The sequence below is a fragment of the Felis catus genome, chromosome F2, assembly GCF_018350175.1.
Source record: "Felis catus isolate Fca126 chromosome F2, F.catus_Fca126_mat1.0, whole genome shotgun sequence".
Classification (NCBI taxonomy): Eukaryota; Metazoa; Chordata; class Mammalia; order Carnivora; family Felidae; genus Felis; species Felis catus.
In genome coordinates, this window is record NC_058385.1 from 58,527,163 (window position 1) to 58,671,341 (window position 144,179).

The following is a 144,179-nucleotide window of genomic DNA, read 5'->3' on the forward strand; positions in this document are numbered from 1 at the left end:
TTTTTTTAATTAAGCTTTTTATTTGGAGTTAATTGTAGATACACATGGAATTGTAAGAACTAATGAAGGGAACTCCCATGCATATCTTATTCAGCTTCTCCATTACTAATGTCTTATCAAACTGTAGTATGATGTCACAACCAGGATATTGACATGGCTACAGTTAAAATACAAAATGTTGTTTATCTTTTTTTTAAGTTTAGTTATTTATTTTGAAAGAGGGAGAGTGATGGGGCGCCTGGGTGGCGCAGTCGGTTAAAGCGTCCGACTTCGGCCAGGTCACGATCTCGCGGTCCGGGAGTTCGAGCCCCGCGTCGGGCTCTGGGCTGATGGCTCAGAGCCTGGAGCCTGTTTCTGATTCTGTGCCTCCCTCTCTCTCTGCCCCTCCCCCGTTCATGCTCTGTCTCTCTCTGTCCCAAAAATAAATAAAAACGTTGAAAAAAATTTAAAAAAAATAAAAAAAAGAAAGAAGGAGAGTGAGAGTGCGAGTGGGGGAGAACTGGAGAGAGACAGAGAAAGAGAGAGAGAGAGGGAATCCCAAGCGGGTTTCGTGCTGTCAGCATGGAGTCCAACATAGGGCTCGAACCCACAAACTGTGAGATCATGACCTGAGCTGAGATAGGTCACTTAACCAACTGAGCCACCCAGGTGCCCCATATCTACAAGCATTTTTGAAAGATCTTGTATTGAAATTCCTCTCATTATGTAATGGTGGTCCTAGGTAAAATTTACGAGATGCCATGGGAAGGTGCTAAACACCTGTCAGTCTACATAGAGAAGATGATAAGCAAGTAAAGTGAAGAGTGCAAAAGATGGTCCATCATTGGGTAAGTGTTATCTATAAGTGACAATTCCTGAACTAATATTACACTGCATGTTAACCAACTAGAATGCAAACAAATTGATACAAAAAAATAAATTCTAGGTAAGGATGAAATAAAGTTAGATGATTGCCTCTGAAAGATATATATCTTTCAACTGAGGCACTTATGTGTTTCTAGTAGTGATTTTAGTTAAGGGGAAAACGTCTATAAGTTATTTGTGTTTAAAGGAAAATGTCTAGAAGGTATTTGTGTTTAAAACCATTTGCCTTTATCTCTTATTATTCTTGTAATTTTTCTGAAATGTAGAAGGCACATATCAATACCTGTAATTGCTGATACGTTGCATATACATAACTAAAGCATATATACCCACTAAATTAAAACCAAATTTATGTGTGCATCTATATCTGTCATGAGATGATTTCAACTGGCGATAGAGTAACTGCATTGCTTAGGCCACAAGAAGCAGCCCGTCAATGGCCCGCAGACTCAGAAGGGAAGTGGTATTTCCTTGGAATTCATAGATCTGCCATTACGTGTCCTCATTTACTCACTCTCACTCAGCCCCTATTAAATATCTGCGTATACTTGGCATTGTTTTAGATGCTTCAGATGTAAAGAAACACATAGATTTTTGTCTTTCTTCAGATATCTGAGAAACCATTGGGGCTTTGACTGTATGCCATTTGTAAATACATATGGAAAGCTATCTGTGATTACAAGAAGACCTGGGAGTGATGTAGACAAAGTTCTGAAAGGCAAATGAGAGCCTTTTGGAGCCAGTTATACCTAAGACAAATGGCAAAGGATAGAGCAGAAATCAGATGCACAGAAAAGAAAAGGGAAGTGGTCCAGGTCACAGGGTTTTGCAACCTCAGCACTGTTGACATTGTGGGCCAATTATTTCTTTGTGTGTAGGCATTCTCACATATTCCCAGCCATTGACAAATGACACTTGGGGGTAGAGTTACCAGATTTAGCAAACAGAGATAAACACTATAGCAAATAAATATAAGACATCAATTCAATTTGCATTTTGGACAAAAAACATTTTTTTTTAGTTTAAGTATGTCCCATATTATGTATTGTTTGTCTGAAATTCAAATTTAATGGGCATCCTGTATTTTTTCTGGCAACCCTAACTGCCTTAAATTGCCTTAAATTGGTTGAAAACTCTGAGTTAGAGGATAACATGATCACATTTTATATTGGATAGCATGATCAAATGTTATATTTGATCCATCAATTTTTGGAGTTCATCAGTTGGGTTTGAGGGACAATGAGTTGACTAGGCTTTGGCATAACCTTTTCAATAGATGTGTATGTCCTCTGTGCCTTGGACTGTTCTAGGTAGAGGGTATAGAGTACAGACAGAAGAGCAAAATTCTCTGTCTGATGGAGCTTACGTTATCATGAGGAGAAGACAACTAGTAAATACATAGCTGAGTAAATTATAAGATCCATCAGGCAGGAGAGACTAGGTTTTGGTGCTGTGGAATCAAGCAAAACCCAAAATCTCTATAACTAAAAACGGTAGAGGATTTTCCCCTGTGTTACATGTCTATCACAGATGGCCACACCTGTCCTTCAAATGACCTTTCCTCTAGCAGCCAAACTGACAGAGCAGCCTCTATCTGCAATATTTGTGCTTGTCCTCAGTGTGGAAAATGAGACTGTAGCAGAATATATGCTGACTCTTAAGATTTCTTAGCCAAAGCAACCACATTTTTCTAAGTTGAGTGGGGTGGTATAAAACTCCTACTGATACATGGTAACAGAAGAGATAGAGCTTTAAAGAAGCTAATGGAGGGGCGCCTGGGCTGATGGCTCAGAGCCTGGAGCCTGTTTCCGATTCTGTGTCTCCCTCTCTCTCTGCCCCTCCCCCGTTCATGCTCTGTCTCTCTCTGTCCCAAAAATAAATAAACGTTGGAAAAAAAAATTTATAAAAAAAAAAAAAAAGAAGCTAATGGAAAATTGGGATCATGATCTCTCAGATTGGTTCCCCATAAAAATGGAACCTGAGATAATGACTTGGTTTCAGGTAGTTTATGGAGGATATTCCTCTAGAAAGCCAGAACAAAGCAGTGGAGAGACTGAGTCAGGGAAGGAAGAAAAGCCAATATGCTGGTGTCCCATAGGGGTTGCTTCTCTGGGCAATGGGGATTTGCAATACCTCTGCTAGCAGCCCCTGAGAAGCACCTGGAATGTCTATTGGAATTCTTTATTTGGAACAAGGGGATGCTGGAGCTTTTTTTACTGGCTCTGTTCTCAGGTGAGCGACACCAAATATAGGCAAACAGCACTACATTCTACTGTATATGTAATGTCAGGCATAGAGAAAAAAAAAAGAGAGGAAAAACAAAAGGGAAAAAAAAGGATTAGAAGACCCGGGTAATGAAGCAAGTAAAATGTTGATTTTTATAATACTGATAAGACAGCTAGGAAAGGGGATATTTGAGCAAAGTTCTATAGGCAATGTGAGAGATCTTTATGGATACCTGGTGGGGGGAAGAAAAAAGAACCCCAGCCAGAGGAATAACAACTACAAAATACCTGTCATAGCAAACCTGGCACCTTCAGAGACCTGGAGCTATAATTCTGCCAGTAAGGACGTTGTAAAATATAAGGGCAGCAGTGTAATAGGGATCAGGAGATCATGGAGATCTGCATAGGCCATTGTAAAGATTTAGGATTGGGGCGCCTGGGCAGTTCAGCTGGTTACGCATCCGACTTCAGCTCAGGTTGTGATCTCAGGGTTCGTGAGTTTGAGACCCACATTGGGCTCTCTGTTGTCAGTACAGAGCCTGCTTCAGATCTCCCTCTCTCTGCCCCTCCCCTGCACTCTCTCCCTTTCTCTCTCTCTCAAAAATAAATAAGCATTAACAAAAAACACATTTAAGATTTAGGATTTACTCTCACGTGAGACTGGGAGTCACCAGAGAATATAGTGCAGAGGAGTGCTGTTACCTGACTAAATATTTAAAAAGATTACTCTGGTTACTATTGAGTAGACTATAAGGGATCAAAATCAGAAAGACCACGTTAAGGGTATTACGATAAGAGAGCTGAGTAGATATAAACATCTACACTGGCTAAACTGGCTAAACATCTAAACTGGCTACACTCTATGGTAGCCATAGAGACAGTGAGAAATGTTCAAAATCTGGATATGTTATGAAAGTATAGCGTTTGGTTTTGCTGATGAATCAATGTGTGACGTAAGAGAAAGAAAATCAACCTAAACACGCACAAGATGGAGCTACCCTGAACTGAATTTGAGGACGAGGAAAGCTAACCTGTGTGAATTATGCCAAAGATGAGAAGTTTATTCACAGAAATCATGATTGGTGTTAAAAATTACTCATTTAGCTCAAATCTAGATTCCCAGTTTGTACTGAGAGGTGACAATTTTCCAGAGATCGCTTGAATTTTTCCACATCTTTTGACCAGACCACTTTTGTTCTAGAATATCTTTTTGAGATGGGTGTATAGCAAACAACATTGGAATGGAGGTGTAGTGTCTCCTTCCTGAGCAAGGGGCAGCCATGCGCTCTGCACATTATACAAGTTTCCCTTAGGTTCTCTAAGGTCTGAGTTCCTCTGCTTTAATGCAACCTACTCTGGGCCAGTTTCCCTCTGGTTCCTTTCAAATTGCCCTGTATAATTTAGGGCTCAGAAAACTGTTACAAGATTGGGCACCTGGCTGGTTCAGTTGGTGGAACATGAGACTCTTGATTTCAGGGTCGTGGGTTTGAGCCCCAATTTGGGCATGGAGCCTACTTAGAAAAGAAAGAAGAAAGAAAGAAAGAAAGAAAGAAAGAAAGAAAGAAAGAAAGAAAGAAAGAAAGAAAGAAAGAAAGAAAAGAAAGAAAGAAAGAAAGAAAGAAAGAAAGAAAGAAAGGAAGGAAGGAAGGAAGGAAGGAAGGAAGGAAGGAAGGAAGGAAGGAAGAAAGAAAGAGGAAGGAAGGAAGGAAGGAAGGAAGGAAGGAAGGAAGGAAGGAAGGAAAAGAAACAGAAAAAGAAAAAGAAAAAGAAAAAAGAAAACTGGTACAAGAAAATGCTTATAACATTGGTTATTGCTATTGCTGAGTGATGAAGTTCTTTGTCTGACCTAGGACACTTGTAACGTTTGCTAGATTTGTGAAACTGTAGCAGAAGATTCAAGTGTATCCACACAGGGGGATTAAATGACATGTGATTATGGAGCAGAGATTGCAATGATGAGTCTACAATTCAAGGAAAGCTAAGGATTGCTAGCTACTACTAGAAGCTAAGAGAGACAGGGAACAAATTTTCCCTCAATTCTCTAGAAAGAACCCTGCCGATAACTTTGATTTCAGACTTTAGCCTCCTAGACTATGAGAGAATAAGCTTCTGTATTGCCACCCAGTTTGCAATACTTTGTTTGAGCAGCCCTAGAAACTAATACACAAATTATAATTGGCATTCTGGAAAAAAAATAATCATTACAGTTGACAAATTGGCACAAGCTCTAATTAGTCAGCATTCTACACATAAGATTGGGGTTTTCAAATCTAGGCAGAACCATATAGTGTTATACTTTTTATTAGTTAAAAGCTGATCATTGAGGAAGTCAGTTCTCCGTATTCTGTTTGAGTTTGCCACGTATTTTTCTTTGTCATTGTCATCTTCCTCACTGTTAGCATTATCATTGTATCCATTATCACCATCTTCAACAACACTGTAAACAAATCTGAAACTATTTAAGCACTTCATTTAGCTTAGCATCATTTTAGATGTATCATCCCTGACATAAAGAACATGAAGAACAACCAAATATTGAACGAGCACATAAATAATGAAGAGTGCACTTCCCTTCCTTAAACCCATTTGTAGCAAACATCATTACAAAGAAATGTTCTTTATAACCAAGTTATTTTGACCATGGGCGCAGGTCCAATCCTGAGTGAACTCCAATAATGCGATTGAATTGAACCCTCTACAATGAATCAAATTACATTGTGGATGATTCTATGATCTCTACCCCAGCAACAGCCGTTTTCAGAACCAAAAATAAGTGTGATTTGCATTACCAGAGTCAAGTGGGTCCAACTTCAGAAATGTTGAGACAGAAGAGGTCGAAGCAAAGATTTCATTAACTCTTTAATTCTCCATTAATTTACATACCCCTGAATGCCACACATTTCCATTTTATTCCCCCCAAAGCCTCCTACAAACTTAAGTAACATTCACGCTGAATGTTACAGGATCTTGCCAAAAGAGAAAGGGAGAGAGAGCAGTAAGAGGAGTGCAGGGGAAATAAAACAAAACGGAAAAGGAGTGAGAGGGAAACTGGCAAGAAGAGAATTCTCTCCATAGTTTACTGCATAGAGATGACAGGATCTGCTTCCCTTTTTCCTCTTCTGAGTTCAAAGCTGGTTTTTTTTTTTTCCCATTCTAATGAATTAGAGAAACTGGGCATCAATTCAAATTTTACTCTAATTCGGCTGACTGGAAATTTGATATCAAATAAAAGATTCATTATAAGATAAGCCTATAACAACACAGCAGTGTGCAAGTACTGCATTTCATCATAATGGAATTCTACCCCTATAAGCTTCCCCAACATATTAATGAATTGTAGAATAAAAATACAAGTATTTGCAATTCAGAGTGAATTTTTGTTTAACAATTATGAGCATGAACACATTTGGATTGGACTGTGGGCTCTTATTTTAGTCATTAAATACATAAACTGCATTACCATTCTATATAATGTAATTTCCATAAATTATTTTTTAATGCAAAACATTCCTTCAGTAGTCTCACGTGAGATAATTAATGCCACTAGTGTATGAAGCAATGAAACTATAGTTTTTTTTTTTCAAGATAAGAATCAAGAAATATTCAGAACACCTACAGTTTGAGAGACTTTTTCAAGGGTAACTTCCCTTGAATTTTACACTAAACAGTATTGTACAAAATTTATATTTTATCAGAGTTTTCAAAATTCTTGTGAGATTTTTTTCCTTCCTTAGGTATCTGAGTAAGTCTAGATCACTCACAGTTTTTGGTGGCAGACCCAGATTCTTCCTCATACCTGATACCTCTTCGAGAAAAGAAGGGTGCTCTGGACTTCCTATAAGCTGTGCTGAGGCAGAAATGATTAGAAAAAAGGTTAAATCACAATCCTATCTTATACAGTGCAGGTTAACAGGTGTAGTCTTTTCTGTTTTTGTCATACAGAGGTCTTTCATAGGAACTTTGAAAATTTTTACATGTTCTGTTTCTAACAAAAATGTACGGTTCCATTTTTCTGAAAGAAATGGACATGAATCTTGATGTGACCTAATGAAAATAATGTACAAAGTCATGACTTATTATTTCTATGTTTACCTGAATAAAAAGGGGGGGGGGGCATTCAATACAAATGAGAGGGAGCTTCAGGCCTAAAAGGAAAAATTTCATCAAGGTCTTCTACACCATCTACAGAACTATATCTTAGCTGTGACCTAAGAATACACCTTAATGGTGGTGATGATGATGATGATGGTAATAATGATAATAATGTATAATTATGTGCTTTAAAGTTCGCAGTGACTTTTCAAATCTATTATTTCATTTCCTCAGTATAGCACCACTATTGAAGTAGGCATTGTAATCCATGTTTTACTAATGAGAAAATTAGCTCAAGGTCTAATATATGAGTAAATAATTCATTCCTTGGATTTAGGAATTCTCAGTCCAAGTTCAGTGCTGTGTTAAAGTATTAAAAATAAAAAAGTCCACAGTACTAACATGAACCATCTGTCCTACTGCAGAGCCTGAGAAGGCCACTAAATATTGAACATTAAAATGTTCAATGGCTTGACACAGCACAGGAAATACAGTCAATGACATTGTATGGTGACAGATGGTAGCTATATTTATGGTGAACACCATATAACGTATGGAGAAGTTGTGCAGCTGAAACTAATGTAACATTGTGTGTCAACTATATTCAGAAATTTAAAAAAAATGGCCTCATTGTAGTGGGATTTCAAATGAAAATTTTTTTGTAATCTTCTCTTCTTCCATCATATTGAAAAAAAAATACCTTTAGCCACTGATCTAGCAAAGCCATTAATGTGATGCATTATATATAATTGCATTTATATATAAAATTGCATTTATATATAAAGCTCTTTGGACAAACCTTCCTCAGAATCCTGTTTCTTCTCTTTTCATTCCCTAGTACATATTTCCTTTTTCCAATCCCAGATGAGCCCTGATTACAGAGTCTATTTTATTATTCTTATGTCCTTGCATTTTTAAGAAAACTTCTGAGAACAGTATGGGCACTTTATCTAAGGGGCTGTTCCCTCTTTGTCATAGGCTGCTCAGGCTGCTGTAAGAAAATACTATGGATTGTATCATTTAAACAGTAGCCATTTATTTTTTCACAGTTCTGGAAGCTCTGGTAGATCAAGGTACCAGCTGATTTCGTTCCTGATGAGGACACTCTTCCTATCTCCCGGATGACTACCATTTTTCTGTGTCGTCACATTGCATATATATATATATATATAGAGAGAGAGAGAGAGAGAGAGAGAGAGAGAGAGCACACTCTCGTCTCTTCCTCTTCTTATAGGGGCACTAATACCATCGCAGGGGCCTCATCCTTGTGACCTTATCTAAACCTAATTACCTCCCAAAGATCCCACCACTAAACATCATCACCTTGGGGATTAGGACTTAACATATAAATTTTGGGGAGGATGTGAACAGTCAGGCTGTAACACCGTTTTACCTGTCTCAATGTCTGGGGAAATAAAACATAATTTTTTTTTTCTGCACAAAGTTTAAGTAGTGGCTTCTTGGACAACAGTCAGGGATTTCTAAGACCAAATCTGTCTGGTATGCATGGAGGTAGAATGGTTATTGACAATGCAGGAAAATAACTTTTATGTACTGAGCACCTCTAGGAGGGAAACTATGATAGACATGGCATGTTCTTCATCTTATTTAATCCTCACAGAAATGCTGTAAAGGATATTTTCTTACTGTGATTTTGTAGATGAAGATATCACTGTTCATAAGGTTTGAGTAGCTCTTTCAAATTACTCACCTTTTAAGTAGCAGAAACCACAAAAGAAACACTTTTTTTAACTGAAAATATCTGCTTTTACCTGTTGTAAATATAGTGCATAAAGTGGGCCTCAATCCAGGGGCTCTGGGTCCCATGAGTATATAGTTTTAGGGTGACATCAATCTCTTTAAAGTGGCCATTTCTCTGTAGCAATAGGAATTTGTACAAGGTAGAATGGGGCAGAAATGGAGTTGATGAGACACCAGAGAAGGCTCTCTAGAGAAGGCTGACTCTAAAATGAGATTTAACGTAAAGGTGATTCTATGTAAATAATAGAGGGACCTTTAATCCAGATGGAGGAAATACTGTGTGTAAAAGCACAGAACTTTGTGCAGTTGTAACCAAACAAAAAATACAAACAAATTTCTCATTGTGGTGGTGGCGGTGCCGATGCTGACAAAGGAGACATTTCGGAAAATTACTAAAGTCCGGTGAGCATGCTTCTGTTGCAAAAGGAGGGATGTATATCCTGAGAAGAGGGGAGGAAAAAAAGCAGAAGACATAAAGCAAAGCCTGAAGTTGCCGCCATGCATGTGTTGAGCTAGTAGTACCTTAGTAGTGGTATCACAGGAAGAGGCAATAATCAGAGGAAGGGTGTTGCATACTTTTTATAAATAAAATGAGTATAATACTAACATTTAAGATGATTAACTATGAACAGCTACTAGCAGTTTTAGAAATTTTAGAATCTTATAAAGTCTCAGAATTTTATAAATTCAAGGCCAAGTTTAACAGCCACACAGAAGTAGATTTTGCTTTTGTAATTTTAATACATTTAGAAAACAAAGGTTTAAACACAAAGGTTTAGACAAAGGTATAGAAAGTCATTTACAGTTCACCGTCTGGAATGACCAAATACTCATTTGATCATTTTATTTTAGATCTCTTTTTTTTAATAAAAGAAAAGGAGTTCATTTAATAAACTCATTCTTCTTTTCTTTAATCTCCCTTATGGCTTCTCTTCAGTCCTTAGAGGTGATTCTTAAACTACTGTGTATGGGATTATTTAGTCTTTGTTTTTATTTTTTAAGTTCATAATCTTATCCCATGTATACATTAATAAAAGTATATATTATTGCTTAAAAAGTATTACTGCTGATAAACACAGAATATTCCTTTCTGTCCTTCCATGTATCTTTTTTTCACACCCAAAACCCTAAGACCAAAATTATTTTGACTCATTTTTGGAATAAGAAGGGAAATGAGAGACACGGAGATTCTCTAGCAGCAACAAAAGCTTCTTTAATGAAAGATTAGGAGCAAAGTGTTTCAGAATAACATCGTTGAAGGAAAAAAAAATCCTGTATTTACAATGACCTGGTCAAAAATATTCAGATGACCAAACACTCATATGTAAGTGGGGTAAAGACCAAATGGTGAGACACTTATGATGAGGTAGGGTGGATCAAAGGAATAATAAATAGATGAAGTCCAAAATGAGAAAAGTCTTTTTAATTTTTTTAATGTTTATTTATTTTTGAGAGACAGAGAGAGACAGAGCGCCAGTGGGGGAGGGGCAGAGAGAGATTGAGACAGAATCCGAAGCAGGCTGCAGGCCCTGAACTGTGGGTACAGAGCCTGACAGGGGACTCGAGCCTGTGAACCAGGAGATCATGACCTGAGCTGGTTGGATGCTTAAACCGAATGAGCCACCCAGGCAGCGTGAGAAAACTCTTTTTTAAAGTCTAATCAGGAAATAAATGTATTCAAATGTAATAACAGGTACTTCATTAACACTGTATTGAAGTTAGAAAAACCTCATTTTTTAGTAAAGTTGCGGGGTACTGTGGGCACATGCTGCAGTTAATAAGAGGCTATAGAATTGAGAAACATCTTTATAACCTAGCTAGGACCTTCTCAAAGAGCTATTCCCTTGTTGAAAACAAGACATTTGATTTATTTGTTGTTCCCTCAAAAAAGTTCTATATGGGGGCGCCTGGGTGGCTCAGTCGGTTAAGTGTCTGACTTCGGCTCAGGTCATGATCTCACAGCTCATGAGTTCAAGTCCCATCTTGGGCTCTGTGCTCACAGCTCAGACCTGGAGCCTGCTTTGATTCTGTGTCTCCCTCTCTCTCTGCCCCTCACCTGCTCACACTCTGTCTCTCTCTCTCTCAAAAATAAATAAATATAAAAAAAATAAAAATAAAAAAAGAGTTCTATATGGTTGTACAAACCCCACAATAATTAACAGTTTGAGGAGAGTTAAAATGGTACATAAAATTTCCAGTGTTTTAGATAGTCATACCAACTCAGTGATGCAATTCAGCAAACTTTGTGTGGATACACATTTGTCCTGACATAATTGAAACAGAAACATTAATTTTCAATTACTGAAGAAATTATTAATTAACACCCATCAATGTGGCTTATAGTATGTCTTTTAGGGCTAATTCCTGTGGAATTAATTTCCTTCACAAATATTTGAGTCCTCCCCAAAGTATGTGGCATCACTCAAGGTGTTGGTGATACCACAGAAAATAATAATAATGTTAGCACAAAATATATTTCTATCCTTGTGGAATTCTAGTATTGCATAATATGTTTGCAAACTCAAATGTTTTCATACCTTCCATAAAGATTAATGCACTTATTTGAATTTTGCCTAACCAAATTATAATGTTGAATGATTGGAAGGGAAATATATCTACCATATGTACAATACTAAGAGGTGATATGAATATAGGGATAAAGAAGCTACTGTCATTCAGATATCATTAAAATATAATAAACCTTATTTCAATTTTCCCATTGTTTTATTTCTAAAATACTATTTTTATTAAATTCTCCTCCAGAAATTTTCTGAAGAAAATATGCTCATATCACTCTAGTTTAGGAAGGTTATAAATACACAATAGCAGATAAGTCCTTACAAGAATCAGGCAGAAAGATATTCATTTTTTTCTTTCCAGTAATATTTCCCAAATGTCTCACCATGGAATTCTTTACCCATGTGTTGGCAATTAATTTCTCAAGAAACCACTACCCAACAGAACATTTTGAGGACTATTTCTCCAAAGTAAACCAGACCTTAGGATTACTATAGTTGTAATGAAAAATATTATTCTCATGGACACTACTAATGTCAATGATATCTATTCTACCATTAAAAAAAAAAGACTCCTACTTTTGACTGGAAGCTTGAATGCTCAGTCAGTGAGCACATTTCTCAGGTCCCGCACAGCATTATATGGCCACGTGACTGGATCTGGGCCACATAAATAAAGTTGGGCCAATGACATTTGTAGAAAAGTAATGAATAGTTTTATGTTATATGCTTAAAGACCTATACGTCTTACAGGTTTTCTCCTTTACTGTTTGTGATGTGGTGCCAAGATGTGGTACCTTAGGTCCAGAGAGGATGATGGAATTGTATAGCTAGACTGAGTCTATCAATAATTTTGTGGAAGAGCTTGCTTTTGATGAAGTGTTACAGTAGAGAGACGTAAATATCAATGTTTTATGAGCCATTATATATTGTGTTTAAAAAGAAGAGTAGGGACAGTTTGGTTGGCTCAGTCAGTTAAGCATCCAACTCTGTGCTGACAGCACAGATTCTTGGATTGGGATTCTCTCTCCCCCAATTTCTCGGCCTCTCCCCCACTCTCCCTTGTTCTCTCTTTTTCAAAATAAACAATCATTAAAAAAATTTAAAATGGAAGACGAGACCAATGCTTATTTTAAGATTATTGAATGCAAAAAGTCGCATGACATAAAAACCGCTATTTTTTAATGCCTAGGTTTACCAATTTTTTCAAGTTATATGATAGCTTGGAGGATAAGGATAATATTTCCTTTTATGTACAAATTTACATCAACTTCAAATATTTCAAATTCCAGTAAAACAATCTGTGACCAACAGACATGCAATCACTAGTATACTGCATCTTTCTAGTTCTCCTAATTGGTTCCTACTGCTGCGCACAGTCCCTTTGAGTAGTAGTCTACAAGACAGGAGCAGTAACATTATACACAACAGCCTTTTATCATCATGTTTCTAGGTATCACTTTTTGCAATCACTTTCAATCACCAACTCCTCTTTTTATATTTTTATTCTCCCTAGTGTAAATGTTGTATCATTTTAGGGAAAATGGTAACTAAATCTTCCTCATACAAAGTTTAGCTAGAGGTTTTCTATTACACTGAGGTTAAGTCCCACTCAGTAGGGAGAGGGAAGCTCTGAAAAATGGTATATACTTGTTTTGAGGACTAAATGAGATCATTGCATGCAGCATTTATGGAATGTTAAACTAAATGTTCCTGTGTATATGAGTTAACACTATCATCATTATCATCATCATCACCTATAAGTAACTTTTGAGACCACAGCCCTCACTTTTAGCCTAGCCCAAGATCGTTGTCATGTGTTTTTAAGCCCTTCAACTTTCCTCTGATGTCTTGCTATGTAATCCTACAACTTTTTCAGTCACAGGACAAATTTTATGTTTCCCATGAACACTGTGCCAATGAGTTTTTTCCTTCTTTTCTCTCTTTGCACAGCTTATTTAGCATATATTGCACTGCAACTACTTATTATTCTTTTGTTTATGTATCTTCTTGTTGCCATATCACTTTAATTAGATAAGCTGGTTTTTAAAGCTTGTTGAGATAACATATGTACAGAAAAGTGAATGAAATATATTAATCTAAGTGTAATCTTGATGAATTTTTACCTAGCATACTCCAATAAAACCACCATTCATATCAAGATGTAAATCATCTCCAGGTACCTGTAAGATTTACTTTTATACCTTCCTGGTCTATAGCACTCTTACGTCCCCTCCCACAGGAACATGCACTTTCCTGACTCATGTAACCATAGATTAGTTTTGCCTGCTGTTGAAGTAATGCATGGAAGCTTATTGTTCTAGTGTTTTTTTAAATGTCTATCTTGAAATAATTACAGATTGACAAGAAGTTGCAGAGAAATGTACAGGGAGATCCTGTGTACCACTGACCTAGCGTTCACTAATCTTGCATAGCTATAATACAGTATCATAACCAGGAAATAGATATTAGTATGATCTACAGATTTCACCAGTTATGCATATGTACACTCAATTGTATGTGTGTGTGTGTGTGTGTGTGTGTGTGTGTGTGTGTGTTTATCTGCAATAAAAACGCATTTATAGATTTAAGTCACTAAAGCGCAAGACACAGAACTATACTGTTATCCCACGCCCTCTGGTACTTTTCCTTTAGCCATACCCAGGCATCATCACAACACCCATCTACCTTCCATCTTTAAACCTTGGCAAACACCAATCTCTTCTTCATCTCTATGAGCTTGCCATTTTAAGAATATTGTATAGATGGGATTACATAGTGTGTATCATTTTGAGATTGCCTTTTGTTTCATGCAGTGTAATTCTTTTGCTGTTCCTCCAAATTGTGTGCATAGCATTAGTTTGTTATTTTTTATTGTTGAGTAGTATTTCACGGTAGGGGTGTACCACATTTTGTTTAATCATTCACCCATTGAGAAATATTCGGGCCGTTTCCAGTTTTGGCCATTACAAATAAAGGTTCTATGAGCATCACACACAAATATGTGTGAATGTAAGTTTTTATTTCTCTGGGATAAATGCCCAATATTTCAATTACTGTTTATTGTTAGATTAAAAAAAGCCCCACTAAACTCTTTTCCAATGTGTCTGTAATATTTTACATTCCCAACAGCAATGTGTAGTAATTTTCTTTTCATCTTTGCCATTGCTGGAGTAACCACTATTTTTTTTTTATTTTAGCCATTCTGTTATGTGTGGTTTTAATTTGCATTGGATTGAGGTTTTAATTAGCATTTTCCTAATGACTAATGGTGTTGAACATCTTTTCAACTGCTTATTTGTCATGTATGTATTCTTTTCAATGTAATGTATGTTCATATATTTTTCTAATTTTTAATTTGATTGTTGTTTTTATTAAATTTTGGATTTGGAATTTCTTCAAATATTCCAGATGCAAATCAAGACAGTGTGGTAGTTACAGAGTGATAGTTATACAGATGAATGGAACAGAATAGAGACCTCAGAAATTGACTCACAAAAATTTGCCTAAATGACAAAAGTCCAAAAGCAATTTAAAAGAGAAGGGATGGGTTTTTCAACAAATTGTGCTAAAGCAATTGGACATCTGTAGGTAAAAAATAAGCCTCACCTAAGTTTCATATTTTACACAAAAATTAACTCAAAATTGTTCATGAAGTTAAATGTAAGTAGAAATCTAATGTTTAGAAAAGAAGAAAACATAGGAGTAGACAAAAAATATACTTAAACTTGACGCTAAATTCATGACTCATGCAAACACAAGTTCACAACTGGACATCATGAAAATTATAAACTTTGTTAAGAGGATGAATAGAAAAGCGAGAAACTGGGAGAAAATATTTCCAAATGATTTTTAACACTTTTTAGGGCAGGAATTATATTTGTGTGTCTTGCTCGCACTTATCTACAAACATTTCCTAAATAAAAATAGTACATGGTAAGTTTGAGAAAACCTGTTGAGATAAAACCTGAAAGTTGGCTGACAGAGACATTCTAACTCTACTTGGGTATTGGAGAGGGCAAATTATTCTGGAATGCAAAGAGAAAAGTCCGATTTGGTATTACATAATTCACGAAAGAAAATGCAAAACATTTTTGAGATCTTCAATTTCCCGTGGACCCTGTTTCACACGATGTTTCTGTGAGAATGATGTGCATGCATTGTTTACCATGCATGGGTCATACTCTAATGTTCTTGTTGACAAATATAATTGATTGCAATGGAACTACTCTTGACAGGGCTCAGTCTGCTTGTTTTGCAGAATTTGAGTGTCCTACCACAGTGTTGCTTCAAGACAGCAGGAAAAAAGTACCAATCTCCCTGAAAAGTCCTTTTAGATATATCCTGGCTATCAAATGTCAATGCAGCTGACAAAGTGGCCAGCAAACTGCAAGTACTAGATATCACATGGTGATTATAAAAATTTACAGCTGTCAGCTAAAATGAGAATATCTCCCATGGGTGTGGAAGTAAAATGTGAGGATTAGCTGATGAAGCATTCTGCTCTGGCTTTTTCTTTCATGAACTAAGATCACAGAGATGTGAGAATGTCATCCACAAGGTTCAACAAAATGTTCACCAGAATTTAGAACATGATATAAGACTTTGTGAAAACATCTTTCTTACAGAAGACAGAATTTTTCAACTCCTTTGAAAGGCAGGGTGAAGTTCTTAATTGGCAGGATAAACTCAGAAAAGATTAAAACTCACCTTAATTAGCATCCCACATCTTAAGCAATGAATCCTATTCCACAGTAATCTTTGCTCGTGGCATAAGTATTGCTGCCATGTTAAGGATGCTGCTCATCTAAAGATAAAGATCAGTTTCTCAATCATGTCTAGCGAGGTCTAGGGCTTTTGAAGAAAGAAGGGATGTGACTGAATTTGATTCAATATTTTCACTTCCCTAACAGGAATTTTTTTTTTTTTTTATGAGACAATGTGTTCATACAATTGTTTGGAAACATACCCTTATCAAGAAATGTGGATGAGCTCAATACATTGTTATTTGTATTTTTTCTGACTATGGATGCAGTCATGTTTAATATAAGAAAATGGCTAATTCAGCATGGTATAGAGATCAGCAAAAAATACAGAAACTTCCTAGAGGTGAAGCAGACACAGATAAAGAATGAACAACAACAAAAAAGAATGAACATGAGGCGCATATAGTTTCCTATAGCTCATACATATTACTCTCTCAAGCCATCTTATCACCACATTTATAAGATCAATCTACCTTATTAGTACACAATTCTGTATCCAGTCACTCTCTAATGCAACACTTTATCTCTCCTGGATATGTGCTACCTTGATTTCTCTATCTGCAGTTTCTTTCCATTACATCTTCAATCTTAGGTCAACTTTTCTAAAGCAGAGTTCTGATCACAATATTTACATACTCACAAATTTTACTACCAAATAAAGCCATAATGAATTAGCATGACTTTCAAAGTCACCAGCTTTTTGACCTCAATTTATTATTGCAAAGGTACTTCCCACTCTTTTCCTTCAGTTATCTAAGTAAATTAGATATGCCATGCAGGATACCCACTCTTAATATGGCCTCCTTTCACTGGAGTTTCCCTACTGGTGTGTATTTTATTTTCAGTATTAAACTTAGAATCAATATAAAACATTGGAGAAGCCACTTGTAATGCACTCAGAAAAAATGCAATATACTGGGATGTATGTCATGACTTTACGAGGAAAGCAAATCTGGTAAAAATAAATTTCTTTCTAAAAGTTTGAATGGGATACAATCAATTGGATGAGTTACTGAGCAGTGGGTATTGATGCTAATACATGCAAATTTAGAATCTTGAAGCATCTGAGACCATGAGTACTGAAGCTGAACTAAAGCTACAAAGAGATAAAATATATAATAATCAAAAGCAGTAGGAGTGTGTCATTGTACAACCTGAGGAAAGGACTGTAAGAGGGATGCCAGCAGGCATGAGCAGAGGGTGCTAATTTCTGCACAGGAGGCAAACTATGTAAGAAGTCAGCAACGTGAAAAAGGCTCTACCAAACAGGAATTGTCACAGCATTGTCAGTCAGAGGAAGTCTTCCTTGAGGCTACTTCCTATAATATCCATCCAGCTGATAATGACACCATGTAACTGGGGTGTGAATTTGTTTTGTTTTGTTTACTGAGAAATTACCTTTTCTATTTCCATAGAATTTTTAAATCCTTCTTGAGCCTCAAGTTGGTTGTAGAGAGTACACCATTAGGTGCATGTAAAAAGGTAAAGACCATAGAGAATGCCTAAGTGCTTACTTGGAGACTGGTCCATTTTCAAGGTCACTATATCACCAGCAGTCAAGGAAGTTAGGCCATTCTAAGTTTATTCCTAAATTGAGTCTCAGTGTTAGTATAGTTTCCATTTGGCAGGTTTAAAGCTAGTTTCATTTAGTAGGTTTTAGCTGTTTTCTCTTTAAAAAATAAATTTTACAAATCAGGTATAACCTGCTGATTACAACTACTGCTATTACAATTACTTTTTGAATTACTCAATTAAAAACATGTAGTATGTTAAGTAAAGCAATATCTGTATATTATTTTCCCCTTTTTGACCCTTGGTTCAGAAATCTTGGGATGATTCCAAGATGTACAGAGATTAATGATACCCCTCATTAGCATCATATCAGCATCCATGATCTACCTAGAAAAATAAAATTCTCTGTAAAAATTAATAAAGACTAATAAGTATTTACAATTAGTAGAAAAATAATAGTGAAAAAGATAACATTTCCAAATACAAACACTTGATGTTTACCTAGATTCTCTCTTATTTATGTGTATTTTTTCTTTATTTTTATATACTGGCCACAAAGGTTTTTTTTTTTATAGATTTTAAAATTCATTGAACAAGTGTCATATTAATACCTCAGTATAACACCATTCTGAATTTGAGAAGTTAATTGAAAAAAACAGAAAAGTATAACAAAATTAATTACAGGAATCATCATAGATTTTTTAAGGCATAATCCATAAATTTCAAATTAGACATTTTCTGTGTACATTTTGAAAATATTTTCTGGTTTTCTATAAGCACCAAGGTTCAAAATCCGAGTTTCAAGTTGGATTATCACATGTTCTATTTGCATTTTATTCCTCTTATGTTTAGATAGTGTTTACCCCTACTTTTAGAATTAATATCTAGCTATGTCATATCCCACTTTCACAAATTTCTTCCAACATAAAACAAATAATTCAGCAAGTAACAGCTATAAAATATTTCAGAGTAGATAACTCTGAGCATTGACTGAAGGTAAGCAGTAGATTCTTTGAATTTTCTCCTTGATATTTGGAGTGCAGGGAGAAAAATCACCCTCTCCAGCATTTTCTTTCTATCTCAGAAACCATTGTTTCAAATCTACATGCATTTATTCCATAAGACTTATGTTGGAAGAGCTAAACTGGACAGTCCTGTTTCTCTCAATTATTTCAGTTTGCTTTAGCTCAGGAAGAAAAAAAAAGATAATCTCTATAAGAAAACTAATGGCTGTTGTAGAGAATCATCACAGTTGTAAGGATCATGGTGAGGTAATGATAGATCTGGCATGAAGAAATCAACAGTAGCAGTCAAAGGGAATATGTTACTTTAAGAAAAGGATACAAAGAATTTACATATATGAAAATGATTTTTCATATTACCACAAAATTACAACTTGGTGGTATCTTCTCTTCAGATTCAGACATACCCAACTATAGAGGTGTGATTGCCATCAGATACTTCAAGGACCTTCCTTTGTAGTTTACCCTCTTGGTTCCACTAGACACGGCACTAGAACACATACAAGATAGGCTTTAGACTACAAACCCTGTCTCCTGTATTACTTTGCTTATACTTGGAATGCCTTTGTCTGGATCTATATAAATATGTGAACACTCAAGGATAAATTCCAATCAAATTTTTGGACTGCCGTGTGAGCATAGCTTGAGGCCTCACACCTGCACCACCCCTCACCTTTCTTAAAGTGATCAATAACCCTAAAACAAGGAAAAACTTAACTGAGTGATGAACTTGAGACACAAAATGTTATCTGTCTGCCTGAAACAATAGAAAATGTATCGCATATAAAAAGTAGATGAAATTTGATAGAAGAGGATATTTAAAGCTGACCACATATTATCCCGTCAACTAAAAGATGAGAGTACCTCAGCAATAAATAGAGGGCACTTTTGCAACATACCACGAACACTTCTAATACGAGAAGCCAATATAGTAGAGGACCTGTTCCAGGAAAAACCTATCCCACAAGCAGAATCTTCCTAAAGAGGCAGTCACCAAGATGGGCCAAAATTGTCTCTGGTTAGAGTATCTTAAGCTTTAAAGGGAGAAGACCCTCCATATTGCTCATCTTAAACATAGTGCCTGGCATAACATAGATACCCAAAAAATATCTACTGACTGTTTTTATGTTTAAATGTGTATGTCAAAGTAGATTGAATCCCATATTGTGGAATATTTTTCAACATTGTAATAGGAGAATGTAAACTAAATACATGATAACAATTTTAAAAGAAAAATAGTGTGGTTAGGAAAAATTCCAAAGTATTAAGTAAAAAGCAGGATTTTGTTTTAAACAGTGAAATAAACAAGATCCCCAGAACAAAACATAAAAATTTCATAGGAAATATCTCTAAAAATCTCATGGTAAATTAGAAAGTACTGCAATCATCCACCATCTGGTGATTGTTTATAAAACGAATTGTACAGGGATTTAGACATTTCTACTGGGACTTAATGAGTTAGTTGGAAAGAACAAGAATACACAAAATATTCTCTACAAGTATTATAATTAGATGGTGTTCCAATTTCATGTAATAAAGGTGGCTGGTATGTAGATATCCAAAGTGTACCTTCAACTTTGTAACATATCTGACTGCTACCTCACTCATGTTTCTGATCCAATGCCTTTACAGAGGCTTGTGTGTGTATGTAAGAGGTTTGAGGGTGGAATATTCAGGGAAATATTTAAGGACTATAAGATTCCACTTTGACTAATTCAGGTTAAGTGATAATCATGCCCTAAATTTAAATAAATTCATTTTGACAAAATGATAAAGATGAGTTTTCAATGTTAGAAGGTTCTTCTTTGTTAATGCACAGGCCACTATTATTATTAATTTATCGAAATCTATATTTTGTTCTTTTTTCCTTTCCTAACTAAAAAACGACTCTCCATTTCTCTGATTACATTAAGACAGCAGTGGATTTGACTGCTTCTTTGAATAACTTGAGTATCTTTAATACTTTTTTCAAGTACTGTTAGAATCAGAAACTACATCTGCCCAGATGATATATGGGAAAATTAACACTGCTCTTTTTTGCTACCATTGTGAGTTTATCAGTGATTATAGAGTGAAAAAAAATATATGTATACGAACTTTCTTGGAAATATCTCAAAACATTAACTGGCATAAGATGTCTTGAGTTTTTTCTCCAATCGATATGTCAAATCATGCCACCTTCATTATTCTTTATTATTTTTTCTGAACAATCAAAAATAATCTAAAAATGTGGTTATATATAAGGCTGAAAATTGTTCCACTTAACAAAACTTGCTTCTATTTAGCTACTTTATAAGCAACTCAGTTTAATAGAACGATGCATACAGATCACAAGAGGAAAATGCTTATTAAAAATATAGTTATAGTGGAATCATGATTTATATACAGAAATAAGTGTATTATAAGCTAACTGCAATGTGAAAATATTAAATATCACTACACAAGTATATGTTATTTTATTGTCTACCTCATGATCATTTATTAATTAAATTTTAATATAAGGTATATGGAGTGTTCTCTTAGGAATTTCTTCTGTTAGAATGAATCTGAATTACAGTGGAACTTCATGAGTATCATTGAAGCAAAACTTGGCATTGTGGGGCATTGTGGGTCTGGAATGAAGGTCTGAATTGGGACCAACAGAGAGAAATGCTGGGACTATTTGTCTGATAATAGAAGGTATTAACTGAGTTTCATTACCTTACATGTTTTCTGGTTCAATTAAAAGTATTTAACAGAGGGGCGCCTGGGTGGCTCAGTCGGTTAAGCGCCGACTTCAGCTCAGGTCACGATCTCGCAGTCTGTGAGTTCGAGCCCCGCATCGGGCTCTGGGCTGATGGCTCAGTGCCTGGAGCCTGCTTCCAGTTCTGTGTCTCCCTCTCTCTCTGCCCCTCCCCCGTTCATGCTGTGTCTCTCTCTGTCTCAAAAATAAATAAACGTTAAAAATTTTTTTTTTTAAAAATTAAAAAAAAGTATTTAACAGAGAATTTTTGTCTGTACTATTTTATAAACCATTGCTGCTTCCTGAGTCCGTTTAAGGATATTGATGACGATATGATCATATTGTATATATTTTATTATGACTAACAACTTAAATTGTTTTATATTTAAATAGTGGATAAATCTGTTTCAATCTGTCCCATTTGGGGGGTTACATTGGAAGAGAATATTCACATTTTATTTTAGATATATCATATGCCTTGCTTAACTTCAATATTTCTGGTTAGTGACACATGTGCAAAACAAACAAATCCACGTGCATGGTTACACTTGTCTGATTGTAGAAGATAAAAAGAGTCAGCCTAAGGCAAATTTGTCATGGAGACAAAATTGTACATCAACTCATTTACTTTCTTCTGTTTTCTTCCAGAATGAAACATCTCTTTTTCTAAGCTTTGCTAACCCTCTTCCTCCTTCCTTTCCATGCTCCGCATCTTGAGACAGACTGACATATTTATTATATATCTGCTGGTTTAATATTTGATATGAAAGAACATAAACAACATAATTAATAGAGAACCCCTATTGCTTTATTTTGAAGCTCAAGTTAGATGCTAATTATGCAATTAATAAAACTAAGAAATACTATGTCAAAACCTGTCTTAGGAATGAAAAAGCATGAGAGTGAACTCGTGGAGCTCTAGATTGTTCTAAAGTTTTAATGCATGTGAGACAGAAATAGCTAGAAGGACATTATACACCTAATTTTTTCCTTCCCCCAACCTCTTAAATGTGCCCATCTCATGAAGTACAAGATACTAAATCTTTATGACTGCTAATGTATAGAATCCCTGTTATACATCTTTCTTTACTAAAGAGGTTCTTGAAGTGTGGTCTGCCAGTGACGAGTAGTCCAAAGGGCTCTTGTCAAGACATCTACAAACTCAAAACTATTTTTATAACACTAAGATGTTATTTAACTTTTCCACTATGTTGACATATATACTGATGCTGTAAAAACAATGGTGCATAAAATTGCTCGTGGCTTAGTACAAATCAAAGTATGGGTAAATGTGTTTCTCAATATTCTGTGTGACACAAGGGCAAGTAGGCCATTTATAAGGATGGTGGTTATATTGAAGAACAGTGCTTCTGTTATTGTGAGATTTGTGAACTGAGTTGGCCATTTTTTATTTTTTTTTAATTTTTTTTTTCCAACGTTTTTATTTATTTTTGGGACAGAGAGAGACAGAGCATGAACGGGGGAGGGGCAGAGAGAGAGGGAGACACAGAATCGGAAACAGGCTCCAGGCTCCGAGCCATCAGCCCAGAGCCTGACGCGGGGCTCGAACTCCCGGACCGCGAGATCGTGACCTGGCTGAAGTCGGACGCTTAACCGACTGCGCTACCCAGGCGCCCCCGAGTTGGCCATTTTTTAATGGAATACCATTTTTATTGAGAAAACAACTGGCAGACAAACATTGATCATTCAGACTTTGGTATTATAATGACATTTTCTGAAAAAAAGGTAAAAGAAAAGAAATGTCTCTCTACTGTAAAAAAAATTATAATATTTATTGTCAACAATAAAATTCCAGCTTTTAAGAGAAAATTAGATTTGGGGAAATTTGTGTCACTGGAGATTGACAGCTTATAGACTGAATTCTTAAGACTTTTTTCATGAAAGCAGTGATAATAATGATCATGAGTATTTTGGGTACCATATAATGAATTGTGTCAAAATATGAAAGATCTGCCTAACTCAATGAACCAATATTTTCCAAATGGCCAACTCTTGTTGCATTGCATGAAGTTAAAAAATATGGAATGACAATGCAAAATGTTACAAAATTATGCATGAGTAAATAAGCCAAAGTGTAAGATAGAATGTAGGAAAATGCAAAATTTTCCATGATGTTTATGATTTGCTATTCCACATTGCATATAAACCTTTAAGAAATTCTGACTCGTAAAATGTTGTTTAAAAACAAAGAGAATTTTGGTAGTTATTTTCATAGATGTTAAGATATACTTCCCTTTTCTACTAAATGTCTGTGAAGCCATATTATCTTCATATATTCCAATGAAAAATTACAAAACTACAAGTTGAAATGCACATGCAAATATTAGAAACCAGCTAACTTCCATTAAGCCAAACATTAAAAAAATTGCAAAAAATGTAAACAATGCTTTTTTACACACTGGTTTCTTTTGTTCTCGAAAATATAGTTATTTTTCACAAAAGTTGCTTGTTTATGTTAATATATAGTGAGCGTATTATTTTTATATTTATTAACTTATAAATCAATATTTTAAAATAATTATTTGTAATTATAAATAAAGTAAGTATTGATAGATCTAACCCACCTATCCACTCTTTGTGCTCCTCAAAAATTTTCAAGTGTATAAGGGGTTTCCCAAGAACAAAAATTGCAAGGATCTCTGATTTATTACGTTTTCACCTTCAGAGAACCTGGAAATGTCTGCACATTTGGCCTGCAGCTAAACTAGTTTGTATGATAGTTCTCCTGTAAGACATGATTTGGTTATCATCCCTAAATATGTGAAGATTATATACTACTAAGAATGGAATTTTATTTATTCTGTAATATTTACTTATTTATTTTTGAGAGACAGAGGAGAGAGAATATAAGCAGGGGAGGGGAAGAGAGACAGGGAGAAAAAATCCCAGGCAGACTCAGCACTGTCAGCACAGAGCCCAATGAGGGCTCGATCTCAGGAACTGTGGGATCATGACCTGAGCCAAAACTAAGAGTCAGATGCTTAAATGACTGAACCATCCAGGTGCCCCTAAAAGTGGAATTTTAAAAGGAGGAAAATTTATGCGATAAGTTTATGATTTCAGTAGATGCTAAAGTATGATGTTAGATATTGACACGATTTTGATCAAGTGTTGTTAAGGAATATTTTTTTAACTCTTGGTAAATCACTTAAGCTTGTTACAATTCAGTTTCCCATTATAAAAAGTACCCCCTCTATTCTTATTAAATTAGAATGTTTCAGAATAATTAACACATACTTGTCAATTAAGTTCTCATGTGTAGATTCCACAGAAATCCTAAAGATAATAACATAATTCTATACAAGTGATACATATGAGAATGGATAATGAATATATTAAGAGGATATGGAAATGCAAAGAAAATATTAATATTTAAAATATCGACTATTGTTTAGTTAATGTAAATATGGGAGAGAAAATACAATAATGTTCAAAAATGTGTTTAGTAATAAATAATGATAGAAAAAAAGATTGCGTTGGAGACATATGACTTTGGGTGTAAAATTAAATAATAAAATAATATTGCATATGAAATTTTCCAGTGTCAAGAGCCACAGCACTTAAACTACTTCTCAAGAAGAAGTAGCAGTAAGGCTTATTATATAAACCAAAAGAATTAAGTCATCCATAAAAGTATCAGAATATTTAGAAAGAAACTTCCCTAAAGTATATTGCAAATCTCTTAAAATTTCCATAACTAAAATCTACACTGCAATTAAATATTATAGTCTATCTTGAGAGTTCTAATTTAATATTATAGTCTATCTTATATTTGTTGAGCTTAATTATTTTAAAATTTATTTCACATATAATCGTTTTAAGAGTCAGGTGTAAACCGGAGACTATTTCAAGAACTTCTTATTTATGAGTGAATTTATATAGTATTATATGTTTGTCTACAACCAGTCAGTTAGATCTTGGGAGTGAAAATAATAGGGGTAATTCTACCTAACAGTTCTCGAGGGTCTAGTATACACAGACATGGTGGCAAGTATTGTCTATTAACTCTAAACTTACAGCTACTCTGTGCCATAGAGATTGAAACAACTAACCAGGACACATTCTCTTTTGCAATCATGGTCCTTAGGGTAAAGAATAGAAGGATACAATCAAAAGACAGTCGTCACCTGGCAGATTATTAACTGTATGGTGTTCAAATCAATAATAGAGAAGTGAAAGTATGTCTCATTCCCAACTTGATTCGGATAATTTTATAAAATTATACAATTTCTGAATTATAATAATTTAACCAGTTAACTCTCAAGAGTTGTATCCCTATGTGAAAACAGCCTCTTAACTACCCACCAGTAGATAAAAGGACTGGAAGGAAAACACCTTTTCAGGCCATTCAGCTGGTTGCTGCGTTTTCAAATTCTAATTGGGCTGATATTATCTACTAATACCTGAAATATTTCATACCTTCCTCCTATCCAAAGTAAAAAAAAATCTTAATTTCTAAATTTTGGATAACAAATAATAGAAAATACACATTCTCACCCTTTGCCTTTGTTTACCTAAATTTAGATGCAAAGGCAAGGTTATATAGAGGAGACTAAAAAACCCAATTAAGGGTGAAGAATGAAAACATTAAAAAGTTTCAACCAAATTATGATAATTTCAGACAGGAAGATCTTTTATAGCACAGAAAAAAATGAGGAAGCTAGACTTTGTATTACATTATTTTCTGTTTGAGTTCATTTCTAAGTAACTCAAAATTTAGGCTTCTAGTGTATGCAAAGAGAAATGATTTCAGCAATTCATGTTTGGAAGGGCCTCTTTTGATACACCATGCAGCCTCATGCAAATTATCCTTTTTGCTTGTTTGTTTGTTTAGTGGGCTAATAAGAAAATAAATTTAAGAAAAATAAAACAATGAATTCACCTGTATTCTTCCCCCATGCCACTAAACAGAGAGTAGGTAGAAAACTAGCAAGGATTGGTACAGAATGCGATTTTTAAGGAAATCGTAGAACTTTTGACACTCTTTAATTTAGTAGTAAAACAACATCAAAATACATATTAAGCCTTAAAATGCATCAGTCACTATGCTATAAAAGATATAAAGAGTAACAGATTTTTGAAATTTTAAAGTTGATATCCAACATGTAGGGGAGAAATAAACTTAATGTTTTTACTTTTGTTTGAAATTAATTAGTAAATACTTCAATATAATAATTATACTTGAAAATTTTAAAAATATATAAATATAAGCATGTTTAACTATATTTTATTTAAAATAAGAAATATAGGGGCGCCTGGGTGGCGCAGTCGGTTAAACGTCCGACTTCAGCCAGGTCACGATCTCGCGGTCCGGGAGTTCGAGCCCCGCGTCAGGCTCTGGGCTGAAGGCTCGGAGCCTGGAGCCTGTTTCCGATTCTGTGTCTCCCTCTCTCTCTGCCCCTCCCCCGTTCATGCTCTGTCTCTCTCTGTCCCAAAAATAAATAAACGTTGAAAAATAAAATAAGAAATATATTTATATATAAACATATATATAAGTAATAATTATATTTATTAAACTGTGAACTGTGCTAGATGTTGGAAATGCAAAAGTAAAATAGCTTATAGCCCAGAGGGAACACAAGTATGCCAACAAGTAAAATTAAGCTCATTGCATTACTTGGGGTAGTGTTCCACAGGGAAAGTGGTAATTGTATCTTCTTTAGAAGCCAGGTTCAAAAATATTACATGTGTGTATGTGTGTGCATATATATTTATGTATGTATATATTTAATTTCTTTGCCATTCTGACTAACTCAAATATTTACTAGGTATAATATGGATTTCTGTAATCTCGTTTAAGTATTCTTACTAAAACTCATCAGGGATCTATTTTTGTTGTTGTTTTGTATTTTTCTATTCAAAATATACAAATAGTTGAACTTTTCATACATCTTAGGATTTTATTTATTTATTTATTTTTTAATTTTTTTTCAACGTTTGTTTATTTTTTGGGGGGTGACAGAGAGAGACAGAGCATGAACGGGGGAGGGGCAGAGAGAGAGAGGGAGACATAGAATCGGAAATAGGCTCCAGGCTCTGAGCCATCAGCCCAGAGCCTGACGCGGGGCTTGAACTCCTGGACTGCGAGATCGTGACCTGGCTGAAGTCGGACGCTTAACCAACTGCGCCACCCAGGCGCCCCAGGATTTATTTTTAAATATAAATGCCATTTGGACAATAATCAAAATTGAGGAAAAATCAAAGATTCATTTCTTCCAATATTGTATTATTGAAATTTTGAGATTTGTGAATATGCAAATGATGAGGAGATAGGAGTGCATTGTGAGAATCATCAATTGCATGATCAAGGAACAGAAGTCACAAGTTTCCCCAAGATAGTTATTAGTTCTCTGACAGTGAAGACAGCCTATCTGTATAGCCTAATTTTATCCATCAGTTGGCTAACGCAAGAATAAATATATGATGATAATGTTAGGGACTCCATATATAAAGAGATAAATTGAACTTACTCAATTAGCAATACTAATGTGGAATATAAGAATAGAATCAAATAAAAATAAAATAAATGAGTTTCTTCTGTTGTCATAGAATAATGATTAAGTGATACATACATCATGGGACACACACAGATAAAGTAAGATTACATGCATAGGAAGTTACTAAATAAATCTAGTCTGCTTTGAATTGGTTGTTCTATTTTCAATTAATCTGGGAAACTCAGGTAAACAACCAGGACTTTTTCAATAAGTCAACGAAATCAACAATTAGAGTACATGTTTACTAAAACCTTTACTTTTGTTGTATGTTAGTATGTGATTCTGATATCATACTAGATAGTGTAGGACATAACGGTGTGCTTTATTTTCTAATCATCATTGTTGTTTCATTACGTATGTTTTCTAACTAAATCATATGAAATAGATCGGTAATAACTAGGAACTTGTGACAACAATGCTAGTGTTCAAACTTCCTTAGGAGGTAGGAAAGTGTAAGTAGAGCATATGAGATCATTCCCTTAGGGAAAAAATGTATCATCTAAAAATAAATCAGTATTATCTATAGTAGGATTTACTGTGATTTTATTTCTTCTAGAGTACCCATACGTTATACTGCAGTGACCTGAAGAAAAGCCAACCCAATCTTGCTTTTATTTGTGTTTCTTTTTACTGAATAGAGAGCAAATTCATTAAAGTGCTTCTTCTTTTATTATTTTTTATTGCAAATACAGGAGAGAAAAGATTATATATATATGACTTAATATATTTGGAAAGTGAGCCAAAATGAATATGTCAGTGGAAATCTGATTTTTATAACACAAAATTATAAATCCAATTATTAAAAAATCTTACAGCTAAGAGAAGCACAGAGGAATTGCATGAATACTTGCCATTACACATTCTGCATGAGGCATTATTGTATAGTTAAGCTTTCATGTGAATAGAGATATAGATATATTGATATATAGATAGAGATAGAGATGATAGATAGATCAATCTATATATCTTTTGCATTTAAGGATTCATTCTATTGAAAGATCTGTAGTCAGCTTGTGTTTCTGCTACTTATTGGTAGTATGATTTTATTAAGTCATTTAATTTCCCCTGAACAAGTTTCCAATGGGATATTAAATATGACTTTTAATTTTCTGGACTTTTGACCATAAATAATAGGTTCAAGATCATTTGCAAAAGACAACCTAAGAAATTATGAAACTTATTGTGTGATTCTTAGCTCATCCCCCTTTTAGAGTTTATAAGAAAAGTCAAGGAGACTGATCAGGAGATGACAATAGTGGGGATTTCATAGAGAGAATCAACAGTATACAGTCCACATCAATGCATAGTTGTGAGGGGAAAGAAAACATCTTCATCCATGCTCCTAAATAACTAAGGTGGGCTTCAGAGAAATTTGAACCAGTTTGACATTGGTTTCCTTGGATTTGGCTGTGTCATGTAAACTGGTTCTTACTCCTCTTTTAAAAAGTCTAAAGACCAAGGGCTGTCTAGACCTATCCCTGATTTCAGTAAGAAGGTAAAAGGCAAGAATGGAAGTGCACCACCGCAAATGGCATGGCAAAGATCTCACTCCTGTTGGTAGCAGATGAATACCAAGATTGAATGTTCAATCAAGTTATTTTGAAAAAAGGCTTTCATCTAAGGGTATAAAGGAGGCAGAAGTGACAGTAAAATGAAAGTTCATGTAGAGTGGTTGGTGAGATACCTACAGGGTAGAAGGAAGGAGTAAGTAGTCAGCAGTAAAAATAACCAATTGCATGACGAAGGAAGAGAATGGGTTGCATAATAACCCACAAAAGTTTTTTGGGGGCAAGGAAAAAGACTGCATTTAGAGAGCTACCATAGTTGAGGGTGACTGCCAAGAAAGAACTACTGGTATGTTGCAAGATGAAGATTTTTTTTTTCTTTTCCCCTCTTGCAAATCCGTCCATTCTTTGACAGCTCAGGGAATGAGGGTAAATGACAAACCCCCAAAAATATAATGAAAAAACACACCCATTTTATATCTATCCCTTGCAGCCTTTGGAGCCTGAGCTAGCCTGAACTTGAAGGGAGAAAGGATTTAAAAAAGGTACAGGATAGATATCAGATTTTACTAGACTTTTAGAAACTGAAAAGAAGTTAATATCTTGAAGTTATTGGAAAATCTTGCTTAGATTTAATTATCAGCAGTAACAAAAAAGACTACTATTGCCTTCTATGGTATGCATAATAAATAGTACAATGTTTCTTCCCCACACACTCAGTGAGAGATATAGTCAGTTGGTTTTGATTAAAAAAAATATTTATTAATTGTTTTCTCTTGCCTATTCATATAAATGCTTTATGGTACATATACTGATCTTTCAAAAATGTTAAATGGTGGATATGATTAATATTCCATTTGACAGAAACACAGACAGACTTAAAGTGATTAAGTAATACTTCTAAAGGCATATAGCCAATAATAGGTAATGCCTGCATTTTAACCAAGGTCCATCTGACTCCAAAGTATTGACTATGCTCTATTAGACCATTTCTGAGTCTTCTTTAATATACTGTCTCCAAATATATTCAGCCAAACTTTACAACCAGAATAATTTATACTCTTCTGACCTGACTCCAGGGTAAAATTAAAAAAGGGGCAATATCTTCCTGGCATCACTTTTATGCATGATTTTCCCTAGAGCTGTTTTACAAGCTCATTATATGGAAGAGATACAGGATGGGAGTTGATAAATGTCAGCTGAGCACCTCCATATCAACATAAAAATTTCTACTAACTTGTTTTAAAAGCTGAGCCAAGAGGACAACTGTGTAAATATTTATGTTAATGAATCAAGGTTTAGTAAAAAAATTAACCTATGTGGCAGGTTTGGAAAATTTTGTTAGAGTCTATGTTTCCACTTGATCCAATATGGCTCTAAATAAAATCTCAGACTTTATCATTGAAACTTAATAAATGATAATTAGATTTTGAAGCACTTTGTTCAGTTTACTCTTTTAAGGTTGGTAATTCCCAACACTGATATAAAATTAATATGGTATATTAATATGGTATATTAATATGGTATAAAATAAAAGTATTTTATCTTTCTAAAGCACTTTTGCAAAAGTTGACTTCAGATGGAATTAAGTTTCCATGTCAATATTAAAGGGAATATTTTAATTGAAACAATCAGTCTTTCCCTAATTATTATAGCAGGTATCCATCAGAATATTGTGCAATCAAGACATATTGGTAAAACATAAATCACTAAAAACATCACCCCACATCTAATTTACAAAACCTGCATGATAGTTTTTAAAGTTGCATTTTAAGGCCTACTGGGGCATAGAATTGACTTAATTAAAATCCTTTCTTTCAGGGGTGCCTGGGTGGCTCAGTCAGCTAAGCGTCCCACTTTGGCTCAGGCAATGATCTCACAGCTCAGTTCGAGTCCCACATCAGGCACTGTTATGACAGCTCAGAGCCTGGAGCTTTGGATTCTGTCTCCCCTCCCTCTCTGCCTCTCCCCCCCTCACACTCTGACTCTCTCTAAAAAATAAAATAAACATTAAAAAAAAAATTTTAATCCTTTCTTCCTGAAATATGTCCTCATTTTCCGTGAAGGATTTACTTCATCTTATTTTATTTTATTTCATTTTATTTATTTATTTTTATCGTATTTTATTTTACAATACCTATGCACCCCAAAGCAGAATATACCAATAATTTGTATATGCCTGTGTGCTCACTCTCACCATCTCCTTGCATTTCTCTCTTAGTAAACATTATTCTAATTTTGCCTCATCATGTTTTTACTTCTGTGTATTATGCTACAAAGTTTTATAAGTGCTATTGTGTGTAGTTTAATATCTCTGATTTTCATGGCTGTAGAATAGTCCATTATGTACATATGATGGTTTGGTAATCAAATATTCTGTCTACCAGTGAGCACTTAAATTGCATTTTTTCTAGATTTTTTAAACATTTTTACTATCTCTGTTATACATATGTGTTTACCTGTCAGTTTTCTTATTTATTATGAATTCGGTAAAGTCAGATGACACTACTCTTTTATACTCGTGACATCTTGAAAAATGCTTTTTATAGGTATTCAATACATATTTTTGGTGTTCAATAAATATTCATAAATGATGAATAAATGAGCAATATTTGGGGTGATTTTTTCCATTTTTATTTTCATTTTATTAATATCAATTTTTACTGATCTCCAGGCTGATGCCATGTGCTTTTTGCTGTATAAAAGATATTAATATAAACATGTAATGATTAAAAATGCATGACATAGGAAATGCTGTAGAGAATTCATAGAGAAGCAAGTTTCAAATAAAACTGCCATCTTCTGATCGATGGCATTGTGTAATGATTCACTTCTCTGTTTAGAGAAACGTGATCTCATAAATAATAAATAGTAAGTGTGGTATCAATGACATATATACATGCTAAATTCAACTGGAAAACTACCTAAATTTTGAATCTCAAGCCCATTTTTACTGAGATTTAGGGTGTCACAGGGGGAAAAGATATTAGCCTACAAATGAGAAAACCTGGATTTTATGTCTGATTAAATGATATAAATTAGTATAGGTCAGAACTTCCTATTTGGGCCTAAAATTCTATAACAAGAGCAGAGAATTAGGATCATGAACAGATTGAAGCAGAAACTGTGGTTCAAGGAAATGTCATAGAGTGCATGTGTTTGTGTGTGTGTGTGTGTATGTGTGTGTGTGATGTTACTAATGTATAAGATAGAGAGCTTTTATTTCTTCTGAGGAGATACACTTATGATAAGGATTAAAGGAGAAACAGTTTATATAAAACCATTGCCTGAAAAACTACAGGTTTAAAGAAAGAGACATTTTAAGAATTGTAAGTAGGGACAAAGGAGGTGAGGGAAGCAGAAATGACATCATGCCAGAAGAGTAATCCACAAATCCTGGCCAGCGGGAGAAAGAAGTTCATTTTCATTCAGAACAATGTCTCCCAGTGTCATCCATGTTGCAGCCAATGGCAAGATTTCCTTCTTTTTATGTCTGGATATATTCCATTATGTAAAAGACAAATCCTGTACGATCATAGTTCTTTGTGGAATCTAAAACAGCCAAACTCATAGCACCAGAGAGTAGAATGGTTTTGCTCAGGTGGTTAGTGGGTGGTGTAAATGAAGAGATGGTGGCTGAAAGGGAGCACAGTTTCAGTTACAAAATGAATATGTTTGAGGGACCTAACATATAGCATGGTGATTATAATACTATATTGTATACTATATTGTATACATGAAATTTGCTAAGAATTGATCAAAAATGTTCTTATCGCGCGCGCACACACACACACACACACACACATTGTAACTACATGAGGTGATAGATGCATTGATTATGATAGTCATTTTACAATACATGTATATTAAATCATAATTTTGTACACCTTAAAACTCACGTATGGCATAAATATATATATATATATATATATATATATATATATATTTTTTTTTTTTTTTTTAATTTGTGAATGATACCTCAACAAAGTTGGAGGGACAAGAATCAAAGAAAAGGAAAGAAGGAAGGAAGGAAGGAAGGAAGGAAGGAAGGAAGGAAGGAAAGAAGGAAGGGAGGAAAAGGAAAAGGAAAGGAAAAGAAAAAAGTATAAGAAGGCTCTTATTCCTCAAATTAACATTCAAGTGCCATGGAAGATGAGTTCATAGTTCTGGAATTTCAACTTGCTGTATCTCACTGTTTCTTAAAAAAATATTTTTAATTATTTATTTATTTTGAGGGAGAGAGAGAGAGAGTATGCATGTGTGTGTGCACGAGCAAGGGAGGGGCAGAGAGAGAAGGTGAAGGAGAGAATCCTAAGCAGGCTCCAAGCTGTCAGCACAGAGTCCCATGTGGGCTGAATCCCACCAACTGTGAGATCATGACCTGAGCTGAAATCAAAGGTCAGATGCTTAACTGAGTGAGCCACCTAGGTGCCCCATCCTGTAAATCACTCTTACGATTTATTTTTTAAGCAGAGAATTTATAAAATTGATGAATTGCCTTTTTGAAATTTTCATTTATCATAAAACAACAGATATAGCTTTGGGGATTTTTATTTTAGGTTTCATTCTAACTAACTAAGAAAACTTCAGTTTGCTTGAGCAAAACCGGAAGTTTCATTTCCAGGCTATGTTCTGACACTAAATAATTGACCTCAATCAAGAGATTAAGCCTTTTGAGCCTAAGTCCCTTCATCTTAAAATGAAATGTCAAATCTATTATTTTAATGTGCTTTTTAGCTCTCTCATAATGCTTAGGAAATTGTGCTTAGTATGTATATGCATCTTTCTCTGTTATGCTCTCCTTTATTAAAACTTTGAAAAATGATATTTGGTACTTATTTGCCTGGGTAATGAAATTTTGTAGAATTAATAATAAAAAATAAAATTTAATTATTAAATTGTTAGTGCTTATATAGATAGGATTATCTTTATGTAAAAGTTGTTTTAAATTTGTAATTTTACCTATAGTTACATCATGTTTTAATTTTATTTTTCTATTGAATCTGTTCTAATTTGTTTATGTCATCCATAATATTTTATATACTTATGAATTCTATTTTGAAGAAACACTCTAGCACATACTCTAAACAAAGGTTTATTGTTAGCTTTCTATCTTTTTACATATCCAAATGTTTAAAAATATTATTCATATAAAATTTTATATTGGGGACCTTGAATGACATAATGGACAGTGTCCTCAGCAACAGTTGTGAAATAGATACTGAAATGGTTCCCATAGGGCTGTTCTTTGTACAACCCTTAATAAAAGCAGAATATATAACATTACAACTCAATAAAGATGATTCTGATATGGAGTAAAATAGTATTTATCAAATGGCCATTATGTGTCAGAAACTCTACATTTTATTGTCCCAATTATTTCAATATCACTGAGAGATGGATAGGACATCCCAAGAGAGAACTGGAGTAAATGTCAAGGGCAATAGATCTAACATTGGCCAATTTGGGACTTGAATTATGACTCCAAAGTCTATACTATTTCCACCCAATCAAAGTACACCTATTGCTCTGGTATAAGTCAATGTTCTCCTTCTGATACCCTGATTGGTTAATGATTGTACTTAGTGTGCCAGGAGGGATGGATAACATTATTCTGTGGATATTAAATCTTTGACTCCATCAGGGCTCGTTGAGACTCAGATTGCTAGACTTTACTGCCAAAGGTTCTCATCAGCAAGTGTGTGGTGGGGCTTCTGAATTTCCATTTTTAACAAGTTACTAGCTATTGGGGCTGCTGCAGTTATGGTGACTGTTCCTTCAGGGCAGCTAGTTTATATTAATGTACTTCGATGTATAGAAGATGGTTCCTGAAAGGAATTTTGAATGCTTAAAGAATTGATAATCTCTATGGAAATAGAAAGTTCAAATCAATAACAACAACAATAATAATAAATAGCAAGGGAATCATTATTCCTTTATTGTAATACACAGACAAGGACTAATTACAATTGAGCCCTTACTAGGTAACAGGTATTCAGCTAAATGCTTTACATAAAAGATGAAGTCTTCAAGGTACCTACAAAGTAAATAAGTGTAGAAAAGGTGGCAGAAACAGCATGAGTATAAGCATTCAAAGTGTGGAGTCTGTTAGTTAACATCCATTTGCACAAAGGAAATGGGCAATGCTCTGTAGAGTACCAGAGGCATAGACAGGATCCAATGCCTCAGTGGTCAAGCGAGAGGCCTCTTTTGATAAATATCTGACTGCAATTATTCTGGCTTGTCTTCTGGACTACTGGTTTTTCCTTCTCTTCCCAGAGAAAGAAGTGAAAAAAAAATTTTAAATAGCTGTTCTCCCAAAAAATATATATATATCCTTATTTTTTCCTTGCATGTCTATATCACTCTCCTCTATCTCACCTCTTATTCTCAAAATGCTTTTCTTTTCTCTTCTCTTCCTAAGCCCTAAATTAGTGTTCTCTTGAGTTTTATGTTCAATCCCTATTTTCTCTATAAACCTCTCACATCTCTAACAGTTCTAAAATATAAGCCTTTCATGATTGTTCATGTATTTATGCTTTTGAACTTTCTGATTAATGTTCCTGGGACGCCCTTTATCTTTCTATCCACCCAGCATATTAGTCTTCAGCTCAATTGTCACTGGTACAATGCAACTCCAGTCTCCTTTAAAAATTTCTTCTGTGATTTCAAATACATTTGCATAGATCTTGAGTATTGTTTGCATCAATTTGTATATTTATTTGTTTATGCCTCTAATCTCTCAAATGACCCTGAGGAGCAGCTCTCATGCCTTCTTAATCTTCATGCCCTTCCCATCATAATCTCAGGGAGTATCTGATCCATTTGAGCAATGTAATGAATAAATGGTTGTTATCATAAGCAAATTACAAATAATATAAAAATATTTTCTCAGTACTGCATGGGACAAGCCCTTAAATAGGAATAATTAGCATATTGGAGATGGTTATTTATTTCACCATCTGTACTATCAAGAGCTAGACTGCTATCTAGAATATTCTCCTACATTGCTTTAAATCTCTATAGGATTTTTTGTTTTGTTTTGTTTTGTTTTGTTTTGTTTCTGTTTCATTGTTAAATTTGTTCTGTTGATGCAAAAGCCCTTGGAAGAATTCTATCTGTGGTGATTGAACAGATTTCAAACACTTACTGTACATTTCATAAGTATTACCATAGGAAATAGATATAGTCAGAATTGAGGCATAAGGAAATCTAGAGATATAGGAAAACTATTCATGAAAACCCAACAGGTCTAATGTAGGGCCAAGTTCATGAATGTGCATCAAGTATGTATATTCACACAAAGATGACTTAGAAGTAGTGATATAACAATGGGTAGCAGAGTCTCAGACATGGTGATAGCGATCTAGAATCAGGTATTCTAGAACAAGGTCAAGAGTATAGACTCTTGGGTAGAAGAAAAACAGTGTGATCAAATGCAAGCTTGTCTTGTTTTGTGGCTCACAAGTGAATCTCCCCTATCTAATGTTAGCATGGGTCCTAGATTTGTGTGCAGAAGTTGAGTGAGATTAAATTCCTAAATAATGGATAGGAGAAATCTAAAAGAACTGCAGACATATATTTTCATTTGTTCTATGTACAGCACATGGGTTTAACTAGAAGTATCTAGGTCTTATTCATTTTTATGGCCCAGGATATAGCACATAGAAATGTTCAACAAGTCTATGAAAAAATACAGAAGTAAATGAATAATTTTTTAAAGTGGCTTCTCACCAAAATATTCACCTGTTTTTTACATCCTCTCAATTCAACATTTTATTTGTGTGTTTTCAACTTGGTATTTTTATGCTTGTAGTAGTGCCTTAGGAAACTGTTGCACTATTTTCTGGTAGATTATAGACTTGGGATGACTTTGAGAGTTCCTTTGATCCATTATTTTGCCTCAAGGCAGACTAGGACTAAATAGACTGAAAGAAGGTATTGAATCTCATTTTTGACTGAAGACTTAGTTGTTTTATACCACAAAAATAGTACACATTAGTTGTCTTTCCTTTCGATTGGTGTTAAATTTATTTTCAGAGTTACCAATTTATTGCATATGTTCACTGGCCTAAACCATGCTATTATAAAATAAATGCTATTTTATCTGGCTTCAGTCATTTTTTCATGGCTAAATTTCAAGTAATAATAAATACACCATGATACAGAAGATGGAATTTTATCTCTTGAAAACAGCACAATATCAATGTTCCAAAGTAACATTGTAAAATAATTGTTTCTGATTGGCATTGATTATTGGCAATAATTTTAGAAATAATTAAGAATTACATAAAGAAATGTGTCTCCTGATTACTTGATTTTTTTTTTTTGACATTTATTTTTGAGAGACACAGAGCATGGATGGGGGAGGATCAGAGAGAGGGAGACACAGAATCCAAAGCAGGCTCCAGGCTCTAAGGTGTCAGCACAGAGCCCAACACGGGGCTCGAATTCACGAGCCATGAGATCATGACCTGAGTCGAAGTCCTTTATATATGTAAAGGGTTCATTTGTGATATATATTAATTATACATTAAAATATAAATTTCAGCTATTATTAACTAAACTATTTAAGCATTTTAAAAGCATATAGCCTTTTTTCAGTTACTAAATTTTTCTTGACCCTAGGGATACAAATTTAGGTAGGACCAAATTCCTACTCTTCATGACCATAAGATTTATTGTGTATATACACACATAGATAATTTTAATATAATATTGTAAATACATTACAGACTTATGTACGAATTCCTAAGCCAGCAGAGGAATTCTTAAGTTATCCTGGGTTGAGGTGGGTTGGTAGAGAAAGATTAGAGTAAATTTCAAGGAAAATGATGATCCAGAATTGAATATTGAATGAGCAAGAGTTAGCCAAAAAATGATTAAATTCATCTATCCACTTTCCACATTTCCATGTTTACTGCCACTATCTAGCCAATATCCCCCTGTACTTGTATTCTTTAAAAAGCTTTTTAGTCTCTTGCCTCCCTACAAATGATTATTTCTATATCTGCCAAAAAGAGATTATATTGTTAAAATGTAAATAAGACAATGCCTCTACCTTATATGTTTTCCAATAGCTGGAACTTAAAATAGTATCCAAAAGTTTTATGGCCTACATAATGGCCTAAAATATTCTTTTGTTTTATTTTTTTAATTTATATCCAAGTTAGTTAGAATAGAGCGTAACAATGATTTCAGGAGTAGATTCCTTAATGCCCCTACCCATTTAGCCCATCCCCCCTCCCCAAACCCCTGCAGTAACCCTCTGTTTGTTCTCGATATTTAAGAGTCTCTTATGTTTGTCCCCCTCCCTGTTTTTATATTATTTTTGCTTCCCTTCCCTTATATTCACCGGTTTTATATCTTTAAGTCCTCATAGGAGTGAAGTCATATGATATTTGTTTTTCTCTGACTAATTTTGCTCAGCTTAATACCCTCTAGTTCCATCCAAGTAGTTGCAAATGGCAAGATTTCATTCTTTTTGATTGCCGAGTAATACTCCATTATATATATACCACCTCTTCTTTATCCATTCATCCATCGATGGACATTTGGGCTCTTTCCATACTTTGGCTATTGTTGCTAGTGCTGCTATACACATTGGGGTGCATGTGTCCCTTCGAAACAGCATACCTGTATCCCTTATAGATATCTAGTAGTGGGATTGTTGGGTCATAGGGTAGTTCTATTTTTAATTTTTTGAGGAACCTCCATACTGTTTTCCACAGTGGCTGCACCAGTTTGCATTCCTACCAGCAGTGCAAAAGAGATCCTCTTTCTCCGCATCCTCGCCAATATCTGTTGTTGCCTGAGTTGTTAATGTTAGCCATTCTGACAGGTGTAAGGTGGTATCTCATTGTGGTTTTGATTTGTATTTCCCTGATGATGAGTGATGTTGAGCATTTTTTCATGTGTCAGTTGGCCATCTGGATATCTTCTTTGGAGAATTGTCTATTCATCCCTTTTGTCCATTTCTTCACTGGATTATTTGTATTTTGGGTGTTGAGTTTGATAAGTTCTTTATAGATTTTGGATACTAACCCTTTATCTGATAAGTCGTTTGCAAATATCTCCCATTCTGTCAGTTGCCTTTTAGTTTTGCTGATTGTGTCCTTCACTGTGCAGAAGCTTTTTATTTTGATGAGGTCCCAATAGTTCATTTTTGCTTTTGTTTCCCTTGCCTCTGGAGACGTGTTGAGTAAGAAGTTGCTGCATCCAAGGTCAAAGAGGTTTTTGCCTGCTTTCTCCTTGAGGATTTGATGGCTTCCTGACTTACATTTAGGTCTTTCATCCATTTTGAGTTTATTTTTGTGTATGGTGTAAGTAAGTGGTCCAGGTTTATTCTTCTGCATGTCACTGTCCAGTTTTCCCAGCACCACTTGCTGAGGAGACTGTCTTTATTCCATTGGATATTCTTTCCTGCTTTGTCAAAGATTAGTTGGCCATGTGTTTGTGGGTCCATTTCTGGGTTTTCTATTCTGTTCCACTGATCTCAGTGGCTGTTTTTGTGCCAGTACCATACCGTCTTGATGGTTATAGCTTTGTAATACAGCTTTGAAGTCTGAGATTGTGATGCCTCCTGCTTTGGTTTTCTTTTTCAAGATCGCTTTGGCTATTTGGGGTCTTTTGTGGTTCCATACAAATTTTAGGAGTGTTTGTTCTAGCTCTGTGAAGAATGCTGGTGTTATCTTGATAAGGATTGCATTGAATATGTAGATTTCTTTGGGTAGTATTGACATTTAAACAATATTTGTTCTTCCTATCCAGGAGCATGGAAACTTTTTTCCATTTTTTTGGTGCCTTCTTCAATTTCTTTCATACGCTTTCTATAGTTTTCAGTGTATAGACTTTTCACCTCTTTGGTTAGGTTTATTCCTAGGTATTTTATGTTTTTTGGTGCAGTTGTAAATGGGATTGATTCCTTGATTTCTCTTTCTGTTGCTTCATTGCTGGTGTATGGGAATGCAACTGATTTCTGTGCATTGCTTTTATATCCTGCAACTTTGCTGAATTCATGGATCAGTTCAAGCAGTTTTTTGGTGGAATCTCTTGGGTTTTTTGTATAGAGTATCATGTCGTCTATGAAGAGTGAAAGTTTGACCTCCTCCTGGTCGACTTGGATGCCTTTTATTTCTTTGTGTTGTCTGATTGCAAAGGCTAAGACTTCCAATACTATGTTGAATAACAGTGGTGAGAGTGGACATCCCTGTCTTATTCTTGACCTTAGCAGGAAAGATCTCAGTTTTTCCCCACTGGGGATGATATTAGTGTTGGGTCTTTCATATATGCCTTTATGATCTCGAGGTATGATCTTTCTATCCCTACTTTCTTGAGGGTTTTTATCAAGAAAGGATGCTGTATTTTGTCAAATGCTTTCTCTGAATCTATCAAGAGGATCATGTGGTTATTTTCCTTTCTTTTATTGATGTGATGAATCACATTGATTGTTTTGCAAATATTGAACAAGCCCTGCATCCCAGGTATAAATCCCACTTGGTCCTGGTGAATAATTTTTTTAATGTATTGTTGGACATGGTTGGCTAATATCTTGTTGAAGATTTTTGCATGCATGTTCATCAGGGAAATTGGTCTATGGTTCTCCTTTTTAGTTGTGTCTTTGTTTTGGAATCAAGGTAATGCAGGCTTCATAGAAAGAGTTTGGAAGTTTTCCTTCCATTTCTATTTTTTGGAACAGCTTCAAGAGAATAGGTGTTAACTCTACCTTAAGTGTTTGGTAGAATTTCCCTGGAGGGCCATCTGGCCCTGGACTCTTGTTTGTTGGGAGAATTTTGATTACGAATTTCAATTTCTTTACTGGTTATGGGTCTATTCAAATTTTCTATTTCTTTCTGTTTCAGTTTCTTCCTGTTTCAATTTTATTAGTATATAATTGCTCATAATATTTTCTTATTATTATTTTTGTTTCTGCTGTATTGGTTGTGATCTCTCCTCTTTCTTTCTTGATTTTATTTATTTGGGCCCTTTCTTTTTTCTTTTTGATCAAACTGGTAAATAGTTTATCAAGTCTGTTAATTCTTTCAAAGAGCCAGCTTCAGGTTTCATTGATCTGTTCTACCATTTTTTTGGTTTCCATAGCATTGGTTTCTGCTCTAATCTTTATTATTTCCTGTCTTCTGCTGGTTTTGGATTTTATTTGTTGTTCTTTTCCCCTTTCTTTAAGATGTAAGGTTAGGTTGTGTATCTAAGACCTTTCTTCCTTCTTTAGGAAGACCTGGATTGCTATATACTTCCCTCTGATGACCACCTTTACTGCGTCCCAGAGGTTTTGGGCTGTGGTGTTATCATTTTTGTTGGCTTTCATGTACTTTTTAATTTCCTCCTTAACTTCTTGGATAGTCCATTCATTCTTTAGTAGGATGATCTTTAGTCTCCAAGTCTTTACAAATTTTTTCTTGTGGTTGATTTCGAGTTTCATAGCATTGTGGTCTGAAAATATGCACATATGATCTCAATCGCTTTGTACTTGTTGAAGGCTGATTTGTGTCCCAGTATGTGATCTATTATGGAGAACGTTCCATGCACACTGGAGAAGAATGTATATTCCAATGCTGTAGGATGAAATATTCTGAATATATCTGTTAAGTCCATCTGGTCCAGTGTCATTCAAAGCGTTGTTTCCTTGTTGATTTTCTGTTTAGATGATCTGTCCATTGTTGTAAGTGGGGTGTTGAAGTCCCCTACTATTATGGTATTATTATCAATGAGTTTCTTTATGTTTGTGATTTATTGATGTATATATTTGGGTGCTATCATATATGGAGCATAAATGTTTACAATTGTTAGGTCTTCTTCGTGGATAGACCCCTTAATTATGATATAATGCCCTTCTTCATCTCTTGTTACAATCTTATTTTAAAGTCTAGATTGTCTGATATAAGTATGGCTACTCCAGCTTTCTTTGGTCTACCATTAGTATGATAGATGGTTCTCCATCCTCTTACTTTCAGTCTGAAGGTGTCTTTAGATCTAAAGTGGGTCTCTTGTAAACAGCATACAGATGGATCTGGTTTTCTTATTCGTTCTATTACCCTATATCTTTTTATTGGAGCATTTAGTCCATTGATGTTTAGAGTGAGTACTGAAATATATGAATTTATTGCCATTATGTTTCTTGTAGAGTTGGAGTTTCTAGGGGTGTTCTCTGGTCCTTTCTAGTCTTTGTTGCTTTTGGTCTTTTCTCCCCTCAGAGTCCCCCCTTAACATTTCTCACAGGGCTGGTTTAGTGGTCATGAACTCCTTTAAATATGTTTGTCTGGGAAACTTTTAATCTCTCCTATCTTGAATGATAGACTTGCTGGAGAAACAATTCTTGGCTGCATGTTTTTCTGATTCAGCACATTGAACATATCTTGCCACTCCTTTCTGGCCTGCCAAGTTTCTGTGGATAGGTCTGTTGGAAACCTGATCTGTCTTCCCTTGTAGGTTAAGGACTTTTTTTCCCTTGCTGCTTTCATGATTCTCTCCTTGCCTGAGTATTTTGTGAATTTGACTATGATATGCCATGTTGATTGTTGATTTTTATTGAATCTACTGGGAGTCCTCTGTGCTTCCTGGATTTTGATGCCTGTGTCTTTCCCCACTTTAGGAAAAAGTTTTCTGCTATGATTTGCTCATGTAACCTTTCTACCGCTTTTTCTCTTTCTTCATCTTCTGGGACCCCTATGATTCTGATGTTGTTCCTTTTTAATGAGTCACTGATTTCTCTAATTCTTAAACCGCACTCTTTTGCCTTAGTCTCCTTTTTTTTCCTGTCCATTATTCTCCATAAATTTGTCCTCTCTATTGCTGATTTACTGCTCTGCCTCATCCATCCCTGCTGCCGTGACATTCATTTAAGATTGCAGCTCAGTTACAACACATTCTATTTCATACTGACTAGCTTTTCCTTCTTTTCAACCCTGGCCAGTATTCTTGTCGTGATTCTAAATTCTGGTTCAGACATCTTGCTTGTATCTGTGTTGATTAGGTCCCTGACTGTCGTTTCTTCCTGCTCTTTCTTTTGTGGTGAATTCCTTAATTTTGTCATTTTAAAGGAAGAAAAGGAATAAATAAGGTAAAAAAAATTAAAATTAAAACTTTAAAAGCAACACACGAACACACACAAGTCAAATAAATGATGCTAGATCCTAGATTTGCTTTGGTCTGGTTGTTGAAAGGAGCTTGATAGATTAGAGAAAAGGTGGGGGGGGAGAAAAAAAAGGAAAATGTTTGAAAATATGAAAAATGAACACAATGAAATAGAATGAAATGAAATGATGGACACAAAGTAGAATTTGAAAAATTTATAAAAGTAAAAAATATACTAGAAAAAAGTAAAAGAAAAATATTTTTTATAGAAATTGAAAATAAAAATAATTTTTCCTCTTTCAAAATTCAAGAAAAATAAAAGAAATGAAAAAGAAAAAAATAAGAAAATTTAATAGGTAGACAAGTGAACAGACTGAAATACGATTGAAATTACATCATTTTCCCCTAGAAGTCAAACTGTGAAGCACTTTATAGTCCATAAACTAAGCAGGCAAAGAGACTTGTGGTGTTGGCCCAGCTGGCCCACTTTGGTGAGGCTTAGTGTAATGGCTCCGTTCTCCACTAGATGGAGAATGCTGCTTAGCTTACTGGGGTGGATTCTTGTAGTGCTTGTAGGTGTGTATGCACATGCATGGGAGGTGTGAAAATGGCATCCCCCAGCTACCCAGTCTCTAGTATCAGAATTCTGTTCTCCCCGATCAGCAATTGCACACTCGTCCTTTGTCTCCAGCTTCCATCCACTCCCCGCCTTTACACTGTCTGTGACCAAGCCATCATTTTGCCAGGAGGCACCTCCCTCCTGAGTTTTATCTCTGATGTGGCTGTTGGTTTCCCAGCCCCTCACTTCTGAGGGACTGTGGCTTTGACCTGCTCAGAACTTCTGTGGGAGGTTCTCACTGAGCAATGGCTGGGTGCTGGTCACACCCAGCAACGTTTGTGTGACTGTGCTGCTGTCGATGCCCAGAGACTGCGACTGGGTGCCAGCCCACCCCAGAAAAAGTTCACACAATCGTGTAGCAGCAGCGTTTCAGGGATTATGGAAAATCACAACACACATCTGGCATGAGGCTTCACCCTTAACAACCAGCACCAGTGAATGTGGCTGTTCTCTGGGGTCTGCTGGGACCTTTTTGGGGTGGCTGCACAGCCTCTACCACAATCCTCCCAGCAGGGGAACTGTCTCTCCCCATGTGGCCCGAGGACCACACGGACCTCACTCTGCTCCTGGGGATTTGCTCTTCCCACCAGAGCACCACCAGGTAATGAGCTGCAGAATTTCAGACTCTGTGCTCCCCCCATTTTTAGAGTCTTAATGGAATTTAAACCCTCTCCTTTCTCCTTTCTCCGTTGTTAGTTCAGTCCTGTGGCTGTTTCCACTTTTCCACTTTCTCTCCAGCTGCTTTCAGGGGTGGTGGGGGCGTGCTTTCCCATACTGTCTCCCCATCTCCATCCTCTCTCCACAAGCAAAAGCAGCTTCCTACCCTCTGCTGCTTCTCTCTCCCCCAATTCACCTCTCCATGACATGTACCTTCTGAGTTCTGTGGTTCAGGTTGTGAAAATTGTTGTTAATCCTCAAATCAGTTTTCTAGGTGTGCAGGATGGTTTAGTATTGATCTGCCTGTATTTCATGGATGGAAGATGCAAAAAAAAAACAAAAAAAAAACAAAAACAAACTTCCATGCTGTTTTGCCATCTTCCAGAGATTTCAAAATTTTTGAAAAGATATTTCTTCTAGGAATGAAGGAGACAGGAAAGATTTCTTGAAGGAAATGTATTTGTGTAAGTAGTCCATGGAGCTCTGTCGTGGACTACAGTATTTTGAAAAAAAAAAAAAATATATATATATATATAGCCTCTGCCTACTACTCATTTCTTACTATACTCAGGCAATCTGACTTTTGTCCCTCCTCAAAAAGTTAAAACTTGTTTCCCACTTAGAGATTTTATAGTTATTTTTTCCTCTGAATTAATTAATAAGTTTCTTATGTCTGATTTTAGAAGGTTTTAAAATATGCCTCCCACCCTCTTTTTCTTGGCATTCTTTCTATAGATAGATCAATGCCTTGGCCCCCTGAGTCAAGGGGCTTGTGTGACTGATAGAGTGTACCAGAAGTGCTGCTGTATGACATCTGAGGGTTTTTAGGCTGGAGCACTCATACTTAGCTCTTGAGCTTTCAGGTAATGAGTCCAATTATTGTGATAATGCATTGCTTTGAGGAAGCCAAGACACATGGAGAATCAGCATGATTCTTATGTAAGAATAAGCAATAGTGGTCTTCAAGTCCTCCTAGACCAGGTATCATAAATGGGAGTGAATCTTTAAACCACTGCAGCTTTCAGACATCCAGCCATCCCTAACCTCTGAGCCTTTCAGGTTGAGGCTTGAGATGTGAAGCACAGGGCAGATCATCCCAGTGTGCCATGTCTGAATTTTCCACAAAATTTGTTTGCATAAAAAATATTTTTTAACCTATTACATTTTGAGATCATTTGTTATACAACAGCAATAACAGGCTCATTATAAATCTTACTGCAATAACACCTCCTCAGAAAAGATTTTATTTAAAGTTGAGCCCCATCACCAAATTTCATTAAACATGATATTCATAGCCATACTATTTACTATAGATGAGGCAAAAAAAAATAGCCCAACTGTTCATCTATAATTGAATTATCTGTTGATATATTTAAACTATGGGATATTATACAGCAATTAGAATTGAAGATCTATATTTGCATGCAAAATATCAATGAATTCTCAAAAAAAGTTGAACAAAAATAATCAAAGCAAAAGTACATTCCATGTGATTCTTTTTATTTAAAATTAAAAAAAATGGTAAAATACTTCTTATATTGCTATTTATTGAAAACATGACAAGAGGGTAGCTTTTTGGGTGCTGGTAGTATTGTTATGTGAGTATACAACAAGTTTAAAGTATTGGCCTTCAGCTATTTCCTCTTTTATAATATATTCTTTTGTTTTTCTTTATAATATAAATTATTGAGAATTATCTGGTATTATCCAATTAATTATTCATTTATGATTTCTTGTTACCCTACTAGCATGCATTGAAGGCCAGAATTAGTCTGTCCTGTTTATTTTTATAAAATATTTGTCAGTTGAATTGAATTAGTATCAAGCTATATAATATTAATATTGTATAATCCTTTGTAAATTATTTTTTATGATTCCATTATATTATTTATATCAATTTAGAAACATTTAAGAGGAAGAGCTATTTGAAGTGACTCATGGTAGATTCTGCAATTGAATTCAAGAGTATTTAACCTTTAAAATCACAAAAACATATTGCTAAAAATTACCATGTCATATCCCAATTAAACAGAGAGAAATCATTATTTTATGTTAAAATTCCAAGTTTTAAAAGCAATATAACAAACTGGAACTTCTTCAGAGGAAAATAACTAGAAAATTAAAACAAGTCCAAAACATATGCTGTGCAAAAAATTTGAAGGTTATTAACTCTCACTTGTAACTCTATCTCCTGTTTGTGCCTCTATAGATTCTGCTTTTAAAAAGCATGGCAGAGTTTTCTGTTTCTTCCCCGAGACAGAAAATCCAAAGTTATTTATTAATTCAACTATTCATTGAACAAAATATTCACCAGACACTTAGTGCTTGAACTTTTATCTGTCTCCTCATGTCAGGAAGCATCTTGGAGAGAACACTGGACTCTGCTTGGTTTCCTTCTCCTTTATACTCTTTTTTTTTTTCAATATTTATTTTTGAGAGAGAGACAGAGCACGAGCAGAGGAGGAGCAGAGAGAGAGGCAGACAGAATCAGAAGCAGGCTCCAGGCCCTGAGCTGTCAGCACAGAGCCTGACGCGGGGCTCAAACTCATGAACCGCGAGATCATGACCTGAGCCGAAGTCGGACGCTCAACCGACTGAGCCACCCAGGCGCCCCATCCTTCTCCTTTATACTTTTGACAGTGCCTCTAAGCTACAGACTGGGGCAAAATTAAGACACGCTTTGTTTATTTCCTTTCTCTCAGGGATTAAAGTCCTGTGGTGTCTTTCTAATGTGTAAAAACAGTTTTTTTTAGTTGTCAGGTACCAATTATTATATTATGGTTGGGTACAGAATCATGACCAGAGTGTTAAATGAAAGATATATATATATATATATATATATATATATATATATATATATATATATTGTATTTATATAATGTCCATGTCTATCCTTAAATTGCAACCTTCAGGAGAATAGAGTCCTACCCATTTTTTTAAATAAAAACAAACATACCAACAACAACAAAAAAAACACTTCTTAACTTGCATCTTGCACACTGCCTAAGGAGTGCAAAGTAAATATTTGCTGAATAAATGACTGAAAAAACTGACTATATATCCAAAGAATTATCAATTTCACACTGTCATTCATTTGGTTGTCACAAGCACGTATACTTAAAGAGGATAAATAGTGCATATAGATATTCCCTACATTTGTTAGGTACCAAGATTCACCTTGCTACAAAGCAAAGGAAATTAATATTTTTCCTGTCACATTTACAGTTTTATTTAATTCCACAAAACCCTGTGTAAAATTACTATACATATAAATGAGAGTCATAGAGTATAAGTCATTTGTCAAAATATGTACAATTGGTAAGTGTCAAGATGTCAAGATGAACTTATTTCTTTTTGTTTTTACATGAAAATTATCTTCAAAATTATCTCCTACTACATTGGCATGATTTGGTGTATAAAATATACCATTCATTGCTTTGTATTCTTCTTGTGAGAAAAGTTATTTTTTCACATGTTCATTATTTCTTAAGACTAGTATATTGTCTGAATGTAAATGTATTCATTAGATACATTTATAATTATTTTTCCAACCATATTGCAATTATCTGAATGGCAAGAATGATTTTTTTAATACTTACATACTTACATGTGTGTGACATATAAGTAATTAATATGTACTTATTAACTGATTATGTAGCATTAGGTTATAGCTGTTATACTATCAATTCATCATTACTATATATACTTATGCAATAAATTATATATCTTTGCAACTCATATTCATCTACAACTCATGAAATTCCATCCACCTCCTTCTCAAAAAAAAAAAAAAAAAAAAAAAGAAGAAGAAGAAGGAAAAGAAATGTCTTACGTACTTGAACCAGAGAGACTCACCGGTATACCATGTATGAATAGAACACATTCTTTTGTTTCTTTTTTTAAAGTTTTTGTTTAAATTACAATTAGTTAACATACAATGTAATAATAGCTTCAGGTGTATAACATAGTGATCCAACACTTCCATACAACACCTGGTGGTCATCAGAATTATACTCCTTAATCCCCACCACCTATTTCACCCACCCCCCCAGCCACCTCTTCAGGTTTTGATATAGCACCTGCCCTGTTTTGCTTTTCTGATCTAGACTGCTTTCATATTTTGTCTACAAAAAGCTCTTCAACTAGCAGAAGTCCTTTGCACCCAGTGACCACTGTAATTGTACACCATGAGGTTACTAATGCCCAAGGTAAGAGGTCCTGTCTCCCATTGCTCCAAATAACACCTGTTTTGCCTTCCTTATTTGGCACTGATTATCACTGAGGCAAAATTCATGATGAGCCAAGATATGTGTGAGATTTTCTCTACCCATGTGATGGTTTTCTCCTAAATATCTGTCCAGGCTCTTATTCATTTACACACTGGCCTTCCCAATATTGAGTCAGACAAGTGGGAATTACAAAGATATACTGGGAATCTAAGTGCCATTTATATAAACAGAAAGATAGCTGTCAATATGCCATTCTCTATTTTTCATTGTCTAGATTCATTTTCTTGGACTAGCTTTTATAACTGACATAGTCAAAAAAATAGAGCAATAGGATAATTTAAAAGTGACAAAGATAGGTGAGTGGGGCTTAGTGTGACTTTCTTCTCTTATTCAAATATTTCCTTATCTATAAACCAGAGTGAGAAATATCATCCATCAGATTATCTCAGTCATGCCATATGATTTAATTAGTTTGTTAATGTAGACTTCTAAATGTGCATACTTCTATCTTACAGGAAAAGTTTATATAAAAGAAGGTATCTGTTTAAATTAACTAAAGTCTTTCGTCAATCTCTGCCCAAATGTGCACAGGAGACCCCTAAAACAAATAGCCTTTATGTGATAGTGCCATAAATTCTGGGGAGAATCAATAAATATTCATTGCAATATTAATTGAGCCTTTTGAAGTGAACACACATAGGACACTTCCTGGGTGTCACTTGCTTAAGCTATTCATTTATTGTCAATCCAAGATTAAAAAATAGGCTTATAAGACAGCTGCAGAACAAAAACACAGTACATGATATAAATACTTGGGGGTTCTTCTAGGCAAAATAAGAGTAGATTTTTGTAGATACTTAGGCATACAAGACTGACTTCAAGAAATCTGTGCACTCTCTAAAACTGCGCATAAATATTTAGGTATAAGTAGGTACTTATGTGCATTTTTCTGAAAAGAAGTTCCATTGTTTTTTTTTTTTTAATTTTTTTTCAACATTTATTTATTTTTGGGACAGAGAGAGACAGAGCATGAACGGGCGAGGGGCAGAGAGAGAGGGAGACACAGAATCGGAAACAGGCTCCAGGCTCTGAGCCATCAGCCCAGAGCCTGACGCGGGGCTTGAACTCCTGGACCACGAGATCGTGACCTGGCTGAAGTCAGACGCTTAACCCACTGCGCCACCCAGGCGCCCCAGTTCCATTGTTTTTAAAAAGCCCTCAAATAGTCATAGATCATTATTCTGTTTCTTTAGTTCTAGATGATCCCATAAAGGTCTATTTCATCAACTTTACATATGTCTTATGTATAATAATGGATCAAAACTAGGACACTTCCATTGTTAATCCTCATCTAAAAATAGGTGAATGGAGAAAGTCTTATTCCATATAACTTCTTGTTTCCAAATCTGTGTTTTCTAGTTATTGGAAAACCTCATGTTGATTTAGTGCACATACCGTGACTAATATATTTTGCAATATATGGAACCTACGTAACACTAGAGAGAATAAATGAAGAAATAAAAGAATACAAAAGCCACTTTTGAAGTAAACAAATAAATATAGAGAATGAAAACCATTAGAGACATTATGGGCAAGGTTAAAAGTGTAATAAGGCAAATAGATAAAAGCAGGTTTTGCCAAAATATTTATTGAAAACAGAAGATCTCATGTAAAGAAGACATCATGTAACCGTAATTGGTAATAATAAAGAAAAGAGTTGAATAAATGGAACTGAAAACTGTAAGCATGTAATAACAGTATGAATAAACTGAATTACTACTACATAGAAGGATTTCAACAGCACTGTTAAACATAAGCCTTTATTCAGACAGAGCACTGCAGTGTGAGAACTCTGAAGAAGTGTTCTGCCTTCGGTACGAAAGAGGAACTTTTATAGACGTTTAGCAGAGGTTCAGCTAATATCGGGCATAGGTGATCAAAATTGGCTTTAGGAAAAGGAAGAACCAACCATTCTAGTGATTATGAGCAATGGTTTATGCAATTGGATTTTATTGAGAGATTTGACTCAGAGTAGTTGTAAGAGGTAGGGTCATGTGCAAGAGGGGCAGGGAGGAGCAGCTGCAGAAGCCAGGGGAATGTGACAGCCACAGTGGGTATCTCTTTTGGTTAACAGGGAGACTAAGTCTCATCACGCAACTGCACCTCGCTGTGTTCAGAACTCCAGATCTGCTGCTGATGGCAGTCTAGAACTTGGTGAGAGCTGCCATCATGTCTTCTTGTTACTTTTGTCTTTGCAGTTGCATCTCAATCATGTACCAGTAAGTGGCTATAAGCGTTTAAGTCTCTGGAGAAAAACCAATAATTGACAATAGAGAAAACAAGTATTGACTTGATAATTACCGGAAAGTTTTAGACAATAACCTCTTAGCCAAGGTTCTGCTACTATTGTTATTAAGTAGAATGGTTCTTATCTCTACCCTGAGACAGTAAAGAAGGGAATTTTGATATCTGTAGATTTGCAAAAATTTTCTTCATCCTCCAGATTTATCCAGAGAATCAGGTTTGGAAGAAAAACTTTAAAATCTCATTTTAACAGTAAAAACCCATAAGGCAACATAGTGGGAAAATCATATCCTTAAAGACCAAGTTAAAAAATGCAAAAGAATGTAGAATCACGGGGGTGCCTGGGTGGCTCAGTCAGTTGAGCATCCAACTTCAGCTTAAGTAATGATCTCAAGGTTTGTGAGTTTGAGCCCCGTGTTGGGCTCTCTGCTGCTGACAGCTCAGAGCCTGGAGCCTGGTTCGGATTCTGTGTCTCCCTCTCTCTCTGCCCCTAACCCACTCACATTCTGTCTCTGTCTCTCTCAAAAATAAATAAACATTATTTTTTTTAATTAAAAAAAAAGAATGTAGAATCATGACTTCTGTCATTCGGGGTCTTAATCCAAATGTCTCAGTCAGAAACTTAATATCAACAGTCTGCTGCTTGATCTAAGGTTTGATCTTGTTATTAGACAGGCCTCATATAGATATTGCTGATTTAATGCACGTACCATGACTAATAGAATTGGCTGGATACTTTGTGGTGTATGGAACTCCAGCAATACAAGGGAAAGGAAATGAAGAAAATGCTTTCTTGATGCTGATAATTTCCTGAAAAACTTGAGAAATATTCCATTTTAGATCTCCTATTGGCAAAAAATCCAGGAGGCAAAGGTATGATATCTTCTTAACTGGGAAACATGAATATAAAAATTGATTTTCTGTGGTTAATAGTACATGATAAAATGTCTTTCTATGAGGTTCAATATTGGTCTTACATTGCTGGTATATACAATAAACCAGGACTCTGAGCCAACATTCATGCAAGGATTCCTGTGATTTATCCTAGGGAGAAGCCGCTGGGACATGTTGATTATATGGTTAGGGATACTGTATTAAATGCCTACTGGTTTATCCATCTTTAGCCATATTTGAAAGAGCAGAAGAGGGTGAGATCCCCAGTTGCATGGGCAGTTCACAAGGTGGTAATCTGTGATGGTTCTTTGGGAGTGGATCTAAGGGTTTTGAGAGCTTGGGAGAAGCAACTAAAATCCCCTGTTTAGTTTTTTAAGTTTCAGCTTCAATAGGTCATGTACTCATTCTATTTTCTCTGGAGACTTGCGGTAATAGGGACAGGGATACTTCTGGGTTAAGGACAGAGCCTCACAGAGTTTCTTTATTATTGTTTCAAAAAATTGAAATCCTTTCTCAATATACAAGTGAATAAATAGTTCTCAATATTTCTATTGTCAGAACAGTTGCTTTAGTCAGGGAAACACCTTTTAGGCCACCAGAAAACAAAGATACTGAAACTGAAATTCAAAAACATAAGGAAGTTTGTATCTGAAAAAAAACCCATTTTGGATATTCAAAAGGCTTATAAATTTTACCTCCTGTCCATGTCCAATCTACATAGTTTTCTCAGGACCGTGTGCTTGAAAGGTGAGACCTGCTCCAGGGACATTATTTTCACTTATTGAAATTTTCCAACCAATGTTTATTTATGACTGTTCTTAATTTTTTTTCCTTTCCACAGCAGAAAGGAAAGTAACTTCATTGAGAGACATTATTTTAGCATCTTTGAGCAGACCAAGTAGTAGTCTTATTGCCACCAAAGACCATCTGGTTGAAACAAACCATGTGATATTTTCTTCTCTGGTATTGGAGAGTCAAGTGCTTGAGATTAGTATTCACTCAAGACTCAAGAGCCAGTAGTCAAGAGTTAGCCAGAACCTTTATTTTTGAACTTTGTGGATAGCATGAAGCTTATATAGCATAAAAATTGTTTAAAGAAGTGTCTTTTGCTTCTTGAGTCAGCTGTATAGTATGTGACTCACATTTATTATAGCCAATGCCTTTGGAGGACACATCTAGTAGGACTTTTACATGATTGTGGTATTTAATGGAGGTAGCACCTGCAACTAAGAGGCTGTGATGGTGCCCCTGTGTGGCTCAGTCAGACAAGCATCTGACTCTTGATTTTGGTTCAGGCCATGATTTCACAGTTTCATGAGATTAAGCCCTGCATTGGGTTCCAGACTGACAGCACAGAGCCTGCTTGGGATTTTCTCTCTCCCTGTCTTTCTGCCACTCCCCTACTCCTACTCACTCCTTCTCTCTCTCTCTCTGTCTCTCTCTGTCTCTCTCTGTCTCTCTCTCTGTCTGTCTCTCAAGATAAATACATAATTTTTTTTTTAAAGAGGCTGTGTTTTTCTAAAGCATAGTAAAATCATTACCTACCTGAAGGGATTATCTGATAGCTGTATAGACATTTGCTCTCTACTCTCTAGTTAACTGATGGTCTTATTAAAATCAACAGCATGACAAACCACTACAGATTTGGTCCCTGGAAAGCTGGATTCAAGAAATTTGAGTTTTTTGTATTTTAAAATCCAGATTAAAAACCTCCATGTTCAACTTTCAAACAGAAGGTATCCAAAAGCAATTCTAAATCTGATTTCTCTAAAAAGATTTCAGGGAGGTTTGGAGCTGAAATAATTCCTGATAAGTGCATGAATGTCTCAAGTCATACCATCTACTGAGAAGGAAAAAATATCTGAAAAGTTTAGAATCTTACAGCAATGGATGAAAATATGTATAGGGAGGAGAAGAAAGATTTTGTAGGAGTTCAGTCTAGTAGAAGGAAAATGTGTGAATGGTATGATTGCTGCAATTGTGCCTAAATAAGAGGGCAAGCTTTTGCTATAGGATCAATAAACAATGTGTCTCTGATTTGTATTGTCCTGTTGAGATAGAACATAAAATCTTATCATGGTCTTTCATGTACAAATGGAAAGAAAGCTTCGTATCAATGGGGAAACTCAAGAATAAGGGAGTTTTAAAAGGAAGGATTTTATATTACAAAATATAACCTTTAATAAGTTTGTCCAGGGAAAGATATAGTTGTGTCAATTTTTGTCAGGTCATATATCAAGCTAGCTAATTAGAAAAAGTTAGGCATCCAATGTCAACAGTGTCCTATGACCAGTATCCTAACAGTACCCTACTGAAAAACTATCCAAGGAACTTTTGGTAATTAGCCAAAAAAGTCAAGAATAGCATTTAATCTTTGAAAAAGAAACACTACACTATTTTTGACAGGGGACACATAGACAATGGGTGCCAGTTCTTCAACAGTCTTGTTTTAAATGAGAATGGGGCCGGTTTCAACAAATGACCAGTCAGATCAGTTCGGATCCTTAATGGCTCATGATCCTTTGTGTGTCCCATACCTTCTTTCTTTGGCCTTGATGCTCTCATGGCCAGATTTCTGACATATATTTTCTATAGAAAATAATCAGTTTGAGACAGTATTAAACTATAGTCTGGTGATTATTTTCCTGGCTGTTTCAGAAAGAGGCCTTCTGGTCTGTATTTACTAGTAGTATGCTGTAGGCAAAATAGATCTACGTTAAAAGATTCAGCAAATAGCAAAGCATATCACTATTGAGAAAGCCCAGAGAGGCTGACGAAGTGATTGAGACAAATGCAGAGTCTGAGGGTCATTTGAGACTCCTACTTCAAATATGTTTGCTACTCCAAGGACACATGATACAAAAATAATAAGACTTATGGTAGAGAGGTAGACAGTATCAAATAGAAATAAAACATTTTGTATTTGCAGTTGCATCAAAATGTCTCCCTTTTTTATTAAGGGAAACAGTGGGCTGACCAGAGCAACTCATTCCTCAGAGAGATGTCATTCTGTCACACAGAGTTTGTCCTTTGTCTACTCAGAGTCTGTCTTTCAAGTGAAGGGAGAATAATTGTTCTTTTGGTGACCATTTCCTTTACAAAAACCGCAGGTATATTTGTCTTTCCTGATTTAGACATGGACATGTGTTCATGTAAATGCTTAATAAGAAGACCAATTAATTGGAGTTTAATGGTTTTTTTTTTCTTTCTAAATGAAAGTATGTTCAAAGTGCTGAGCAATCTCTTGATGTTTCAGCATTAAGACCATCCACAAAGGTCGGTAGGCCAGTTATAAGGTTTCCTCTCTGAATGAGAGTGGAATAATCTCTGAAGGTGGAAGTGAAATAGCCTTTAAAACCTGGAAGCTACACTTCTTTCCTTTATAGAATTGGATACTGATTAATCAATATTGACAGCAAAAATCTCAGTGTCAGATATTGAAGTCGTCTTCTACTTTTATACTTTTTATATCCATGCTTTGATACATATATATTTGATGTCATTTGGGTTTCAATCCATCCTGTCTTCCTTTACCCACTTTTTTTTTCATAATTCTTTTGCCTATAAGATGATGGATTCAATTCAAGACTTGTTATAAGCTGCTAGAACAATCCTATATTCTACTGTGAACTTTCATTGTTTCTCATGAGGGGTTGGAAAGTTTCAACTAAATTATACAAATCTAGGTTTCATGTTTGACCAAATTATGAGAAGTCAAGAGGAAATATTACCCAATGAAAGTGTGTGTGGAGGAAGTGGGGAGAGGGTCCATGAAACTACTGAAGGAGCTGAAAATACAAAGCAATGGTGTAGGAGGCAGAATTCTAGGTGGCCCACATGATTCATGATGTTACTTCTGTGATTACATCATTTTACATGGCAAGTGCGATTTTGCAGATGTAACTGAGGGACTGATCATAGGGAGAGTGTTAGGGTGGGCCTCACCTAATTACAGGAGCTCTTGAAAATAGATAATGGTCTTTGGCAAGTGACAGAAGGGAAAATCAGAGACATTTGAAGCTTGAGAGAGAGAGTGTGATATCGCTGGGTTGGAGATGGAAGGCACTTTGAGAAATGAATGTAGGTGCCTCTGGAAGCTGAGAACAGCCTCCAGCTGATAGCCAGCAAGGAAATGGGGACCTCATTCCTTTGACTGTAAGGAACAAATTCTTCCAGTAGCCTGAATGAACTTGGGAATGAACTCTTCCGCTAAGCTTCCAAATTAAAGTGAGGCCTGGCAGACAACTTGACTTTGGCCTTGTCAGATCATAGACAGAGGACCAGTGGAGCCCACCTGGGCTTCTTACCTCAAGTTGAGGTAGTATTCAACAGAATGATGTGGAGCACTGATTAAAAGATCTGAGAAAGGATGATATATATGTCCTGTGCACATTAGCTTTGAAGAAACGATCTTAGCTGAGAAGCGGCAGATCCAGTCCCCCCTTCCAAGTCATATCAAAATCTGCAGAAGCAACATTAATTAGAGCACTTCTATGCAGAAACTTTAATTCCAAATGCCGAGGCCTCACCATAGCCCAGAAAGATTGGTCTCCCTTGGAGAAGAAAGGTAGACTTTAGCCAGAGGGAGTTGCTGTAGCTCAGCCAGTTTCCACAGTAGTTGTTTAAAAACAGTGTCCATAAGGGGGTGGATTGTTTTTGCAATTTAGCACCTTTTGTTTTGGCCATTTGGGTTTAGCAAAAAAGTGGAAGGTGGGGAGGAATAGTTGTGGGGCCAAAGGTGACCCAAGAGTCATGCTGGAAATGTTTGAGTCTGTCAGGATCTTTCACAAATAAAAAGTTCATACATATTCCAGGGAGAAAGTTATGTGAATAATTTACAAAGAATATATATCACAAGCACACTGACAAAACCAAACCTATCTTTTTCTCCCTTTTTGTTTCTTTTGAATATATGAATAAACTTTATCTGGAATAAAGCCCATGAAATATTGAGGTTAATTAATTTGGCTTAGGTTAACATGAGACCAACTTGTCATTTATTTTTCTTTTAGCTTCTATGTGATTGGAGGGTTTATTACTAAGTATTGATCACTGTTAAAGCAATAACATTAAAATTATATTGATATAATATTTTATAAAATGATTTTATAAAATGATTATAAAATGATGCCTAATTATGTTATTTTTATTTTAGTCTTTCTTATTAACTTTATCACTTTTATACATTTTAAAATATTTTTTCATTTATATTTTTTGGACTTTATTTCTACATTCTTTTAATGAAATCTTTTCCATCTCTGCTGTTGTCAATAATGGAAAGTTAGAATTTTAGTTCTTCATAAGTAGAGATTGCATGGAAATAGGCAGTGCTTCTGAAACTGGTGTACATCTTACATCTATTATAAAAGCACATGTAACAGTATAATTCCATAATCCATTTCTGGGAGAAAGTAGCAGTATATTCATAGGCTTCCCTGTGGTAACAATGGGAATTCTTCTCTGATGTCTACAGGCATGGAAAATTAAAATGCCTAAAAAAAAACACCATGATTTGTACCCTTAAAGATAGATTTCCTCTAATGAATACTGATCCAGTCTAAAAATGCTGCTCTCCTGCTCTCCTTTCAACTAAATTTTATTATTTTATATAAAAAGAAGGCATTTTTATCATTAAAATAGAAAAAAAAACAATGAAAATAGGAAGGATTTGCATTTTGGAAATAGGGTTTTTTTTCCTGAATACGTGAAAAGCAAATGTGCCTCCTCACCACTTTTGTTGAAAATCAGTTTACTCTAAAAATTTTCTTTGTTGAACATTCATATTTCATAGACCTTTTACTCAGTGTTTTCAGAACTTTGGGGATAATAAAGGGTGGTGAAAATAAACGTTTGGATGAAATGAATTAGAGGCAAAGGAAATAAAAATAGGGTGAATTTATAAAATTCGTAAAAATGAGCATGGCACTTAAAGATGAATGAAAACTTATGAAATCATTCCATGTTAAATGCACACACACACATTTAAAGAAAAAAAATCATATTTTTACCAAATTGCCCTATTTACCAAGTTGGTATTTTTATTGAATTAAAAAATTAAAAAGAAGTGTTAAGCCTATTGTTTTGTTTTGTTTTTATTTTTTTAATGTTTATTTATTTTTGAGAGAGTGAGAGAGACAGAGCACTAGTGGGAGGGGGACAGAGAGAGGGAGACACAAAATCTGGAGCAGGCTCCAGGCTCTGAGCTGTCAGTGCAGTGCCTGATGCAGGGCTCGAACCCAGGAACCCAGAGATTATGATCTGAGTAGAAGTTGAATGCCTAACCGACTGAGCCACCCAGGCACCCCAGTTATGCCCCTTGTTAAACCACACTGTAACTTAATTAAACTTTTAACATATTAACTATTTCTGGTAGTGTTAATTTCCTTCCAAGCACTTAATATTTGTTTAAGATCTGGTGTCAGCCATCTTAGTATCTGCATGATACTGAAAGACCCCTGCTTAGCTTAATAACACACCTCCACCCTATCTTCAGTTCCGTAACGCCTCACTTGCAGGGCTTGCACTTCCACCAGTTGACAAACAGGATATCTGCAGTTAGACATCCGTACCCTGGGAGAGCTGTACCCCCACCTTTCCCTACGCAAGACAGGAACAGGTTGTCACATAAATAACGATGACCGCTTTCATCTCGCTTCTGTAAACCTGCTTACGCTCCCAAACCGGAGGTCCCCTGCCGCTTCGCACCCGGGCTCCAAGTTGCATCTGCCGAGAGAAACTCCATTTCCCAAGCTTTCCCAGGACGAAATTACCCCCAACCCTAACCACCACCGAGCAGAGAGCCTACCACCAGCCTGTATGCAAATGTAACTCAAAATGGTATAAAAGACCTGTAACCCCGTATATCGGGGCTCTCCCGCTTTCTAACACTGGGGAGCCCTGGTGCACCAGTAAAGACTCTCTGCCGAAATCGGAGTGCCGTGTGGTTCTTTGCGCCAACTCTCATTCCATAGGGCCTAGGAGCTTGGCTCCTAACATTTGGTGCATTGGCCGGGAAGCGAGGGAAGGCAGGAGAACCCCGGCCCCGTCGGTAGATGACTCTCCGGCCCGGGCCACTGACGGACTGACTGAAGACAGACTTCTGTGCCTTTGTCTGCACACAGGTATTGTGTTCTATGTTTTGTCTCTGAACTGTGAATTCTGAGGCCGGCCGGCCACCTCAGTAGGAGTGTTGAAGGAGGACAGACGTGTCCTGAACCTTCACACCCCGGCCCCGAGGGACGCCTCGGTGGTGCTTGTAGAGGAGAACTGACAAGTTCGTCAGACTCCCCAAATCCGAAGGCAGGCCTCCCCTGCCATCTGAATCTGAATACCTGGCCGCGGCTCCTTGGTTGTTGTCTAGTCTGTGTTGTCTGGTCTGTATCGACATTGTAGTCATATTCGTGTGTGTGTGTGTAAGTGTGCGTGTGTGGACGCGTGGACAGGACGACACAGCCATGGGACAGACACTGACTACTCCTCTATCTTTGACTCTGACTCATTTCTCGGACGTCCAGGCAAGAGCTCGCAATCTATCCGTTGAGGTTCGAAAAGGTCGATGGCGAACTTTTTGTTCATCGGAGTGGCCCACCCTATCTGTAGGGTGGCCCCGGGACGGGACTTTTGACCTCTTTGTTATATTACAGGTTAAGACGAAGGTAATGGATCCTGGACCACAAGGTCATCCAGATCAAGTGGCCTATATCCTCACCTGGGAGGATCTCATCCGGAATCCTCCGGCATGGGTGAAACCCTTCCTTCCTTCCTGCCCCACTTCTCAGTCTACCCTCCTTCCCCTGAAAACCTCCAAAAACCGAGCCTCAACCCAAACTCCAGATCCGCCCAAACCGGTTTTTCCCGATGAGTCCCAAAGGGACCCCCTCCTCCTAGACGCTTTGTCTTCGCCGCCCCACGCCCCCGAAGAGACTTCACCGCCCCACAACCCCCTCTTACTACCTCCACCCTATAATTCACCCCTGGCCCCCGTCTCCGTCCTGTCCCCGGTGCCCCCTACTTCCCCTCCTGCCTCCAGTTCCTCCTCCCCCTCCCCAACTTCTTCCCCCGCCTGTACGTCAGCCCCATCCTCTACTCCAGCCCCACCCGATCTAACTCCCCAGACCCCACCTCAGACCCCCCGCCTCCGTCTCCGGCGATCGGACGACCCGAACGGCCCTCCCACTTGGCAATCTTCCCTGTTTCCTCTCCGGACAGTCAACCGGACTGTCCAATATTGGCCATTTTCTGCATCCGATCTCTATAATTGGAAAACTCATAACCCTTCCTTTTCCCAAGAACCCCAGGCCCTAACCTCACTAATAGAGTCTATCCTCCTCACACACCAGCCTACCTGGGACGACTGCCAGCAGCTCTTACAGGTCCTTTTGACTACCGAGGAAAGGCAACGAGTTCTCCTGGAGGCCCGGAAAAATGTGCCGGGGCCTGGAGGTCTTCCAACTCAGCTTCCCAATGAAATAGATGAAGGGTTTCCCCTCACCCGCCCGGACTGGGACTATGAAACGGCTCCAGGTAGGGAGAGTCTCCGAATCTATCGCCAGGCTCTGTTGGCGGGTCTCAAGGGGGCAGGGAAACGGCCCACCAATTTGGCCAAGGTAAGGACCATAATCCAAGGAAAAGAGGAGAGCCCCGCAGCCTTTATGGAACGGCTTCTAGAGGGGTTTCGGACGTATACTCCATTTAACCCCGAGGCTCCAGAACATAAGGCTACCGTGGCCATGTCATTCATAGATCAGGCAGCGTCTGATATAAAAGGAAAGCTCCAACGGCTAGATGGGATTCAAACCTATGGGTTGCAGGAACTAGTTAGGGAGGCAGAAAAGGTATATAACAAAAGGGAGACCCCAGAGGAAAAGGAGGCTAGGCTAGCAAAAGAGCAGGAAGCACGGGAGGAACGAAGAGATCGAAAGAGAGATAAACATTTAACCAAAATCCTGGCAGCTGTAGTGACAGAAAACGGAACAGGAAAGTCAGGGGAAACGAAGAGGCGGCCCAAAGTAGGAAAAGACCAGTGCGCCTATTGCAAAGAACGCGGGCACTGGATCAAAGACTGCCCTAAGCGCCCCGGGAACTCAAAGAAACCTGCCTCTGTGCTCGCCTTAGGCGAAGAGAGCGAATAGGGATGTCAGGGCTCCGGAGCCCCCCCCCGAGCCCCGGCTAACCCTATCTGTAGGGGGGCATCCCACCACCTTCCTGGTGGACACGGGAGCTCAACACTCGGTCTTAACCAAGGCAAATGGGCCTCTGTCCTCGCGTACCTCCTGGGTCCAAGGAGCGACAGGAAGAAAAATTCACAAATGGACTAACCGCCGCACGGTTGACTTAGGGCAAGGGACGGTGACACACTCCTTTCTGGTGGTACCCGAATGCCCGTACCCCCTTCTGGGACGAGACCTCCTAACCAAGCTTGGAGCCCAGATACACTTCTCCGAAACGGGGGCCCAAGTGCTAAACCGGGATGGCCAGCCTATCCAAGTCTTAACTGTGTCCTTACAAGACGAACACAGACTTTTTGAAACCCCGGTCACCACTAACCTCCTCGAAGCCTGGCTGCAGGACTTTCCCCAAGCCTGGGCAGAAACGGGAGGGCTCGGTCGAGCCAAATGCCAAGTCCCAATCATAATTGACCTAAAGCCCACGGCAATGCCTGTGTCTATCAGGCAGTATCCCATGAGCAAGGAGGCTCATATGGGCATTCAGCCACACATTACTAGATTTCTAGAGCTTGGGGTCCTGCGACCTTGCCGCTCACCTTGGAATACCCCTCTTTTACCAGTAAAAAAACCTGGCACCCGGGACTACAGGCCCGTCCAAGACTTAAGAGAAGTCAACAAAAGGACTATGGATATCCACCCTACGGTCCCCAATCCCTATAACTTGCTCAGCACCCTGAGCCCAGACCACACCTGGTACACAGTACTGGACCTAAAAGATGCGTTCTTTTGCTTACCCTTGGCCCCCCAGAGCCAGGAACTGTTTGCTTTTGAATGGAGGGACCCTGAAAGAGGAATTTCAGGCCAATTAACCTGAACCCGCTTACCCCAAGGGTTCAAAAACTCCCCCACTCTCTTTGATGAGGCTCTTCACAGGGACCTAACTGACTTCCGGACTCAACATCCAGAAGTAACTCTACTCCAATATGTGGATGACCTTCTTCTGGCCGCCCCCACAAAAGAAGCCTGCATACTAGGTACCAGACATCTGCTCCGGGAATTAGGAGAAAAAGGATACCGGGCATCCGCCAAGAAGGCCCAGATTTGCCAAACCAAGGTAACCTACCTGGGGTACATACTGAGTGAGGGGAAAAGATGGCTCACCCCTGGGCGAATAGAAACTGTGGCTCGCATTCCGCCGCCCCAGAACCCCAGAGAGGTACGTGAATTCCTGGGAACTGCTGGGTTCTGTCGCTTATGGATACCTGGGTTCGCTGAGCTAGCCGCCCCCCTCTATGCCCTCACGAAAGAGAGTGCACCCTTCACCTGGCAGGAAAAACATCAGTCAGCCTTTGAGGCCCTAAAAGAGGCCCTCCTCTCCGCCCCGGCTCTCGGGTTGCCAGACACCTCCAAGCCCTTTACCCTTTTCATAGACGAGAAACAAGGAATTGCCAAAGGAGTTCTAACCCAAAAATTAGGGCCCTGGAAGAGGCCAGTAGCATACCTGTCCAAAAAGTTGGACCCTGTGGCAGCGGGGTGGCCCCCATGTCTTCGTATCATGGCAGCCACTGCTATGCTGGTCAAGGACTCTGCCAAATTAACCCTTGGACAGCCACTAACTGTTATCACCCCGCATGCTTTAGAGGCCATAGTGCGGCAGCCACCGGACCGATGGATAACCAACGCACGCCTAACCCACTACCAGGCCCTCCTACTGGACACAGACCGCGTCCAATTTGGACCTCCGGTTACCTTGAACCCTGCCACGTTGCTACCGGCACCGGAAGACCAACAGAGCGCACACGATTGCCGGCAAGTACTGGCTGAGACCCATGGGACACGGGAAGACCTTAAAGATCAAGAGCTCCCAGATGCGGATCACTCTTGGTATACGGACGGGAGCAGTTACATCGACTCAGGTAACCGGAGGGCGGGAGCGGCGGTAGTAGATGGCCACCACATCATATGGGCACAATCACTACCTCCTGGCACGTCTGCACAAAAGGCCGAGCTGATAGCGCTCACCAAGGCCCTAGAACTATCCGAAGGGAAAAAGGCTAACATATACACAGATAGCCGATATGCCTTTGCAACGGCTCATACACATGGGAGTATTTATGAAAGAAGGGGCCTACTAACCTCAGAAGGAAAAGAAATTAAAAACAAAGCTGAAATCATTGCATTATTAAAGGCCCTTTTTCTTCCCCGAAAAGTAGCCGTAATTCATTGCCCCGGGCATCAGAAAGGACAAGACCCAATTGCAACAGGAAATAGACAGGCAGACCAAGTAGCCAGGCAAGTCGCTGTGGCAGAAACGTTGACTTTGACCACAAAACTTGAAGAAACCAATCTTACGACCAACAAATATGCTTACACCCCAGAAGACCAGGAAGAGGCAAAGGCCATAGGGGCTATACTGAATCAGGACACTAAAGACTGGGAAAAAGAAGGAAAGATAGTCCTTCCCCGAAAGGAAGCCCTGGCAATGATCCAACAAATGCACGCCTGGACACATTTAAGTAATCAGAAGCTGAAGTTACTGATTAAAAAAACTGACTTCTTAATCCCTAAGGCAGGCACCCTCATAGAACAGGTAACCTCCGCCTGTAAGGTCTGTCAACAGGTAAACGCTGGGGCTACCCGAGTGCCGGAAGGAAAACGGATTCGTGGTAACCGCCCAGGAGTCTATTGGGAAATAGACTTTACTGAAGTAAAGCCTCACCATGCGGGGTATAAGTACCTATTAGTGTTTGTAGACACCTTTTCAGGATGGGTAGAAGCCTACCCCACCCGACAAGAAACGGCACACGTGGTAGCCAAGAAGATTTTAGAAGAAATCTTCCCCAGATTTGGACTTCCCAAGGTAATCGGGTCAGATAACGGGCCGGCCTTCGTTTCCCAGGTAAGTCAGGGGCTCGCCAGGACACTGGGGATTAATTGGAAATTACACTGTGCATATAGGCCCCAGAGCTCAGGACAGGTAGAAAGAATGAATAGAACAATAAAAGAGACCCTTACTAAATTGACCTTAGAGACTGGCTTAAAAGATTGGAGACGCCTCCTATCTCTGGCTTTGTTAAGAGCCAGAAATACGCCCAACCGTTTCGGGCTCACCCCGTATGAAATCCTTTATGGGGGACCCCCCCCTTTGTCAACCTTGCTCAATTCCTTCTCCCCCTCCGATCCTAAGACTGATTTACAAGCCCGACTAAAAGGGCTGCAAGCGGTGCAGGCCCAAATCTGGACACCCCTGGCCGAACTGTACCAGCCAGGACATCCACAAACTAGCCACCCATTTCAGGTAGGAGACTCCGTGTACGTCCGGCGGCACCGCTCTCAAGGATTGGAGCCTCGTTGGAAGGGACCTTACATCGTCCTGCTGACCACGCCCACCGCCATAAAGGTTGACGGGATCGCCGCCTGGATTCACGCATCGCACGCCAAGGCAGCCCCAAGAACCCCTGGACCGAAAGCTCCCAAAACCTGGAAGCTCCACCGTTCGGAGAACCCTCTTAAGATACGACTCTCCCGTGTCTGACTGTTAATCCACCCTGTCCCTGCACAAACCCAAAATGAAACCCCCAGCGGGAATGGTCTTTCTGTGGGTCCTCACAAGCTTGGGGGCAGGAATTGGAGCTAAAATTGTCAAAGAGGGGAACCCACATCAGGTTTATACCTTGACTTGGCAAATCTACTCCCAGAGCGGGGAAGTTGTCTGGGAGGTCCAAGGTAACCATGCGCTTAATACTTGGTGGCCCCCACTTACCCCTGATTTTTGCCAGCTGGCAGCTGGATTAGACACTTGGGATATCCCAGCTAGAAGCCCCAAGAACCTGCAGTCCTACATGGGGGAAAGAATCCAGCAGATGACTGCCCATGGATGCAGTAGTCCCACTGCCAGATGTAGATTAGCCCAGGCAGAGTTCTATGTCTGTCCTCGAGACAATAGGGATAGGGCCACTGCCCACCGATGTGGGGGATATGAAGAATATTTCTGCTCGGCATGGGGCTGCGAAACTACTGGCGATGCCTACTGGCAACCTACCTCTTCCTGGGACTTAATCACCATTACAAGAGGTTACACCAAACCTGACCCCGATGGACACACTTGCTACTATAAAAAGGGCACAGAAGGGTATCATCATTGGATAAGTCCCCTGTCTCTACCTCTTAAGATTACCTTTACAGATTCAGGAAAACGGGCTCTCGGATGGCAGACGGGCTATACATGGGGACTCCGATGGTACCTACCGGGAAAAGATAGGGGGATTGTTCTAAAAATCAAATTAAAAATAGATACAATCACCCAAACCGTAGGTCCCAACCTAGTATTGGCCGATCAAAAAGCTCCGGTCCAGCTAGCCATCCCAGTCCAGCCACCAAGGGCCCCAACTCAGACACCGGGAATTAACCCTGTTAATTCCACTCTAAGCCCCAGTCTAGGATACCCGACCCCCCCCTCTCGACCGGGCACAGGAGATAGGCTCCTAAACCTTGTACAAGGGGTATACTTAACTCTCAACCTTACGGCCCCAAATCAAACTCAGGACTGTTGGCTCTGCCTAACGGCTAAACCCCCTTACTATCAGGGAGTTGCTATAATTGGGAACTTTACTAACCATACGAATGCCCCACTGAGATGTAGCACTACACCTCGACATGGCCTCACTTTAACTGAAGTCACCGGTCATGGCCTATGTATTGGGAAAATTCCACCCTCACACCAGAATCTCTGTAGTCAGACCATACCATCTGTCGGGCAGGGTCCCTATTATTTGACCGCTCCCAACGGAACGTACTGGGTCTGTAACACCGGACTCACGCCATGCATCTCGCTCCAGGTACTCAATAATACTGCCGACTATTGCATCCTAATTGAACTTTGGCCAAAAATCTTCTACCATGACTCAGAATATATTTATGGCCACTACGAACCCGGCGGCAGATTCCGGAGAGAACCAGTTTCCCTCACCGTAGCACTGCTCCTAGGGGGATTAACTATGGGAAGTTTAGCAGCTGGCATAGGGACAGGCACCGCAGCTCTCATAGAAACTAATCAGTTCAAGCAGTTACAAATCGCTATGCATTCTGACATACAGGCACTAGAAGAATCCATCTCGGCACTAGAAAGATCCCTAACCTCCCTCTCAGAAGTGGTTTTACAAAATCGGAGGGGACTTGACCTGTTGTTCTTACAAGAAGGCGGGTTATGTGCTGCCCTCAAAGAAGAGTGCTGCTTCTATGCTGATCACACAGGAATAGTGAGAGACAGCATGGCCAAGCTGAGGGAGAGACTCAAACAAAGACAAAAGCTGTTCGAATCTCAGCAAGGCTGGTTTGAGGGATGGTATAACAAATCCCCCTGGTTTACCACTCTAGTCTCCTCCCTCATGGGCCCTTTAATACTCCTACTATTAATACTGATGTTCGGACCTTGCATCCTCAACCGCTTGGTACAATTCATAAGAGAAAGACTCTCTGTCATCCAGGCCTTGGTCCTAACTCAACAGTACCACCAACTAAGACAATTTGACGCAGAAAGGCCAGATACAATCGAATGAAAGGTTTCATTCGACGCCAAAAGAAAATGGGGGAATGAAAGACCCCTGCTTAGCTTAATAACACACCTCCACCCTATCTTCAGTTCCGTAACGCCTCACTTGCAGGGCTTGCACTTCCACCAGTTGACAAACAGGATATCTGCAGTTAGACATCTGTACCCTGGGAGAGCTGTACCCCCACCTTTCCCTACGCAAGACAGGAACAGGTTGTCACATAAATAACGATGACCGCTTTCATCTCGCTTCTGTAAACCTGCTTACGCTCCCAAACCGGAGGTCCCCTGCCGCTTCGCACCCGGGCTCCAAGTTGCATCTGCGGAGAGAAACTCCATTTCCCAAGCTTTCCCAGGACGAAATTACCCCCAACCCTAACCACCACCGAGCAGAGAGCCTACCACCAGCCTGTATGCAAATGTAACTCAAAATGGTATAAAAGACCTGTAACCCCGTATATCGGGGCTCTCCCGCTTTCTAACACTGGGGAGCCCTGGTGCACCAGTAAAGACTCTCTGCCGAAATCGGAGTGCCGTGTGGTTCTTTGCGCCAACTCTCATTCCATAGGGCCTAGGAGCTTGGCTCCTAACAATACTTAGTATCAGTATCCGTATGCTCAAAACTGACTAAATAATATATCAGCAACACTTCATGCTATCACTTCTACAAGGGCATACTACACATCAAATTAAGACAAGAGACATACTGGGAGGAAAATTCATATTAAAGAAGTATTTGGATTTCACTTTGACTTTATTGCCCTTTCAATTTTCAGTAAATCACCCAAACTACTTGTTTCCATGTAGTGTGTAAATTGTATAAGATTCTCCATTTGTGAATTCTTGAATCATAAAATAGAATACCTTCAGATTTCTCATGAATACCATTCAGATTAGTAAAGGTGCTTTGGAAGTTACCTCCCCTAGTTTTATTTTTTGACTTAAAAGTTTCATTTTAGTGAGCTCTGTTCTTAAATTAACTAATGTGAAAGTAAGATAGCTTTTAATGAATGATTATATAACTTTTTGCTGGAAAAGAAACAGTGAGATACTGGGTCATTTTCCCCCCATTACAAAAGAGCCCTTATCATCTCTGGTAAGTGGAACAGAGACTACCTTGGATAATCAAAAACTTACTTAATAAGAAATGACTAGGCTGCTCCTTCTCAGAGAAAGCTGAAGATACATGATGACAATTGGTATCAGGGATACTTCAAAGAATATTGTAGTTTAAAGGGGCTACTTACATGTTATCAAAACTAAAGGAAAAATATCATAAGTGGGATGTGTCACATATAATTTGTCTTTGTTGGTACTAACTTTCAAAAATGTGAACAATCCCAAAGCTTGTTCAGACCAATTATTTCTAGCATATTTTCCGTCAGCAGCCGACTTTTATGCATTTTTATTGCATGTTTTATGCATTTTATGCATTAATAGACTTTTATGAATTTTTATGCACTTTTAAGGACTTTTAGTCTTTAATGGAACTTCACATACTTTCACATCTATTTTTGTCATCACAAGCATTTGCTTCTGATACACACATAGGTAACCCCGACATAAAGCAGGAAGAAGGAACCAGAGACGAATTGCTGCAGAATCACTCCCGGCACCACCAACAAGCACACAAAAAGCTTGACTTTGAAAGCAAGCCTTTTGCTTCTGGGTCTCTTAGTTTTAAACTGAATTTATATGCCTCTCAGTGTTCCTTTAATTGTCTGAAAAGGATCCAGATCTCTTCATTTCTTGTAATCTGGCCCAAGTCATCATCAGTAAGGAATTGCAAAGCTCTTTTTGTTACTTTTTTTTTCCTCCTTTTTGAGAATACTGCTCATTAGCCACTTATCCCTACTTAAAGATCTTAATTATAGTTTTTTTTATGTAAAACAACTTATGCAAGTGTACACAACCAAACAAGGCATTCAAAAGCATTCATTCTCATGATAAAACTGATTTGCCATTCACCCAAGATTTTGTATTATCTTTTAAATAACTAAAATCTTTACAGTGGTATTTAGAATGTTTGCCTTAATGGTTCTGCCTAGGCAGTAAAAATATAAACTATGGATGGTTCACTTGCAAATGAATATACCCACCCATCCTTGTGGCTTCCAGAAAAAAAAAAAAAAAAAAAAAAAAAAAAAAAAGCCTAAGTACTTACTTACAAGGCCAGGTTTTTTCTAGAGAATTAGATTTTTATTTTTTTTAATTTTTCTTTTTTTTTAACGTTTATTTATTTTTCAGACAGAGAGAGAGAGAGAGAGAGAGAGCATGAACAGGGGAGGGTCAGAGAAAGAGGGAGATACAGAATCTGAAACAGGCTCCAGGCTCTGAGCTGTCAGCACAGAGCCCGATGCGGGGCTCAAACTCACCAACCTCGAGATCCTGACCTGAGCCGAAGTCGGCGGCTCAACCAACTGAGCCACCCAGGCGCCCCGAAAACTAGATTTTTAAAATGGTCTCTGGTTCTCTTACAACTGTACTGTAGGACCAAGGAGATTTCTTTGGGGTGGGACACTGAAAAACTTCTTCAGACATGCTTTCTTCAATAGAGCATTTTTACTTTGTTCTATTTAAACCATGTGAAGCTATCGGGAGGAGAGGAAGAATTCTACTGCTAAAATAAAGTGTGGAAAATAATGCATTATAGCCTGAAAAGGAAGATGAGATGGTGAATCAGACTTTGTATTAATTCTCCAGACATGTGGATGCCATTTCTTCCTCTTTTTAAACTTTTTCTTCAGCCTCCATTATTTCTTTTTTTATTATTTATTAAAAAAATTGATGTTTATTTTTGAGAGACAGACAGACAGAAAGCGAGCAGCGGAAGGGCAGAAAGAAAGGGAGACATAGAATCTGAAGCAGCCTTAGCCTTTAGCACAGAGCCTGATGAGGGCTTGAGCTCAGGAGCCCTGACATCAGACCCGAAGCGAAGTCAGACCCTTAACCAACTGAGCCACCCAGGCACCCCCATCAGTTTATTTCTATAAACAATATAAAAATGTATTATTTTAAGTGTTTTTAAAGCAATCCTTGACAAATACAAAGTATGCAGTTTTCATTTAAGTGCAACAGAAGTAAATTTTTAAAGCACACCTGCTTTGTAACTGAAGAAATAGAAACATTGATATTACCTTTGTCAAAATCATGTGCTTTTAACTTTCAATGAGAAATTAAAGCTAGCTAATTAATTTAAAAAATAAATAAAATTGTGTGCCTGCTGTTTGCAAAAAAAGTGAGCTGGAGCCCCTGTTGTGTAGAAAGATCAATGGTAACAGGCCATTTGACCCCATTTAGGGCCTCACATTGTAATGGAAGACACCATCATTTGGCAAAATATAAAATCAGATTAAAATGATTCAAAAATAAAGTCAATGATTTAATTTGTTTTGATTAGTCTCTATGAAGGCAGGGATCCTGTAAAGTTCTATTTCATACTACTGTGTGATTGACAAATAGTAAGTGCTCAGAAATGCCAGCTGAATGAAGCCGTTATTTTTAGAAATAAACCATTAACTGCAATCTAGCAGAAAGACCGGGGTAGAAAGTAGATGCAAGAAGGCTAATAAATGTTAAAAAAAATTTTTTTAAAGGAGGGAGGGTGCCTGGGTGGCTCATTCGGTTAAGCATCCGACTTCGGCTCAGGTCACGATCTCACAGTTTGTGGGTTTGAGCCCCGCGTGGGGCTCTGTGCTGACAGCTCAGAGCCTGGAGCCTGTTTCAGATTCTGTGTCTCCCTCTCTCTCTCTCTCTCTCTCTCTGCCCCTCCCCTGCTCATGGTCTGTCTCTCTGTTTCTCAATAGTAAATAAATGTTAAAAAATTTTTTTTTAAAAAAGAAAGTAGAGGCAAGAAGGCCATTTGTAGGGGCTTGTTGCTGTTATCTGGAGAGAAATGATCTATGGTGTGGGAAAAATGGCAAAGGGGAGACAAAGAGAAGGAATTTGAGGTGCAAAGCCAACCATGTGTAGCAAGTTATTGCCTGCGGGCTTAGTGAAGCTTGACTCCTGAGTTGAATTTCAAATAAAACAAATACAAGAGTTATCTGTTAGATGGAGAACAACAAGTAAAATTGGAGAAACACGTTATAGAATGCTCAGACCTCTTATATATACAAAGTAGACATTTTAAATATTAAATTACATATAGATTCAATATACGCTTCAATATATTGGGAAACTCCATCAATAAATAAAAGACAAATAGTTTGCCCATGATCTTTTCTCTCTCTCTCTCTCTCTCTCTCTCTCTCTCTCTCTCTCTCTCTCTCTCATTCTCTTTCTTTCACTCTCTCTTTTTTGTTGTTGTTTAGTGTAAATAGAGCTCTCGAGAATATAGTGAACACTGGTATTTTTCATATAAGGAAATAACTTCCAAGATATTTTGTTTTTAATTGTGCATGTGTTTGACAAAGATTATTATTTTTCTTGTATCTGCCATTTCTTCTTCTAATTTCAAAATCTGTAATAAGATACCCCTATGATATATTGAATTCTCTTAAACCATGTCCAACATTGGATGTAACTATAAGAGAAATATATGTAAAGTAAGATGATACTGAGAAACAGAAATCTGTTTCCAAAATACTTCAAAATGTCTTTTAATTTTTCTAAAAAAATTTCAAAATAGTTTTTTTTATTATAAGACCAAATAAGAGAAGAGATAAAATGAGATAAACACCAAATTAGAATAAAATAGAGGAGAAATAGATACAATAAGAAATACGTTGTTAATAAATATGGGGAAAGTTAGGAAGAAGTGCTAAAAATAAAAATAATATCCATCAATTGTGGTATAAATATTAGCAAAGAATGAAATGAAAAAATTGTGTTTGCAGCTTCCATTTTGTTTTTAATTTTGGACAAAACAGAATGAGGGGTATAAGGTTAATATTTACAAGAGAGAAATAGAATGACATTTAAGAGTAAAAATGGCATAAAACAAGCATTTTTAAATTCATATCCCTATATAGGGTTCTATTATTGCCTGTGTCCTTCTCTGTTATCATGTTGTTAATACAATTTTTCATTGTTTGCTTTTGTTTTATCTTATTGGAAAATACTGTTAACCTAAGATCATGCAGGATTAAAGTGGTTCTTACCAATAAAAACTATTTAACTCTTTTAGTGAATTCCCAGTTTTAATCATTTAATTTAAAGATACCATGGATGAGATCAGAATACATGACAATTATGTGCTCCTGTGCAAGTTGAAGAAATCATTACTTTAAAAGATTTCCTTATTCTCTCACTTTCTTCATCTCTTCAGTTTCTCTTACAGGTTCTTTTAATTCTTTTACTTGTCCAGAATAAATCATACATAAATTACCATGCCTTCTCTGTATTCACTCTATTTTAATTATTCTGCTTCACAGTACCATTGTTTCTGTTATTTATTAATATCTGGTAGACCCTTTTTTCCTACATAATCAATCCGAATATTCCTCATTCTATTTGATTACTTTATCGGAAAAGAAAGACGTATGGTATTACGGCAGATTCTTCTGTCCACCATCGTCCATCTGAATAACATCTTGAAATAATAATTTGATCACTTTAAACAGGAGCAGTCCAGTAGGAATATGTATGATCTAGAATCATATGGTTCTCTGAGAACACTGCCATCTTGTGGTTTGTCTCTTAACACAATGCTTATCTGCATAGGCTGCAAAACTCTTAGGTCATTACCAGTAAACACCAACTCTCATTTAAATGGCCAAGAGTATTAGAATTGCTGAGTAAATTACTCATTACTCATTATAAACTTAAAAATATCGGGGCACCTAGGTGGCTCAGTCGGTTAAGCATCTGACTTCGGCTCAGGTCATGATCTCATGATTCGTGGGTTCAGGCACCACATCGAGCTCTGTGCTGACAGCTCGGAGCCTGGAGCCGGCTTCAGAGTCTGTGTCTCCCTCTCTCTCTGTCCCTCCGCAGCTCACACTCTATCTCTCTCTCTGTCTCTCAAAAATGAATAAACATTACAAAAATTTTTTAAATTGTTTTAATGTTTATTCATTTTTGAGAGACAGAGAGAGACAGAACACAAGCAGGGGTGGGGAGGAGAGAAAGGGGGACATAGATTCTGAAGCAGGCTCTAGGCTTTGAGCTGTCAGCACAGAGCCCAACGCGGGGCTTGAACTCAATGAACCATGAGCTCATGACCTGAGCTGAAGTCTGATGCCTTACTGACTGAGCCACCCAGGCACCCCACTCATTAGAAACTTTTAAATGTCTATGCTAAAGAGAGTAACAAAGGTTGACAAAAAACATTTTCTTCAGAACAAAGCTAGTTATTTAAATGCAGTCTAAATGAGTAGAATATAGCTAGAATACATATGTACCTAAATATGAAGATAGATTTCTACCATCTGTGTAATAACAATAATAGCTAACGTTTACTTGGGGCTTAAAGTTTATGAGATCCTTTTTAAATTCTGATATAAACTCAGATGGGTAGCATGCTCATTCTCTCTCTTCTTCTCTCTCTTCTCTCACACATCTACTCACAATATATGCTATGTTAATATAGCATGATATATGTTGTGTATAATATCTTACAGATATAGTATCAGTAGAAGACATGATTAGAGTATTTCTTTAAAATACTCCTACATATATTTGATAAGAGGCTGATATCCAAAATATATGAAGAACTTATACAACTTAACACCAAAAAATAAAAGAATAATCCAATTAAAAATGGGCAGAGGAGCTGAATAGACATTTTTCCAAAGAAGACATACAGATGGCCAACAGACACATGAAAAGAATGCTCAACATCACTAATCATCAGAGAAATACAAATCAAAACCACAATGAGATATCACCTTACACCTGTCAGAATGACTAAAATCAAATACACAAGAAATAGCAAGTGTTGGCGAGCATGTGGAGAAAAAGGAACCCTCACACACTGTTGGTGGGAATGCAAGCTGGTGCAGCCACTGTGGAAAACAGTATGGAGTTTCCTCAAAAAATTAAAAATAGAAGCACCATATGATCCAGTAATTCCATTACTGGGTATTTACCAAAGAAAATGAAAATACTAATATGAAAAGATATATGCACTCTTATGATTATTGCACCATTATTTACAATGGTCAAGTTATGGATGTAATCCAAGTGTCTGCATGTAGATGAATGGATAAAGAAGATATGGTATATATATACAATAGAATATTACTCAGCCATAAAAAAAGAATGAAATCTTGCCATTGGCAACAATATAGATGGCAACAATATAGACTGGACTGTGTAATGCTAAGTGAAATAAGTCAGAGAAAAACAAATACCATACAATTTCACTCATTTGTGGACTTTAAGAAACAACAAATGAACAAACAATAGAGACAAACACAATCACAGACTTTTAAATACAGAGAACAAACTGGTGGTTCCAGAGGAGAGGTGAGTAGGAGCTAGGTGAAATATATTTTTAAAAAAACCCTCATATACGTATATATGAAAATAACTGGGTATATTAGCATTTATCTGGAACAATTTAAATAATGCAAGAATAGATAATCATTCTCCCAGTCTTGCTTTTCAGTGTCATCTCAAAAATGACCACTTTTATAATTTCTTGGTATACTTCAACATCAATATGTAATCATATATGTGCATGTGTTTATATATAAAATATGTGTGTATGTGTGTGTATGTTCATGTGTGTGCAAAATATATGGGAAAAAACACATATTTACTTTTCCTTTCTATATGCTGACCTTCACCTTCTAGCTGCACGATCTTGGGCTATATAACGAATATTCCCATGCCTCTGCTTCCTTTTCTGCAAGAGGATGCTAATATTGATGCCTACCTCATGGGATTATTGAGATAGTTAAATAATAAAAGTTATTTTAAGCTCCCATCTTATTTCCTGGATTTGAATAAGTCCTGAAATTAATAGATACATCTTTGTTGCTATTGTCATTATTATTATTATCATGTAATTATTATTACTTTAACTACTATTATGATAATAGAAAAGGAATTTAAATTAATTTTCTCACATTAATCCTACTATATGAAACACATCATAGAACTATCTTTTTTTTTTTTTTTTTTTAAAGAGAGAGAGGGCACTAGTTGGGGAGGGGCAGAGGGAGAGGGAAAGAAAGAATACTAGACTGGCTCCACGTTCAGCACAGAGTTCGATGAGGGGTTCGGTCTCATGAGCATGAGATCATGACCAGAGCCAAAATCAAGAGTCAGATGCTTAACTGACTGAGCCACCCAGGCGCCCCTGAACTATTTTATTAAAAGGATTTTCCATGTTGATACATAGTAGCACATTAATTCTAGAAACTGAGACACACCAATGTTTGAAAACCTTATAAATATTTTCTTAATTATATGGAATTAAAAACACTATTTGTCAATGTTATAAGCAAGATTTTTCAAAAATTGTGTTTTAAATCATAAAACAATATTGATTTTAAATAACCATCATTTTAAACAGTATCACTTCTTTCTGCTTATGACTATACACCCTTTTAAAGTTCCCTTTTAACACGGATAGTAAAAGATTTTGGAGTTACTGTAATGCTCATCTCTTTATAAATGTAACAACGTGTTGATGGTAATCACTGATTATACAAAATCATGAAATAATTTTCTGACAGCTATCTCTTTTACCTTAGCCTTAACTATCTATAATTTTATGAGGTGTTTTTATTTCTGATGTCAGCAAATGTGTCATTGCAAGTCTCACCAGGGATACCACAGCTTGCCAAGAGGACACATTAATTTCTGGGAATCAAATCAAGGTCTTTCTAAGGTTATCAAGAATTGCTAACAACCAGAAAATGGTGCAGTGTCCATATGTATGCGTGTGCTTCTGATTTTAAATAAGTCTTAATTAAATCTTATTTAAGTTAATCTTACTTAAATACCATGCTAGCCCTTTTATACTTGGCCAATCACAAACTAGCGTCCAATTCCATAATCTAGCATTTTTCCAGGACACAAATTTCTAATGTGTGCAATTATTTTGTCATTTGGGCATAAAACTAAGACACTCAAAGCGTGAAATTTCAACATAAATTTGAATAGTGAATATTAAATTTTGGGGCGCCTAGGCGGCTTAGTCGGTTAAGCGTCCAACTTCGGCTCATGTCATGATCATGCAGTCCTTGAGTTCGAGTCCGTTGCAGGGCTCTGGGCTGACAGCTCAGAGCCTGGAGCCTACTTCAGATTCTGTGTCTCCCTCTCTCTCTGTCCCTCCCCTGCTCGTGCTCTGTCTCTCTCTGTCTCTCAAAAATAAATGTTAAAAAAATTAAAAAATATTAAATGTTTAATAATATGCTTTGATATAGAAAAAGTTTTTTTAAAAAGCAGGGTTTGTTCTTTTCACATAGTTCAAACTTAAACACAGAATTAATCGATGAGCTTTAGCTTTCCCGTCAGTGTCCTGTGCAGTGACATCACTTCAGCACAAGTATCAAGGTGATTCTGAAAAGTAAAATACAAGATTTTCTTTTACTTATAAAAGCAAACTACATTCGTCAAATATAGTTAATATATATTATATTTACCATTCCAAAAAGCAGAGACCTTCATGGTTACATGTATTTGCATTTTCAAGGAAAAAATTATTTCAGTATATTTAATACTCAATAAGCTTTTAATTCTAGTTGTGGAAATCTTCAAACTACTATAGAAATTTATCTAGATGGCATACTTCCCCATCTTACCCATTTCTAGATATCTTCAATATAAAATTAATATACAATACAGGGTTTTCCAAATTGAACTGATATATATTCATGTGTATTATTTGATGCTATTTCAACTGACTTTATATTAAACTGGAAGTGGATTGTTCCTCAGGCGTTTACAAAGGTAATGACTGACCATGCACAAAACGTATGTTCTTTAGAGTTGAGGTAAACATCACATCTAGTTCACACAATCTCGTTGAAATGATTCAGCAGCTGTATTAGAAAATCGTCTCTCAAGTGGCCCTGGCTGATTGCCAGGATTTTCCACTGAACCCTCTGCAGAGTGCAGGCCTTTCATTTATTCTCATAGAATTCAAGGTGAAAAGCAGAAAGTAAGATACGTCTGTCTGCTCGTGCAGTTGTGGAGTTCTGACATATGGAAAGAAAACAAGTCAAACCAACATGTGGAAAACAACTAAATATAGCATAGACATGTGTGCTCTTGTGAACACAATCTTTTCTCCTTTTAGTCCCAGCTTTATGGGAATCTTTTTTTTTTTTTTTTGGCTACTTAATTATCAGGCTTCAAGTGGTTGAAAATTATGAATACTAACATGAAAATAAGTTTCCTCAAAGTATTAGATATCGGTGGAAAGAGCGTTCAGTTTTTCCTAATGAATGTTTGGTACAGTAAAGTTACTTATGAACTATGAACAGGAGGCATACTGAGCCATAAATATTTGGCATCCTCATTCTATTAGTCATCTGATCTATTCATTTAAGAAGGTCTATCTAAGATTATTTGTCCTGCAGGAAATTTGATGGTGCAAAATAATGGCAAAGTTTAAGTCATTAGAAAGAAGCTTCTTTTTCATCACTTGCCTATAAATGCAGGTTATATAACAAAGCCATTGGAATGGTACCACCTATGTTCTATATCCATCGGAAGGGGTTTACCTTTTGATGACTTTAGCAAGCGAGTTATTGAACAGACAACAAAAGAAGAAGAAAGGAGGAAAAATTGAAGGAAATACCTCAAAGCAAAACCCAAGTTACCTCCTCCATATCATTTCTTTTAATACACTGCCTTGTCTCTTAAGGTGTAGCTGCAACTTTCCAACCCAGATGAAAGTATCATATTTCTTAGGATGAAGTCCTACATACCTCTGGGAAATAGTAATCTGAATCTCACTTCTTTAGTGAAAAAGAGGTCTGAAATATATAACCATAAGAATGCATGTGTTTTACTGTAAAGAAAAGCAAAATTAAACTTCAAAACCAACTGTTTTTAAAGAATAGTTAAAAACTCTAAGACCTTCCAGTCTTGATAGTGTCTTCCTCTTCTTCTGTACCCCTTATCTCCTATCTGCCCCTTCAACATGGCTGCACTCATAGGCTTGTCATCATACAGGGAAGGCTTACTGCCAGAAGTGTAGTCTTAAAATTTAAATGGTGCCTTGATTATCAGAGAAGAAATAATTGGTCAAGACTATGGAGTCTATTACTCTTTGAAAGATTTTAACTTGTATTTATTTCCTAGCTTACAAAATGTAGCAGCTTTTCCCATACCTGCAATTAGCAGGATTCTGAAATGCATTCCTAGTTGGGCAGTATTTTTACATTGTTTACACTGTATTGATACATTGTTTTAAACTGTTGAAAGTTTCGTGGGCAGCAGGATTTTTTTTAAGTATAAAAGGAAAAGGATCCTGTTGATTCACCCTAAAGCAAAATAATTCATATAAAACCTAGTGAATAATAGGTTTCAGATTAAAATCCTCAAAAGCACACAACTTCAAATAATGAAACATTTCATCAGTATATGTCTCACATTACTAGCAGACTTTCTACCGTTAGTGAATTGATTTACTCTTTAAGTACCTAATACAGTTCTTTTTCAGACAGAATTTTATCAAACAGCATCAAATATTAATTTTTATTTTAAGTTTTTCTTAGGATGGGGCACCTGGGTGGCTCAGTCGGTTAAGCGTCCAACTTCAGCTCATGTCATTATCTCATGGTTTGTGGGTTTGAGCCCCACATGGGGCTCTGTGCTGACAGCTCAGAGCCTGGAGCCTGCTTCAGATTCTGTGTTCCCCTCTCTCTGTCTTCCCCACCCCTGCTTGTGCTCTGTCTCTCTCTGTCTTTCAAAAAAATGAATAAACATTAAAAAAATAACATTTAAATTTGTCTTAGGATGTTTTTTCCCACTGTTGCCATCATTTAGCAACTGACCGCTTTGATGAGAACATAGTAATAGTGCTTATTTCTAGAAGTAAAGTTATCTATGATTCTTTTTTTGGCAAAGCTCCCAGCTACTTAGAATTGGTCACTGAGAGTCATCAATCTGTTTATATTGTATCATCTCAAACGGAAATGGCCATTTGAACCTGAACCTAGTTCAGACACATTACTTACCCTTTGCCCACCAATATTAATATATGTATAGGTATATATTATGTACTTAGGGATATTGTGATAAATGAGACCAAGTCTGTGTTCGGAGATTTCACACTCGCCTGGAAGAAGACAGCCATGCACAAATTGAGCAATATGGACTCTGGAAGATTGTGTGAGGGTTGTTCTAGAAGGAAGGATAGGCTGAAGTCCTCTTGATAGGAGGAATGTAGAAAGTTTAGGGACAGTATCTTCACTTGGTCAGAAAGTATTAATATAATAAGTACTTTGCATTCAGGGAGATAGACTTTTTTTAGAGGCCACCGCATGTTCAAAGACAAATAGATACAAAGGAGTATTGTAGCTTTAGAGAAGAAAAAAAGCATTTTGTGTACAGAGCACAGTGAGTTTTACGGTTCATCTCGAATTGTTTAAGTTCTCTCAGCCTTAATTTCCTCAATTATATTAATTAGAATAATTCCTGAACTCACACCTTATTTGGGATGAGTACAAATGATATATGTACCCATGGCATACACCTGGCTCATAAATGTCAGTTATGTTTATTACCATTATATAAGTGCAGATTAATAATTTTATCTGAAGAGGCAAATGCAAGAGGGGGTATAATTTTTATATTTAATCATCTTAAAAATCTGTCCTAGTCATGTTGATTACTTTTACATTTACATAGATGGAAACAAAAGTTGTGGTATAAGTTGACCAAGATGGCCTTAATGATTTGCAAAGCCTGACTAAAGTTTAGACAGGCTTCTTTTTGATCTTAGCCTATGACCTCTCTTGTCTTAGAGCATTTATTTAGAAAACTTTTAATGGTAATTTTTTTTCTCTGTCCCTTTGGGATATAAACCTTTTGAAAATCTTCTTGCCTGTTTTACAACCCATGAAAGCCTTTGCCAAGAACCTGGGAACCATCTCTTAAACATAATCATCAAAGAAGAATAAACACCCTGGTCTTCCAGGTTCTGTGGAAGGTAGAAATCTAACTTCTGCAGGTGACTTGCTCCAAATTGTGAAACTACCTCTGTTGTGAAAACAGAAGCTTACTCTTTTCATGGGATAAAGCCAATTAGTAAACACAGATGGCCTAGAACCAACCCCACCCACCCCCCACCCCCCACCCCCCATCCCCACACACTCCCTCTTCAACTCAGAAAACTTTCTAGTGCATTCTTTCGGGGAAGCTGAATTCAGACCAAGTTCTAGGCTATCTGTCCTATTGCAATAGCCTTGAAAAAAGTTAGCTTTGCCTGTTTAACTTTGGTGCCATTTTGGCTTTCACAAAGTGAATGGAGCCTCATCACTTACAGTGGTCAACAAATGACTTAAAAAATTAGAAAAAAATACATAGATGAAGATTCGTATTATTGATTATATAGAAATGTATGTTGGGAGAAAAATTGTGAACGTAGTTGTCATTGGGAAGCAGAATAAAAACGTGGGCAAATTTGGAGCAAAGGACAGGAATTTTTTTATTATAAGCCTTGTAGTCCTATTTTTATTTATAAATTATGAACATATATTACATGTGGAAATTTTTTTTAATTTAAATTTTAAAGACACCAAAGCAAAAAATTCAGTTAATTAGGCACTCGGGAAATTAGATTAAAATAACCTCATAAAATTTAACATATATTAAATCATAGTCAGATTTGCAGTAATAATACTTTTCTTGCTTACTAATGCTGCCCTATACACACTTTCTAATTTATGCCTCTTTAAAAATAAGACACTTTCCAATAATAACAATGACATCAATTAACAATACTGTACATTTTATAGCATTTTTTATTTTTCAATGTGTTTCTGTATAAAATTTTATTATAATTGTATTGGTTATCTCCTTCAATAAGCTAACAAAATGAAAACATTTTCAAGAGAGAAAGATAAGGGTGGAGAGAGAGAGAGAAGCATATATTTAAGCACCATGTACTGAAAAGGCCTCCTTCCTTCCTTCCTTCCTTCCTTTCTTCCTTCCTTCCTTCCTTCTTTCTTTCTTTCTTTCTTTCTTTCTTTCTTTCTTTCTTTCATGTTTATTTTTGAGAGAGAGACAGAGACAGAGCAAGGGAGAGGCAGAGAGAGAGAGAGAGAGAGAGAGAGAGAGAGAGAGAGACATGGAATCTGGAGCAGGCTCCAGGCTCTGAGCTGTCAGCACAGATCCTGACAAGGGACTCAAACTCACGAACTGTGATATGGCCTGAGCCAAAGCTGGATGCTTAAGTGACTGAAGCATCCAGGTGCCCCAAGGCCATCTTTCTTTCAATGCATTGCTAGGTAATAGGTTTTTAAAAAAAGTGTCCAGAGTATGAGTTCATATCATGTATTCTGTCCTCTTTCAGTGGTCTGTCTTGGCATAACACATCACCTCAATTAGTGTAGTTCTTGAATAATGCTTGACATCTTGATATCCAACTTTATTTAAGATTACCTCATTATTCTTGCCCCTTGTATTACAATGTATGATTTAGATTACATTTTTCAGTTTCAAAAGAAAATCTTCTGAGATTTTACCTGAGATCATGCTTCATTTATAATCAATTTGAGGCAATTAACATCTTTAAAATACTGAGTCTACCAATCCATGATTATTATATTCTTCTGTTTACTTATGGGATTTTAATTTGTGTCAATGTTTGATAGTTGACCTTAATTATAAATGTAATATTATAAATTTTGTAAATTTACTAGTGTGTGAAAATGTAAATTTTTGAAGAAAATGTGCCTTTAGTATTTTGTTAACTCTAAGATTTTTAGCCACTATCTGCTTAAACACCCCTATGTCATTCCTTGTGTCTTCATTCTTTGATATGCTTGAAGACATTTGGTAGGGTCTGCACAGTCTGAGAGAAAGTCTTTGTCTTTTTTTCTGTCGCATAATTACAGCTTCACTATGGAGATCTCAAATGAATGATTATTGTTTGACATTCTTCTACTTACCCAACAAAAGTAATTAATGTGTTGCTTTTGTAGAGAGAAAGGAAAGTAAATTATAGCCCATGCATAACTTATGTAATTAGTTTGTTATTAGAGAAAACCTTGGAAGAATTTGACGTTTCTTTTTCAAATAGTAAGCCCCAAAGATAAATGTCTTGCGTGTTTTATATAGCAAATCTGCATGATTGAATGGTGTGTATGTTTTGTATGGACTTGACTATGACATCACATTTCCTCAAGCCTCAATTTCCCTACCTAAAGCCAACACTGGGAAAACAATCTATGACTGCCACACATTGGATTTTCTCAACTCCATACTATGCTTAATAAAATCTGTTCCCACCCTACTTTTCTCATTAGGAATACAATAAAATATACATACCTTATAGGAGCTATTTTGAAATTTTATTCAACTATGTCTTAAGTAGTTATTTTAAATCTGTCAATTACAAACATTTTATTGTACTGTAGAGTAGGATATTTCACTGAAATTCATGTTGGTGCACCTCAATTGAATACCGTTATAGAGAAAACAGTAATATGGAGAATGATGAATGTGAAAATAATAAATATAGCCCTCAGAAGAAATAAAAGTCAATTTATGTCTTTTGTCTTTTGAATCAGAGAAATTGACACATTTAATTACTAACTTGCAAAGAATAATTACAACTGGCCTCCACAGTTTTTTTTTTCAATTTACTAATTTTACCAATAATTTACCAATAAAAGTGCACCTCAAAGATGAGTAGTAATACGTCCAACGTCAAACAGTGAATTAGTAGACAAAACTATAATTGGGATATATTTTTCTTGACACATTTTTTTTCTCTTTTTGATAAAAGTTGAATATTACAGTGCAGCCTTAGAAGCATAAGTAGTGTAATAATTGTTCTTCTTCTGAGATGAACCCATCACAGAATTTAGAGGGCTCATAGACCGTATCTAAGCTTAGACACCCACCTCAAAATCCACTCATAATAAACTTTATGAAAGTCTCTGATAGACAATGTGTTTATTGCTGTCATTCACCCAGCAAGTAGTTACTAGGACTGGAGGCTGTTATCTCCATGTATAATACATGAACTCTCAGGCTGTCGAACCCATGCATGTCAGAAATGCAGTTATACGAAGTTTTATGCTTTCGGAATATACTGCAAAACTCACCTTCACCTTCAGGCATCCTTTAGATGAATTCACAAAGCTGGAAGAGAAATTTGTTCATTCTAATAGTCAGCCATCCCACTAGTAATGTGCATCAGGAGATGAAGTTAAGTAGAAAGAACTTATTCTCCTCTAGGCATATAACAGAATTGCTTTTTCCTTATTTCAATCACTGTTAAAGAGGCTTAGAGAGGATGACATAAGCTATGTTGTAAACAGTCATAGACAGTGTAATAAGCATGCCACTTTGTCACAATAGGAAGAACAAATAAAGGTTCCCAGAACAAGACAGTTGATACTTACTTGCTATCTAATGACAACATAGACTTTAGTTTGCCTAAGCATTTGCTCTTTGGTTTAGCAAAATGGTTATGTACGTAGTCTCTGGAATCAGAGTGCCTAGTTCTGATCTTGCTTCTTCTGCAGCTTAAAGTTTGTGACTTTGGTAAAGTTTGTTAAAAAACAACTGAATCATTCAGTTTTTCTCTTCTGGAAGTTGGGGCTGTTAACATCTATCTCATAAGGTTGTTTTCAGTACTGAATTGTAACCTTTGCAATACTTAGAATATGCCATACATGTGGTAAAGGTTAGAAAATTTTAGTTATTCTTAGGAATATTTACAACTCTTTAACTTAAAAACTTTAAGTAATACAGACTAAGCCAGAGTATTTATGCTCAAGGCAGAGCTGTCATTCCCCGCTTTAGGATATGGTCTTCTCAAAACCAAAGCAATGTCAAAAGAAATATAAGAATAGAAAATCAAAAAGACATTTTTTTGTGCTCAAAAGCAACATAAACCTCTCCATTGACCAGAAATAAGACAGAGACTAAACGAAGTGAGGGTCTGAAACCCCTGCTTTGCAGGATCTGAGCAAGCAATGTTCAGCAGGGGCCAGGAGATTATGCCCAAGAGACTATACACAAGATATGAGGTACTGGTGCCAGGCTCACTATTTGAGGCAAATGGCAGTAGAGGGGCCTCATGTCTGGTGATAAAAAAGAATATGGCCACCAATGTAGATCTCCATTTTATCAGAAGCTGTGGATACAAGGTAATCTTGGAGAAGCAAAGAAAGGCACAAATGCAGCCTTCAAAGAATGTCTCCAACTTCTACTAGCGTCATGACAATCTGTGATAACTACAAGTATATAAGACAACATTCTAGATGGCGGACTGACCAGAGAGAAGAATGCAGAATGGCTCCCAGAAAGGGAAGAGAGAAAATCAATGTAATAATAATAACAACAGTAAAAGCAAAACAATACAAAAATCACTTCAAAATCAGTCTGTAAACAAGAATTACAAAACACATGAAGGACTAAAGTACTGTATATATAGTCTACAAAAATCAATACTTCGGACGTGAATTCATTTCACATGAATGTAATGTGTAGGAAGCTATCTGACAGAGATTTAAAATATACATATTTCAAAGCTGAAATTGATAAAGGAAGCCATTAAAAATAAATGGTGAATGAGGGTGTTGTATGGAAATATCAAATACACCTGAAACTAATATTACATGGTATGTTAACTACCTGGATTTAAATAAAAAACTACAAAATTAATGATGAGAGGCATCTGGGTGGCTCAGTTAAGCGTATGACTTCAGCTCAGGTCATGATCTCACTGTTTGTGAGTTCAAGCCCCACCTCGGACTCTGTGCTGACCACTCTGGGCCTGGAGCCTACTTTGGATTCTGTGTCTCCATCTCTGCTCCTCTCTCTCTGTGTCTCCCTCCCTTAGAAATAAACATTAAAAACATTAATGGTGAAACTAATAAAGGTAGATATGAAAAAAATAGGAATGAAAAATACAAACATTGAAAGCAATATGCTAGTAGAAAGTCATTTTTATTCTGGTTGCCTGTGAAAAGGTGATTAGTGAATTTAAATAGAATATTTAGTAATTAACTCAGAATTTATCACAGAGATAAAGATATAAAATACACTAAAGAAAAGGTAAGAGCAACAGAGAGACTGGTATGTACCTATATTCTTCAAATAAGTGTTACAGAGAATGTAAGAAATGTCAAAGTTACCACGATTAAAGAGATAATTATTAAGAGTTTAGCAGAATTAAGAAAACAGACAAGAAACTAATTTCAACTGCAAGATAAATCTAAATATAAATTCACACCAACACGCAAAGAAACACTGAAGAAAAACACATATAAAAGAAGAAAATCTTTTTAAAAAAAACTGCCTGAGAGAAAATAGATCCTTTGCAAAAGAAGTCCGAGTAGACCGCACCAGATGTATTAACAGCAATAGGTTTCATTACCTAATCAAATATTTATCAAGTTCCCACTGTTTGCCCGATACGAGTATTCATGCCCTGGAGAGAGTTCTGAACAGGAGACAGAAATCCCTGTCCTCATAGAACATATTACATTCTAGTTTAAGAATAAACAAAAAAGAGAATATATAAACATTCTAGAGTGAATAACTGTGAATCTAGTATGTGAAAAATAAACTATTATAAAATGATAGAAAAAAGGAAAGATATTTTCATGTATTTGAAGTGGAGTTTATAAAAATAGTTATTATCCAGTAAGATATAACTAACTATAAGAATACTACAGTATAAGAATGATTCTGCATTCATAAAATCTATTGGTGACAAATAATATTAAGAGGCAAAGAAAAAAATATTTGTTCACTTCAGCAAATATGGGGAAAAAATCATTAAACCACAATGCTTTTTCAGGATTTTTTTCTTAAAAAGTTAATTACATGGAATCAGTTATACATGACGGAAAAGGCAAAGAAACTAATCAGAAAACACTCAGGCAATCTAAACATTTTTAATTTTTTTAATGTTTATTCATTCTTTGAGAGAGATAGCAAGAGAGCATGAGCAGATGAGAGGCAGAAGTAGGGAGACACATAATCTGAAGCAGGCTCCAGGCTCTGAGCTCCAGAACAGAGCCCGATGCGGGGCCCAAACTCAGAAACTGTGAGATCATGACCTGAGCTTAAGTCAGACGCTCAACTGACTGAGCCACCCAGTTGCCCCTATCTAAAAATTTTAAAAAGCAGGGAGCTGTGATCCTCCCTAGACCTGAGAGTCAAATGGAGGAAATTGGATGAACTGAGCAGAGGGTCTGGTAACAACTTGCAGAAGTGAAACTTTCTGGACCTGACAGGAACTGGTCCTATAAAAGAGGCATCTTCTAAGCAGCAGCAGCAGAAGGGAATATATGATGCCCTCCCTCCCAATCTCCTCTCGAACCAGAAATCAGCTGTCGTTAATACTCACAGGTGTCAGCACTCCTTTCAAATAGAAAGGGGAACAAGGAAAGGGAAGAAATGTGTCTTGGAGAAAACAGTGCCAAAAATAGAAAAAGAAGGAAAAAAAACCTTAAGGTACATGAAAATCAAGTCTACATTGCTAAAAACCTAAATGTGAATAGTAAAATATCAGATAAAACAGTATTATGACCATCTTTTCCGGGGCAGTTTTTTTTTAAATAAAATACAGCCAACAAATTATTAATAAAATACTGGTGCATTTTGCTACATTACAATCAAAATTTACTTTTTAACATGACAATTTAAAAAATCATCAGTTAGGTGAGGGGCTCCTGGGTGGCTCAGTTGGTTAAGCGTCTGATTTCAGCTCAGGTCATGATCTCTCAGTCTGTGAGTTCAAGCTCCACGTTGGGGTCTGTGCTGACATCTCAGAGCCTGGAGCCTGCTTCAGATTCTGTGTCTCCCTCTCTCTCTGCACCTCCCCCACTCATACCCTGTCTCTGTCTCTCTCTCAAAAATAAATATTTAAAAAAGGCATCAATTAGAAGGAACCATTCAATCCATCTAATTTCTGAGTTACTCTCCAGACCATATAAAATGCTCAAAATTAATACAAAACGATAAATAGCCCAGTATATAACCAAGAAAAAGATATGAAAGAAAATCCAATGGGCCAGTAAGATATAAAAACACACTCATACTACAGTGCACAATCATTTCACATTCATCAGATTAGGAATAAATTTCAAAACCAGAAAACATAAGTGTTGGTGAAAATCCAGAGCAAAGGAAATGGTCATGTGCTGCTTGTGGGAAAGTCATTTGGAACAACTATTAGGAACTATTTGTTGGTACTTGTGGAGTAAAAAATGTATTGAACCGAAGCTTAGCAAGATTATGTAATTTGTCTAAAGTTCACAGTCAGTAAGTAGGAAACCTGCATTTAAATTCCATTTATGATCTTAAAATCCATAGTCATACTCTTAGAATTATGATAATAAATAATTTAAGGATATTTATTATAAAGTACAATAAATTCCAAAATAATCACTGTTTGAATTGTTCAATAAATTTGTTTACCAAGGGAAGAGATTGTGTAAAAATGGGTAGAGTTATTTTTAATGAGGTTTGTGTTGAGGCAACTTGTTGACCAGAAGATACTCTGGTCTGTCTGACATGGGCATGCACTTTCTTTTCTTGGTAAAATTCTCTTTAATAGAATTTCTTAGAAGTCTTATCATTTTTCCCTATCTAATTTCTGTGTATATATTTTATACATCACATATTCTCTAATCAGACATGATGCCAACACTTTTAGGAAGCTTCTCTTCCTCACCGATTCTCCTCATGTCTGGGACTAGGTTTCTTAGAAGTTATATGATTCTCTCAACTGGCAGAGTTTCTGTCTAAAACTTTAGTCCCCCCTGTCTTTATCTTATCTTTTATATTTCCAGCCACATAAATAATCTCTTCCTTCAAAAAGGCCTTGCTTCTGGTAGAATACCTTTCTTATTTAAAGATATGGACACTCTGACAAAGAAAATATGTGATGCTTCATTAGATGGTTTCCAGAAACAGCCAAGGTTTTATGAGATCTTTTTTCAGAAGATCATTTCTGCCTTCTACCACATTCTATGCTAGTGGAATTGTCTTAAGAAAAAAAACTATGCAGCGATAATTTACACAGAAATCTCTAACAGGCCTATTTTCAATCAAGAAACTAAGATAATCTGTTTGTCATGAAGAGTTTTGCCTAACATTAATTCACACTGACCTCAGTTCTGTAACCTTACCTGGGTTCCTAAGTCCTACAGGTTGCAATAAAATGTGTGTGAAAAATCATGTCTTATAAAAGGATAAAAATTGGACTAAATGTATTTGCTAAGGATTTTTTGAGATCTGAGATCTGTCATTATATATTTTACTCAACTATAACCATTTGTTGCTACTAATTATATTAGGCAGTGGCATTGGAAAAATATGAAGGACACTGAAGGAAGACCACACTCACTGATTCTACTACAGTACAAGTATCCAGGTTCACTACATGCATGGCTTTAATCCACTTGTCCAGGACATTTATAGATTAATTTCTAGAGTAAAAAAACCCTTTAAATTCATAACTGTTTAATGTTATATTGTTAAATAGCTACATGAATTATAACATTTGTTCCAGAAAATTTGGAAAAAAATATCTTTATTTGTAAATACTCACACATGCTATTGATAAAGAGGGAAAAGGTAAAAAATAATACTAATTATTATCTATTGATTTGTAACTCTCATTAAGTAATGTGTAATTCTACTTTAGAAAATGATCTAGAAGACAACTCATTTTTAATGCAAGGACTGTCAAAAAAAACAAAAAAAGGACTAATAAGATGATTTGCGTTTAAATATTTCCTCACGTATAAGAAAAATATCCCTTTAATATTAAATAGCTCACTCTAAGCATTATTCATTTTCAGGTTAAGGGTTGTCACATTATATGTTTATTTAACCTTAAATTGGATTAGTCCACTAAATGTTGTAAATATCATCTTATCTTCATGTCATGAATCTGAAGGTAAGCTGACCTCCTCTAATATGAGATTGTTTCAGTGCCAACAGGAATGAGCTTCCTGTGGTGAGCATTTGGCTCATGACAGACTTGTTTTCTGTGGATTCTGTGGATTCTTAGCAGGGTAGGAAGCAATGGGAACAGACAGAACCATCCTAGCTGACAAGAAACACACTTTATATAATTTGGTGTTCAGTAGAAAGATGAACTTTAGTCATTTTTCCCCACATAAAGTGTAATTACATCACATAACTACAGAATGTCTACTTCTGTTACCTCAGTGAAAATTAGTAATATATCTTTTGAAATTGGTAAATGGAAGAATATATCAATGATGGATCTGTTTGATTACTTTTTTAAAAGATAAAAGTTCTGATTTAAATACCCATTTCCATTATAAAGTTTTATCATACACATTAAAAATGAGTACATATTATGATGTCTATTTTGATGGAAAACTACTAGGTGTCTGCTAAACAGTATGATACTATATGTGGTACTTTTTGAAAGTTATGTTCATTAATTTTGAAGAAGATAAAAGCTCAAGCTTTCAAGTCAGTTTGATTAAGTTTACATCTCAGCTCTCCCACTTAAGTTTTCTAAGGCAGATATTTCGTTGTCTGAAAAAACATCCACATTGTTAATAATGGTGCATTGTGGCACTGTGAGGTTTAAATGGTGGTATCCAATAAACACAACTTATCAGTGCTGTTTTTATATATCATCTTCAATAATAGCATACCTAGAAATACAAATGTACACGTACTTGTAGTGGACCTTTAACTTCTAGCTGCTATTCAAACCATATTTTAAATAGATGAATGCACACATGATTCCACTCATACACATTTTTAAATTTTTTAATTGATATAGTGAGAATGACGCAGTTTAATTTCTTGGTCAAAAAATGAAGCAAAACAACAGATAAAGCTAAAAATATAACTGTAGACCCCCAGATTCATGAACAAAAACTTTAATCATTAGACAACTTGACCTTCATAAAGCATCAAAAGCATTAATCAGTACATTGCACTAATTATTTAAATTGATCTTTGTTCTGGCCTACTAAGGAGGGTTTGTTTGTTTGTTTGTTTGTAGGTTTACTTGTAGCTTACTTTTAAAAATGTATAGCCAATCTTGAACTTGTAAGTGTATTTTCTTCTCTAAGTTAATTTTGTAGAATTTGGAATATTTTGCTGTAGATGTAACATTGTAAATACGTGTTGTTATTTACAAAATTAATTCCCAGAGCCAATGTGGTCAAGATATCACTGAATTATTGTAATTATAGATTTCATCTCAGTTCTGGTGTCTGTACAGACATTCTGTAAAGGAGAGCAGAAGATAGAAAATCAATGTTTGTGCCTTCTTCCCCCACTCCTTATAGTACAGCATCAACACTAGAAAATTCCTCCTCTTTTTTAACCTTATCTTGTTGTTGATGTTTTTTTACTACTGTTGTTATTTTAACATGACTCTAGTCTTGGACTGATTTGCCTCTTCAGTTTATATTCCTTTCACTTCTTGAGATATCGTTTGCCAAACTGTCCATGAACCAATACCCTGGCAGTGCCCTCATACCAACCACAGCACTAAATCTACTGTATACTCCTAAGTGCTCCAGTGTTCAAAATCATGTGTCTCATCTTCCTCTCAGAACAAAAATCCCATTGCCATTAGGCACATTTGGAATTAAAAATGATCTGCCTGACATTAATTCCAGATCAAAGAGAAGGGGGATTTAAGCCCTTAAACCTTAAACCTTAAACGGGTATTTTCTCTTTAAAGAAGGATCCTTATCCAGTAAATTGATTTCCTAATATTAATATTTCAGAGACTCTAATATCAACGATGTGACCGTGGCCAAGGAGTCTTGGGAGAGGAATGTATTGCCATGAAGAGCATCAGAAAACAGCCCAGGCTCTTTGAACGCCTGTTCCTAAGGGGGGGCGGAGGGCGGGGGGGGGGGGAACGTGCTCCCTAAGCTCTTCCTGGTTTTCATGGATTCATCCACTGTGCTTGGCTTGGAAGCAAAAGCTGTTGATTATACAGGGACACAGGGATTCTTTTGGGAGCAAACAGATATTTAGGGCAGTCAATCAGGGAAAATAACTGCAGGGACTCAAGAGCAAGAGGTCGTGGGAGAACAAGAGGCAGATGGCATTCATTTGCATCCTGACTGGTGGTTTGAAGAAACACTATTTACATATATAAATAGGAATTTCTTCAGGGAATTAAGGTTCTTTCACAGCCAGTTATTAAATGTTTATTTCACTCATTCACTCAGTCACTCATTTAGCAATTACTTATCAAGCTCCTCTTGTGTGCTGTGCGCTGAGGATATAGAGATGTTTAACACACATACAGCCTGACTTTCAGAGATCACAGAATCTGACAGGGAAGACACATAACTGAACAGGTTTTTTTGTAATGAAACTTTTTATTTTGAATAGTTTTAGATTTACAGGAAAAATGCAACCACAGTATAAGAGTTTCCATCCATTCCAAACCCCATTTCTCTCATTATTAATGCCTTACATGAGCATGGTGCATTTGTCACAATTAATGAACCAATATTGATACATTGTTAACTAAGGTCCATAATTTATTTGTATTTTCTTACATGTTACCTAATGTCTTATTACATATCCGGGATCTCATGCAGGATACCACATTACATTTATTCATCATACATCTTTCGGGTCCTCTTGGCCATGAGAATTTCTCAGACTTTTCTTGTTTTTGATGTCCTTGAGTATTTTCAGTAATAATTGTAAGATGTTTTATAAGATTCTCTTTGTAAGGATTTCTTTTATGCTGTTTTTTTTCATAATTATCCAGGAGTTATGGGTTTTAGGAAATAAGACTACAGAGTTAAAGCACCATTTTTTCACATGACATGGAGAGAACACACTATCAGCATGACTTGTCACTGTGGATGTTAACCTTAAATGCTTCACTGAGGTAGTGTTTGCTAGATTTCTCCACTGTAAGGTAAATCTTTTTTTCACCTTACTATACTGTACTCTTGAGAAGGAAATGACTATAGGGGTACCTGGGTGGCTCAGCTGATTGGGCGATCGACCTCTGCTAAGGTCACGGTCTCAGGGTTCACGAATTTGAGCCCTGCATAGGCTCTGTGATGAAGCTCAGATCCTGGAGCTGCTTCGGATTCTGTGTTTCCCCTTCTCTCTGCCCCTCCCCGCCTTGTGTTCTGCCTCTTTCTGTGTCTCAAAAATAAATAAACGTTTAAAAAAGTTCTAAAAAAAAAGAAAATGACTATAAACAGATTTTTAACTACGAAATGAAGAGAGTGCTAAGGTACAAAGGTACAGGGAGTTGTGAAAATGTGTAGGATGAAGTAACATAGTCAGTGGCAACAAGAAACTCCCTCCTTAAGAAATCATGCTTAAGTGACATCCAAAGGAGAGAAATTAATTAGTCAAAAGAAGTATGAGATTGAGAGATAGAAAAGGTATGCAATTACATTTGGCATTTTACATATTTTAAATATTTATTTAAAATTAATTTAAGTAATTATTTTTTATATTTTAAATATTTTAAGTATTTTAAATACTTGAAATATTTCCTGTCCTCTTGAATAGGCTAATGATCTCTGTAATTTATAAGTTTTATTAACTAAGGTAAACTAAGCCTCAAATCTATATAACTAGTTTTACATCACAAATAATTTATATGATGAGTTTTTAAAAATCTAAATAGAATATTGTATCTTGCGAATGGAGATACACTTATGAAAGTATGTAGATTTGACTTATACATTATATGTCACTTCATGGCAAAATTTGTTTTTCTAACTTTTATTTACCATAGTCTTGGGGAACCCAAGCAAGTTAATATAAGCTATTGGCAAGTGTTGCTACTCAGTTCTATCTATTCTTCACAATATCTTAGAAATAGGTATAACCCTGGTGTTTTGATAGACTGATAATTACTTGAAAGGGATAATGATGATGTTGTACAAATGGGGTGGGTGGTGGAGGTGAGGGTGTATTAAATCCATTGTTCTAATTCATTCTTATTTAACCCTTGTAAATCAGACAAAGATGAATATCATGGACAAACACAAATAAGAAATGAGTAATTGTCAGCATTTGCAATGGTTTTATCTTTCAGCAGCTATTATTCAGAGCTTACTGTAGAGTTGGCACAGTCCTATTTATTGGAATTAATATGATGGGCATAATCAGACATCATCCAAATCGCTTTAATGTTCTAAATACCATCAGAACTCAAGGACTTTGTTTTCACATTCTACTAAACTACGTAGTCATATTTAAGTCAGTAAGACTAAACAGGATCAATTTGCACATACCTTAGAAAGCTACATTCTTTGAGAATATAAAAAAAGATTTGTGTAGAACAGATACTATACAAGGATATACTAGGTTAAAATATCATCCTCTAAAATCTGCTTCAGAAATAATTGGGCTGGCATGGGATGTGAAAGATTAAGACAAAGAGATAGAATCCAGTCATAAATAATAATAATTTCTGGGGGTGGGGGTAGGGCTGAGAAACTGGCATTTGAACAAGTTTACCAGGTGATCACAAAAGCACTGAATCTTAAGATCCCTACACTGAATTCCAAAATATAGCAATACCAAAAGAGAAAAAAGGTAAATGAGTGAGGAGAGTGAACAGGTAGAAAAGAGTTTTTAATAATGTATTTTATTAATTAATAGGCACACTCTGAGCTCTCCAATATTTAAGAAGTAGTCAGAAGAGTACATTTTATATAATAGTAAATGTGTTTATATCTCCTAAAATGGTTTAAATGCACATTCAATCATGTTTTAAAAAAATCATTAGAAGAATGGAGATACGTACACTTAATGGGTAAGGGCGTAGGTTTGCTCTAGAAAACGGTGAGAAAACAAAGATATTAAAATGATAAAAATAAGCTGTATTCTCTGGAAATAGTGGACATTTAAGCATGCACAAATCATTATAAAAATAAAAACATAATGCTTCAGAGGCTTATATAAATATCAAATACTAAAGGAGCTGTTAATATGTGATCATACATGGATACACACAGCTTATCTTTCTTGATACTCAAGTTCTCCACCCACAGTCTTCCTTCAAATTCATGGTATCTGTGTTAGAATTCAGACTTTAATGAATGATCTCACAGTTTGTGGGTTTGAGCCCCGCATCAGGCTCTGTGCTGACCACTTGCTCAGAGCCTGAGCCTGCTTCAGATTCTGTGTCTCTCTCTCTCTGCCCCTCCCCCGCTCACGCTTTGTTTCTCAAAAATAGATAAATGTAAAAAAATTTTTAAAAAGAATTCAGACTTTAATGAGAGAAGTGGTTAAGCCTTTTTAGACTCCACATGACTGTGTATTCTCACCCGTTAGCCTGTTGTCCTGACTCTTGTTAGGCTCTTCCCATTTTGCTTTATTTCTCCCTTCCAAAGATCTGATCCATTGCATCCTTTCTGCCTTCCAAATGAGAGCTCGGGCCCCTGGCCTGCAGGCTGGGCCTTAGCTGTCCCTTTAAGCCCATCCTCAGCTTTGGTCAGAAGCATTTATGGGGTTCTGGGTCTGAATCAATTCCATGCTGCTCTAGTCTGATATTCTCATTCTTTCAACAATTATTGAGCATTAACTGTGGCAGATTCAGAACTCAGTACTGGAAATGAAGGTATCTAATTTCCAGTTGTACCTGGAAGAATGATTTAACTTAGATATACCTCATATTCTTCATTTGAAAAACAGAAGTGGTATGCTACTTGTAGGAATTAGTGAAAATTACATTAAAAAACAAATGTAAAGTGTTCAAGGTATGACTTGAACAGGAAACCAAGAAGCAGTGGAGGTTATTATTATTATTAGTGCACAGTAAAAATATTAGAGTTGCAGCTTTACTGAATGTTTTCCTATGTTATCACAGCATCTCTGAATCAATTTGTACCACGATTTCTATGTTTACTGTTTTTAAAACTCGTTCAGAAAAAGTCTCTCTAGGACTTAAGTGTAGTTTGACTATTTAGTCTCATCGGGGACTGTAATCAAACTCAGATTATATTTATATGACCAGACCATGATAATTTCAATGAGTAAACCCCACAAAGCCACTTCGTCCAGGGATCATCTATATTAGACTCAGTTTGAAGGTAGTGGGATATATAAACAATGCAAAGTCCTGTACATCCTAGATATAATGAAGCAAAATCTCTTAAGGTAGAACACAAGTTTGTGCATTTATGAAGTTAATCAGCTGAATGTTCATGCACTGTTATATATTGAATTTGCATGCATCACTCTGTGTTCAGCCATCACCAACAGCAAGGTTGGACTCCAGAGTCAGCAAATAATTGGCAGAAAAAAACAGAATCCAGCTTTCCAACTTCTAAAATAGTGCTATTTTCCCAACTCCATACTACTATTCAAAAGGCAAATTATTCCTGATATAGAATTTTCTAAAGATAGTCACATTATGTTTTACAGAAACTTATTACATAAAGCCTGAGAATTTTGCCTTGTGAACATCATCATTTCAAACAGGGTCAAGAGTAGAATGGCAGGGGAAAAGAGTAGGATGAGGGGAGTAAGGCATTTATCTCAAATGCAAAATTTAAAGGGACACTATAAAAAGTCAATAATTCAGGTAAATACCACTTTAATGCAATATTTTAAAAACAAAGTTAGTACAAAAAATGTATGTTGAGCAATATATCAAAACTTTAGATAAACACATGACCAGTGTTATTGATTTTTAATTTCAACCTAAGTTTTCATATGGCTTAATATCACACTGACTCTGTAAACACATATTAATTAAAATTGTTCTATTACTTTGGTGTTATATGTATTAAAAGGCAGCCTTTGTCCATGGTCTGTTTAAAAAGTTGTTGAGAGGCAGACAATTCAACACAACACAGCTGAAAAGATCTTTATTGTATCTGAGAGACTTAAGAGCACCTGCCATGGATTGAGTTATATTTCCCCCCAAATTCTTACTTTGAAACCCTAATCTGGGCATCTTAGAATATGACAGTGTTTGGAAATAGGGTCATTAAACGGTAATAAAGCTAAAATGAAGCCCTTCTTGTGGGTCCTATTCCAATATGACTAATATCCTTATAAGTAGAGGAGAGAAGTACATGGGGAGAGAGGCATGTGGGATGAGTGCACACAAAGAAAAGGCCACGTGAGAACACAGTGATAGGCCAGCCATCTGCAAGCCCAGGAGAGAGGCCTTGGGAGAAACCAAATCTGCCAGTGTTTTGATCTTGAACTTCTAGGTTCCAGAACTATCAGAAAATGCATTTCTGTTGTTTAAGCAGTTATGACACTCCAAGCAAACTAACAAATACTTCTTTGTGTGGTGAAGGGACCGCTCATGCTCCTTTCAGGAAGTAGTACCATTAGAATGTTTGTTGTTTTTTTTTTTTTTGAAAAGGGTAGTAACAGTCGGTAGGGAGAAGGTACAGGAAAGAGATTTCACCAAGTACACAAATATTTGAATGTTAGAATAAGTGAATGAAATTCATGAGTGCATTCCAGACAAAGAAATTCACACAGACACATCTATTTGTATTTTGTAGCATCGCTCTGTTATTAAAGTACACCAGATATCACCAATGGGTTTATGATGACAAATGCAAATATAGCATATGACAGATAAAATTAAATATAATTTTTTGTCAAAAATTCTGAATTAGGTAATGAGATCTTGTGGTTCCCCTTATCCTGTGGGGTTTTGCTATATAAGGAGGTCCCCATGGATGCTTATATAAAAATTGTCAGATTTTGCTCACGTTCATTCATTATTGCCCACCCCTGAAAGAAAAAGGAAGAAGATTCTTTTACAATTTGCACTTCTTTATTAATACACTCTATCAACATATTCAATATTATGTATCCAGAGGGAGCATAAGAACAATCTGTCTCAAATATAAACCAAATCCCCAGAATACTGAATATAGAGAGACATTTTACTAGTGTTTATAAATCTGTTTTAAAGAAAGCAGAATGGGGAAATTCCTCACTATCTTGTCCCATCTAAAAAGAACACATTTTCAAGAAACAAGACATTCCAATATTGAACATTTCCATAGGATAAAGGCTAGGATAAGTACTGTACTAAATGCAGATAAAGACATTACTACCTCATTAATTAAGTGGATGAAAAAGTGTAAATAAAATATTAGTAAATTGAGTTCAGCAGTGTGTAACTATGATATATCATTACTACCAAGTTATATTTACATCAAGAATGCAAAGTTGGTTTAATACTAGAAATTTACTATCTAGAGTTTGACATTGACAAAATAAGAAAGAAAACAATATAATCTTTTTTCTTAAATATTTATTATTTTTGATTGAGAGAGAGAGAATATGAGTGGGAGAGGCGCAGACAGAGAGGGCAACAGAGGATCTGAAACAGGCTCTTCCTTGACAGGAGAGAGCCTGATGCAGGGCTTGAACCCATGGAACAGGGGATCATGGCCCAAGCCAAAGTCAGCTGCTCAACCAGCTGAACCACCCAGGTATTCCAGAAAACAATATGGTCTTAATAAGTGCACACACACAAAAAAATGCTAACTAAAATTTAGCATGCAGTTATAGGTTTTAAAAAGCATGGTAGAAATACAGGACAATTTATTGAGGTAATAAAGAACATCCAAACAAAACAAAGCTAGAAAAATTATTTTTGAAGGATATATTTTGAAAGTTGTTCCTATAGGATGGAGAGAGAGAAAAGATGCTGCTAACACCAATCCTTCTCCAGGCAAAAGTAGTATCAAGTTATAAGAAAGAAGAAACGAAAACATAATTATGTTTTATAGGACATGATTGCTTGAGTAGAAAACAATAAAAGTAATCCACAAATCTGTAATGACAATACAATAGGAGTATTTTCTGCTTGGAAAATTATTTTATACATGTCAGGAACACTTGTAAATATCACCAATTATCAGTGAGCAATGTGATCAAAGATTAAAAGAAAGTTAAAACGGTAAATAAGGTGTAAAATACCTTGGAATAAATACATGTAAAAAATGATGTCATTAAAGAGGAAATTACAAAAATACCTTGAAAATGTACAGGGACTTACACAAATGAAGAAATGTGTTTTATCATGGACTAGAAGACTATCATGCAGATGCCAAATCTTTACAAATTAATCTATAGATTAAATGCAATTCCAAAGAGTCCAAACAGATATATTTGTGTGTGTGTGTGTGTGTGTGTGTGTGTGTGTGTGTGCACATGCATGTACATGAGTGTATGGGAGAGAAATAAAGAGAGAGAGAGAGAGAGAGAGAGAGAGAGAGAGAGAGAGAGTTCTTAGGATCATTCCAAAATGTAATGGAAGAACAAGGGCCAAGAAAATCTAAGACACCATTGAAGAAGTAAAATATTAAACTTTTTCCTGTCAATAATCAAAACAAAATATAGAACTTAAATAATTAAGACAGAATGATAACAGCATAATGGCAGGAAAATAGACTAAAAAATACAGAGCATAGAAACAATTTATTGTATATATAAAAATTGCTGTATGACAGAATGGGTCTTGAATATTAGAGCGAAAATAATGCTAATCAATACATTTTGCAGCAAATTTTGGTTATTCAAAGACATTCTTAAATTACACTATAAATAAATATAAACTTCAAACAGATAAAAATATTCAATTGGAAGACTACAAATGCTATAAAGAAGGAGTACAGAGTTTTGTGGGTTTTTTTAATTTTTTTGTTCATTTCTTTTGTTCTTTTGGGTTTTTTGGGGGGGATGGGGAACCAGATGAAGGGAAAGATTACTTAAGCCATACAGAGCAACATAACTAAATTCAATAAAATTAAAATTAAGAAATTTTCTCTTTCAAATAATCTCATAACATCAGTTAAGAGAAAAAACACAGAGAAATATATTTGCAATAAATACAGGCAACAAAGTACACTTGATTGTCATCATTTGTTCTAGTTGTTTTCTATAAAATCTTTCAAACACAGAATTAGCAAATAAGTACTGAGGTTTTTCTTCTACGGACAGTATGCGGTTAGATGCCTGTGAGCTTCTAGTCACCACATTTTCATCAACCAATCAATATGTACCCTTGCCTTATGTGTGTTTCTGTTTAGTGTCACCTTATTTAATATATATTTTTGATTAACATTCACTCATGGTCAATAGCATTATAACTCATGGTTGACCCAAATTTATCTAACATACTTAATTTCTTTGTAAAGTACATTATAGATCTCTTGCACTTAGAAACACTTGCACATCGACAACACTTTAGCACTGTGTTGGAGGGCATTTTGAAACATCAACAAAAAACTTAAAAAAAGATTAAAATTGCAAAAAATACAGAGTAGAAACAAGAGGCTGGAGAATCACCTTGTTCTGTCTCAGCTGGGACAATGGTGTGCATCGGGCAACTGATATTATTTTCTTGGTCCATGCCTATCTTCAGATGACCATGAAAGCAACAGTAGTATTGATTTTAGGGTTATGAATTAATTTTAGCGACTAAGGAAGTTGAAAAATATAAAATCTACAAATAATGAAGATAACCTGGATTAGTATTTGGAATAAAGTATTCCTTCCAAATTAATATAAACAAGTAAAACAATTTATAGAAAATGAACAAAAACATGCATGAAAGTTTGACAGAAGGAGAAAAAAAATTAACATAAAATATGGTCAATCTTGGGGCACCTGGGTGGCTCAGTCAGTTAAGTGTCTGATTTTGGCTCAGGTCATGATCTCATGGCTTGTTGATTTGAGCCCCCATGTTGGGCTCTGTACTGACAGCTCAGAGCCTGGAGCCTGCTTCAGATTCTGTGTCTCTCCTCTCTCTCTGCCCCTCCCCCGCTCATACTCTGTCCCTCTGTCTCTCAAAAATAAAATAAGCATTAAAAAATTTTTTTTAAATATGGCCAACCTCAGTAATGATCAGGGAAATTCTATTTAAAAGCATTAAAACATTATTAAATATCCCTTCACAATGATTATATTTTAAATATTGTATAGCCTAATAATAACAATTATTGGCAAGAATGTAGTACAATATTAATTCAATAATATTGCTGTCATGCCACATTCTCATCAATAATTGTTACATTATAACAAATTCTCACCAATAATTGTACACATTGAAATAACAACTTTCAAAACAATTTAATATTTTATATAATGACATTGAATGTTTATTTTCTATGCCAAACAACTCCAAACCAAGGTATATATATGCCCATGAGACCAAGTGTCAGGTGTAACAACACTGAGACCAGTATTTTCTTAATAGCAAAAAGGTGGAAACATCCCAAATGTCCATCAGCAATAGGACTAATAAATAAATTATGCCAACCTCATAATAAGGAAATATAAGAGAATTTATAGCACTAATAATGAATGATCTGACTCATCAACATAAGAGCATTTACCTGAGTGAATTTCAAAAATATAATGCAGAGAGACTGAAGGAAGAATCAGAAGAATGCATATAATTTAATCCAGTTAAGAAAATTTATAAAATAGATAAATTTAAACAAATATTTGGGAACGCATAATACAAAATTCAGATGTGAGTGATGGAGTGAAATGTGGACAATACACGATTCCTAAGGGGGGTTTTCATGCTGGTAACACTCTGTTTCTAACTTGTCTAGTGAGCACATAGAAAGGTATAAAGGTATTCATTTTATTATTATTCTATGCTATAATATAAACTTCCTACTTCATGTGTTTGCACAATGTAAATCAAAATGAAAATGAAAAAAAAAAGCAAACAACAAAGATGAAATTACCTGAGAAACAGAGATATGGCCCACTTCCTAAATTTGTGGAAAGGTCTAAGACATGTGAATTATTTTTCCTAACAAAGCTTACATTAATGACATTAAAAGCTGTGTATCAAAAATAATTGGATCTGATTTAGATCAGCTCTGTATAGAAATAACAACAGTTCCTCATGAGAAAGGAAACTGCTTTGTGTTGTTTTCCTTTTTTTTCTAACACAATGAACAATATTCTCAGTCACTTCCTCCAGAATGTTAAAATACCAAAGAAAAAAATGTTCGCATTATTATTATCTGTCAAAATGTAAAATAGAAGGAAATGGGGTGCCAAGGAGAATAAGGCAACAAATAAAATTTAGCTGTGGAAGTTCAGTCTAATTCCTGTTTTTCATACTTCTCTTCCAGCTTGCTCTAAATATCTTTTAAGTCCATTCTCTTTGGAAAATCTACTCATTTAGTATAAAATTAAAATCCTGCAGTCAGAGCAAGAAACAGAGAGGAAGTATGTGTGCAACTTCAAAAGAGTCAATTTGGTTGCCTCTTTGCTAAATAGTTTTTTAAATTGGCATGTACTTAATTGGGTTAACATGATAATTAAACATGTGTTCGTATGTAAAACCCAATACAACTCCAGTCAATAATGAGTGTGCAATAAACAGTAAGTATCATTGGGTCTATAAACTTTCCTGAGATGAAAAATTATGTGTATTTGTTTATATTATTACCTTTTTTGCATAGACACCTTCTTTTATTAATTTGTTTTTACATTTCTCCAGGGCTGTTGCCATAACTTCTACTTCCTAGCTTTCCCTACTAAGTAAACACTTACCATTTTAGTGACTGGATGAGAAAGAATAAATAACTGGAATAACTTCTAATAAAACGTATTTAACTAGATTAGAAAGGACAAAATATTTGCGTATCAAATATACATCCAGAGTACTTATTTTACCAAAGAATATTTAGAAATATAAACAATATTTTTGATGTTTGTAAAATTCATATTTACACATAGAAATTGCCTTAAAATGCATATAGGTTTATAAAAACAACTGATTCTAGACCTTATTACATTATATTAGGAATGATATGAACAAAATGATTATAATTTTTTAAATGTAATTATACATGAGTATTCTAATGTGGAACAGCAAATGAGTAATGCCTTAATTTTTTTGATAAGTAGTGGTGAGTAATGATTCAAAGGGCAATCTTAGATTATTTAGAGAATGAAAGAAGGGAATTTTTTACTGTAATAAGTTTGATTGACTTACAACTATTCACTAATCTTGTATTCCATTTTCTTTACTTAAGCCCTTGAATTCCAGTGCTCCAATATAGGAAAAAACATAGTCAACTTTACCCAGAGTGCCATCTAATGGCACTGTTGTCTCAATTTAAACCAATCTAAATATGCTGCTTTACATAGCTAATTTCAATTTAAAAGAACTATATCAAACATTAGATATTATTTTTGTTTTTTATAATTGGTTTTTCTATTTTCTCTTTAGAGAAAGATGAAGTACAACCACTATAATAAAGACAAGTAAAAAGAAAATTATAAAGCAAAGGCAAAACAATATATAGTAGAAAGTTGCAACAACACTAGGGATTTCTGTGCCACTGCAAAAATAAACTTATTTGCAAATAAACATTGCACAGTAATAAACATTGCAAGTTGAGAGGCACAGAAGCAGAGTTAGTGATGGACGAACATTTTTGCCAGTAATTCAAGAGGAAATATGAAAAAGAAAATAAATATTCCTCTAAAACTCTAGTAGTCTTGATTTTTACTCAGCTTTTATCATTAATTAACTATAAAACATTGGGGAAATGATCCACCTGGGTTATCTGTGTACTTACGTGTACAATTACAGTAAGATTTTCCATAACTTATTTTGTGACTATTATAATGAAAGAGTAAAAGGGGAAACACTTCGCAAAACTTAAAATGTTATATAAATATAAGAGATTATGGTCAGATCAAAACAGAGTTTGTAAGGAAGTAATGTTGATGCAGGTTGGCTGAGTCTGAGGACCCAAAGGAGTCCCCACAGGACCACCCAGGAGTACATGGCTTTACACAGGATATAAATCTAACATGAGCCAAGAGGAAGTGAGAACAGAGTTTTTTGAAGACAGAGACAGAATACAAATACAGACCAACAGTCTGGGAGATTTGGAAAGGAAAGGAGAGTGAGTCTTGTCTCTACTTGGGGTGTGGAGTTTTTATTTAAGATTGTGGTCCAGTGTATATGTCTTCTCAGGCATCCATGAACTAGTTAAAACAAAGATAAATGTTAGGTGTCATCCATAACACATTTAGGCCTTGGAGCCAGGGTCTTGGTGAATTGGTGTTCTGGAAAACTTACATGATGACCCCACCCAGTTACTTCTTAGATGTTATTTATTGTGATGGAAGGCTCCAAGGGAACCATTAACTCCTTGAGTTTTATAAGGAGGACATACATTATCCATCATATAATGCAGGGGTGCAGATCCTAGCAAGAAGAGAGGAAGCAAAAAAGCAGTCCTCCATGGGGTCCCTTCAGTTTCCTTACCTCAGTGTGGAAAGTAGAGTAATTAGCTGGTTATACAACAGGCTTTAAACCATTTGTGTATATGTATGTCAAGCCACAACACATTATGTTTTCATGACAGGCATTTCCTGGGTTACAGTTACCTTTTTTGCATTTTTTGTATATTTATGTGCTTAGCTTTATTATTGGTATGAAATACCTTCACAAATGTTGATGTATACCACTATTAATACCCATATCTTTTAATTTTATATGATTTGAGGAGGAATAAACTACCCTTAGCTTCAGCATCGCAACTTGCAGTATCTCCTACAAATATCAGTCTTTTGCTTGCTCTCTTATCTCTTACTCTCCATGAGGATTTATATGAGAAATCAAGCAATTATATCATTTAATTCATTGATGACTCGTAAGCATGGCTGAACATGGTTCGTTTTTAATGCTTTTAAATGGAAACAGTTGTGTATGTTCATCGTTTCATTAAGTACTTATTTTCCCTCTGGGATCTCATTGACTCACTTAAATGAGGATTTGAACATTTAACAGGCAGTAATTGCTTCAAACTAATAAAACTAATCAAGAGACATCTTCACCTTCCACCTTTTAAAATTCTAAGACTCAAGAGCTATTCTCAGTTTTCCAAAATTTTATACTTGACTCCTCAAAGTATTGATTCTTTCCTATCTTCCTGTGTCTACAAAGATCTCAGTCCAGTAGCCTGAAGAAAAGGATTCTTACTTATGCTTTAAAACAACTTTGATTATATTTCTAACTGAATTTTAAGTAAACTTTTAGGCATTTTAGCTTGTTAATTATTTAATTGTTTTCATTTTGAATTTTTGTCCCTATTTAATAAGGAATAGAAAATAAGGGACTATCCTCAGAGCATAATTAAATATTGAACAGATCTATACAAATGTTCTTATTTTAATTTGAAAAAGACTTATGTACGTTGTTATGTCTAATTTCTTGAACTAATAATTTGGACACATATTCTAAGGAAGGATTTGTTTCTAATGAGGAGAAATGCAAACTGAAGAACAATTCAATACTCCTTTCCTAATTTTACAGGGCAGCTTAGCACAACAAATAATGATCATAAAGATACTGAAGTGAAGCACAGGTTTTAAAGATTTTCTAAAATATAGCTTTTGCAAAAATAAAGTCTCCAATCTTACTCTTCTTTTAACCAAATACATATCAATTGTTTTAGAGTTATTAAAAACTAATGTAAAATAACTCCTAAGAAATCAGATACAAAAATATACAAAAAGCTATTGTCAGTAACAGGATAATGTTTCTGAGATTGAGAGGGAATAACAAATGGTAGCCAGTATGTAATAATATGTAAACATTTTGAAAAGCATGTCCGTGAGAATGGAAATTACCTAGATGACATGAATTCCTATAGACATATATGTGTAAGGAAAATTTACAAGAAGTTGAAAAAAAAAAAGTCCAGTATATAGACATAGATCCAGTTTTAAAATGAGGCAAAATCAATTGCAATGAAGGTAATGAATGTACAGATTGAAGATCAGGCCTCATATAAGGTAGCTAAGACACAATGTTCGGCATACATAAATTCCGAGAACTCTACTTTTATGATGCTAGGTAATGGAAAGGCCACTGTTTTATGATGATTCATAGAATCTTTTGCAATGATAAAGTGGAAGAGTGGTTTAGTACTCCACCAGTCTTTTCACTAAGGAATCAAAAAAGGAGAAATGATATGGAGAGGTCATCTGTTCCCTCTACCTCACTACGTTGGCAGGACCACACGTAAACTATTCTAGACAGGATTATTTGATTCTGAGAATAGAAGTAAAAAACATGTGACTTGATAGATATAAGGTAATCTCATCTGACTTTTGGAGAGAAAACTTTTTTCTCTTTTATCTTTCTCCAAGTTTTAATGACAGTAAAACTTTAACATTATAACCAAAAGTGGAATGAAATATAATTCAAAAATGAAGAGAGATTAAAAAAATTAAAAAACCCACCTCTACCTAATTTACATAAACTCATTCTCTGAATAAATAAAGGCTATGAAGATCTACAGGACACAGTCAATCAGGTATCATTTGAAAAATATCAGAGTATCATGAAATAATATGTAACCTTTTCCAGTTGTTCCTCAAAACAAAAATCTGTATCAGGAGACGAAGAAATAAACTAAAGAATTAAATAATTCAATATCTTGGCAAATTAAATTTAATATGAAAATTTAAAAATAATATTGTATACAAAAAAAATAATTATTTCAGAGTCAGGAGGTCTAAAATATTGTAGAGGCTCTACTAATTAGGTGATTGGCATTGTATATACCAATTCCTTTTGTTGTATTAGACTTCTCAGTAAATAAGCATAATAGATTGATGTTTCTTTAAGACCCAATCTGACATGATTTGTGGACATACAAAGGATTTGTAGACATAAATTAGAATGACCAAAGTTTTACTAAAATAATCAGAAAAGTGTTCCCAGGTGTGTGTCCAAGTGTGTGTGTGTGGGGGGGGGGGGTATTGAACTTATTGGAGTGTTTGAGGTGGCTTAGTAAATATGATGTATCTTCTCAACCTGAGTTTTGAATCAGAATATAATAGCGTATGGATAATAAATATATCATCTTCAACATTTGATTAGATTTGATTTGATGGATTTAAATTTTATCCCTCCACACACAAATTCAATGATATGACATCAAACAATTCATCAACAAAATTGGCAAAATATTTGAACAAAAACTTAACTAAGGAAGATATACATATAGAGTATAAGCATATGGAGCTCAATATCTTTATTCTTTAATTAAATGTAAATTAATACCATAATGACATAGCTCTATATACCTATGAGAATAGCTACAATCAAGAAACCTTAAAAAAAAAAAAGCTTTTCATATCAAGTGTAAGGGGGTATGAATAATGTTATTACAACTTTGGCACTTTTTAAAAAAAATTAAGCACACAGAAATATGTGCTTAATAAGTATTTCTAGAAAGTTAAACACAACACAAAAATAGAAAACAATCATTCTATACCTGAGCATTTATTCAAGGCAAAGTATCTGTCCATACTAGGATTTGTACACAAATTTTCATAACAACTTTATTTGGAATAGTCCCAAACTTAAAATGACCCAAGTTCCATCAACAAATAAGTGGATCCACAAATATTGCTAACTTTGTATAGTGACAAATGGCAGCTACACTTACAATGGTGAATATTTCATAATGTATATAACTGTCAAATCACTATGTTGCATGCCTGAAACTAATGGAATACTGTATGTCAACCATGCTTCAACACAACAAAATTGTGGTATATCTGCAAAGGATTAGTACTCTACATTAAAAAAAAAATAGAACTGTTTTTGCACTTAAGATGGATGGATGGATGTCAAAATAATTATGTTGAGTGAAAGAGACTAGACAAAAATAATACATGTTAAAATATTTCACTTAGGGGCGCCTGGGTGGCTCAGTCGGTTAAGCAGCCGACTTCGGCTCAGGTCATGATCTCACAGTCGTGAGTTTGAGCCCCGCATCGGGCTCTGTGCTGACAGCTCAGAGCCTGGAGCCTGTTTCAGATTCTGTTTCTCCCTCTCTCTGACCCTCCCCTGTTCATGCTCTGTCTCTCCCTGTCTCAAAAATAAATTAAAAAAAAAAGTTAAAAAAATAAATTATTTCACTTATATAAAAATCCCATAAAATGCAAACTAGCCTTTAGTGACAGAAAGCAAATTGATGGTTTCCTGAGAACTTGAGGATCAAGGGGGGGGGGGTGGTAAAGAGAACGATTATATAAGGAAGTTTAGGGGATGTTTAATATATTTATATACTTATTGAAATTATAATTCCAGAGGTATAGAATTATGTGAAAACATAAAACTGTACGCTTTAATAATGTGCAGTGTATATGTTTCAGTTATATCCCAATAAAGCGGTTAAAAAAAATGATATGGCATTGTGTTGCTTAAGGTTCTTACACTTGAAAGAACTGATCGACTGTCCACAGTTAAGAACCACTATGCATTAACACCTTCAGAATAAACTACTTACATTTATAATATGCTTTGTACTTTATTAATTACTCTGAGTGTGTGGATAATAAATAGTTGTATAATTATTTTATTCATGCCAACAAAATCCCTATGAGTTTGATACTATCTTGATTTTATAGATGAGAAAACAGGCTTAGAGAGTTTCAATTATTTACCTGAGACTGCAGCATTTAAAGATTGGCATTCAGTTTCTACATCTGGCTGTCAGATAAAAACCCTGTTCCTGATAATCATACTTGCCTATTCTTTAATATAATGACTTATATAAAGTCCATTGCTTCAAAGTCCCCTTTGAATGACTATAACATCCTTTATGCTAGTTGGTTTAAATCATCAACCATATTTATTTCATTTTTATACATCCACAGCACTGGGCACAGTGCCTTATACAAAGGAAATGCATATTGTATTAAACTTAATAATTAGTTTTTTTTTACTCATCTGCAGTCTCTACCAATTGCTTGTGTCACTGGTCTTTACTTAAAGAATATAGAATTTCAAACCCATTAAGCCTGATATTTTAAATATCAAAGAGTTCAGAATGAACAGACAAACAAGTGACTAGATTCTCCTCTTCTCTCATATCTACCCTCCAAATATGTGTCACCAGTTTGGAAAATATATAATTACTGGAGATTACTACACTTACTGTTTTCAGCATCTTTCTGTGTACATATTTTTTCTTAATATGATGTTCTAATATCTTTGGTCAGAATTGGTGTCTCTATACAATGGCTTATTAAATCATGTTAATGCTATCCACATTGTGATGATTTGTAAATAAGATAGTCTAGGGCTTTTGAAGGACCTAGCCTGAATCATAGGAGTTCACCACAGGTGGTAAAAAATCCATCCAATTTCACTAATTAGGGATTTGGCCATTTTGTGGACATACTACCAAGTTTTGAAGCAGATTTCCTTCACCAAGTTCTTTCACAGTTTACCATTAGGAACTAAGGTACCAATAATTGTAATTGTAACATATTTCATTATGGGATACAATATTCGCCCCCTTACTTTATTGAGGAATGACTGTCAAATATAATTGTATATATTTAAAGTATGCAACATAATAATTTAACATATACATTGTGGAATGATTACCAAAATCAAGGTAATTAAAACATTCATAACCTGAAATAGTTAATTTTTTGTGGTCTAAGTAATTTTGAACTGTACAATACCCTATTACTAACTTATGCTGTACATTACATCCTGAGAATTTATTCTAACTGAAAGTTTGTACCTTTTGACCTACATTTCCCCATATCCTCTCCTCAGCCCCTGGCAAACACCATTCTACTCTCTGGTTCTATAAAATTGGCATTTTTTTTAAGATTCCACATATGAGAAATACCATATAGTATTTGGGGTTTTTTTTGTTTGTTTTTGTTTTTGTTTTTTCCTGGCTTACTACACTAGCATAATCCCCTCCAGCTTCATCCATGTTGCCACAAATGGCAGGATTTTCTCCTTTTCATTAATGACTGAATAATATTCCGTTGTGTGTATTCATATGTATGGTTTCAGATCTTACACTTAAGTCTTTAATCCATTTGAGTTAATTTTTGTGAGTGTTTTAAGATGGGGTCCAGTTTAATTGCTTTTCATGTGGATATCCAGCTCGCCCAGCACTATTTATCAATGAGACTATCCTTTCTATATTTTTTGTTCTTGGTGCCCTTGTTAAAAATTAGTTAACCATATATGTGATCTCTTTGGACAGTATGGACATTTTCATAATATTAATTCTTCCACCAAAACAGTAAAATATTTAGGAATAAATTTAATCAAGGAGGTGGTGACAGACCTACTTTTTGAAAACTATAATTCACTGTTGAAAGAATTGAAGAAGACACAAATAAATGGAAATATATCCCATGTTCTTAGATAATATTCTTTCTTAGTACATGAAGATCTGAGGCACCCAGAACCATGTATCAATTTATTAGGCATTTAGTAGATCTAATGCTTTGTGAAGTTTCTAGAGTTAATTCTAGAGTTAGTTAATGCTTTGTGAAGAGTTAATGCTTTGTGAAATTTCTAGAGTTAATTCTAGAGTTAGAATTAAAAATGGAGGAACGGCATAGATTTCTTGAATGACGTACAGTTTCTGGATGAATGTAACAAGAGCAAACAGTAGAAAAAAACCTGAGGTAATAATACTCAGATTTTTAACAGCGTTAGTAACTTGGATTGTGGAATCATGTAAAATGTGAAAAAATATGGAGCATTGCCTCTATCTACATATGAATATAAAATATTGTGATTATTATATTAGGTGCTCCCTCTTCGAATGAGCACAGAAATTTATAAATATGTGCATATACACATTTATGATATATATTTTTGTTATATGTATATATTTGAAAAATAATTTAAGTTATATATGTTATCACTTTATGAAGAAATAGTAGACTCAACATTTACATATCTAATATTGGGTGGTTCTAAGAGGAAACTTTGAATTATCTTATAAAAGAAAGGAAAAGAAAGAGTAGTGAAAGTTATGTAACTATATGCCAATAGAGTGACAGAGCTCCTATAACCCACAGATAAAGAATGACAACAGCCTACTCTCTCTAATATTTTATCATGATAAAATTGATACACTGCAGTCCCAGTGAAAGTTTAATGTTTTTTCCTCAATTAAAAGCATAATTGAGCATACACCAGAATTCACCAAGAGATGAATCTGAGTTCTGTGACAGACAGATTTGTTAGATGATATATTTCTGGGTATCTTTTAAACTTTATATTCTTTTATGAAGCTCTTTTTAAAGTAGTGAGTTTTGAAGAATCATTTAGAATGATACTTTTAATATAGGACTATAGCATAAAGGATTTAAGGGGCGCCTGGGTAGCTCAGTCAGTTAAGTGTCAGACTTCAGATCAGGTCATGATCTTGTGGTCTGTGAGTTTGAGCCCCATGTTGGATTCTGTACTGACAGCTCAGAGCCTGGGGCTGCTTTGGATTCTGAGTCTCCCTCTCTCTTTGCCCCTCCCCCATTTGTGCTCTATCTCTCAAAAATAAACAAACATTAAAAAAAATTAAAATTCTGATAGGGTTGTACTTTGTTAGCATTTTGTGATTAAATTATATACCCATATATGTATATATATGTATGTATGTGTGTGTGTGTGTGTGTGTGTGTGTGGGTATAGTGATATATTGGCTTTCAAGGCTTAAATGGTATGAGAAAACAAAATTTAAAGATCTCTGGCTTTTAGTGGATTTACTTCATTTGTATTAAGCTTTGTGAAAAATAGACTTTATATCTTATGCCTCTCCATCATAGGCAATATTCCAAGTGATTTCAATTATGTCTCCGTGGAATAATGATGTCAGATATTTTATTTACTTTAATTACAAATTATAGTCGTTTTGAAGCAAAATACAAGGCATGAAAAGGAGCATAAAGTATAATCCAGGAATGACAGATAAGCAATAACATATCACCAAATAAGATGTTTGATTTCAAGCTAGTCTAAAGATTATGGGTCTCTAGATTTAAATAAGGATACAATCACTATCTAAAACTTATCTGAAATTTTGCCTGATGAACACTGGAATTTGAAATCCTTGTTCTGAATGACAGGTCTAAAAATAGAAGGCCAACTATGGTCCCAAGGTTATGGTTTTCATAGTCTTCTTATACTAATAGTATCTAAAATGTTACATATGCATTTAGTACAGTTTGATTCAATGACAAGCTAATTGGATAAAAATAAGATTTTGTTAGAAAGACTATTTCAAAGCATAACCTTTCTGTATACTGCAATGATGTTGGAAGAGTTTGTACAATGTATTTTGGTTTTGCTCAAATTTGCCTGATTCACAGTAAAGTTAATTACATCTTCCATCCTTGTGAAATCGATGTTACTTGTTTTATTTTCAACACTTGAATTGTTAGTGTGTCTTTTTCTGGAGGTGGAGGGAGGTGAGGTCACTGTAAATTTGGAAGCCTAAATAGCGAAAATAAACTGTTAAAAGCACATTTGAAGCTGTTTCAAGCTACCGATAGCTGTCATCATGTAGAAGTAATTGCAATATGAAGTTAATTATGTTGTCATAGCTGAACAGTAACTCCTGTCTCTTAAAAAGTCAAGGAGGAAAGAGAAATGTAATTCATTTGGAAATGTGGCACCTCTTCAAACAGCTTCAAACTGAAGCTCTTCAATATGAGCTTCAGTTTTTATATAATTGAGGATCTGATTCCATTCTATATTTTCAATAAAGCACCATCCATTTTCTAATTTTTTCCATTTGTATCTGCTCATAATTACTTCTTAAATAAAGGAAAAATTTGGAGTAGGCACAGAGTCATCAATAACATGACAGTTTGCATGGGTTTGCAACTGTAGGCTCTCATTATAATACGAGAAGTTTATGCTAACTATAATAATAACAATCTGTGATGTTTTAATGCAGGTAAAACAACAACAGCACATCCCCAAAGTGGTTAAAGAACATTTTAACTACAGCCCTGTCATCAGTCTCCTGTTCTGTCCATGGGTTAAATGTGAAGCTAAATCTAGATATAGTTTCAGGAGGTTTTGATTAAAACTGCCTATTCCTGGATGCAAACAGAAAAGTCAAGGTGGAAGAAAATTTGACAATATTTTCCAGAATATTGTTCATAAATATAAACTCTTTTGGCATTGTGATAACTCTCTACAACTCTTTTTTCAAGACATTGAAGTCTTTAGGGAACTAAGAAATTGACATATACTAGGCTCTTTTAGAGCCGAAATATGTATACAACATGGTTACTAATGATGATACTTTTAACTTTATCATAGTAACATTGATAACTAAAAAATGTAATGAGGCATTAGTGGCAAAAAAATAGTTCAGTTTCTGGCCATTGAAAAGGAACTTTGTTGAAACCATAAAATTAGTAATTGAAAAGTGAAGTTTCAGTAATTTATAACTATACCCTTGGTATAATCGAAGTTGTTTTCTTTTTTATAATTAAATTATATTTAAATAGTGTGAAACTTAAATTAGTCAAACAATATATTTCATCCTCCTCTACAACACTTCATTCCTGAGAAGTAATAAAAAAAAGATAAAATAAATACCTAAATCAAGTCTTCTCCAATCATATGAAACTAGAAAATAATTTTAAAAAATAGTGTTCTAATTTTTATTCTGGGCCCTCCCATAAATCTTAACAATTGTAATAGTTTATCTTGAAATATATTTTGAGTAAAAAAAATACAAAAATGTGTGTGAAAAAGAATTTCTTTTATACAGAAGTAAAATATAGAAAGTATTTTTAATTCCTTTGTTACTAAGAGCAATCTGATACCATCAGAAACAAAATTCTAATTTCTTATCAAACACACATACACCAACACACACACACACACACACACACACACACACACACACACATCTTTGTGGTCAATAAATAAAAACTCGATGACTAGTCTGAAAAATTTTATTGTATCTTTCTCTTTCTTCCTTCAACTATAGGCCTTTTTTTAAGTTTATTTATTTATTTTGAGAGAGACAGAAACAGCACAGTTGAGGGAAGAGCAGAGAGAGAAGGAGAGAGAGAGAATCCCAAGCAGGTTCCATGCTGCCAGCACAGAGCCTGACATGGGGCACTACCCGACAAAAATGCAAGATCACGACCTGAGCCAAAATCAAGAGTCAGATGCTTAGCCAACTGAGCTACCCAGGCACCCCAACTTTAGACTTTTTTTTAAAAAAAGGTGATTTCACATTTTAAGACTATCTCTTAAGGAAGAGAGATTTTATCAAGTCTTAAGAGATATGCAAAAGACATGAATAGACACTTTTCCAAAGAAGACATCCAGATGGCTAACAGACCCATGAAAAAATGCTCAACATCACTCATCATCAAGGAAATACAAATCAGAACTATAATGAGATACCACCTCACACCTGTCAGAATGACTAAAATTAACCATTCAGACAGCAACAGATGTTGGCAAGGATGTGCAAGACGGGGAACCCTCTTGTACTGTAGGTAGGAATGCAAACTGGGTCAGCCACTCTGGAAAATAGTGCAGAGATTCCTCAAAAACTTAAAAATAGAACTACCTTATGGCCCAGCAATTGCACTACTAGGAATTTATGCAAAGGATACAAGAGTGATGATTTGAAGGGATACATGCACTCCAATGTTTATAGCAGCACTATCAACAATAGCCAAATTATGGTAAGAGCCCAAATATCCATCAACCAATGAATGGATAAAGGAGATGTGGTATCTCTATGCAAAGGAATATTACTCAGCAATCAAAAAGAATGAAATCTTGCCATTTGCAACAAAGTGGACAGAAGTAGATTGTATTATGCTAAGCAAAATCAGTCAGAGAAAGACAAATATAAAATTTCATATACGGAATTTAGGAAATAAAACAGATGAACGTAAGGGAAGGGAAGTAAAAATAAGATAAAAGCAGAGAGAGAGAGAGAGAGAGAGAGAGAGAGAGAGAGAGAGAGATAAACCATAAGAGACCCTTAAATACAGAGAACAAACTGAGGGTTGCTAGCTGGCTGTTGTGTAGGGGGATGGGCTAAAGGGTTGAGGGGCATTAAGGAGGACACTTGTTGGGATGAGCACTGTTGTTGTATGTAAGTGATGAATCACTAAGTTCTATTCCTGAAGTCATTATTACACTATATGTTAACTAAATTGGATTTAAATTAAAAATAATAATAATAAACAAAACTTAAGAGACTATTACCAAATATTACCAAATAATTATAATTATCTATTAATTATAATTGTCATTTTTTTACCTGAATAATTTAGCTTTAGTTCTGTAAATGTTATGTTCTAGCATTTTTTGAATGTGTGTACCCAGCAATTAATGGCACTCAAGACTAATTCTATACATTTCTAATTTTTAGCTGTTTTCTTTAAGGTCACCGGAAGTCTGAAAGGAACATTACTGCCATTTAAAAGAATGTTTAAACATTTAGAACACAGAGGTCCACTTTAAATTTCAACTTAATCAGATGCAAACATAAGAAAAATATAATTGAATTAAATGATTTTCTTTTTTTTAAATAAAGTCACCTTATTTACCACTAGGTTTTTATGAGATGATTTAGTTTTCCAATTTCTGAGTGCTTTTAAAATTAGAATTTTCATTGAGAATCGTTATTTGGGAAGCCAAATGCAAAATTCTGTTAAATTGTCCATATTTTTAAGTTGGAATGACACAAACTTTAAAATGTGTATTTTATGAAATGATTGACATATCTATTATTTAAGAGATAGATGTTGATTAGAAAACTTATTTTTAAAAATTTTAAAAAGCTGAATCAATTTAAGTATCCATTATCTAATTATGGTCAGTGATTCACTTTTTCATAAATATGTGTGCAAGTGTGTATGTGCATGAATGTGTATGTATTCATATATATACACACATGTATCTGTGATTAAATTAATATATAATACATGTACTTATTCTCAAATACTAAAAAAAATTATAGAATACCAATTTTATATTCTCACGTAAACTTATTTGATTTTATATCTTTATTATATTTTATATGGATATTTAGAATGAAAAAAAAAACAGTATGTTATATTGTAGATCCTGGGCAGATATGTCAAAGAGATACAGAAGTTAACTAGAGGACTCCCAATGGCCAAAGCTACACAATTTAAGAAAGCCAAGGAGTATTGGATGGTAATCCAAGGTATAAAATAAATACCTATGAGTCCACATAGCTAGAAATAAACAAAGGGAGAGAATAAGCAAATCTCCCATATAGAAGAATTTATAGACGTACTCTGCCCTCAAGAAGGTGGAGCATAACTTCACACTCCTTACATGTGGGTTGTGCATAATCACTTCGTTTCAAATAGTACAATGTGAAAGAGGTAAGATAACATAACTATATAGTGGAGAATACTGACAACACTGTCTCAACCAGGTAAACAAGGTGAACACCAACATGGCTGTGCCATGTTGACAATATGGACTCTTGATATAATGCGATGATATTATCACTTTACCATTGTGGTCATCCTCCTCAAAACCCATAACGTCGGTGTAATATTGATAAAAATAGTGGACACATCCCAATAATAGGTCATTCTATAAAATACCCAACCAATAGTTCTAAAAATTGTCAACGTCATCAAAACCATACAAAGTCTGAGAAAATATCACAGCCAAGAATCTAAGGGCACATGAAGACTACTAAAATGTATCTTAGATGGGATCCTGGAAGAAAACAAGGACAGTAGCTACAAACTAATGAAATCTGAATAAGATATGGGCTTTGGTTAATAACAACAAATCAATAATTTTGACAAATCAATTACCTTTGACAATTCTACCACACTAATATGTAAGTGCTAGAATTAAGAAGAGAAAAAATGTCAATCATACAACATTCATGACTTTCCTCACAGAAAAGATAACATATCTTTTGCAGAAAGAAGTTTTAAATTTTTATTTTGAAAATATTACTTCCCCATCCAATTCTTTTTTTTTTTTTTTTAATTTTTTTCAACGTTTATTTATTTTGGGGACAGAGAGAGACAGAGCATGAACGGGGGAGGGGCAGAGAGAGAGGGAGACACAGAATCAGACTCCAGGCTCCGAGCCATCAGCCCAGAGCCTGACGCGGGGCTCGAACTCCCGGACCGCGAGATCGTGACCTGGCTGAAGTCGGACGCTTAACCGACTGCGCCACCCAGGCGCCCCTTCCCCATCTAATTCTATGAAAACTAGTTCTTTTAACTAGATTTTTCACTGTGGGAGGAAAAATCATTATACCATAAAATAGAGGCAAGCCAATATATGGCAATTTATAGTGGTCCACTCAAAATTTAGACCTCAAAATATTTTTTTATATTCTATTTGTTTGTTTTTGAGCTAAACTACTTCCACTTTGAGAGAGATAAATGAGGCACTTTTTTCATATGGAGATTATTAGAGATAAGATTGTGTTTACTTTTGATCTGATACAATCTTTTTTTTTTTTTTAATTTTTTTTTTCAACGTTTATTTATTTTTGGGACAGAGAGAGACAGAGCATGAACGGGGGAGGGGCAGAGAGAGAGGGAGACACAGAATCGGAAACAGGCTCCAGGCTCTGAGCCATCAGCCCAGAGCCCGACGCGGGGTTCGAACTCACGGACCGCGAGATCGTGACCTGGCTGAAGTCGGACGCTTAACCGACTGCGCCACCCAGGCGCCCCTGATACAATCTTGTAGAATATGAATGATCTCAATTGATAAACAGATGAAGACAAAAGAATTTAAGAAGCAAGTTGATAATCTCCTACTTTCCACATTAGCCCAGGATGACTGGAGCAAAATACTTTTATATTGGCCTCTTTCAAATATAAAAATTCAAACTCCTTTTTAAGATCTAAAGTATAAATACAGGAGGAAACATGTCTACCATCATAATCCAATACACAATTACACTGGAATTTATCCTTATGGATCTACAGCAATAGTCCCAGAAATCTGCATATTTCTTTTTATCTTGTAAACTTATTTCTTGCCTGTGTTACTTTTATGTCCCTCATTTAACTATAAATATTTTCTGCTTTACTTTTAAAGTCTCCAAAACATGTTCTTTTGAATATTTTGTTTTTGTGTTTGTATGGAGTCCTCTTCTTAAATTTCAGATATTTACATGTAGTTTTTGCAATACAGTTTTCAGAAAATACTCATTGCGAAATTTCAGAAGTGCTTACTCCCACTCACTGTGCAGCTATGTGCTGCAGGCCAAACATAATTAAAATTATTGCAGTCATCTGAACACTAGACTGTTTTCTAACAAATTAGCATTAAAATGCCAGAAAAAAAATGAGCCAAGCTGACACTGCTAGATAAAAAACATTGGTAAGCTTTCTTTATTTTGCCTGAGCAAGACCCTTTCAATTCTGAACTCCCAATAGTTCACTTATCCATGTCTGTACAAAAACATTGACAAATTAGATTGCACCATACAATTATGGTATTTTTTGTGATTTTTTTTCTAATTCACACATTTGTATAAATTCTTATTTTTCAAGTTCAAATTTTTCATTATATAGATTTTTTTATTCTTATGGCATTTAAATTTTTTTAATGTTTATTTTTTGAGAGAGAGAGAGAGAGAGAGAGAGAGAGAGAGAGAGAGAGAGAGACAGAGCTCGAGAGGGGAAGGGCTAGAGAAAGAGGGAGACACAGAATCCGAAGCAGGATCCAGGCCCTGAGCTGTCAGCACAGAGCCCGACGTGGGGCCCAAACTCAGGTACCGTGAGATCATGACCTAAGCCGAAGTTGGACACTTAACCGACTGAGCCACCCAGGCAGCCCATCTTCTTATGGCATTTTACTAGGATGGTACTTTGGCTCATTTAATCATTTGGCATATTTTTATTAAGTTCAGATTATATGACAGGTAGAGTACAAAGTGTTAAGAATATAAAAAACAGAAAACATAATCCTGTTTGGCAGGGAGCACCCAATCAAGTGGAGAGAGAGAACCAAGTAGATAATTAGAGTACAAGGTGACTCTCAAATAACTGAAAAACAAGCACCGTGCTTGCAGTTCTTCTCTTCACCTTCACCCTGTCTACTGCCTGATATATTTTTTACTTCTTGAAACTTTACTTTTTCTAAAATTATAGACATGGTCTGACTCAAAGAATGAATAGTAGTAACAGTCTGGACAGGGAGATCACCAGATAGAGATTTTCATGAAATGATGAATTCCAAGTGCAGTCTTCACCAATCTTAATTTCAAAAATTAGGGCTTCCAGTTCTCTCTGTCTGGACCCTTAGTAGGGCTTTATGAACAGTACTTCTGAATCAGGGTAGATGTTCTCAAGGTATATTTCAGTCTTGCTTATTCACTGCCGGGCCCTCTTCTAATACACTTCCTTCTCCACTTGAAATTCTGTCAACAATAATAGACTTTATTGAAAAATGCATTAGCTTTGAAGTCTTGAACCTGGGTTTTTGTCCTAGTTTCATCACGTAGTGGAATAAGACCTTGGTTGAGGAAAATTATTACCTACCCGCCTCCCCCCCCCCCCCTTCAAGAGTCTGTGTGCTTTCTCAGTGCAGGTCTGTGGCTCTCAACCAGGGGCACTCTACATCACAAAGATATTTGGTAATATCTACAGACATTTGACTGTCACAGCTGAAAGGATTACTGATGATATCTAGTAGATAGAGGCCAGATATGTTGCTAAACATTCCACAATGAACAGGATCGTCCCCTCAGCAAAGAATTACCTGGACCCAAATGTTAATAGGGCCATGTTGAGAATTTCTTTGCATTACTTTGCTAGGGTTGCCATAACAAAATACCATAGACTGGGTGGCTTAAACATTGGAAATTATTCTCTCAGAGTTCTGGAAGTTAAGAGTTAAAAATCAAGGTAGCAGCAGGGTTGAGTTCTTCTGAAGTCTGTCCTTTTGGCTTGCAGGTAGCCACCTTCTTGCTGTGTCTTCACATGCTCATTCCTCGACGTGGATGTGCACACATGCTTGGTTTCTTTTTCCCTTACTTATAAGGACAATGGCCATATGGGATGAGAGCCTCACCCCAGTGGCCTCATTTTAACTTAATCACTTCTTTAAAGGCCTTTTCTCCAAATACCATTTCCATTGAGGTACTGGGATTGGCACTTCAATATATAATTTCGAGGAAACACAAGTCAGCCCATAAAATCCTTGTTGAGAGCTTCAAATCCCAAATCAGCTATAAAATGCCTATAAGGTCTTAGAAAATGTATTTAAACTTTGGGCTATGACAATTTCCTCATCTGTAAAATAATAATAATACTTATTTCCTTGATATGATTTGAGAGTTCAATTAGTTAATATATGCAAAGTTCTTAAAAAGATGCCTAAAATATAATGAATACTTTTGAAGGAATAGCTGTATATCATTGGATGTGATCTGTGAAATAGAACAATCCATCTCATAATTATTACATTATTAACATGTGCATGCAAAGTATTTAACATTATTCTTATCTAGCATGACAGGTCCTTAATAAATAATGATTCCCTTTCATTTTTTCTTACTGATTCTATGTGCACAGAAGCTAGGGACAATAGTAATAGACAACAAAGGTAAGCAACTATGTCACAGTCAGCATCAAAAAAGGCAAAATGTAAACTTATCTGTGAGATTTTCTTAATACTTAAGTAAAAGTGCGACTACTCTCTCTCTTGAGCACAGGTCTACGATTTAACTTTCACTGAGGCATCAGTTTTTATTTCTTTCTATATCTGTCTTCTTACTAAATTATGAATTTCCTGGTATCATATTTTACATTCTTTTATTTCTAACTGTTAGCATAGCTCTTGCACATAATACAGAATTAATAACAATTATAATAAATGCAGTTTCAGTGTTTGAAAATAGACCATGCACTATGCTAATCATTTAAGATGGATTAGTTCAATAATATAATGATTGTATAAGTTAAATATGGATGAATATTGGGGAAATGAATATTTCCTCAATTATATTTATGGACTTTAAAGGGCACATTCTTTTTCTTTAAATTTTTTTAATGTTTATATATTTTTGAGGGAGAGAGAGGTCAGCGCATAAGTGGGGGAGGGACAGAGAGAGAGAGAGAGAGAGAGAGAGAGAGAGACAGAATCTGAAGCAGGCTCCAGGCTCTGAGCTGTCAGCACAGAGCCCAATGTGGGCTCGAACTCATGAACTGTGACATCATGACCTGAGCCAAAGTCGGACTCAACGAACTGAGCCACCTAGGTGCCCCTAAAGGGTACATACTTGAAGAATAGAACTAAAGTTCAAAATCAAGCAATTTGATTCCATATTGTGTTCTTAGTTACTACAATATAAAATAAGCTCCATAAATGTTGGATTAATAAAATAAGTTAAAAATTGGGAAAAAATCATCACAGAAAACTAAGAGATGTGCTAGTCGTAGGTACTAATACCAAGGTGCCTTAAAAAAAAAGCATAATGAACATTTGTATGTTCTTGAATTTCAAGAAGATGAGAAATAATGGAAAATTCAGCCAATCAAACATCTTTCGCTCTTTCTGAATGTAGTTTGGTTATCATGACTACATTAAACACTAGAAATAAAAACTCTGCTTTTGTTGTAGAGAAGTATTACCATCAAACAGTTAAGTGAATAGGTATATATTACATGTGTGTGTGATGTAATTTCAAAATAGATGTGTTTTGAATTAAATAAAAATTATTTAATCATTGATCATAGCTGCTCCAAATGTTAATACTGAGAATTCATCTATGCATTTAGTATATATGTTGATATATATTTGTTGATCATGTTGAGATATATATATATATATATATATATATATATATATATATGTATATATCCATATAGTGGTATTAATTAGTAACACAAAACAATATTTAGAATGATTGTTAGATGAATTCTTAAAAGGCACTCTACCCAATTACAGTAAATATAACATAAAACCTTTCAGGTTGTTAACTCTAAAGTCAGTACCCAATGATCATCCTAATTGACCCATGGACCATATCAGATACAGTTGATTATTCTATCTCCATGACAAACTTTCCTTCTTTGGCTTCCAGGAAACCAACCCCTCCTGATTTTCTTTCTACTTCATGTGTTGCCCTTTTGATCATTTCTGTTTTCCTATTTAAAAGCTGCTAATTTTAGAGACCTTGATCTTTTCACTACTGCATCGAACAATCATACTTTTGGTGATCTCCAATATTATGATTTTAACAACAAAAACTTCATATTTCCCATGAAAGTATTATCTTGAATTCTAGGCTCACATAATAATTTAAGCTATAAAATATTATTTCTGATTTTTTTCTCTGAAAATATGTTCTATATTTCACCTTCAGTTGCTATCTCAGTAAACTGTAACTCCTTCCTTGTAGTTTTTCAAGGCAAAGGATTTAGAGTCATCCTTTTCACTTGTACCTCATGTATTTTTTCGTGTTAAGTTCTGACAGTATATTTAAAATCTTGGGCGCCTGGGTGGCTCAGGGCTGACAGCTCAGAGCATGGAGCCTGCTGCAGATTCTGTTTCTTTGTTCCTCTCGTGCTCGTGCTCTGTCTTTGTCTCTGTCTCTGTCTCTCTTTCTCAAAAATAAATAAACATTTTTTTTAATCTGACCACTACTACTGTTTTTCACTACTACTGTTACCATCCTTGTCAGAGTCACTGTATCAGTTAGTTTGTTAGTAAATCACCAAACACAAAATTTCAGTAGAATACACCATAAACATTTATTCTTATAAATCTGCTGGTCAGTTGGTGTGATTCTGTTCCAGACTGTGGTGCCTGAGCATTGAGAATCAAGTAGAGGTTAGCTCAGGGGCTTAGCACCATGTGTCCCTCTTCTTCCTTCTGAGACCTGTGCATTAACTGAGGTATGTTCTTTTAACAGGGATTGTAAAGTACAAGAGAGCAAAGTTCCCTTACAAGATCTCTTAAGGCTTAGGATCAGAATTGGCTAACCCCATTTCGAGAAGTGACACAATATATTCCACTTATGATGATGTTGCAAAAGCTTTGATATAGGGAGGAATAAAGTTATTTGGGCTGTACATTCAGTTGATCAGAGCAGTGAAAGAAAAGTCACACAGCTGTACCAAAGACCAAAATATCAAAGGAGAATTTTTACTAGCCAGTTTGGGATGGCTTATCCAACTCTAAAATAATCAGTGTTACTAGCGGGATGGGACAAATCTGCTTGATCAGCCCTTGGCCACAGACCCCAGTGGCTAAGAAAGGGTAGAATCATCCAAAACCCTTCAAATGAAATACATTACATAGAGGAAGGGAGATTTCTTATACAACAAAGTGGAAAGAAACTTGGTTTTCTTAGGAAACCTCTTCTGTGAATATACAAAATCAACGAGATGAGGATAATTCAAGTTCAGAAATATGCCAATGAAGATGTTAATAGTTCCCTTAGTTGTATTCTCCCAATAAACCTGTAGAAAGATGAAGCTTATGAATTTGTAAATATCAGTGTGCATTTATATTAAATCATTTTAATCATACATATGTAATTTCCTCATTTTCCTCCATTTAACTTATTCATTGGAAAAGAATATGATCACTACAAATTAAATTTTGGTTTTCCATGGTTTTACAAAACTACTGCTGTACTCTGCATTTAATAACAAAATGAGTGTCTCATATATTTATCTTTAAATTCTCGACACTTATTTTAGGTACTTATTTTAAACCTCAAATTTAAACACCTTATACTTCTATTAGCTCACACTAATTCCAGGAATATTTTCTAAATATTTCAATGGCAATTCCCTTCTGAAAGAGGAAAAAGACTGTTTTATTATTGTTTTGATTCAAATGGCTTATGTACCATTTTGGAGAACACACTGCTGACAGTCTTCATTTTCAACCCATTATCAGGTTTACACAGCCCAGCATGTCAGAGCCCAGTGACTGTTTTATAAAGATGTGGCTCTTTTCTTAAGAAGAAATGATAATTATGAATTTTTACAATGTAAAGGGCTCCATAATCACTTTATCCCTGGTGTAACATTAATAGAGTTTGTTTAATAAATCAGGTTTATTGGCCATTAGAAACCCACGATGCTGGGTTGCATTATAGTTGCAGCCATATCTGTGTGGTGCAGTTTTACCCCTCGATGGTTGCCAATTGCAAAGACATAAATAAAGATTAGGGAACAACAAAACCTGGAATGTATGCCCTTTGCTTTAAAATTGTAATTTTACTACCATTGAATCAGCAATTTTTTGGCATGTTATTTGTGGCAAGGAAAAATCCAATGGTTTCCAAAATATAAAGCTTATATGTGATAAACTATTTATAATTATAGTTTGTTTTAGATGGACAGTTTGAGTTAGAAAGGTATAATATTTCTCAGCTGTAGTCGTTATGAAAATTATGTAATTATAAACATTTTACTGAGTGTGGCATGGTTAAAGAAGACCACCAAATGTATCATGTCTTCTCTACACCAGCAATGAGATGACTTGGAAAGGGTTTCAATAAAAGTGGTTTGAATTCATAACTCAGATTCAGATTACAGTAGTCCATTAGGTATTTATCTGTTATCTCTGCTCTGGAGGAAATATCACTTCCTGTTAGTACACCCTTCCCCACCAGGCTGGGGAATGCTTACCACTGCTGGGACATATAGTGACCACAGGCCCTTCAAAATCTCAATAACAAACGTTGTTTTTGTGTTTGTGTTTGTGTTTTTTTTTTTTAATTTATTCATTGTTTTTCACTGAAAAGCACGAGAGGTTGGAAAATGAATAGGAACCTACTTTTTCTACACTAAATCAATGAAAGTGACAAATTCAGACACACACACACATACACACACACATACACATACACAGCAAGGTGGAAAAAGATTCTTCTTTCACGTCTGCTGAATTTTCACAAAAGTAATAACACCTAGGCAACATTTGACATGGATGAATGCTACAAATACACTCTGTTTTGCATCCTCCACCCTTTATTCCATAAACCATGTAGTATTTCTTTGGCATCAATACAGTGTCAGGCACATTAATCTTTTTTTTTTTAGTACCAATAACTATTAGTTGGTTCATTTTAGGTATTTGCCTCAGAAACAGTAGGTGATGCTGACATTTAAAGTTCCTGTCTCATGATGTTGCACTGCACAGACATTTCACTGACGATGAAATGGAAGGAGACAATATTAATGCCTCTGGTTGAATTATCATTTCATCCAGTGTAAAACTCACAAGTACACCAAGATCCACTCTCCAAATACTCCGTTCTACAAGCCTGATTTGATACTGACATACTGGCATTCATTTATACATACTTTTTGACTTTATCTCTGTTTTCTGGTATGTAAAACAGTCTCACGTTTGATTGCTTATGAGAACCCGTCTAGAGAAGCTCCCCAATAAATGAGTCATGCAGTTGGAGAGGTGTGATGTGAAGGGGGGGAGATGGAAAAACAACCGTAATTACTTAACACCACCTACACACCAGGCACTTTGCTCATTTACTTTATATGCACAATATTAGTTGATAATCATCTCAAACCTATGACAAAAACTTGAATTGTATTTTATAGATAAGTAAACTAAAATCAACTAACTTACTTTAAGTCATATATCTTATAAAAGTTAAGTCTAAGTGAAATAAATGTGATCAGATTCTAAAAGCAAGACTACTAGGAGAAGCAGAGGTACAAATTTGGGGGATATTGATAGCTACTGGAAACTTCTACAAAAGGTATTTGACAAAAAAAAAAAAAAAAGGCGGTGGGGGGGGGAAGGGAGAGCCCTATATAAAGGTCTTATCCTGATGTTCCTTAACTTAGACAACCTTATATAACTAATAAAAATCAATAGTGGAGTAAGAACTAAAAATTGGTTTTGAGACAGACCAATAGCCTGAACATATTTTAGGTTTAAAAAATTTTAATTTGTTACATTGAGTTGACTAGCAAGTAAATTCTGTAATGTATTATGGACATAACTTGATCGTAAGGAATTCCAAAACATGGCCTTATGCCCCAGGGAGCCGATATTCTAGTTTGGGTTTACTATAGTAAGTTATATAAAACTCTCCATCTTCAACAATACAGAAATCAAACTACATAACGTTGTACCACTTTTCTATTGCTACTAAAACAAATTACTGCAAATTTCAGTGGCTTAAAACCAAATACATTTATTATTCATTATGTATATTATTATTGTATTTCTGTTCTGGAGGCTAGAAGTACAACATCTGACTTCAAGGTCTTGGTAGGGCTTGATCCTTCTGGAGACTCTAGGGAAAAATGTTTTTCTTTGCCCTTTCCAGTGTCAAGAGGCTGCTTTCCTTCCTTGACCCATGACCTTTCCCTCTATTTTTAAAGGGCATCACTCCAACTTCTGCTTCCTTTGTCCATCTCCTCTCTCTTTAACATTGACTTTATTGCCTCCCTTTATAAGGACTCTTGTGACAACATTAGGTTCATCTGGATAAACCAGTATAATTTCTCCACCTCAGGATTTTTAATTATGTACACAAAGTCCCTTTATCATGTAAAGTACCATATTTACAGGTTCTGAAGACTGGGACAAGGGCATCTTTGGGGCTCATTATTTTGTCCTTAAATGTTATGTAAATTAGAAGAGGGAAATCAGAAAATTCAAGGCATTTTCACTATTATAACTTTACATTTCTAAATTTTTCAATTTACGATGACTCATGCCTCTACCCATAGAAGCCATTTTATATGCACTCTTCCTATAGCCTTCTGCATTTTATTTTAGCTAATGTTTTAGTCCTTCAAATAGACTGTGCTCCTGCCTACACAAAGGTTTTAAAATTACAGTTCCTGGAGCCTAAAATATCATTAATCACCTCAGTACTTCTGTTGTATAAGACTTATCAAAATTTTAATTAAAATTTTATTTGTATAATTAGTTTAACTTTCACCTATGCAACTGAAACATAAATTCTGTGAGTGCAGGGATCATGTCTATCTTGTATTAGAAGATAAATAAGAGTATGTTTGTTTAATGATTGAATGAATAAAATAAAGAAAATAAAAATCTCCTCACTTATGAACTACAAAATGACACGCAAATCTTGAGATTACTTAAAACATATTCCTCTTTTCTACTATTAAAAGGCAGTCTTAAAAAAATTTAAAGGAGAGACATTACGGAGATTAAAATAAGAAAATGCTATGGTATACTCAGCAAAAGTCAATGTCCCCAAGGCAAAGACCTTAAGATTTCTCCCAAAAGCCTCACAAGGTGGCCTTCATTACCTCGGTAGATTTGCCAGAGTCCTGGATCTTCCCTCTGGCTTAGAAACTGATTTTGTCAGCATACAGAGGGAAAGTTCATTGCTCCGAAGTGGATTTACATAAAATAAGCATAAAAGCCTGATGCCAATATATTAATTTACCATAAGATATATAAGTGTCACAGGTGCTGGAATATTTAAGTCTGTTTAAGTTACCCATTCAATCCCTCTATTTGGTCCAATATGGAAGGAAGATAAGCCAAGTTTTGCTTGATTAGCACAGGATGAAGACAGTTAGTGTTAATAAAATTATGAATTCAAGATTGACATATAAATTATTTCAAAGATTCTTTAGAGGTGTTTTTGGACCCTGCCTAACTACAGATCTTCTAACTCAGAACACATTCTTGTCTGAGCTTGGATGTATACTGCTAATATCTGTTCTGTGACTTTCTTTCTTTGTGCTCATTTTTTTTAATGTTTATTTATTTTTGAGAGAGAGACAGAGAGACAGAGCATGAGCAGGGGAGGGGCTGAGAGAGGGAGACACAGAATCCAAAGCAGGATCCAGGCTCTGAGATGTCAGCACATAGACTGTCGTGGGGCTGGAACTCACGAGCCATGAGATCATGACCTGAGCTGAAGTTGGACGCTTAACTAGCTGAGCTACCCAGGCACTCCTTCTTGTGCTTGTTTAACTGAGTTATATTTCTCTGTTATGTATATTCTTTATGTAAGTTGACATATTCTCCACTAACATTTAGGTCCTTCTAGTCCAACTAGTCATTTTGCCCTTTTTAGATGGTTCACGTAACTTTAATTTAATCAACCACATTTTTGTTTATTTGTATTTTTTCCCCTTACTTACATCATTCCTAAGTCCTTCAGAAAGACTGCCTGAAAAATGCACACTTTTATTAAGAAGTTTAATTTATATATGATTTTTACAATTACTAAATATTTATAATACATTAAAAAATAACCTCTAGATAACCATAAGGATTTGTATTCTGAAAGGATAATCAAGAGACTCAAATTATTTTCACAGTTTTTAAAATTCTACGAAATATCCCAATTTTATAGATACTTTATAACGAATATTATTATCATTTGCTAATAGTCTATGGCCTCTGTATAAAAACACATCCACTGTTTAAAATGTTGTTTACATAGTGGAGAATAAGTGAGGACTTTTTTCATAAAGACTACGTTCTTCGGGGAAGGCAGAAAATAAATGTAAATAAACAGAATAAAAATGTCACAAAGAAGAGATTTGATTGAGAATGATCCTAAGAAAGCTATTTTAGATGCTTACTTAGCAAAGGTCTCTTTGCGGAAGGATACTTCAGACACCATAGAAGTGATGAGAAGGTAACAGCCCTGTGACCATTAGGGCTCAGAAAAGAAAGCTACAAACATCCCAAATGCAACAATCCGGAGAGTGTAAGATACGCAGAATGATCAATGAACAAGGGGAAATCTTTTAAGAGAGAAGACAAGAAAAGTAGGCAGGAAACAAATTCTGTGAGGCCTAGAAGGTCAGGTCAAGGCTTTGGCTGTTAAAATCTCGTGTCATGGAAAGTCACTGGATGCCTTCAGAATGAGGAGTGTGAAATTATCTGCTTTGTATTTTTAAAAGATGACTCTGCCTGCTGTCTGGAGAATGGATGATATGGACACAAGTGGTAACCTAATGTGTCTTGTTGGGAAGTGACTGCCATAGTCCAGATGACAGAAGATGAGGACGATACTGTGGTTTTCATAGTAGAAGTGGTCAGAACTGACACGTAATTTAGAGCTCACATGGATGGGACCATTGGCTAGCTTGCTGTGGAAGCTTAGAGCAAGAACAGAGAGAAGAGAGGTTTGTTGAAAGTGTCATTACAGCGTCACTCCCCTGTCTGCCCCCAAGACTTGAGTACAAAGTCATTCTGACATATGAGAACTGAACAATCTGTCTAGCAATCTAGCACTACTTTTGTTCACATGCCTTGATGTCTCATCAAATTGAGATAATCACTGTTTCAAAAAAATGCTTTGCACTTTGGCATTTCTATTTCTTTCTAATGTACTTCGCTCTGCCTAGAATGATCTTCATATTCGTCCGTGCCTCTCAAAACTCTATTCATTCTTTTAAGAAGTCAAACAAATGATAACTCTTAACAAAACTTTTCTGAACCCTATAATGGATCTTTCTCTTTGGAATAACCAAGAACTTGATTTGCAATGACTCTTCAATTATTAATAGTACAATGTATTATGGTTATTTGAGCAATCATCTCTTCTCAGAATTATTTTAAAGCATGAGTATTGCTTTGCATTTTTATACCTTATATATTTTTATATTTTATACTTTGTTTTTGTTACCTTATAATAACCATTGTTTATATATACTAGAAGTTCAGAAAAAGTGGGGTAAATAAAAATTTGCAATCATTTCAAAATTACTGTCACTAATTTAGCAAAAAAACTATGATTTTAAGTTTGCTTAAATAGTGTACAGTTATTCATTTTTAAAGTAATGAGACAAAATACAAAAAATGTTTTTGGTTTTTAACTCAGCCTTAACTGAGGGAGCCATCGAAAGAAATTTCTTCTTATCAGAGTCAGCCCACATGCGGTTAAATTTAAGTAGTCCACAGTGGGGTAAGAAAGCCTGGCCTCTATACCTGGAAAGGCAACTCTGAAAGGATATCCTAGTTCCTGAGCTACCTGTGGGATTGTTTGTTTCCAACGTAACCACTGCAGTTTCTCTGTCTGCCCCATCTTGTTTCTCATCCTCTCTTACAAGTATTACTACTAAACGTTTCCCCCAATAAGACTTCTGCACATGAATTTCTGTCTCAGAATCTCTTCTCCAGAGAGCATGACCTCAGATATGAAAAGTAAAAATTAAATGAAAGAAACAAAATCTTTTGGGGGGAAATACTTATCATGAATTAAAACATGCAGTTTTATAAACTTTACATATAGAAGCATAAAAAATATGTTGACCCAGACCAAACGACTTTAGAGTAGTATTTCAGTCAACTTTGTGTGTGTGTTTTTACATGTTTTCAAAAATTATATCTACATAATCTGTCCTATTCTTTATGTCACTGAATTAGAAAATTCTCACATTTATATGGCATTATTGATGGGAGCAAGTGAGAGTATATAGATATTGATATTGTGGTAAAATATAGATGAGGATTTAGTTACTTTTTAAGTAAAACAAACAAACAAACAAACAAACCAAACTGGAAAAGTGGATGCTTCAAATATTAGTTGTGAAAAAAAATTACTAATTCAAACTTTGATTTGAATTAACATTTTTTTAAATTTGTCCAATAACATGTTAGCAATTTCTTTCTGCAGTAAATGAAGAAAATTCTTAAATATTGAAAATTTGTCAAGCTCTTGAATCATTTCATAAAATAGCTTGATTTTCTCCTTAAAATTAAATGAGCTTTCAGCCAAGAAGTGAAATGTTAAAACTATTCAAGATTCTAAATCTTTTCTTAAGATGCCTCACTTGAGCAAGACACTTTAAAATACAGAAATAGCCTTGACTCTCATCAGTATCAGAAAGAATTTTTTTATCTCATTTCTCTTATCAAAATCTTGTGTGAGTACATTTTTACTCACAGGGGACGAGCTAAATATTGATAAAGCAGAGTCTTGAATTGCCTGCCTATTTTTTTTCTCGTGAACCAGAGATTTGCCTCAGTCTCAATACTTTAATCATATTCACAGATTTTACTAGATCCTTCAAAGTTGTTGATCACCTTCTATTCTCTCTGCATAAAGTGGTCTTTGCATTAGCTTTCAGGAAAATTCCATTTCATCTTCTAGCAAGTTCTTTATAGTGAGGGATATATAGTGGTGCTGTAACCTCTTTAGTGAATTTGTCAAAGTGAAGTGAACAACAAAGCCCTCAGGTGCATGATGCAACTTTTAAGACTGTTAACAATCATTATTTGGAATGACTTCAAAACTATAGATTATTTAGTGATTTATAAATATATATAAATATAGTAAGATATTTTTTACTTTTCATCTTATTTATATTATTACATGGAGTGACTTCTGAAAGTATATGTCATTAGTGGAAATATAAAAACCTAGTGACTTTCTGAAAATAAGCTTGGAGGTATTTTTTAAAAATGTAAAATATTTATTCTAGTTGAACAGAAATTTTCCTAAAGAATTTAATCAAAAGAGATATCAGAGAGGGAAAGAGAGATTTATAAACAAGCATTGATTAAATAGTAACTAGAATGGGATTAAATAAAATGTATGTCAATGTGGTAAAATATTCAACTATTAGCTATTTTACAGGAATAAACTGTAATGATGTGCAATAAAGTTTCATAAAACAGTTAAAAAGAAAACCAGGATATAAAAGTATACCTATTTATACTGATTACAATTAAAATGGTTATGTGTGTGTGTGTGTGTGCATGTCTGCACGCGCGTGTGTATGCCTGGGTATGTGTAGTGTTGCTGTCCTTCTTTCCACTATTATTTAATATTTCACAACACAAATGGTTTACATTTACTATGTAAAAGAGTAACCCTAAAAGTTCTGCTACATCAAGAGAAATACTTGCTGGTTTTAGATACATGGAAGATTGGGGGGGATTTTAAAACTGGGGAGTACCTGGTGTGGGAACAGACTAGGAAGGGGAAAGGAAGACATTCTCTAAAATAAACACACAAACTACAGTGATACTGGCAGAGATAAGCTAACAAACAGGGTTATTGTTTTTTGCTAGTTTTTGCTGTTTCTTTCTAAAGATCTATATATATAACAAAGGATTCAAAAACATTGTAGCATAGCAGTTATTTATTGTAAATATAAGCCCAAGTTACCCAAATTATGTTCAGACGTAGAGAGGTTATTATTTGAACAAAAAACTAAAGTCTAATAAACAGACATTTGAGAGTAGTTTTTATTTAATTTTTTAAGTTTATTTATTTATTTTGAGAGAGAGCGTGGGAGCAAGTAAACTAAGGCAGAGAGAGAGGGAGAATCCCAAGCAGGCTCTGCACCATCAGCATGGAGCCAGATGTGGGGCTCCATGCTCATGATCCATGAGATCATGACCTGAGCTGAAACCAAGAGTCAGGCACTTAACTGACTGAGACACCTGGCACCTCAAGAATAAGTAATTATTACATTAAATGTATTGTAATGAAGGTTTATCTTACTGACCAAGTGAGGGTAGTAAACTGCAGTTGTAGGCATCAATTGAAGGTAGAGGAAGGTGAGGTAGCTCTTCTTCTTTGGAAAATGATCAGAGTCAAGTAACCAGCTTTCAGACAGCCATTCAGGGTCAGCATGAGATGTGCTCCATGATCTTTTTTTCTTGAGACCGTGACGAAATGCAAACAAAACACAAGAGCACTGTATCAGTCAAGGTTTCGCCATATGCATGTGATTGATTGCAGGGAATTAACTTACTTAATTGTGTTGGCTGGCTAGCTAGCTATGCAGGAAACTCTCAGGAGCCGAAGCTTCACTCCACTCAGTCCACAGGCAGAATGTCATCTTAAGAAAATCTGCATTCTATTCTTAAAGCCTTTCAATTTCCTGGAGAAAGCCTATCCTGATTATGGAGGACTTGAAGTCAATTGATTGATTTAATCACTCCTGCAAAACGCCTTCATGGCAACATCTAGACTACTATATGATTAAATAACTGGGGACAAATGTCTAGCGAAGTTGACACATGAAAGTGACCATCATAAACACTGCAGAACATGCAATAGTGAACTTCAAAAGCAAGAAGAGTAGTAGAAAATGCTACATATTGACCTTCTTTGCTTGATGAAAATATGTAGGCCAAAATATTTTGGAAATATTCAAACATGGTGGAAAACTTATATTTAAATGTGATAAGCTATGATTACAAACTCTTATCTCTAATAAACTGATGAGTCTGTCTTTCCCAAAAGCAATAACTTCAAAATATCACTTTTTCCCCTCAAGGTTTTTTTTGTTTTGTTTCTGCTTTTTTGTTTTTGTTTTTGTTTATTTTATAGAGAGAGTGAAAGAGAGCCAACGAGGGAGGGACAGAGAGATAATCTCAAGCAGGCTTTATGCCCATTGTGTAGCCAGATCTCATGACTATGAAATCATGGCCTGAGCTGAAATCAAGAGTCAGAAGCTTAACCAGCAGAGCCGACCAGGCATCCATTTCCTTGCAAGTTTTTATTTAAATTCTAGTTAGTCAACATACAATGCAATATTACTCTCAAATGTAGAATTTAGTGATTCAACACTTACATGCAATACCTAGTGCTCATCACAAGTGCCCTCCTTAATACCTATCACCCATTTAGCCCATCCCCCCACCCATCTCTCCTCTGGTAACCCTCAGTTTGTTCCTTGGTTTTTCCTTTTCCTCCCCATGTTCATTTGTTTTGTTTCTTAAATTCCACATGTGAGTGAAATCATACGGTATTTGTCCTCTGACTATTTCTTTAGCATAATTCACTCTAGCTCCATCTATGTCGTTGCAAATGGCAAGATTTTGTTCTTTTTTATGGTTGAGTAATATTCCATTGTGTGTATTACATATATATATCTCACTTCTTTATTCATCAGCGGATGGACATTTGACTTCTTTCCATAATTTGCCTATTGTTGATAATGCTGCTATAAACATTGGGGTGCCTAAATATCACTTTTTATTTATTTATTTATTTATTTATTTATTTATTTTATTTATTTTTAACATTTATTTATTATTGAGAGACAGAGCATGAGCCTGGAAGGGGTAGAGAGAGGAGGAGACACAGAATCCGAAGCAGGCTCCAGGCTCTGAGCTGTCAGCACAGAGCCTGACGTGGGGCTCCAACTCATGAACGGTGAGATCATGACCTGAGCCAAAGTCAGATGATTAACTGACTGAGCCACACAGGCACCCCTAAATATCACTTTTTAGATGATTAGTCATATGTATTTAGTTTGTTTCTGAGTAGAAAGATCATTATGGTTGGAGAGAAAGATAACAACGACTAATAAAAAAAGCTGGAGCCAATTGAAAAGCATGATAACTGTAAAGCTCTTACAAAAGTTGTGAATTCAACACTTGTTAGGTGAAGTAATTCTATATGAAGCTACTGAAATTTAGAGTACTACTAATTCATCTCAAGGAATTTTTTTCAGAAAAAATAGAAGAAATGATTTCACATGGTTATCATTGTTAGGGAAGGTACTCCATTGGGGTCTGTATACTCAGTGCATATGTCTCATTTTGATAAAACTCACAGAGACAACATCATGTGTAACATTGACATGAATTTAGTTCATTGATTTTAACTACATTGGTAGCAGTGTCTTGAAAATATATACATTATGTAACTCTTTTTTGTGTATGTGGGTTTAATATGTGGATTACATATTACAAATTTGAGGTAAAACATTCAGATGTATGCTAAAACAAATATTCATTAATGTCCCAGGATTCCAAATTTAATCTCTGAAAACATCAATCTGCAATTTCTGAAGCACATCTGAAGGCTGTAGGGGCAAGCACACACAGACGCACATAAATGTCATATTTATATAACGTTTTATTCCTTGGGTGAAACTGAAGACAAACCTGTGCATTAATCAAAATAATTAAGTCTTAAAGTATAATCGGTTTTGTGATTTTATTTCCTCTTAGAGTGTAGAAGACACCGGGTCAAATAATGTGAAAAATAATGAGTAGGGTCTGTTGACTGAAATTATGCAAAAGCAACTAGCACTATGAAGTGGCATGTAGATGTAGCAGAGTAACTAATTAGACAGCCATCTGGCACCATTTAGATCAGGGTAACAAGGCCTCCACCTCTTAATAGTCCTTTAAGGCATCATTCTCTTACTGCAGTATGCTAATTGATAGTCATACGAAGGCCCTGAGTTAGAAGAGAAATGTTAAATTATGCTCTGCATACTCTGATTAAGATAATTAGCAAAATACATTATAGGAAGATGTCAGACAAAATGGTTAATGTTTCCAAAAATTTTAATAATTATAAAAGTGAGACTAGAAATACAAAAATGCCTTTTTAAAAAATATATATTAATCAGAAACATTACTACCCTCTCCCCCTCTTCCATCCTGCTTCATTATTTGTTTTGAAAAGTTCAAGAACTTAAGAAATGGCCTCCCATATCAAACTGCATTATCGGAGAGCATTGTAGAAGACACATGATTTTTCTTTTTTAATGCCTATAGTCGTGGATGAGCCACCAAGGTAAAAGGAAAGTGACAATGTGACTGAAATTGCCCTTCATATTCTGAATTAACTTTGGAATTTGGGCACAGCCCCCCAAGATTCACGTATTATATTTATCGTGTGAGACCTACCTTCCTTTTTTTTCCAATTTTTATTTACATTTTAGTTAGTTAACATATACTGTAATATTGATTTCAGTAGAATTTAGTAATTCATCACTTATGTGATGTACCTTCCTTCTTGAACACATGATTACCCAGAAATTCTCAGTTATCTCATGGATTGTGCAATTTTCTGTTGTATTCATCTGTCAGTCATTGCTCCATTCTGCTTTTCCCAGCTTCTCTGCCTTCTGTTGTAATTGATCCTGTAAGCAGGAGACAAAGGTACTTTTCTCTTTTTAGAGGTGTCATTAGAACTTTAAAAAATGTTGGAGGAGTATTGGGAGTTAAAATATGTATTTTTCGGACACAAGAAAATTGGTTGGCCAATTACATACCCAATTATTAAATAAGAATCTCTAAAATGTCTAAAATATCAAATCATTGTGAGGCAAAATGTTCTTCTCTCTGTAAGATACAGGCTTCTTTTCCTTTGCCCTAAAGTCCTGTGGGGACTATTTATGTATGATGCCTATGTGGCAGGCAGTTCTTCTGTTAGGCTAGGTGACTAATTTCCACATTCTCCCCTGAGGATTACACAGACAGGACATTTCTATCAGATTGGTTTTCAATGGTTTTAGTTGCTTTAAAATGACTTGTGACCAGTAAAGTATGGAGGTGGTCACTCCACAGGCTCTAAATCTTTGGAAGATTATTTTTAAAGCAAATCCTTTAAAACTACTGTAGAATGAACAGTTTTTATTTAGAATGACAGGAAAGAATAGCAGAGAAAACCAGAAGGATCACCTTTCCAATAAACTAGTGAAGTATGACTTGTTCCCAATTTTGTTAAGGAAAAGGCTTTAATGTAAGAAATAACGTATTGAATATATTCATTCAGGACATCTGACAAACACAAGAATTAAGTCTTTGAAACATTTATGATTTACATATAATGTACGGATAACTCAGTTTTTACATCATACTCCTTAAATCTGAAGCTGTGGCTTTAGGGGCCTGTATCCCTGGTACATTTCCTTTGAAAATAGAGAAAAATAATGAAGTACCTATATGACTAGCATAGACAATTAGTTATTCTCACACCAAGATCAAATTTATTTCTTATATTTGTAAAATAGAATATTTTAGCTCAAATTATTTTTATTTCAGAAAATGTGGTGCACCTTTTATAACTAGTTATATTAGGAGACATTGGAGATATTGCTTATACATTAATTAATTAGGTATAGGACAAATTACTGGAAAACTTTTTAAATTCTTCCAACTTATAAATTGACCTATTTTAATATTTTGTTGTTTCTATTTGGTTTTCGTCTAGTAAAAGTGTTGTTACTTATATGTTGACACAGTATAGAGTTAGAGTTTGTAACCCAGAGTATACTCATTTAAAAATATATCAAGTTTTTTAAGCTCTCTGGAACATTTAGTGTGTATACTTCTTATTTTCTGAGTAGATGACTTATAACTTCAGTCAAATTACTCATATCCCAAAACATATTGAGAATCCCTACCATATTGGTATCCATGATACATTCACCATCCTTCAGTAACATGTACAATAGAAGGAATATTTACATCGAAGAACATAGTACCCTCGAGTTATCTGTTCACAGAATTCTAGAACAAGAAGACAAGACGGTCTGAATTATTTCTGTATGGTTTTTGACATCTCCATGACTGTTACACTTTCCGGATAAATAACAAAAAGTAGAACACTTCTTATTCAGCCTGAGTTATGAGCTGAATTGTGTCTCCCCACCCCCACCCACCATCCCCCTGAATTCATATTGTCCAGTTCTAATCTCAGTAACTCAGAATGTGACTGCAGTTGAATGTAAAGCCTTTACAGAGGCAATTAAGGTAAATGGAGGTCATACAGGTGGGCCTAATCCAATAAGACTGATGTCCTTATAAGAAGAGAAGATTAGGACATAGACAGATAAAGAGGGAAGACCATGTGAAGACACTGGGGAAGATAACCATGTACAAGCTAAGGAGAGAGATTTTCATAGAAGAAATCAACCTGGCTAACACTCTGGTCTAGGACTTCTAGCTTACAGAATTGTGAGTTCATAGCAAACATTTCTGTGGTTATAGCATCCCTAGCAAATTAATATAACCTGCTGTATGAAATACTATTTTCTAATTTGTGCTGTGGAGAACAATTTATCCACAGCCCAACAGTGCATTTTACCTACCCACTGATGATTGACCACTATGGCAAATCATACTGGCAAAGCAATGGTGGACTAGAAACATGGGTCCCTGCCTTCCATAGTGCTTGCAATTAGATATGGAATACTTATTTAAAGCAAATTTACCCTCATGCAACTTGGAATTTTGAGAGTCAGTATTCATGCAGAAAATAGTTATTTTGACCATGAAATGAATCTATAACAATGCATTAAGATAAGAGAGTAGAGATTCTTTTTTTTTAATTGTTTTCAATGTTTATTTCTTTTGGGAGACAAACAGAGCATGAGCAGGGGAGGGGTAGAGAGAGTGGGAGACAAAGAGTCTGCAGTAGACTCCAGGCTTCAAGCTGTCAGCACAGACCCCAACCTGGGGCTTGAACTCACAAGCTGTGAGATCATGGCCTGAGCCGAAGTTGGAGGCTTAACTGACTGAGCCGCCCAGGCGCCCCAAGAGGGTAGAGATTCTTAAGCACAAGTGAGTTCAGAGTGGCCCTAACAAAATTAAGAAGGATTTAGAAAATAAAAAAGACAGAGCTGCATGGTGGATAATATGTGGAAAAGTCCACAAGCTGACTTAGAGAAAGTAACAATATTAAGGGAAAGTTTGAAAGAAAACCATCAAGAATCAATTGTAAGTGACTTACACTAGCTTTCAGGAGTTTTAAAGGAGCACATCTTCCTTATCTTCTAAACTCACTAATCCCCCATAGGGATATTCTACTTGAGGCAATTCAAATTACTGACAGAGAACGTTCTTTAAGCTCTATCTTTGCTCTTGTTCACTTTTTCTGCATCTCTCAAAGTACCAATTGATAAAGATTCAGTTCTCATTCTAAATATGGATTTATTACCATTATTTTTATGTTGATATGATCTTTCATTGTGAGCAAAAAAATCAAGTTAATTTATTTAACACAGTTACTAAAAAAAAAAAAAAAGTAAATCATGTAGCAAGTGCAGAATGTTTACATCCTAGGATAATTGACCCATGTTTCTAAAGAGCAGCTGTTCAGAGCAACTAGTCCCTGAGAAATAAATCCCTACTTCCTATCTCTTTACATCCTTTAGTCTCTGATGTCTGCTACATTCTTCTCTTTCCATAGACCAGGTTTCTATACTCCTGAGTTCACCTGGTAGAAAAACTTCCTCTTTTCAAAAGACTGGCCAACTGAGCTAGGAATGTCAACCTCAACTTTCAATTGCTTACATACAAATAGGCCTTTATTGGCCCATGTTGGGTCAATAATCCCATCTAGAACAGCAAAATTAGCCTGAAAGTAAGATGGCAGTTACACAAATATACTTGCAGAGCATTCACCACGTTCATTTTTGTGTCCATGTGGATTTGTGTAAGTATAGGGGAGAGAAGGGAGAATAGTTTCTATGACAGAAGTAATGGAGTGATAAAACAGCTCAGCAGGGGTCCCATAAAATATCTTGTGTGTGTATCAAAACCAAATTGATTACTTACTCCTTTGAAGTATTGGATTGTACTTTTGAGACTTAAAATGTTCTAGCTCAAATTATTGACTTCGGCTTTTATGATTTTATGCTTTAGCTCTTTACCACTGCTGAGCACCCTTGTGTTAGATACTATATTCTACCACCTTCACACCTTTGACTATTGCATTCTACCACCTTTACTCCACTTTCCTGGGCTAAATAATTCACCTGCACAATCTGATAGAACACTTACTTTTCAACACACAGGAGTACATACACATACGCAGATGTGCACACACACACACACACACACACACACACACACAAATCTTTATTACCTAATCCTTCTATTTGTTTCTTTTTACCTTTTGGAAGCTCCTGCTTAAATATTTCTAATTCTACAAACTCATGTAAGTGATTGTTTACTTTCTTGATACTTTCTTGATACATTCGACACAGGATGAGTCAATTTTAATGGTTCTTGTGCATCTTAAACCTCATTGCCATACCCAAGAGCTGAATGAGCTTATCTGTTGAACTGCTTGATGTTAATTTTCCTAAATGGAGATCATTATTGTAATTTATAATCTTTACGTACAAGGTTTAGTAAAATTACAAAATATATTAAAACTCAATCCCTTAGTGGGAAAGTAACTTTGCTTTCTAAGAATATTTTGCCAATTAATGCCTTTTCTGGAGCACTTTGTGTTAAAAAATTCATTTACAAAACATTTATTAAGCAACCATCACCAGCCAACAATAGACTATGCACTGAGAAAGTGGTGAGTAAAATCTGACATGGCTTGACAAAATGTGTTGTCTAGTATAAAATAATGGTAGTAATCAATTAATACATAAATTAACAAACAAGTGGGATTTTAATAAAAGCTAAACAGAAATAATAGGGTTATAAACTTTTACACAGGAAGGAAAATTATTTTCTAATATTCAATGGACTCATAAAATATATATAAAACACCAAGTTACATAGAAAATGATAAAACTACCAAAGGTCAGTTTTCACAAATCATATTTTCTAACCACTTTTTAATGATTTTAAATTAATTGATTTACTTGTTCACTTCTCACTATGTGTAAGGCCTTAAACCAAAAGCTTTGGAAATATTTAGCTACCTCTTATCTATTGATTTACCTTTTCTTTTCTCTTATATTTTTACTATGGAAAATTCAAACTTATTTCATAGAAAAGAAAATAGTATAATATAATTCTATCATCAGTTTGTGGAAAATCTACTCACCAAGGTCTTTTCCAAATGTCTTTACTATCTTGAAGTAAATTTCAGATTTCATCTTATTTTATACATACGTATTTCAGTATACACCTATAAATGATAAGGATTTATTAAAAATAATAATATCATATTTTAAAAATCAACAATAATCCTTTAATATTATCATATAGCTAATATCATTTACATCACTTATCACGTGATAAATGTCACTAGTTCTCTTACACTTCCCTTTATACTTTGAATCAGGATTCAAATTATGTGTATATCCCTTGAATCCCTTTTACACCATAGATTCTTCTTTCTCCTTTCTAAGTGTGTTTTGGGTTTTTTATTCTTAAAATCTATTTATTGGAAATATATAGGGAATATTCTAATAGAATGTCCTATAATCTCTGTTTTTTGTATTCCTTTGATATCCTTTAACATGTTTTGTTTTGTTTTGTTTTGTTTTGTTTTGTTTTGTCTTCCCTTGGATTACCTATAGTTAGAAAGCTTCATTGAAATCCTGTTTACTGCTTGGCAAGAATAATTCATGGGTAGTGATGGGTACTTCCATCCTGAGCAATATAATGTCTGGAGGTATCTTTGTAACACTGAGAGACAATGATAACTATTGTCTAGATTCATTTAAACAGATTGCAAATAAATATGAATTCTAAATTTTTGCCTGCATTTTATTAGTTAGAAAATTCCTGTAGTAAGTAATTTGCTCTCATTATTTGATTAACCTGGTAAGTTCCTCTAGAAAAGAAATTCTTTCTATTTATTTACAAGTCTTAAACATAGAAACAAATACTAGTTCTCAAGTATTTTTCAAAGATAACCAATGAAGTTTATCTATTTTTAAAATTAAATTTTAAGTGCAATATTCATTTACTATTTAATAAGTAAAAGTTTAAACTCTATTATTTCCACAATTCCATTAACTTACTGATTTTAATACTATCCTAAATCATTCCTTGGTCAAATATGAAACTGATTACTTTATTAAATACAGTGTATATGAGACCACTAAGTAAAACTTCAGCATCAATAAGGTGTTTTCCTTAGACAAAATTTGTGAACTCAAATACATTTATCGTGAGGATACAAAAGATCATGAGGCATAGCTCAATACACTATGTAACTATAATGCAAAATGAATATAAACAAAGTAATAATGAATAATTGCTCTTCGTTTAGTAGAAAATAATTTAAAACAGAAAAATGATTGGGGTGCCTCGGTCGCTCAGTCGGTTGAGTGTCCTACTTCAGCTCAGGTCAGGATCTCACGGTTCCTGAATTCGAGCCCTACGTCGAGGTTGGTGCTGACAGCTCGGAGCCTGGAGCCTGCTTGGGATTCTGTGTCTCCCTTTCTCTCTGCCCCTCCCCTGCTCATGCTCTGTCTCGTCTCTCGCTGTCTCAAAAATAAATAAAAACATGTAAAAAATAAATTAATTAAAAAAAGAAAAATGATTAAGATGTCAAAAACGGGTATTTCAAAAATATTAAATACATGGGGAAACATCTAACAATATTAATAGGAAAGTAAAGATAGGTAACAAAATAGACATTGCAATTTAGAGAGGCATGTAATTCAAGATCAGTAATAAATTAATCATTAGAAACTAGACAATATAACATTTGAAGTCTTCATAACATAGTAGAACATTCATTTATGTATCACAAAAATGTGATTAAAGTTGAATTGGAAAACTGGAATAAACATCACGTCTTAATAAATTGAAAAACATTTCAAACCTTATGTGTGAGTCCCCTGTCTTGCTTTAACTGCCACATACCAATCTAGAGTATTCTGCCTCTTTCTTTGGTCTCTTTTTGCTTTCTGTGGATGGGGAGCAGTTTCAGATTTCACTAGAAAAAGTTCAGAGGTTGCAAAACAGAATTATTCTCCTGAATACTTCTTGGAGGTTTTTCTTCAAATTACCAAAGGTTTACTTCATAGTATACTACTTAGCTGCTGAAGAGTATAGGAGTTTAAGAGGAGAAAGTTGATATTTTGGTGGTTATATTTTTTAAGGACAACAAGCCTCATAATTTAAACTTAAACTGTTTTATTATTTATATTAAAAAGTGAAAGCAAGGGGTGCCTGGGTGGCTCATTGGTTAAACCCTTGACTGTGGCTCAGGTCATGATCTCCTGGTTTGTGGGTTTGAGCCCCACGCTGGGCTCTGTGCGGACATCTCAGAGCCTGGAGCCTGCTTTGGATTCTGTGTATCCCTCTCTGTTTGCCCCTCCCCCACTTGCACTCTCTCTGTCAAAAATAAGCATTAAAAATTTTTTAATATAAAAAGAAAGTAAATAAAGAGTGAGAGAACTATACAAAATCCACAAATCATTCAAAATTATACCATCCAAAAATTAATGGTTTTACTCTTCAGTGAATATTTTTCTAATTTTCACTACAAAATTTGGGGCATGATAAATGAGGAAATATATTTTATTATAAGATTAAAATCAAATTATATTAGACATGCTACTTTAAGTGAACATACTGAATTTATTATTTTCTCAAATTAAAAAAATGGAAGTAAAACTAATATTAAAATAAAGTCTATGTTTCAAAAAAGATATTAGTCTTTTATTAGATATTAGGGGATCTTTTTTGGAATTACTTATTTCTGAGTTAAGTAATCATTCCCTGAATATACATTCCAATTAATCAACTATAAATGAAATTATTTTTCTTATATATATTTATCCTTTTTTGCAGTGATGTTAAAAGTTTCCAAAGCTATAGAACTATTATTTTAAAATAGTCCATAACATTTCTATTTTGGTTCCCAGTAAAACTGCATAACTGCCCAAATTGTTTGGTCAAATTTGGTCATTTAGATTAATTTTTTATTTACTATAATTTAGTGTAACATCATGTGACATTATTTGTTTTGTTTGTTTGTTTTGATACATCCCTTACCTGCCTAAATTGTAGAACACAGTAGTATATTTTTTTAAGCTAATTTATTCTGAGAGAGAGAGAGAGAGAGAGAGAGCAAGCAGGGGATGGGGAGAGAGATAGGGAGAGAGGGAATCCCAACCAGGCTCCACCCTATCAATGCAGAGCCCAATGTGGGGCTTGAACTCATAAACCACGAAATCATTTATTGCAGGACTGATTTAGTGAGCATGAACTCCTTTAGTTTTTATTTGGGAAACTCCATCTCTCCTTCTATACTGAATGATAGCCTTGCTGGATAGAGTATTCTTGGCTACATATTTTTCTCATTCAGCATGTTGATATATCATGCCCCTTCCTTCTGGCCTGCCAAGTTTCTGTAGAAAGATCTGCTGTTAACCTTGTATGTGTTCTTTTATAATTTAGGGATTTCTTTTCCCTTGTGGCTTTTAGGATTTTTTACTTATCTATATGCTTTGCAAATTTTACTATGATATGTCTTGGTGTTGGCCTGCTTTTGTTGATTTTGATGGGACTACTCTGTGCCTCCTGGATTTGGAAGTCTTTTTTCCTTCCCCTGATTAGGCAAATTTTCAGCTTAATTTCTTCAATTATGCTAGCATATGCTCCTTTTTCCTTCACTTCTTCTGGAACTTCTATGATAAAAATGTTATTAGGCTTTATGGAATCATGGAGTTCCCTCAGTCTATATTTGTGATCCAATATTTTTCTTTCTCTTTCCTTTACAGCCTCATTATTTTCCATAATTTTATCTTCTTTATCACTTAATCATTCCCCTGCTTCTTCCATACTTGTGGTGATTACAACCAGTTGGTTTTGCATCTCTGTTATAGCATTTTTTTATTTTGGCCTAATTTTTAGGTCTTTTATTTCTGCAGTAAGGGACTTCCTGGTGTCTTCTATGATTTTCTCAAATGTGACTAGGATCCTTATGATTGTTGTTTTGAATTCTGAATTGAGCATATTTCTTGTATCTGTTTCAATTAGATCCCTGGCTGTGACCTTTTCTTGTTCTTTCTTTGGGGATGAATTACTCTGGCTTGGCATTTTATCTAGGTTTCTGTCTTCTGTGTTTTAGAAAAGTTTGTTATGTTTTCTGCTCCTGAGATTAATGTCTTTATTAAGAGAGCCATACTCCCTCTCTCTGTCACTCCCCCATGCTCTCTCTCTCTCTTAAAAATAAGGAAACATTAGAAAAGAGAGAGAGAGAGAGAGAGAGAGAGAGAGAGAGAGAGAGAGAGAGTATCATGTAATGTCCAGGGCCTCGTGTTTCAGGAAATACTTCTGGTATATCTGTGTGCAATCTGATGCTGTTTTTTGGCTGTTCTTTCCCTCAGGTCAGTCCTCTGCAGATTTTCTCCTTGTCAGCAGTAGGAAGTTTTTGGACTTTGTCCAGACTGTGGTGAGTTTTATCTAGGTGTGCTCTGGTCTGCTTATTAAAAGAGGCCTGATGTTTTTTCCTCTATAGCTGAAGTTTGCAGCACCCTACAGTCAGTAGACTTGGTGTGAGTGGGCAGATTTGTGCTAGTCTTGTGGGGGAGGGACCCACCTTCTGGTTCTGGAGCACACTTGCCCTAGTAAAGATTCAGCTGCAGAGTGCAGGGGAGGATGGGGCTTGGTGTAAGCGATTTAAGTCATCACTTTTGGTGCCATGCTGCTTAGTGAAGTTAGTTTATGCTGAGGGGTGGGGGAAGGAAAGGTGCTAGCCAGCTCCCTTATCCCTAGAGAGAGGAATTCACACCCACCACTGTCCAAGAAGCCCTCTCAGGAAAGCAAACAATCTCCCCTAGGTGCCCCAGGCATCCCTCAGATCCTTGCCTTCACCCTGTCTGTGTCCAGGCTGTGTGCCAGCCTGGCAGTGCTGTGCCAGGTGTGTCCCACAAGAGCAGTCACACC

General features: G+C 35.6%; 1 long non-coding RNA gene across 4 annotated transcripts in view; it reads left to right on the top strand.

Annotated features, from left to right (window-relative positions):
• Window positions 1-2,643, top strand: part of LOC109496175 — a 593,347-nt gene extending 590,704 nt beyond the window's left edge. For all 4 annotated transcript variants that reach the window (XR_006592547.1, XR_006592545.1, XR_006592546.1 and 1 more), the window contains one exon: window positions 722-2,643. This is a non-coding gene — a long non-coding RNA (uncharacterized LOC109496175). The remainder of the gene's footprint in view (window positions 1-721) is intronic.
• The last annotated feature ends 141,536 nt before the right edge of the window (window positions 2,644-144,179 follow it).